Here is a 144179-nt window from a genome sequence, read left to right on the forward strand (position 1 = left end):
TCTAGTTAAAGTTGAGGGTTGCATGGATTCAACTCAGTATCAGCAGATTCTTGACAATAATGTGCAAGAATCAGTGACGAAGTTGAAGTTACGCAGGGGATGGATATTTCAGCAAGACAATGATCCAAAACACCACTCCAAATCTACTCAGGCATTCATGCAGAGTAACAATTACAATGTTCTGGAATGGCCATCCCAGTCCCCAGACCTGAATATCATTGAAAATCTGTGGGATGATTTGAAGCGTGCTGTCCATGCTCGGAGACCATCAAACTTAACTCAACTGGAATTGTTTTGTAAACAAGAATGGTCAAATATACCTTCATCCAGGATCCAGGAACTCATTAAAAGCTACAGGAAGCGACTAGAGGCTGTGATTTTTGCAAAAGGAGGATCTACAAAATATTAATGTCACTTTTATGTTGAGGTGCCCATACTTTTGCACCGGTCAAATTTTGTTTAAATGCGAATTGCACATTTTCTGTTAGTACAATAAACCTCATTTCAATCCAGAAATATTACTCAGTCCAACAGTTATTAGATATATGAAACTGAAATAGCTGTTGCAAAAACCCAAATTGTTATAAAGAAAAGAGGTTAACATTAATAGGGGTGCACAAACTTTTTCATATGACTGTATAGTATTCTCTGTATATTGCCCTGATGAAGGGGACGGATAAGTCCCTGAAACGCGTAGACCTGAGAAAATAAAAAAGGGATTTACTAACACCCTCCAGACTCCTGTGGTTTTGGCGCGGTATCTAAACCCGCTTTCCACCTGCTTTTATTATCGGTATACAGCTGCGGGACCGCTGCCTTCCACGCTATTTCCATGCTTAATAAGGGGTTGTGACTGGCACAACCATACCAGGTGAGTGTTTTTTTCTGACATTCACCCCCCATCTGTTTACCGGATAAGACCCTATTTGCGTCTTATCTCTCAACAGTCTCTCTCTCTCCTAATGACCAATTGGTTGTCCTTACTCTTTTGATTTTGAGACTATTAGTTAAGTCTCATCCTGCACAGGTAATGTTCAGCACTTTTTAACCATGTAAGGACAAATCAGTTTGGAATCTAGTGGAGATCTAATAACTTTTGCAAGTGGACAGTGGCAGAAATCAAGTGTAGAAAATGAGTACTTAAAACACACAAAAACCCAAGGATACTCTCAATAAAGAGTTAACACTTTAATGTTATAGAGTTGTATTAGGCTTTTGCTTTATAAGTTCTTTTATTGCTGCTAATGAAATACAAAGACAAAAAGGTGTATAGAGAAGGAAACCCTTGAAGACCATGCAAACTGCTATGGCGCTGCACTCCTTTTCTTCGCAGGACTGGTCACTTGATCCTTACATTAATGGATAAAGATGATAGTGCAATTGTGGAGAAGGCAAGAATAAAGGTACTTAGCGCTGCTACACAATGCAGCGTGGGCAAGATAGAATATGGCATTAAAAAGCAGTGCAAGCCCTAAGGACAAGACCAAGAAATGGAGCGGAATGAATGTGGGCAACAGAGCGGACTGAGAGAAGAGAGAATTCAGGGAGATAGGAAGGAAAGGGAGGATAGAAATCAGGACGAAAGGATGCACAGAAGAACTAAAAAGGAAGACATAAGGGGTTAATGCAGATGGGAGAGGATGGAGCAGAAGAGCAGAGTTGTAGGTTTGGGGAGTAAATCTGTCTTATGATTTGATAGCGCAGAAAAAAGGGCAAAATAAAGAGGTGGGTAAAGGAGAGTAAGGATCAAACAGAAGATGGCGATAAGTATGGAGGAAGTGTCACAATGTGGACATGGAGCTTTGGTTTAAGATTGATGAGAGAAGAAATAGGGGAGGAGATTTATTTAGAAAAGGAAATGACTAAGACGTGTTTAATATGATCCTATCAGGCTATGGGGTGGAGTGAGGTGGAGTCTGGCTATGGCACTACCTAGTACCCTCAGATGTTTTGGTGCCACATTTAGAAAGGCATGGCTCCTGTTAATGTTAAGATACATTGGAGGAAACGATTGACCTTTTACAGATCTGGTTACATAAGGAGTAAATTCACATTTAGGGGACAAAATGTGGATCAGGGCCAGGATAAGCTGTGAAAGCTTTACTGGCTCTGTGCCATAGGATCCAGGGACATAGCTAAAGGAGGGCTAGTGGGTCATTTGCCTGAGGTGCTGGTGCATTGAGTGGGGTGTTGAGATAAAAGATTAGGACAGTAAACTAAATATTTTCCCCTGATGAAGAATAGTTCTGTTTCGGGCAGGCAGGAAATCATACATTGAATACAGTGCGGGATTTTGAGGTGCGTGGCATGTGTGATTGTATGGAGTGCATTACCTGGGGCAACGGCACAGTTGGGCACTGGGGGGGTTGCATCCCTATCACACACTAGGTGCCTGAACATATGCAGGGAAGCAGGAAAGAATGTGGGTAAATTGCATGTGAACAGTATTTTGTAACTGGGAGTTAATATTACATATATGACTTAAAGTGAACCTGTCAGGTGCAATATTCACCCAGCACCACGAGCAGTTCTGGGTGCATATTGCTGATCCCTGCCTAACCATCCCTGTATACACTAGCATAGATAAAGAGATCTTTAGGAAAAAGTATTTCTAAAGTTCCTTTATAATATGCTAATGAGGCCAGCGAGTAGTTGCAAGGGCGTTACTTCCCCTGGCTAATTGGCCCCATTAGCATAGGGGTGTGCTAACATGCTAATGAATGCACAGCGTCAGAAGCATGGTCGCGCTCACCTCTCTGCTGCCATCGCGTCCGAGGCCTGGATTTCGGCTCAGCGCGCATGATCCTGGACTTTCGTTCATGCACATTACATGGGTTAGTTAAAAGTACACCCAGCTTCATAGTGTGCATGACCGAAAGTCCGGGATCATGTGTACTTAGCCGAAATACAGGCCGTGGACGCGATAGAGAGGTGACCGCGACCATCCTCTGAAGCTGCGCATTCATTGGCATGTTAGCACACCCACAGGGGCGTGTTAAAATGCTAAGGGGGCCGACTAGCCAGGGCAAGTAATGCCCCCACGACTAGTCTCTGGCCTCATTAGCATATCATATGTGATCTTTAGAAATAGGTTTTCTAAAGATCTCTTTATCTATGCTAGTGTATACAAGGACGGTTAGGCAGAGATTAGCAATATGCACTCACAACTTCTCGTGGTTCTGGGTGCATATTGCACCTGACAGGTTCCCTTTAAGGAATGCTAATAAGTGGAAGTAGAGCTAAAAAGAGAAAGCGCAATGGGTCCTACCCGGGTATGCAAGAAATCATTTTATCATATGTGCTCACCTTGCAGTAGAACACTTGACATGAGATGGCTGCTGCAGTAACATGGCTCCACAAGATAGAGTATAAATCCAAAGGGAACTGCATCGATTGATCTGCACTGCCGCCTAAGTATGAGTATGCAGTTTTAAAGCTTTAATTGGTTGATGAACCCAAACAGGAACCGGACATACAGTGATTGCTGCAGCCAAGCATCTGACTAGTGGGGGACATAGCATTGACTATAGAGGAGCAGTGCAAGTCCAATAGCCCTGATGAAGAAGTCGGAGACTTCGAAACATGTTGACTCAATAAACAGCCATTTTTAAAACCGCATGCTAATCCTTCGACATCAGAGCAGATCAATAGACACAGTTCCTTTTGGATTGAAATAAGTGGAAGTAAGGAGGAAATGCATCTGAAATTTGGGAATAGTCTTGAAGAGATGTCTAGGATTAGAAAAACAGGGCTTTCTTTCAAAAACAAGATCACAAGGGTCCACAGATTGGGAGTGATATTGAATCTTACTTGAATGCAGCTGAGGTCCAATACCAGACCCAACCCGTGGACAGATGTGGCACTGTCTTACCAATCAAGGACAACCAGTTTCAAGAAAGAATATTTATTGAAGATTGGTGACTGAAGGAGATTGAAAAAGATGGACTAAGATATGAGAAGAGGGATTGAAGGATAAGAAGAAATAGGAAGACGTGCAGAAATCAGAAACTGAGCAGATGGTGTTATAATGCTATCATGACACCAGACCAGGCATAGAATAAAAAAAAGGAAAAACAATTATTCAAAAATGCAAATAAACCTACAGAATAAAAAGAAGTGAGAGATAAGAGGGAGAGAATGACTGAAGGACACAACTGGATATAGAGTATAAATTAAAGGTGCATAGAGATGGTAGGAAGCTTTGAAGGTGACTGATATAGCCACGGAAGAAAATGAATTATTCATTGGATCTTAAAGCTGACACAGCAATAACACAAAATAAAGGAAAAGCTGAAAAGGGCCAGTACATCAATGATGGGATTTCATTCCTCTGACACCTTATTAACAACATACAATAACACATATATTATATATATTTACACCAGTACTTGATCCTCTGATCAGCACTGAAAGGGTAATGACAGAAGTGCTGGAGTTGCCAGAGGGTCTTGTGGTATTTGGCTCTGCGTGGGACAGATATGGTACAGGCAGAGCATAGGACAATGAATAACCTGAAGGCTGGATGTGGGGGCGAACGTACACACACATTTATATATATATACAAGTATATACAGATATAATGAGAGGATGAGCAATGGAGACGGAGAATGAGAATGGGTGCTGGTGGGCACAGTTCTATCTCGGGCACTATGCTCTCGGTATACTCTGTTCTATTGTTGTGACTCACGGTTTTCTTGCTCATTCAAAAAAATCGCTTACATTGTTATGTGAATAGTTTTCCCTCTAGAAAGCTACTTTTTAAAATGTGGTTGCATGCTATACATCTAACAGCCATTGATAGGATACTGCGGTCTTTAGAAACCTCACATTTTAGCACTAAGTCTATTTGTAGATAACTGCCCCCAAATTCCATCAGTCTATGCAAAAAAGCTAACTCTTTACGGAAACAATCACACCCACCCTCCCCCAATAAATATACATACAAGCCATAGTCTCTGTATTCTGCATCCAGACCGCCAACATACACCGCTACCTCCCATTCTCCATAAATAATTTGGATGCCCACCCTGGCACACTACGCCTTCCTCCTCTTATATATCTGAACTTTGCTTGTTCTATCGGTATTAGATTACAGTTTTAGCGACAGACATGTCAGATGAATATTTCATATGTCTTCTATTAAAAATGCACACGGCATGTCATTAAAAGAGCGACTTGCATCATTCCTGCTGAATGTGCATTCTATGATCTCTCTTTCGCACACTCTTCTGACACTTCTGTTAAAGAGGTATATAAATATTGATGTATTTACTACCGCTTACTTCTAAAGAAAGGAGAAATGTGACTGGAGGTGACTGTGACAATTACCCTACTCCTCAAGTGCTTTGTGTTGGGAGGGAGAGCCTCCTGCAGCAGACTAGCAAGGTTGGGTAAACCAAGAGCTGATGCTGATGACATCTCAACCCTGGTATGAGGTCACTAAGAGACTTTCCCTGAAGAGATGGCCCTGAGTGATGATGTCACAGATACCTGGTGGACATATTGCAAAATACGCATTTATATACTTGAAGTTATATATATCGAGAGAGATATAGAGCAAAAAAGGCTTAATGCAGCATTTATAGGTTCTGCAATAAGATGTCACTGCCACGGTTCCTAGGAGAAGTAGGGTCATCTGAATGTTACCATGCCACTTAGTAGCATCAGAGCCCCCTTGAAGGCCTTATTGCTTTTGCACAAGATAACCATTATTTTTGTAGCTCAGTCGCTCTCAAGGTGCAATATGTCTCTGTGCTAAAGCTGGTATTGCCTCTCAAACCTCCACCAGACAGTCAGGAGGTACCAGGCCTCTCTTTTTTCCACTTGACACTTTAATGAGACCTTCAGCTTCTGCTTTTCCAACTCCCACACAAATCTGTGGAAATAAAAATATAAAAATACACGTAAATGGAGCTGAAGTGAAGCATAGTCCATTGGCCACAACATTATGCCGGCGTCACACGGCGATATGTCGTCGGGGGTCACGTCGTTAGTGACGCACATCCGGCATCGCTAGAGATATCGTAGCGTGTGACAGCTACGAGCGTGTGTTAACGAGCAAAAATACTCACCTTATCGTTGTTCGTTGAAATGTCGCTCATTTTCAAAATGTCGTTCCTCCTTCAGCACGCCGTTTGTTCATCGTTCCCGAGGCAGCACACATCGCTCCGTGTGACACCCCGGGAACGACGAACACAGCTTACCTGCATCCCGCAGGCAATGCGGAAGGAAAGAGGTGGGCGGGATGTTACTGTGACGCCCTGGGCAAGCCAGGGGTCACAGGTCACAACACCACCACAACCTAAACCCCAGTTAGGAACACCTAGGCTACCAAAATCCTTGTTGCCTTCCTCCAGGGGCTGATGTTCACACCAGGGGGTGGGCCAGGCGGTTGGCTCCGCCCACCGAGGAGTACACAGCCCTGGAGGCAGGAAGAACCAGGCAGAACAGAGTGAGTTTAGGAGGAGGAAGTAGAAGGAAGTGGTAGAGGAGCTTGAGAAAAGGAGTAAAAGTGACAGTAAGAGAGCCTGAAGTTGGTCCGGGTGTGTGCCCCGGACAGTGACAGCAAGGTCAGCAGACGGCGGTGATAGTCTGCAGGGGGACTGCTCGGAAGTTGCTGGAAGGACCGCGGACGGGTGGTGGCCCGGCGGTCTGGAGCAGTATACGAAGAACAGTCAGCACCAGGGCAGGGGCCTTTCGGATCCCGGCAAGGCTAGGAGTCGCCATAATTTGCCAAATCCGTCAGTGAAGGGGACGTCTGTCTCCTAACAACCAAGTCCCGATTGAAGGCAACCGTCCAACCATAACAGAGAAACACCGCCACCGCCAGAGCACCAGTTTCTCAGGGCTAGCGCCTGCGGGCAAAGTAGGGCTCCTCCGGCCCATATCCAAGCTGGGGAGCGGGTTACCGGTGGGAACCCATCGCAACCATCATCATCTTAGGTGCAGGAAAAAGGGACCGTCACCGTCACCTACTGGGGAAAGCAAGTGCAGCCGTCCGTGGGAACCGTCTTTCCAGCCGTGTGTTTTACCAAGAACTGTGTCATCGTCTCAGGCTGAGTGAGTACCACAGTGCCGCAAGGCACAGCGCTGCCCCCGCGTCCCTGCGCCCACCAAGCCCTGCATCTCCCACCTCATCACTGGGCCCCGAGATCACCAACCCCTACCCACGGAGGGGCAACACAACAACTGGCTGCTCCATACCATCCCTCCCGGGATCCCCATACAGAGCAGCGGTGGTGTCAACAAATCACCACAACCATGGGTGGCGTCACGGACAATAAACAATTCCCGCACCCAAAAACCCCCTTTCACTCACGGGCGAGGAGCGCCGCTCGAGTCCCCGGGATCCGGCCCATCGCTTGAGCCACCGAGCAGCAGCAGCAGGCCGTAGCAGCCGCAGCGGCAGCCGGACCCGAGCAGTGGGATAGCGCGGGGTCCCCTCCTCCGCCCGCGACATTACATCCCGCTCATCTCTGCCCCTCCGCTTCTATTGGGCGGCTGCTGTGTGACGTCGCTGTGACGCCGAACGTCCCTCCCCCTTCAGGAAGAGAATGTTCGCTGCCCACAGGGAGGTCGTCCGGGAGGTAAGTGCTTGTGACGGGGGTAAACGACTTTGTGCGCCACGGGCAACTAATTGCCCGTTACGCACAAATGACGGGGGCGGGTACGATCACTCGTGCGATCGCACGATAGATCGTTCCGTGTAACGCCGGCCTTAGTCTATTGCGGTGGCACAGGAGAATTGCCTCTTACCAGGACTCTTCTTTTGGTTAGTTGGCTTGGAGCGCCATCAAACATGCATCATGCCTCAACTCTGATGTCAATTCCAGCTAATCAAAAGAAGAGTGGAGATGATGGCAGGTGAGAGGCAGTTCTGCCTGCAAAAGACCACTCTCGTGGCCAATGGAAAGGGATGTGTGAATCAATTCATACCAACTCTGCACCTAAAGCTGTTTTGAGGTGAAAAAGACAAAGCCAAGAGGTACGAATAGTTACATAATCATATAGGTTGTAAAAAGACACAGGTCCTTAGAGTTCAACCTTTCTCCGATTATACATTTCTATCACTATATTATTTATAACCTACAATACAATTTGTTGTGAGAAAAGCATCCAGCCCTTTTTTAAATGCTATTTAAATCTGTCATTACTACCTCTCCAGTCTGACTGCTCTATTTAGCTGCCAGAATCGCCTTTCTTCCACTTGCAGTGAGTGCCCCCTAGTCCTTTGTAAGGTCTTTGAAAGGAATAATTAATGTGCCAGTTCTTTGTATTGACCAAACATCACATGTGATGAGGTCAGAACACTGCTGACCTCATCACTCTGCTACAGTCATCGACGTGCCGCAGAGGTGGAGAATGACACGGCGGGCAACTCTACCTCTATGGTGGAGACAGTCACTGAACAGTTTGTACATGTAGTGTTGCTGGGAGTGCACATTGTGGGACAGTGGGGAAAAATAGTGAGAGCATCATGGGGGTGGATGGACAATATGGATAAGGAGCATAGTATAGAAAAGTGAGGGAGCACAGTATGGAGATGTGGGGGAGTAGAGTATAATATGGAGAAACAGAGGGACAGTATATAGAAGTGGGAGTGTGTGGGGACAGTATGGAGAAGTAGGAGTGTTAGGGGATCATGGAGAAGTGGGGGCACAGTATGGAGCAGTAAGTCTGGCTGGTGACAACCTTTTTTTTTTTTTAATTGCCTTCAGCTCGATCTCGAGCCATAACGACTTGATGAATGAATGCCCTGTAGGAAGATTCATCTTGTGCAAGGCTAGATAGGTCCACAAGGGTTTTCTCCGCAGTTTTCTTGCTTGTTTCAAGCCATCGGATTGCTGGTCTTCCTCTTCGCTCTTTCTATTCTTCTGACCATGATGTCCTTCCCCAATGATTGTTCTCTTTGTATGATGTGTCCAAACTAGGGAAGTCATAGCTTGATGATCCTTGCTTTGAATGACATGTCTGGTTTGATTTGTTCCAAACTTGATTTGTTTGTTCTTTTTGCCATCCATGGTATTGATAATATCCTTCTCCAGCATCACATTTCGAAGGCATTGATTCTTCTGTCTTGTTTCTTTATTGTCCAGATTTCGAATTCATATGTTACCACAAAAAAGACCAGACTATGTCTTCGTCACCAGTGAAATGTTCCTCGATTTGAGGACCTTGTTCAGTGACTTCATTGTTGATTTGCCATTAGCTATTCTCCTATTGACTTCCAATGTTGACGCTGTATCTTGAGTGATCATTGATCCGAGAAGGTTGAAGTTCTTTACAACTTCCAAGTTGTCGCTGTCCATCTCAAAAATGTCCCGGTCGTAACAACCTTACCACTATTAAAAATAGCACTCCTAAGTTTTTTATTCATTAAATTTGCATATGTGCATGTAGTGTAGTGTGACCTCTGCTCACTCTGGTGTTCTGCTCTTCTTCTCAGTGACGTCACCAGTCTCCAGACTCCACTGGGTTGTGCTGTGCGCTACGTGACCCAAAAGTGACTCTTGCAATATAAATCAATGTTTCATCAGAACGAGGCTTATAACGAGGCTCCATAGGCTTTCACTGCAAAAGAGACTTCCAGCTCAGGTATAGAGCACAGAGTGAGCTGGACAGCTGCAATTGCAGTGATGTCACTTAGAAACAGAGAAAAATGATGCTATACACCAAAGAGAGCAGAGGTAGGTGAGTATATCAATACAATCACACCACTGTACATGCACATATACACATTTAATAAACTTAGTGGAAGTGCTTTTTTAGGTACATATTAGTTGTGAAGTTTATGCAGTGCAAGTGTACAGGGGGCTGATCTGACATTGTAATTGATCCCTGTGGTAAACTTGGTGCAGCTTTCATGTACTGAAGAGACTAACACTTGCTGCCACAATTACTCTGCTGCCACCGTCACTTTCCTGCTGTCATCATCAGTGCCAAAGAGAGGATGGTAAGTACCTTTTGTAGCCAAAGATTGTAGGGACTTTTTTGTTTATGTGGAAGAACAGTATGGAAAAGTGTGATTCTGGTGGTTTTGGTGCTGCATTCATGTACCAATGGTGGTTCTGATGCTGCTTTCATGTACTGACGGTGATTCTGGTGCTGCATTCATGTACTGACAGTGCTTCTGGTGCTACATTCATGTACCAATGGCGGTTTTGGTGCTGCATTCATGTACTGACAGTGGTTCTGGTGCTGTATTCAAGTAGCAAGGGTGGTTTTGGCGCTGCATTCATGTACTGACAAATGTTTTCGTGCTTCATCCATGTACTGACAGTGGTTTTGGTCCTGCACTCATGTACTGATGGTGGTTCTGGCGCTGCACCTTAGGTTTGAGATTATGAGGATTATTTGGTTGATTTTATACTTATTTTGCACACTGAAAACTCAATGTAAGATTTGGGGTGTTCACACTGATTTTTTTTTAAGCAGAAACTCTTTACATTATTCCCACATACTGAAAACTTGGTTCTGATGATTACTGATTGTGGATCCGAATGCAGTGAGCTGGAGGAAAAAAAGCGCAATCTGGGGTGTTATCTAAGAAAGATGATTAAAAAAATGTTGAAAATGCTCACCTTGGCAGGTTGTGTGAGTCACAACCAACTGGAAATAACCAAAATGATGGCTGCAGCAGCCCCACAAATGTAACAGCGAACATCAGGAGAAAAAGAATGGGTATGATTGCCGCGCTGCCGTAGTCAGAGAAACATCCAGGAGTAGGTCAATAGTGATTTATTTCTATGCGTTTCAGAAAGAACCCCCTCCTTCCTCAGGACATATCACATATCATTATGTGACTTTCCTGGGGAACGAGAGGGTTCTCTCTGAAACGCGTAGAAATAAATCACTATTGACCTACTCCTGGATGTTTCTCTGACTATGGCAGCACAGCAATCATACCCATTCTTCTTCTCTTGGTGTTTGATTGTGGTTCTGGTGATGTATTCATGTAAGTACCCGTTTGATTTTTTTTTGGTGGCCCTTCTGGTTGGTTCAGTATGACAATATGACCCTTGGACCAAAAAAACGTTGTACACCCCTGGAATAGGCCTTATTTAGATGGTCATTATGAAGACATATTGAGGCATCTGTATTAAAATTTTAAAATTGGAGGTCGCAGCCTGACCACTAGTCCAATGGCCTAAACTGACAGCTTCATAATCTTTATGACTATAGGGGAAGTGACTTACCTGTCCTTCTTTCAAACTCAGTTGCCCCTGCTCTTTCACGCCTTGGAATGTCTGTGTGCTCCTCCATACGGTTTCCCCCAGCCGTACACGCTGAACAAAATTTGCAGGAAAAAAGCCAGTCCTGTCACAACATTTCCCCTGAAAGTAAAGGTCATCATGTAATCTAAATTTTAGATAAATTCATGGGAGAGCTAAACAACTTGTAAGAGTTTATATAATATTGAAGACATATACAATTACAATATAGCCTGAAGAGACAGTTCTGATCAGTTGTGTAGGGAGGGACGGAGGCATTAGTAGGGTTGCTCCAAGACACTGAATTTTATGAATGTACAAAATTCCCTAAACCCCCCCTACCCCAAATGCCACTGTCAAATTATTCAGTGCACTGAGCAGCATTGGCATTCTTTTTAGCAACAGTTAATGATAGGGCAGAAAAAAATATAACATTGTATACTTTTTATTTTACATTTTTCTGTCACTGTCTGCGGTTATTCCCGGCTCACGTAGAGCCGAAAACATAGGTGCGCTTGTGCGAGCCCGTGAGCTCTCTGCGCAGACCTGAACTTGTGAGCGAGCCCACGGGCTTGCGCAAGCGCACCTATGTTTTTGGCTCTGCCCGCAATGGGGCAGAGCAAAGTTTGCCTGCATGAGCCGTGAATGACTGTGCAGGTGCGACATTCAGCCCAGTATGTGGATGATGACGGAGACTTCAGACGCGTCAGTCATCAAAGGAGGACGGCAAACAGCGGCAGGAGGGGGGACAGGAGCCGAAAAAGAGCACGCCCATCCAACCAGAACAGGTCATACGCATACGTGGCGGTCAGATTTTATAAAGTTATTTTTGGGGTCTACAAGGGGATCCAGGAACAAGATGCACCTTCATAGAATGCAGCAAAGGAACTGCAGAAGGTGAGACTTTTGATTCAATACTGAAAAAAATGGTGACAGGTTCCCTTCAATATTCAGTCCATAATGCATTCTCTGCATGTCTAACCACCAAGCTCTCAACGGTATGTGTACATGACATCTTTTGCAGAGGTATTCCGCTCCAAAAACTGCCTGAAAGATCACTAAATAAATGCTCAAAAGAAAGAACATATGCATTTCTATGTAAAAATGACTTGCTGTGTATATGTTGAGGCTTTTGAGCATCTTTTACCTGGTTGATGTCTTTGGAAATCTGAAGCGGCTAATAGAAGTGAACTGACTGTTCTTCAGACATTTTCCAAGGTGAAGAAGGTATACTTTATAATAGAAGTAAATTATAAGGCTCAAAGATGCCTGGACGTCTTTTCAAGTGTTTTGGCAGCGTTTGTGCTTGAAAAACCTAGTAGTTTCTTGATTGTTGAATGGATATGAAAAAAAAATTAATGGAAAATGACAGTAAAAAAAAAAATCACAAAAATGCTGTAAAACACTAAAAAAATAAACAAAAAACTCTTATGGCGAAAACCATTGAAAAAACACTTAGGAAGTGGCAGATTATTGAGGATGTTAGTGTTAGGTCATTAGCAAAACGGAGGACACAGGTAGGGTGATAGAGATGAGGGTGGAGATGTAGGCTGGTGAAAAACTGTGGAGAGCTTTGAGGGTGAGAGTAACAAGTTTTGTATTCTGTAGTGAATGGGCAACCAGTGCAATGACTGGCACAGAGCAGAGGCGTCAGTGTAGTGGTTGGAGAGGAATATAATCATGGCCGCTGCATTCTGGATGGATTGGAGAGGGGAGAATTTAGTGAGAAGCAGACCGATTAGAGAGTTGCAGTAGCCCAGACGAGAATGATTAAGAACAACAGTAAATAAGTGTCTTTGCAGAGTCAAAGGTAAGAAAAGGTTGAATTCTTGAGAAGATTTTGATGTGTAGGTGACACAAGGGAGTGCTAAAAAAAGATGCCTGAGGATAAAAACAACAAAGTTACCTACATTTTTTCCTCAAGAAAAAAATCGGTGGTTTCACCTGCTTGAAAAAGATGACGTGTGCACATACCCTAAAAGTGGCCATTCACTGTCCAATTTTTATTTTTATTTTAAACTTAATGTGACTTTGGGGAAAGTTAAAGCATCACTCTAGCCTTTCTTATTTATTTTATCCCTCGACGAGTGCTTCTAATCTACGTTCCCAGCCCCTCGTCTTATACTTGCTCTCTGGCATCTTCACCTTCTATCGCTGTCACTCTCGTCGATATCTGACAGTTTGTGACCTACTAGATCGCTCCAGTGTTTCATGGAGCTCGCTGTAGGCCACTCTTCAATACAAGTCTAGACTTGCAATGAGAACTTACAATGTAACCTCTGACTTCAGGCCAGTGAGAAGTTGTGGTCACGATCATCTCGCAACTTCTCACTGGCCGGAAATCAGTGGTTCCGCAGAACCAGAAAATGCTGTGAGTATAATAATAGGGTCAGGCACCACTACAGCAGTGAAAAACAGATACTGGAGTGGTGTTTAATCTCTCATATAGACCAGAAGAGCTAAATGCTGGAAAATTACCTGTGAGCCGTCTGTCACAGATCTAAGGTGTAAGGATCCAGAGCTGCTGGGGGTACAGTAAGCGCCAAAGATGGTGTTGGAAAGATATTTTCTAGTGTCTATCTTTAAGATGAATAAAGCTCTCTTTAATGTGTATTATCACTTTTCGTGTTTCTTCCCTTTGTATTCTCCATATTCTCTTTATGCAAGCCTCTGTGATCTCCCTCTGTGTTTATCACAGTGTGACCTCAATCGCCTGCCCACACACAGAGGAGGGCCTGGATGCTCTGACAATAACTTGTGTAGAATAAGGCTGCCAATGCGGAGGAATTGTGGGTGGAGGGGTCACTCATGAATAATTACATCCCTTCACAAATGTAAGGATGATGTACGTAATACCATTTCCTCTCTCTGCTAGCCATGTAGTCTTCATTTTTATCATTCTTATATATTTCTGTCCATCCCAGTTGTTTTACACCTTACTATCACTTATTTCTGACACGTCTTATAGTTCTGAGACAATGGAAGACCTGGCTTTCTTCACTCTATTTTCGCTTGTTTACCGCATCTCTCTCCTCGTTCTACCTGCTGAGACCATAAAATCTCGATTTCTCACCTTCCACCAATCCTCGTTTGAGTCATCCATCACCATAACTCTGTCACCGGGCCTGTGGGGGGGAAGAACAGGAGAAAAATTGAAAGAGGGAGGGAAGGAGGGGAAGAGGCAATACAGCAAAAGATAAGCGGATGAGAGCAAGATAAGGGAGGGAGATGAAAGGAAAATATGCAGAGGCCAAAACTACAAGAAATATTGGATTATAATATATAGATGCACATATGGTTGGTTCTTAGTTAATCTTTTATGGATTATTGCATTCAGTAGTGAACTGGTTAATAAATAATTGATATTGTTAATAATGTGACAGACAAGAGCTAAGGACATATTTATAATTGTGTAGCTCATGATTCATGCACTATTTTTGGGGAATGCTTAGGGTCCCAATGCGAAATCTGCAATAAGGCCTGCACTTCCTATGTGCCATTTATTGTTCTAGTGTCTTCTTATGTGGCCAAGGGGACTTTAGGCAAGTGTCACAGACATTTCTTTAACCCTTATAGCTACATCTTGTATGCTTGGCACATAAAGACCAGCATTTTCAATGGGTATTATAGAGTTTGCCCATCTTAGTTTTTTTTTATTTCTTTTTACTTAAATTCATGTATTTGGGGCTACAAATAATGTTTACAATTGTGTTTCATTGCATTTTTTGCAACATTGATTTTTACAGGCTTTTTGTTTCTGTGCACATTCAACTTTGATGTGGTCATTATTCATAAGTCGTTGAAAGGTGCCCAGAAAATGACATAAAAGAACTGCAAACTACAGAGTGGAAGAGAAACTGCTGCTCTGTTGATATGAAGCAACAGAATCGCTGAAAGGAGCGATCTGTGACCAATTGGTGCCAGCAGAGATCTGCGCCGGGCAGAACAGGCAAGTGTTTAGTAACTACCTGCTGGGTAATTCTTAGATCAATTATAATAAAAATAAAAAAGCCCCTGACAACACCTTTAAGGTATATACACATGACATACAGGCTAGTCTGCTCCAAAAAGCTGCCTTAGGCCTCTGCCACACTCACGTGAAATTCACGCACGTGCCGAGAGACACGTATTTTCCCTGCGTGTTGCCTGCAGGTAAGTACGTGTCTCTGGTACGTGCGTGACACGTGTGTTCTACGTGTGCTATCCGCAATAGCACACGTAGAATCGGTAATTATTATACTCACCTGGTCCTCCCTGCTGTCCGCGCTGCTGTCCGTGGTGCTGATCTTCGGTCTCCAGCCCTGCCGTCTCCCCGCTGCTGCTGCTGCCAGGCAGTGAAGTGAATATTCAATGAGATTAATGAGCGGCGGTCGGCAGCAAGAGGCAGCAGCGGCAGAGACAGGAGGGCTGGAGAAGGTGAGTTAATGTTTTTTTTTTTTTTCAATGACATGTGTGTTTTCTCCGGCGCGTGTCACACGGGACCGCATCCACACTACACCCGTGTGGTACGGGTGCGGGCCGTGTAACACCCGTGCTGCCGGTGAAAAAACGGACATGTCAGCGCTTTCAAAAACGCACACACGTACAAACGCACACGGACACACATTCCATGTGGTTTTACGTGTGTGTGCCTGCTACAATAGGGTAGCATTGCTTAACGTGTCTCCGTGCCGCCGGTACGTGTAAAAAATGACAAACACGTGCCGGAGGCACGGATGTGTGGCGCAGGCCTTAAAAAGCGCTCAGAAAACGGTGAAAAGTATGAAATCTATGTGAAAACAACTTGCTGTTCATATCTTCAGGCTTTTGAGCATTTTTAAACTACTTTAGGTTCCAAAAATGCCATGCGATTAACAGAGGTGAACTGACAATTCTTCAGGCTTTTTCCAATATGAAAATGCTCTATACTTTATAATACAAGCCAATGGGAAGACACCAGGACTAATGATGGGTGGATCCGAACTGTAAAAGTCCGGATCCGTACACGTTCAAAAGAACCCGAGCACTGCTCCCGGGATCGGAGTTCTCAGGGACTCAGGGTAAAGATCCGGGTCTGGCCACCTGAGTAATAAAAAAGAAAATCAAATATAAAAGCTGTAACTGCTTCCAGGCCACTCACTCTACTCTCCCCGCCTACCGACAGTCCCAGTGTCTCTGATTGGTTGTAATCAGACAGCGACCCCAGCCTGTGTGACAGCGTGCCTAACTGCAACCAATCAGAGGCACTGTGTCTGCATCCAGATTAATGTAATAATAGATAAATAAATTGGCGTCGTGTCCCCCCATATTATGATATCCATCACAGATAAAGCATGCGGCTACAGGCTGCAGCCACCAGCCGTGCGCTTGCTTATCTTGGTTGTGTATCAAAATAAGAGGAACTGCATAAAGCTTTTTTTTTTTTAAATTATTTATATAAATAATTTTAAAAAATAGCATGTGGTCCCACCAATTTTGATACACAGCCATTATAAAGCCGACAGCTGGGAGCTGGTATTCTGTGGCTGGGGAGGCCTAGGGTTATTGGACCTCCCAGCCTAAACATAGCAACCTTCAGACGCCCCTGGTTGTCGCATCCATTAGATGTGACAATTCCGGACTTTACCCTGCTCATCATGATTGCCCTGGTGCGATGCAAATTGGGATAATAAGGGGTTACTAACAGCTCACAGCTGCCACTAATCCTCGATTATATTGTCACACGAACTTCGGCACCGGATTGAGTATAAGTATTATTATTTTATTTTAATACTTGGGAAGCATATTGAATAAAATGAGAATGTTCAAGTAGTGGACAATCCCTTTCAGTTAAAAAAAAAATTGTACCCAAGAGTGAACAATCCATTTAAATTAAAAAATAATAGGTGACATTTATGGGTGGTATAATATAGAAAGATGGATGACTAGCATAGAAAATATACTAAGACTTGCAGGTACTTTTTGGACTTCCACCTCTCACAGGGACAAGGGTCGCCTAACCACTATTCCTACAGGCAAGATTGCTTCTAGTGGCTGCATCCTGCACCTGACTGAACAGAGAAGTGGCAGTGCGCGTGGATGGTTCTTGCCACTTAAAGAGAACCTGTAAGCACGTTCTTACATATGGAGTTATTGGTATCTTTGTGTAGATGCTTGTCACCCCTATAAAAATAATAACTTTTTGGGGAAAAAGAGCTAATGTACCAGTCATGAGAAACCTAGTCTATACACACAAATCAGGCTGGAAATGCTTGGTGTTCATGTTATTGTGACTCGCCCACCCCAGGGCTCTGGGACACCCGGTGCCGGGCCGGACTATTCCGGGGGTAGTCAGCGGTGGCAGGCCCCGCTCCGTGACCCTGGCGGGGTCAACTAAAGTGGCGGTAGTGGAAGTGATGATTAATAGTAAAGTTTATGGAAATATATTCGTGACGCCACCTGTGGATTGCGGCTATGGAGCCGCCGCTGCTGGATAGGGCCTCCGGGGCTGATGTAATGGCAGCTGCGATGGTTCTGCTCCCCACAGGTGGAGCGGTACCCCGGGGCAACCGTTGGTGCTTATGAGAGTCTATGCAATGGTGCAGGGCCAATCAGGTAGTGTAAAGAACCGACACAAACAACAGTCTCTTTACCTTCTTTTCTTTTACTTGCAACAGATTAGTCCTGCGAGACCGTCACAGGTGGTAAGGGCGATCCGGTCGGCCTGGAAGTACCTGGGGTGATCTCTTTGGCCAGTCGAGTAATGAGGCCTACTCCCTGCTCTTTTCTGTTTCTACAGGACCCTGCAATCTTGGTTTAGCAGTGGCCCTCTTGCTGCTGGGACTTGTGGTACATCCCTTTTCCCGTGTGGTAGGCTGCACAGGCCCTCTCTGGTGCTTCTCTGCTGGAGTCCACACCGGGCCCCTGTGATGCAGCTGGACCTTCGGGTTCTTTATGGGGCCAGGAGACCTGCAGCTCTCCTGCCCTTCGGATTCGGCTACTGGGGAAGGGTTTTACACCCTGGCAACCACAGACTCCGACGTCCGATGTTTGTTGCGTGCTCTTCTGAGGCGAACAGGTTCTGACCCGTCCTCCTCTAGCGTCTTCTCTACGTACCTCGCTACGGCTCCTGCTTTCCTGGGTCGAGCTCACCTAGCTCCAAATCCCAGCTCACAAGACCGTACTACTCATCTCCTCTCTCCTTGAACATCCCTCACAGACTACCTAACTCCTCCCTCAGGTCAGGCCTTAAGGAAGTGCTCCCTGGAACTCCAGGTTTAGAGCTCCCTCTGCTGGCCTGAGGGAGAAACGGTGTTGAATGTTGGTACTTACTGGCCAATAGACTTCCCCAATTACCTCCAGGCTTAGCATTAACCCTTTGGAGGGGCAACACTGTTGTGGCAACCAGATGCTGGGGCGCCACACTTGCACTTGGAATAAGCAGTCTAAGCGCATCGATAAGCCCCCATTGCTCTTTCAGTCTGATTTGTATATGGCTTTTTCCTCAGATGTCTCATGACTAGCACATTGGATTTCTGAAAAAAAGTAACATTTTTTTGAAGGGCACAAGAGGTTATGCAGCCAAACCACAACTTCCATATGTAGAAATGTACCGATCGTTCCCTTTAAGTCTACAGGCGATATGGAAAATGCTGAGCAAATTGGCAGAAAATTGTTCATCCATATCCGATGGATCTGCCATAAATCCTTTACTAGATCAAAAACAATGGTTGCCATGGGAATATTCCATTGCTAGATATGAACATATTTAATGAAAATTGTTAAGTGCACATGGCTGAAAGATAGAAGCATCTGACCAGACATATAACCAAGGTTTTAGGTGATCACGGTGTGACTGAAGTTCAGGACACGTTTCTGTAGTGTTCTGGAAATGTTCTGGTTACATTTCCAATGTGAATGATGTGCAGTAGATTTCATATTGATTTCTGACATGTGAGTGATTCATGTTGGTTTCTAGTCAGGACAAGTGAGAAATCCAGACGACATATCTGGTTGATGACAACTCAATCCTGATTTCAAAAGTCATTAAAAAAATAAGTCTTAACTTTAAAGATTTCTGATAGGCTTTATTCACACATCCGTATTTTTCATCAGTTTTTCATCAGTATTTGTATACCAAAATCAGGAGTGTCCCCAAAACACAGATCAGGTGTCAATATTTCAATTATAGTTTTTCTCTGGAAGTCCCACTTCTGGTTTTGGCTTAAAAAAACTTAAAAACACTGATGCAAAAATACTGACCAAATTCTGAGGTGTGAATAAGCCCTAAAGCGGTATTCCGAGTCCACATACTTCTGCATTGGGAACCATGATCTACTGGTACCTGCCAGGCGATATGAGCTGTCAGCAGGTATCGGGCTCCTATCCTACTCATTAGGCTGGAGTCACACAATCGTATGGCATCCAATGAGAGTGCATCAGATGCGATATGCTAATGACCCTCGGCTCAAGCTCTGCTGCGAGCATGAGCCGAGTGTCATGCAACTGTGATCTGATCCTGCAATCACGTCACAGCTGCGGAGGATAGGGAGGGCGCTGCGGAGGAGAGGGAGGGATTCATCTCCCCATCTCCTTCATTGTCAGCTGATGTGATTATTACAATGCACTCGGATGTCATCCGAGTGCAGTCCGATGTTTCAATCGCACCCATAGACTTGTATGGGTGCGGGTGACATGTCTCTTGCTGACAATCGCAGCATGCTGCGACTTTTTTCTCATCCAGAATCTGGATGAGAAAAAAGCTGACCATCTGCTTTCCTTCATTAAATAACATTGGTCCGAGTGCAATGCGAGATTTTCTCACATTGCACTCGTCTGAGTCATATGCTCGTGTGAGTGTACCCTTAGAATGGGACAGGTGCAGGATACCTGCTGCTCTTGTACATACCTTGTGCCACATTTATTGGATGTTTTAAATTATTTATGCTCTGTAGTACACAGTACTTACTTAGAAAGGAGGCGGTTCGCCGGTCACAGCGACGTCGCCGGACAGGTAAGCATGACGGCTCTGGGCGATGTTGTGCGGCACGGGCAGCGATATGCCCGTGTCGCGCAACAGATGGGGGCGGGTACCCACACTAGCGATATCGGGACCGATATCGCAGTGTGTAAAGTAGCCTTTAAAGGGGTAGTCCCATCTCCAAGATCTTATCCCAATATGTAGTAGGTGCAATAATAATAATAATATTAGCAAATATCGCCAATTAGAAATGTAATATAATTCTCCTGATACAGCAATGTCTCTAACCTCATGTGCAGGCATTTTAGCTTAGGTATCCATGGTTACGTTCACTCATAAAGTGACAGTTAGTTGCTTGTAGTCCTAACCATAGATACATAAGCTGCATTGCCCTGCACATGAGGTGAGAGACGTGGCTATATCAGGAGAACTATACTACATTTCTAATTAGAGTTATTTACAAATATACAGTCATATGAAAAAGTTTGGGCACCCCTATTAATGTTAACCTTTTTTCTTTATAACAATTTGGGTTTTTTCAACAGCTATTTCAGTTTCATATATCTAATAACTGATGGACTGAGTAATATTTCTGGATTGAAATGAGGTTTATTGTACTAACAGAAAATGTGCAATCCACATTTAAACAAAATTTGACCGGTGCAAAAGTATGGGCACCCTTATCAATTTCTTGATTTGAACACTCCTAACTACTTTTTACTGACTTACTAAATCACTAAATTGGTTTTGTAACCTCATTGAGCTTTGAACTTCATAGGCAGGTGTATCCAATCATGAGGAAAGGTATTTAAGGTGGCCACTTGCAAGTTGTTCTCCTATTTGAATCTCCTATGAAGAGTGGCATCATGGGCTCCTCAAAACAACTCTCAAATGATCTGAAAACAAAGATTATTCAACATAGTTGTTCAGGGGAAGGATACAAAAAGTTGTCTCAGAGATTTAAACTGTCAGTTTCCACTGTGAGGAACATAGTAAGGAAATAGAAGAACACAGGTACAGTTCTTGTTAAGCCCAGAAGTGTCAGGCCAAGAAAAATATCAGAAAGGCAGAGAAGAATGGTGAGAACAGTCAAGGACAATCCACAGACCACCTCCAAAGACCTGCAGCTTCATCTTACTGCAGATGGTGTCAATGTGCATAGGTCAACAATACAGCGCACGTTGCACAAGGAGATGCTGTATGGGAGAGTGATGCGAAAAAAGCCGTTTCTGCAAGCACGCCACAAACAGAGTCACCTGAGGTATGCAAAAGCACATTTGGATGAGCCAGTTACATTTTGGAAGAAGGTCCTATGGACTGATGAAACAAAGATTGAGTTGTTTGGTCATACAAAAAGGCGTTATGCATGGAGGCAAAAAAACACGGCATTCCAAGAAAAGCACTTGCTACCCACAGTAAAATTTGGTGGAGGTTCCATCATGCTTTGGGGCTGTGTGGCACCTGTCAAATTTAGTTTAAATGCAGATTGCACATTTTCTGTTAGTACAATAAACCTCATTTCAATTCAGAAATATTACTGAGTCCATCATTGATTAGACATATGAAACTGAAATAGCTGTTGCAAAATCCCAAATTGTTATAAAGAAAAAAGGTTAACATTAATAGGGATGCCCAAACTTTTTCATATGACTGTAATTATTACACCTACTACATATTGGGATAGGATCTTGTCGATGTGAATACCACTTTACAGTAAGCCCATATTTCAACCAGCATCATAGTGACAAAATATAAAATTGGTGGAGGAAGGTTGAACTAGATGGACCTAGGTCTTTTTTCAAGCTATGTAACTATGTCATGTCTTATGCAGCCCCTAATTGATCACTAAGACCTAATGATGCTGGTGCACTTACATTGAATATTATTTTCTCCACAAAAAAGCATGTACTAGTGTGACGTCTTGGACTAGCCAGGTAGTCACAAACATACCAACATACACACCCCCACCCTAGGCAGTTACAGCAGCCAAACACAAAACCCTTGTTGCCTCCCTCCAGAGTCTGATGTCCACACCAGGTGGGGCGGAGCCAGGTGGTTGGCCCCACCTACCGAGGAGTTCACAGGCCTGGAGGCAGGAAAAGTGACAGTTCAGTCTTGGAGGTGAAAGTGAGAGGAGTGAACACTTGGGTGTCTGGGTTGGAGCCCAGACACTAACAGCAAGGTTGGCAGACGGTGGTGGCCGTCTGCAGGAGTTAGTGGAACTCCGCAGAGCCGTAAGGACCGGGGTCGGGCGTCGGCACCGGACCGGGGAACGGAGTGAAGCTAAGCACACAGGCAGGGCCATCGGACCCCGACCAGGCTTGGAGCCGCCGTCAATAGTCAAATCCGAATGTGACAGGAACCCCAGGGGTTTCCAAACTACCAAGTCCTGATTGAAGGCAACCGTCCACCCAGAGAGGATATACAGCCACCGTCACAGGCTAGAGATCCAAGGGCCAGCGCCTGCGGGCAAAACGGGCTCCTACGGCACCTATGCGCCGGGGAGCGGACTACCGGTGGGCAACCACAGGAGTCAAGAACATTTTCAAAGGTGCAGGGAAAGACAGCCACCATCAGCCGTACGGGGAGAGCACAAAAACAACACTGCAGCCGGCTGCGGGACCCCCCCATCCGGCCGTTTTGGTTTACCAGAGACTCTGTCAATGATTGTCTGAGTGAGTACACCAGTGCCGTCCGGCACCGCGCCGCGCAGTCCCTGCACCCCAGCCATCTGGCCTCCCCGTCTCCACCATCACCAACCAGGGATCACCAACCCCTGCCCACGGAGGGGACAACATCTCAGCTGCACCCTACCATCTCTCCCGGGATCCCCGTTACCAGCAGCGGTGGTGCCCATCTTCACCACGACCCGTGGGTGGCGTCACGAACAATCTCCCTAAACATACCCCTCCTTTTCACTCACGGGTGAGGAGCGCTGCTCGAGTCCCCGGGTCCGGTCCACCACTCGAGCCACCGAGCAGCAGCAGCAGAAGCCCCGGACCCGAGCGTGGCGAGCGCGTCCCCTCCGCCCTCGACACTAGCAAAAAAGGGTATGCCTTAAAATGAGCCCAGTGTCATGTCTCATGCTGACCATAGGCACAGAGAATCACAAGTAATGATTTACGTCTCATGTCACCAATTTTCCCCCATTTCACATAAACATCTATTTTTTTTCAATTTAGCTACAGATTAGGTGTAAAATTGTTGTTTTTTTATTCCAGATCTCTAAACTATGGCTTGGGGCTGTAAAGGCATGCTGGGAGTTGTAGTTTCACAACAATTCTAAAGTTGTTCTCATCATTTAGTTCTGTCCTATAAGTTGTGAATCCTCCGCTCCTCCTGGGCTTATCAGAAGTCTTGTGTATTCATCTGACAAGTCAGTCATAAAAACAAAGCAAGTCCTGAAACCATCTACACCCCAACATCTGAGGAATATGTGATCTGAAGCTCATGAGTCACTTGAAGGCCGTGAATGCAGATGAGTAGGCTCGCTGTAACACAGCCCCTATGTAGCAGGAGGCCTCAGTACCCGGAATAAAGGGCTTTGTTCTAGTCTTCCTCACTATAAAACATTTGACTTTCTTGGATTTATTTTATTTACCAAAGATAGTGCTCATTGGCTTTACTAGCAAGAATACAATGTTATTTATAATACCGAAAAAATACAATTTTGTAATATATACTGTGTATAATGCCCTGTGTAAGGCCTTCAAGATCTCTCCTAGTTGTCATGGAATGGGATCCCCAATTGTTCATATATCTAGATCAATTGATCAATCTCAAGTTATCAGAGCTGTTACAGCCAGCCATGCACCATAGTGATCAGTTGTCCAGCAATGGTCTGGAAGCAAACAATGAAAGTTCCCATTAATGACTGCACGCAGATAGCTTAAAAACCATGATGAATTGATACACAATGTATATTAAATATTTGCATACATTTTTCTTAAGAAAAAATAATAATTTATTTGCTCAAACAAGAACACTACTTAAAATAAGCGAACTTCGTAGAAAACTTTTTTCTGTCTACTTTCTCTTCTCATCAGTGAGTCACATCAAGGGGGAAACAAGAGTCCAATCTATACTGTGGATAAGTATTCTTAAAGGGAATCTGTCAGCAGGTTTTTGCTACTTCATCTGAGAGCAGCATGATGTAGGCAAAGAGATTCTGAATCCAACAAGCTATCACTTATATTACTGTGTGCAGCCATTCTGACACAATGTGCATTTTTAGGTTTAGTCATGTAGCAGAGTCCACAGAGCTGCCCCTGCCCACAGCAGGCACTCTATAGAAATTATACATTGACAGTGAGGTGTCAATCAGAGGAGGGAGTATGCAGGACAACATGGCAAAAACCAGCTAGCCACAGCAATGATAAGGGTCTAGCTGCTAAAACAAACATAGCATATAAACAAAAGATCGGACTGTGACAACACAGGCATGCCCGAACTCTCTGTCTTAACCCTTACAGCATGCTGTCTTCAACTTTTATAGCAAAAACCTGCTGACAAATTCCCTGTAAGAAAGCTTATTTTGATAATTATGCAGTCTTAACATGCTGCCAATACCAGACAAATTAGCAAAATGCTCATTCTTTGCTTGAAGTGATATTCTGATTTGCAAAAAAGCTCATTTTTTTGGCACTACATCATCCTGTGTAAGCAGAACATGCACTGCTGATAACAATGGTAGTGTATACACACTGAAGGAGCAATCACAGATTGTTCAGAGCTCACCTGAAAAGTGGTCTGCCAATGTAAACAATTTGCTGATCGTTGGTCATTTAATGCTGCTGCACAGTTTGCCTAAATGCACCTTTATAGTGGATCTATCACTAGATTTCACTATGTACACTGCATTCATGATTAAAATGATCTATTAAGTACAATACACTTAATTGATCCCAAGGGAAATTGTAGTATCATCTGAACTGACGAGTCTGGTGTACTTTAAAAAGCTGATGTTGGGATTACTGTATAGTCCTGATATAAAGATGTGTACTTCATGAGTACAGTTAGTGCCCGCGTCCACGATCAGAAATAGCAGCGTTATACGGTACAAGCACAGTGGATGGAATTTATAGAAATCCCTTGCCCACTGTGCTTCTTTTTTCCGCAGAGTAAATTGACCTGTGGCATGGCTTTCTGAGGCTGCTTTCACACCTCCGGTTTTTGCTATGCGGCACAATCCGGCACTTTGCAGGAAAATCGCAACCGTTTTTTTTTTTGCTGCCGGTTGCGATTTTCCTGCATAGACTTTAATTAGTGCCGCATTTTGCCGCATGGCCTTGCGTTCCATCCGTTTTTTGCCGCATTCGGCAGATTTAGCCGATGCGGCGGCCGGATGGAACGTTGCCTGGCACGTTTTTTTCGTGCGGCAAAAAAAACCGCATCGCGCCGCATTCGTCCGATGCGGCGCATCTTTCAATGCATGCCTATGGCGGCCGGATGCGGCGCGATGCGGCAATAACCGCATCCGGCCGCCGCATGCGTTTTTTGCCACTGCGCATGCTCAGTAGCATGCCGCAAGCGGCAAAAACCGGACTGGCCGCAAAGGAAAAACTTATGCAAAGGATGCGGTGTTTTCGCCGCATCCGTTGCATAGCTTGCACAGCCGGATTGAGCCGCAGAGCTCAAGACGGATGTGTGAAAGTAGCCTAAGACACAACATGTCAGTTTATGCTGCGAAGATGTGATTGTCCTCGGCGGGAGAACACAGCAAAATCTGCTGCTCCCAGAATCCCGATTGTGGGAACGAACACTACGTTCTCGTATCTTCGCAAGACAAGACACTCTGCGTCCAGAATGCAGCGTGCCTGGAATGTGGGTACGTACCCTATTAGAATAAAAAAGCTCATGAACCCCAGTGTATTCAGTCTCTGTCCACCTAGCCTACATGTCAGCTGCAGATTGTACTGAACAGTGTGAGATCTCAGCAGCAGGAGGTACACTGAGGACCTGCTAGGCAAGGAGTGAAAAGAATAAGTTCAACTTTTGTAAAGAATTATACAACCATCCTAATGTGGATTTTCAAAATAAGTACATCAGCTTCACCAGGTGTAAGAGATCTGTATGCTCCTTGCATTGTGAAATCTGGTGACAGATCCACTTTAAACTAATGCATCCTAGAACATTGCTGGAGATCTAGACAGTACTAATCATTGTTAACAAGACAGATGGTGGTGAAGTAAATTTATGTTGTATACAGTGGAACCTTGGTTTAAGAGTAACTTGGTTTGAGAGCGTTTTGCAAGACAAGCAAAGCTTTTTATAAATTTGTAACTTGGTTTAAGAGCAATGCTTTGCAATAAGAGCAAATACTCCCGTGCACACTTCCGGTTCTATCCTTTCACCGTGCTCTGACTCGCTCTGGAGGTAATTTTCTGTCCATATGTACTGTATACAGTATACCATTGTACAGTACAGTATATACTATATAGCATGTCTATCAATTTGCATTTATGGATACAGTATTGTACTCTCTTTCGGCTAACCAGTACAGCACATTGCTTATACTGTACCTCTCACACACCAACAATTTTAATGTAAGCTAAGTGCAGTTTAATTTGCTTTATATGCTTTTACTGTACTGTACAGTATTTTGTATTACTGTACTGTAATAATTTTGTATGAATATAGTACACTAGAAGGTGGCCCGATTCTACGCATCGGGTATTCTAGAATTTACGTATTGTGTAGTTAATGTATGATTTTTGTTATATATATATATATATATATATATATATATATATAGATGTTGTTGTGTGTAGTTACCAAGTGTTTGTGTAGGGCGCTGTACATGTTCTGGGTGTTGTCTGGGTGTGGCGGGGGGTGAGAGCGGTGTTGTCTGTGTGTTGCGTTGTTTGTAGAGCGCTGTGTGTCTGTAGCGTTGTGTGTGTGTGTGTTGCGCGGTTTGTGTGGGTGTGGGGTGTGTCTGTGTGTTTTGGGGGGAGGTATGTTTTGTGCAATGTGTGTGTTGTGCGGTATGTGCGTATATTTGTGTGTGCCGTGGTGTTTGTGTGTTGGGTGTTGTGTGTGTGCGGCGTTGTCTGTGTCTGTGGGTGTCTGTGTAGGGCAGTGTTTGTGGTTCCCAGTGTGTGTGTGGTGTGTTGTGCAGTGCGTGTGTGTGTGTGTTTAGGGGGGAGGTGTGCACCCCCCATAGTGCTCCATCCCCCGTGCTGCGCACCCCCCATCGTGCTCCATCCCCCATGCTGCGCACCCCCCATCGTGCTCCATCCCCCATGCTGCGCACCCCCCATCGTGCTCCATCCTCCATGCTGCATACCCCCCATCTTGCTCCATCCCCCATGCTGCGCACCCCCCATCGTGCTCCATCCCCCATGCTGCGCACCCCCATCGTGCTCCATCCCCCATGCTGCGCACCCCCCATCGTGTCCATCCCCCATGCTGCGCACTCCCCATTGTGCTCCATCCCCCATGCTGCGCACTCCCCATTGTGCTCCATCCCCCATGCTGCGCACTCCCCATCGTGCTCCATCCCCCATGCTGCGCATTCCCCATCGTGCTCGATCCCCCATGCTGCGCACTCCCAAACGTGCTCCATCCCCCTTGCTGCGCACTCCCAAACGTGCTCCATCTCCCATGCTGCGTACCCCCCATCGTGCTCCATCCCCCATGCTGCGCACCCCCCATCGTGCTCCATCCCCCATGCTGCGCACTTCCCATCGTGCTCCATCCCCCATGCTGCGCACCCCCCATCGTGTCCATCCCCCATGCTGCGCACTCCCCATTGTGCTCCATCCCCCATGCTGCGCACTCCCCATTGTGCTCCATCCCCCATGCTGCGCACTCCCCATCGTGCTACATCCCCCATGCTGCGCATTCCCGATCGTGCTCGATCCCCCATGCTGCGCACTCCCAAACGTGCTCCATCCCCCTTACTGCGCACTCCCAAACGTGCTCCATCCCCCATGCTGCGCACTCCCCATCGTGCTCCATGCCCCATGCCGCGCACTCCCCATCGTGCTCTATCCCCCATGCTGCGCACTCCCAAACGTGCTCCATCCCCCATGCTGCGCACCCCCCATCGTGCTCCATCCCCCATGCTGCGCACCCCCCATCGTGCTCCATCCCCCATGCTGCGCACTCCCCATTGTGCTCCATCTCCCATGCTTCGCACTCCCCATCGTGCTCCATCCCCCATGCTGCGCACCTCCCATCGTGCTCCATCCCCCATGCTGCGCACTCCCCATCGTGCTCCATCCCCCATGCTGCGCACTCCCCATCGTGCTCCATCCATCCATGCCGCCATCGCGTCCCCCTTAGCTTCTTTCCGGCCCCTCCTCTATCGGGGCCGGGTTTTGGCCTTCGCGCCTTTGCTACTCGAGAAGACGCTCGAGCGGGAACTCTTCGCGCCAAAGATGGCGGCTTCTTAAATTTTCCGGCCGGACACCTCCGGCGGTAACAAGCCGCACCTCTACCAAACGGCAGAGCGGTAAGATCCTGTTCGTGACGCCAAGTTGTCGCGGGCGGAGGAGGGGACGCCGCGCTCTCCCACTGCTCGGGTCTGGCTGCCGCGGCTGCTGCGGCCTGCTGCTGCTCGGTGGCTCGAGCGATGGGCCAGATCCCGGGGACTCTAGCTGCGCTCCTCGCCCGTGAGTGAAAGGGGGTTTGGGTGTGGGGATTGTTTATTGTCCGTGACGCCACCCACGGTAGTGGTGATTGAGTGTACACCACCGCTGCTCTGGCTGGGGATCCCGGGAGTGATGGTATGGAGCAGCCAGTTGTTGTGTTGCCCCTCCGTGGGTAGGAGTTGGTGATCCCGGGGCCCAGTGATGGAGTTGGGGATGGTGGACAGGTGGGTAGGGGGCCTGCGGAGGTGCAGGGGCGCAGGGGCAGCGCTGTGCCGCACGGCACGGAGGTACTCACTCAGCCAGTAAACACGACACAGTTCTCGGTAAACAAACGGCTGGTTGGACGGGTCCCTTAGACGGTTGCGCTGCTGATATCCCCTGCAGGTGACGGTCTCTTTCCTGCACCTATGTGTTGTTGTTTGGTTGCGATGGGTTCCCACCGGTAACCCACTCCCCGGCCTGGATATGAACCGGAGGAGCTCCACTCTTGCCCGCAGGCGCTGGCCCTGGGAAACTGGTGCCTTGGCGGTGGCGGTGTCTCCCCTTAACGGTTGGACTGTTGCCTTCAAACGGGACTTGGTTGTTGGGAGACAGTCATCCCCTTCACTGACGGATTTGGCAAATTATGGCGACTCCTAGCCTTGCCGGGATCCGAAAGGCCCCTGCCCTGGTGCTGACTAATCTTCGTATACCGCTCCGGTACTGCCGGGTCACCACCCGTCCACGGTCCTTTCGGCAACCCCCAATCAGTCTCGCCTGCAGATGGTCACCGCCGTCTGCCAACCTTGCTGTCTCAGTCCGGGGCACACACCCGGACCAACTTCAGGCTTCTTTCTGTCACTTTCTCTGTTGCTCCCACTTTAGCTCCTCTACCACTTCACCTCACTTCCCTTCACTTTCAACTCTAACACTCATCTGCCTGGTTTTCCCGCCTCCAGAGCTGTGAACTCCTCGGTGGGTGGAGCCAACCGCCTGGCCCACCCCCTGGTGTGGACACCAGCTCCTGGAGGAAGGCAACAAGAATTTTAGTTTTGGGTCATTCCGTGTCAAGTGGACCAGTGGTCCCCACTCGACGTTCTCCGATTTTGCTGAAAATTTATAAGGATGTACATGTATGTTTGAAAAGAGGTTCTGTAAATTTTTAGGGCCAGATCTCAAATATATTGGGCACTGTTGACCTTTCACTGGAGGCCCCCCCCAAGCCTGCGGCTTCAGCTAAGAGGATTTTGCAAACTTTGGCACATAGCCATTAGAGTTCTATACTGGCTATGATGCTGAAATTTGGCATACTAGCTCAACTTTTGCTGCTAAACGCGATAAAATTATTACCGGCTATGACAAAACAATATTTCGGCCGCAATTTTGTGTCAAAGTAGCTTGCAAAACGCCTCGCATAAAATTTATGCCAAACTTTGCCCATATATAACTCAAGACCAAAAACCATTAGGAACTGGTGCTTTACCCTGTACAACAAACATCTTCATGACTTTGCATTGCTGCAATATCACGGTCATAGCATATGTATTTGTGGAAATATTCACACCCACATATGATGAAAAACTTAAAAAACCCGAATTTTACCTATTTTTAGGTCAAATTTCCCAAAAAGGGTACCCCTAAAATATATTAATTCTGTTATCATTTGAAAGAGCACATTTTTCTCTACAAGGATCATTGGGGGTTTTTTTGGAGTCTCCCCATTTAAGAAAAGAAAAATGCCACTGAACATGGTGTTATTTATTAATACGCAATGAATGCTAACTGCACTATTCAAACCCTTGCGTTGGTCCATGGTGGTTTTACCACAACCAATTCCCTAAGAATTGGTATTATAATCCTATTAAGAATTGTAATAATGCTGTCTTTCGAGAATTGGCAGCCCCATCGCCTAGGAACCATGGCCGATAGCCGTGCAAGGCAAGTCGCGGGTGGTCTCTTTATCGCAGGTTCCAAAGCCTGAGGGTGGGTGTCTTTGCCTAGGATCCCAAGCCTAATATTGGGTATCTTTTGTTGGTTCCCAAGCCATAATGTTCAGTCTAAGTAAGTGGTCTGCAATTGTTGCTGAATTTGCAACATAATCGGTTCAGAGAAGCTGTATTGTCGGCCCATTGCTGTTGCAGCTGGTGCTGGAATTATTGCAATGATCGACTGCTCGGGAATCCAGCATGATGACCCGAGCAGGGTCTGGCTGCCGCGGCTGCTGCGGCCTGCTGCTGCTCGGTGGCTCGAGCGATGGGCCAGATCCCGGGGACTCTAGTGGCGCTCCTCGCCCATGAGTGAAAGGGGGTTTGGGTGTGGGGATTGTTTATTGTCCGTGATGCCACCCACGGTAGTGGTGATTGAGTGTACACCACCGCTGCTCTGGCTGGGGATCCCGGGAGTGATGGTATGGAGCAGCCAGTTGTTGTGTTGCCCCTCCGTGATCCCGGGGCCCAGTGATGGAGTTGGGGATGGTGGACAGGCGGGTAGGGGGCCTGCGGAGGTGCAGGGGCGCAGGGGCAGCGCTGTGCCGCACGTCACGGAGGTACTCACTCAGCCAGTAAACACGACACAGTTCTCGGTAAACAAACGGCTGGTTGGACAGGTCCCTTAGACGGTTGCGCTGCTGATATCCCCTGCAGGTGACGGTGACGGTCTCTTTCCTGCACCTATGTGTTGTTGTTTGGTTGCGATGGGTTCCCACCGGTAACCCGCTCCCCGGCCTGGATATGAACCGGAGGAGCTCCACTCTTGCCCGCAGGCGCTGGCCCTGGGAAACTGGTGCCTTGGCGGTGGCGGTGTCTCCCCTTAACGGTTGGACTGTTGCCTTCAAACGGGACTTGGTTGTTGGGAGACAGTCGTCCCCTTCACTGACAGATTTGGCAAATTATGGCGACTCCTAGCCTTGCCGGGATCCGAAAGGCCCCTGCCCTGGTGCTGACTAATCTTCGTATACCGCTCCGGTACCGCCGGATCACCACCCGTCCACGGTCCTTTCGGCAACCTCCAATCAGTCTCGCCTGCAGACGGTCACCGCCGTCTGCCAACCTTGCTGTCTCAGTCCGGGGCACACACCCGGACCAACTTCAGGCTTCTTTCTGTCACTTTCTCTGTTGCTCCCACTTTAGCTCCTCTACCACTTCACCTCACTTCCCTTCACTTTCAACTCTAACACTCATCTGCCTGGTTTTCCCGCCTCCAGAGCTGTGAACTCCTCGGTGGGTGGAGCCAACCGCCTGGCCCACCCCCTGGTGTGGACACCAGCTCCTGGAGGAAGGCAACAAGGATTTTAGTTTTGACTTCGGTGTGCCTGCAGGGAATGTGGGGTGCATGTGGTGTTGTGACCTGTGACCCCTGGCTTGCCCAGGGCGTCACATTTGCGTTTCAATTATTTCCTATGGGAAAATTAGCTTTGATATAAGAGTAACTTGGTTTAAGAGCTCACTTCCCAGAACGAATTATGCTCGTATTCCAAGGTTCCACTATATAATGGTGTAGTGATACCTAGCTGCATGATCATAGGCAGAAGGGAACAATGTCTGGTACTCACTGCAGAGGGAGATCATTGATCTCTTGGGGCATAAATTTATATAGAGCCACATAGCAGTACATAGGAGAGATTTCCTTCCTTGTCTTGCCGCTCGATGCTGTACTCTGTGCATACAGATATAAAGCTTGATATTAGTTGTGTACTCCAAATTATCTGCACAGCCCCTACCCCATCTGTCAATCACTTACCGTCACACTGCGGGCATCTTCATTAGTGGCCTCATCTACCGGGAACACTAAAATGCAGGTAAGAGATACTGGAGATCAGAGTAGTTTGTGACAGATGATATTTCTTGAAGATTATATAATGGTAGGATCAGACTCATATCGGATCTAATATCTGGGGAAAAGACTCACTGCTGGCTCCCTTTGGTACCAGGAAATACCCTGCTAGCTATGCTTGTTATAGGTTGTTAACCTTAAAGGACAATTTAGCTTTCTTAGGCCTCTTTCACACGTCAGTGATTCTGGTACGTATGTGCTAGTTTTTATATGTACCAGAATCATGGACATACGCAGACCCATTAAAATCAATGGGTCTGCACACACATCAGTGATTTCTCACTGACCATTTTGCCATGTGGCGTACCCGCGTGTCCGTGATTGCCGCACAGAGACATGTCCATTTTTTTCTGGCATCACTGATGTCACATGGAACACACTATGGTGTGATCCATGAAATGGGTACCAGAAAAACACGTACACTTAAAATAAAAAGCTTTTTAAACTCACCCGTCTCCAGCAATGCTGTCTTCAGCCGCTGCTGCCTCCTGCTTCCAGGCCGGCTAATTATACTCATGAATATGCACTGCACAGCCGACCCAGAAGTAGCAGCAGCCGCGGAGAGACTTCAGCACCACGGACAGCAGGAACAAGGACAGGTGAGCTTAGAGTGCCTGATCTCCATGTCCCATCACTGATCACGGATCACGGATAGCACATTTAGAACACACGTGTGCCGTGAATCACGGCACAAGGAGGGACATATGCGTTTTTAACACGTTAGTAAAAAATGTCTGTGTTTTTCACTGACGTGTGAAACAGGCCTTAAATGCATGTATTTTTGGATAAAAATGCTTGTAATTGGGTTTCATTAAAAATCTTGCACCATTTGCCTTATTTAGCATCTATTTTGCAGTACCTATTGGTGGCTGCAAAATGAGTTAACTGAGATTCTGTCAGTGAGTTTGTTCTGGTGATCCAATGGGAAAATTTGTCACTTTTATCTCTCTTTTTTTTATTACTGGAAGGTCCCAGGACAGGGGGCATGATTACTGATTTATGACCATAGACCACATTAAAGTTGAATGTCCAGGGAACAAAGAACCTGTAAAAGCCAAATCGTGCAAAATTTTTAATCAAACCAAATTGCAAAAATGATTTTTGTAAGAAGAAATCAACTATCTCTCGTGCTGGTTAAATCTTCAGAAAGCCATTTGGGAAATCTCTCACTTCTGTCTCACCTGGGTGACTGGGACTCTCCTCATTGCTTTGGATGCTGCCCTCCGGATCATCTGTTCTTTCCTCCTTTTCACTCTGTAAGAACCACCCATATATAGTGAAGTGACAGTGACAAAATGTATGATCAGCGCTCGGCTGCATACACCTGTTATTATTTGGAAGGCAGCTTCTGCAGGCATCAATCATCTCTGCCGGGAAGGTTTACCGTTCACTTACCAGGCTGCGGGTGGGGGACTCAGACACGCTGCTACACGTCGAACGATTTAAATGTGCTAGAGAGGTTCCATAGCGCAGTGTCTCGTACACAGGATCGACCACCTTACCTCTCGGAGCCGCTGTTAAGGAAGGGAGAGAGAGACAGAAAACAAATGAACAGGATCCTTACCAAGAGAAAAGCCTTATTAAGAAGTGAGAAATCTATACACATAGAGAATAACAAATGGAGCGGTAGGCAGACAATGCCAATGCCATCATTCAGACTGCAGCGCATGTGTCCCGACCAACTACCAATTGTGCACACAGACAAAGCTAAAGAAAAAAAGGGACAGTGTCCTCAGAAAATGATCTGCTGTTCAAATCAAAGTTTTTGAGTAACGTATTTTTGAAAAATATTGGCAAAGTTTTTTTTTCTTCATACCATGATCTGTATTACAAAACAAAATTAGTAATATTGCAATTTTCAATTTGGTCACTGGTGTATTTCAGACAAATACTTCCAGTCTTTCAGGAAGAGTATTCAGCAGGCTCATTATCATCAGATGCAGGATTACATTGACAGGTAAAACCTCCACGGGTGTAACAGTCGTGGTCGCAATGGGTAAGGCTGCTTTACATGCAGCGACATCACTAGCGATGTCGCTCGTGAAAGCACCCGCCCCCGTCGTTTGTGCGTCACGGGCATATAGCTGCCCGTGGCGCACAATATCGCTAGTACCCATCACAGTATACTTACCTGCCTAGCGACGACGCTGTGGCCGGCGAATTTTCTCTCTTCTAAGGGGGTGGTTCGTGCGACGTCACAGCGATGTCACACGGCAAGCGTCCAATAGCAGCGGAGGGGCGGAAAGCAGTCGCAGGAAAGTCACGCCCACCTCGTTGCTGGAGGACGCAGGTACGGTGTTGTTCGTCGTTCCTGGGGTGTCACACGTAGCGATGTGTGCTGCCTCAGGAACGACAAACAACCTGCGTCCAGAACGAGGAACGATATTTGTGATTTGAACGACGTGTCAACAATCAACGATAAGGCGAGTATTTTTGATTGTTAGCGATCGCTCGTAGCTGTTACACGCAACGACATCGCTAACGGGGCAGGATGTGTGTCACGAATTCCGTGACCCCAACGACATCTTGTTATCGATGTCGTTGCGTGTAAAGTCCCCTGTACAACCGCCACCAGGCCTATTCACCTGGATGTGCTTCCTCAGATTATACCAGGATAGGGAGAGCATTATACCAGGAAGAGGCCCAGGATGGGAAGCATTACACTGGGAAAGGTTCCAGGATAGGGGGCATTACACCAGGAAGGGGCCAAGGATAGAGGGATTGTACCAGGATGGGGGACATTATAGAAGTAAAGGGAAGAGGATGGGGACATTATATCAGGAATGGGCCCAGGATGGCTAACTTTGTTATAGGGTGAGGCCCAGGATAAGAGGCATTATTAATGGAAGGTCCCGGGATGGGGGACATTATTATTCAAAGAGGCCAGGATAGAGACATTATTACTCAAAGGGGCGAGGATGGAGACATTATTGCACAAAGAGGCCCAAGATTGCAGACATTATTATAGAAAAGCACCCAGAATGGGGGACTTTATTACATGATGGAGGACATTATACCAGGAAGGGGTCCCGAATGGGGGGCATTATATTAGCAAGGGGCCCAGGACAGTGGGTCAGTATTTCTGGAAGGAAACTGAGGATTGGAGTTATTATGACAGGAAGAAGGCAGCATAGGGAAGATTATTACAGGAAGGATCAATGATATGGGATATTTTTACATATAGCATGTTTTTATAGGATCTAATACTCTACTGTACAAGGAGCCATAGATCTGATCAATATACAGGTGGGGTCAAGGTACAAATTTTGCACCCGAGTCTATCAGACTCTAGTTACGCCACTGAACACCTCTATACAAAGCTGATAACACAGGATCCACCATTCACAATAGGTGATTTCACAGCTGACTCCGCTCCCCCACTCTTGATAATGACCTCTGCACACCCTTAGATGCTTCAATCCAAATTATAGGACCTGAGTCAATCTATTGCTGCTAATGTACATGTAGACCCCCATGACTAGTGTTGCCAAATGTAATATGGAAAAGAAAAATATTATATCAAAATTTTAAAACTTAAACAGATAACTGATATAATCTGTTGAACATTATATAATTCAATGAAAACTACAGTTATTAAAAAAAAAAACAAAACAAAAAACCCAAAAACTTAAAGGGGTTATCCGGCTTATTTTGACTTTTTTTTTATTATTACACTATTAGGCTACATTGGGGCAGGTAAGTAGATAGTGAGCACTTACCTGCCCTGCGGTCAGCTCCTCTCCCCTGGCTCAGAGCGGTCATGTGACTGCTCCTGCCGCGATTTTGCTGCTTCCGGTCATTTCATGTCAACATGGGCAGGACCATGTTGACATGCAATTCTGGAACAGCATGTTGCCGCCCTGCTGGGCGGTACAGGGCATGAGTCCCTGCCCCCTTCTCCGCACCCTCCCACACATTCCCCCGCACCCCGAACTCTCCCCGCCCACGGTGTCACCGCCAGCACCGGGCCCCCTGCTGAGGATAGCAGGAGTGCCCGTGCAGTCTGTGTCTCGCTCCAGCCCCGCGGCTACCTTCATTGCAGTGTCTGTCTGCCCGCATGCAGATTCTCACACTGCAGAGCTGGTAGCCGCCAGGAGGTTAGATGACATCATTACCTGCTGTGACAATCTCCTCTTCACTCCTGTCAGCGCTGTCACTGCCGCCTATGCCCGCTGCATTCTCACGTCACTTGCGGTGACGTCACGGGCGATACTGCTGAGAACACGGCGGGCACAGAAGGCAGTGACATCGCTGACAGGAGTGAAGAGGAGATCGTCACAGCAGGTAATGATCTCATCTAACATCCTGATGGCAGCGCTCGGCATCCCCTGCAGTGACCTGGACAATTGATGTTAGCTCAGGTCACTGCATTACTCTCCCAGCCAATGGGGAACATTCTGTACAGTGACTATGGTATGGATCATCGTGGGACCCCCTTATTGGATTACGCCGGACCCGGATTTGATTGTTCTTTTCAATAAATTGGTGAAAGAGGAAATGTTTTGGGGAGTGTTTTTTTAAATAAAACTTTTTTTGTTGTCTATTTTTTTTTATTACTGACTGGGTTGGTGATGTCGGGTATCTGATAGACGCCTGACATCACTAACCCCAGGGCTTGATGCCAGGTGACATTACACATCTGGCATCAACCCCATATATTACCTTGTTTGCCACCGCACCAGGGCAATGGGATGAGTTGGGGAAAAGCGCCAGGATTGGCACATCTAATGGATGCGCCACTTCTGGGGCGGCTGCGGCCTGCTATTTTTAGGCTGGGGAGTGTCCAATAACAGTGGACCTCCCTAGTCTGAGAGTACCAGACCACAGCTGTCTGCTTTACCTTGGCTGGTGATCCAATTTGGGGGGGACCCCATGTTTTTTGTTTTATATTATTTATTTAATTTAAAATAGCGCGGGGTGCCCTCTGTTTTGGATTATCAGCCAAGGTGAAGCTGCCAGCTGTGGTCTGCAGGCTGCAGCAGTTTGCTTTACCCTAGCTGGCTACAAAAGATAGGGGGCACCCCATGTCGGTTTTTTTTTTTTCAATTATTCATTTATTTTTTTGGCTAAATACAAGGCTAAGCACCCTTTAGTGCCACATGAAAGTCACTAAAGGGTGCCAGCTTAGAATATGCAGAGGGGTAGGACATTATATATGTCTTTCTCATCTATCTATTCTTCTATCCATTATCTATCTATCTGTCTATCTGTCTATCTATCTATCCCTCTATTCATTCATTCATTCATTCATCCCTCTATCTCTGTCTCTATATCTATCTATTCATCTCTATATCTACTCATCTATTTATCTTTCTTGCTGCTTCCGTTTTTTGCGGTCCGCAAAAAAAACGTAAGGCACACGGATGACACATGGATGCATCCGTGAAAAAATGGACCGTTTTTTGCGGACCGCAAAAACGGAACGGTCATGTGAATGTAGCCCACATGTGTTCCCTATGGGAGTAGGGGTCGGTACAGTACGATGGTGAGGGGGGGGTTCGGTACAGAGCGCCGTGTGTGTGTTTGTGTGTGTGGGTGGGGGGAGGGTTGCAGAGCCTGATGTGATGTGGGGCGCAGAGCCTGATGTGATGTGGGGCGCAGAGCCCGATGTGTGTGCGTGCGTGCGTGTGTGTGTGTGTGCAGAGCCCGATGTGGGGCTGTTTTTTCCATTGCTAGAGTGATAACAGGTCAGGTGCTGGGGCAGAATGCTGACAGGGAATGTGTGTGCAGGGGGCGGGCAGAGGGCGGGGCTGGCAGAGGGCGGGGCTGGACACTGAGGCCGGGCGGTGCCAGCTCTGACTGAGGTTTTGCACAGGAAGTGGTCAGTTTGCTTGTGCTGTATGTAAACAAAGAGCTGCAGAGAATAAAGGGATAATTCAAGATAAACAAAAGTTAGAAAACAAAAAATAACAGTGTAGAGGTGATTTATATGACAATACAGCACAGATAAACTCAAAAATTTTTGGTAAGCTAATGTCGGACAACCCCTTTAAGCAGATATAAATAACAGATACATTTCTGTTGACATATTCCCTATTAAATTTAGGTTGCATTTTCATGTGCCCAGTGATATTTATTCTGCTTCTCTATGCATTGGGCATTGGTATGTTCTTATATAGGATTAAATAAAGCATTATTTGATGTCTATTTATGGACTGAAATATATAGCAAACTGGACGTGGTAATAAAGAGATAATTAATTAGCGATATACCACTAATAGAACAAAAGACGCCTAAAATGTAACTTTTAATTACTACTTGATAAAAAACGTGATTGTGCACATAAAATCAATGAATATAGCATGCCACCGTATGGGAAGACGGGAGAATCCTTACTGAATTATCAGTGTTCTCCCCCACTCTCTGTCCCATAAACACACTAATCTTAATGGAAATATTACCCGAGTGCAGATGCACATCGTCTCTACATAGGGATAATATTGTAGCAGGGTACCAGAACAAACCCCTGTGTCACACTTATCCTGTTTTGGGTATTTCCATAAACCAACAGACTAGTGACTCAAAACCACTAAACAATTGCTCTCAAATAGTCACCATCAGCAATGTCTAGATAAGAATATTATTGGAACAATCTCACCACGGTGTAGATGTTGTTCTCTTGGAGTCATACCGTCCTCATCCTATGGTCACTAGCTGATCAACAGAAAAGTAGTTTATGCATGGGTCCCCCGGTTATTTCCAGGTACTTCACAGGATCCAGTTAACAAACACTTCTCAATGTACAATGCTCCACTCTCAACGCGTTTCCTTTATCATCAGGAGAGCGGCGTATATGGATCCAGAACGTGTCCTCACATCAGTGGACACATGCTACCAAGATAAAAGGGCGTAATTCAGTTTTTCACGCAAACCCATAGTACATTTGGCTAGCGGTATTCATATCCCATTTTCGCCTACTTACTGCGGTTCTGGCCTCCCACGTGTACCGACACACACAGCCATACCTCGTTCAGTTCAACCATGGGTATTTAAAGCCGCCGCCACGGCGTGTGACGTCACATCCGTCCGTCGGTCACATGACCGGAAATAGCGTACGTCACCCGATGACGCGTGCGCGTCACCTCAGGGCATGGTGGAACGCATCCTTCTGCGCTTGCGCAGCTGCATTAGGGGCGTTCAATCTTCACCTACCTCGACCCTTATTAACCCCATCCTACATCAGTGGGTAAACAGTACGGGGATCATAGGGCATAGATCACCATGCTATAGTTGAAACCTGTCACAGTCTGGTAAACACCACACGGTGAACAGGTAGTCCAGAAAGAATACAGCAAATTGGCATTTTCCTAAAAGACACGGAAAAAGGCTCAAAACATGGTCACTTCGGATGTAAAAAAACCTAAACAAAAATCAGTTCTATACAAAGATACCTAAACTCACATGAGCAGAACGCTGCTCAGCGTTAATAACCATGGGTTGACAACTTATTGAGTAATACCAGGGGCCTGACCAGGTGGATTTTTAAATATATAGAAGAGATCATAAAGATTGAGGGCGCAAGTGGGTCATTGATGAAACACAAAGATAGAGGGAAATAGACACCTTCACCAACCTGCCCACTAGACTCACAACACTCCTCGAGAATCTTCCCTACCTATCATGTGGGGGTCGGCACCCTAAATAGACGGTGATTGGTGCCCCCACTCGGCCGGCGACTGACCCTCCTAGTGCTTAGGTCTGAACACTACACAAAGGGTGCAAAAGATAGTGTTTCATTCAAACCCCTTGGTTTCGTTGTGCCCAGCCAGTAGATCCACTTGGTCTCTTGTCTCAAGATGCTGTTATCCCAGTCACCCCCCCTCAATGGTATTGGAATCAGATCAATTCCCTGGAAGGAGATAAATTTGGGGTCTCCCTTGTGCTCATCGTTAATGTGCCGTGCCAGTGAGGTGTCATTCTTTAATCTGATGTCTCTAAGATGTTCTCCTATTCTTCTTCTCAATTCCCTCTTAGTTTTTCCTACATATTCCTTATTACATTTACACGTGGCCTTGTAGATGACTCCTCTAGATTTACAGTTGATAAAGGTTTTGATTTCATATTTTTTATTCATCACATTCGAAAAGAAATATCTCCCGGTTTTGATAAAGTTACAGGCTATGCACCTCCCACACCTAAAGCAGCCATTCACCTCACTAGGAAGCCAAGTCTTTTTATGGCTGTTTGTATTGGAGGTAGAAAAGTGGCTATGTACCAACCTTTCTTTCAGCGATCGTGCTTTCTTGTAGGTAACTGCCGGGTAGTCTTTTATCAGTGGGGCAATATCCTCATCCATTTTCAGGATGGACCAGTGTTTCCTGAGTATGTTATGTACCTCATCTGCACCGTTATTGTACGTTGTGATGAACCTAATGGTGTCATCTTTTTTATCCTTTTCTGCTGGAGTGTTTAGAATTTTGGTTCTATCCTTGCCTCTCACTTCTGAAAATGCTTGATTAATCACTTTTCTGGGGTATCCTCTGTCCTGCAGCCGGTCATTCAGATCTTTTGACTGTTTCAAGAAGAGCCCCTCCTCTGAGCAATTCCTCTTCAATCTCAGGAACTGCCCTTTAGGGATGCCCCTTTTAAGACTTGTAGGGTGCCCACTTTCCCACCTCAATAAAGAGTTTGTTGCGGTGGGTTTTCGGTATGTGCTTGTCACAATCTCCCCAACATCGTTTTTCTCTATTAGCACATCCAAAAACGGCAATTTTCTACTGTTCACTTCAAAAGTAAACCTTAAACCCAGCGTGTTAGCATTAAGTGTCGATACCATTTCTGAAAGTTCAATCTCTGTCCCCCTCCACAGCATGAAGACATCGTCGATAAATCGACACCACAGGAGAATTTTTTCTCTATTCATCACCGACTCATCTCCAAACACCACAGTCTCCTCCCACCAACCCAGGGTTAAATTTGCATACGATGGGGCACTAGGACTCCCCATCGCAGTCCCCCTGAGCTGGTGGAAGAAGGAACCCCCAAACAGAAATGTATTACATTTCAGGCCATAGTCCAGTAGTTCCAGAATGAACTTGTTGTGGCGTTCAAACTGCCTACCTCTTTTCCCAAGGAAATAGTTTATTGCCTGTAGTCCTACATTATGTTCAATTGAAGAGTACAGGGATTCAACGTCTATACTCACTAGTAGGGTGTCATCATCGATCGTTACATCTTCCAATTTTCTTAAAAGATCAGTGGTGTCTCTTAAGTATGAGTCTAGGGCCAGCACAAAAGGTCTCAAAATATTGTCGATATAAAGTCCTGTATTCTGAGTGACACTGCCTATCCCCGATACAATAGGTCTCCCCTTCAAAGGTTCCAGACCTTTATGGATCTTGGGGAGGCAGTAGAACGTGGGGACGATAGGAAAAGATGGAAGCATGAAATCAAATTCAGTTTTATCAATTAGATTCTCAGTTATGGCTCTAGAGAGAATGTTTTTCAGCCTTGCAAGATATTCATTTGTGGGGTTTGCCTTAACTATCTCATAGCCATTTTTATCATTAAGAATATTAAGGCACATTTTTTCATACTGGCAGACATCCATTAGAACAATGTTGCCCCCTTTATCTGACTGTTTGATCACGATCTCATTATTTCTTTCCAAGTCTACCAAACACTCCATCTCTACCTTTGTAAGATTGTATCTCTTCCTATGTGTGATTTTCAACGATTCCAGATCCCTGGTCACTAAATTACAAAAAACGTCAATAGATGTTGTTTCATTTAGAATAGGGGGCATCTTATTACTCTTAAGTTTAAGGTCCGTGAAGGGACCTTTTCCCTCAACATTTGGATTAGGGTCTTCAAGACTGAAAAGTAACCTCACGTCATCCAGTATCTCTAGTGGGATGCCCTGTTCTTTACAGATTTTTTTATTTTCATTACAGAAGAATTTTTTCCACCTTAACTTTCTTACAAAGAGATTTAAATCCTTAATGGCCTCAAAGAGGTTGAAATCAGAGGTCGGTACGAAAGAGAGCCCTTTGCTCAGTACTGTCATTTCTGGAGTGGATAATACTTTTTTAGATAAGTTTATGATCTGAGCGGCTCCACCTGAGGGAATCCCCCTCCCCCCTGACTCTTTTTGCTCCGTAAAAAATGTCCTTGCTCTAAAAAATGGCCAGGATTATAAGCACCTCTATTTTGGTACCTGCCTCTCCCTTTAAATTTATTTTTCCGATTTTTACCGGCTCCTTCAGTATCTGAAAAGTCTGTGTCTGTTGAGGTACCTTCGGTCTCACTAGGTTTACTAAATCTCTGTGGTGGAAAGTTATAGGCTTTATTTTCTCTGAAATCCTGCACGTCTCTTACATAAAATTTATGTTTTTTTTTTTTAAGTGGTATTGATGTTTTTCAATGACGTTCTGTAATGTAGTTTCTTTTATGGCAAAATCCGCCTCCCCAGCGAATTTTCTCGTGATCTCTGTTTGCTCTTTTAATAGGGCATCTAAATTACTCAGGTTCTTTTTTTCCTCCTCTAATAGCAAGGTCATTAATTTAAGTGAACACTCCGTCACCTCTCTTTGCCAGCTGGCAATTAGATCGGAGTTTTTATACCTGAAATTGGGAGTCAATGAAATCCTTAGGTTTCTAGGGACTATTTTTTCTTTTAAATAGCATTCCAAAGATTGAATCTCCCACCAAGAGGTTACTCTATTTTTATAAATTTTAGTCAGTTCTCTGAAAGCCCCATTGATTGAGGGTGTATATTTCTTTTGTATAAAACTTCCTTCCGAAAAGACTTCCCTTGCCTCCGAGACCCAAACACTTGTGTCAATTCCGGTTGCCAAGAAGCCAGCCATATCCCAGAAAACAGAAATATATAGCAAACTGGACGTGGTAATAAAGAGATAATTAATTAGCGATATACCACTAATAGAACAAAAGACGCCTAAAATGTAACTTTTAATTACTACTTGATAAAAAACGTGATTGTGCACATAAAATCAATGAATATAGCATGCCACCGTATGGGAAGACGGGAGAATCCTTACTGAATTATCAGTGTTCTCCCCCACTCTCTGTCCCATAAACACACTAATCTTAATGGAAATATTACCCGAGTGCAGATGCACATCGTCTCTACATAGGGATAATATTGTAGCAGGGTACCAGAACAAACCCCTGTGTCACACTTATCCTGTTTTGGGTATTTCCATAAACCAACAGACTAGTGACTCAAAACCACTAAACAATTGCTCTCAAATAGTCACCATCAGCAATGTCTAGATAAGAATATTATTGGAACAATCTCACCACGGTGTAGATGTTGTTCTCTTGGAGTCATACCGTCCTCATCCTATGGTCACTAGCTGATCAACAGAAAAGTAGTTTATGCATGGGTCCCCCGGTTATTTCCAGGTACTTCACAGGATCCAGTTAACAAACACTTCTCAATGTACAATGCTCCACTCTCAACGCGTTTCCTTTATCATCAGGAGAGCGGCGTATATGGATCCAGAACGTGTCCTCACATCAGTGGACACATGCTACCAAGATAAAAGGGCGTAATTCAGTTTTTCACGCAAACCCATAGTACATTTGGCTAGCGGTATTCATATCCCATTTTCGCCTACTTACTGCGGTTCTGGCCTCCCACGTGTACCGACACACACAGCCATACCTCGTTCAGTTCAACCATGGGTATTTAAAGCCGCCGCCACGGCGTGTGACGTCACATCCGTCCGTCGGTCACATGACCGGAAATAGCGTACGTCACCCGATGACGCGTGCGCGTCACCTCAGGGCATGGTGGAACGCATCCTTCTGCGCTTGCGCAGCTGCATTAGGGGCGTTCAATCTTCACCTACCTCGACCCTTATTAACCCCATCCTACATCAGTGGGTAAACAGTACGGGGATCATAGGGCATAGATCTATTTATGGACTGACATTGATGTTCAGCTCTACCATATGAATACACACACATATACTGTATATATATATATATATATGTTCAGCTCTACCATATGAATACACACACATATACTGTATATCTATCTATCTAGCTATATATATATATATATATATATATATATACACACACAGAGAGAGAAAGAGAGAAGGAGAGGGAGAGGTATCGCTATCTCTCTCTCTCTCTATGTATATATATATATATATCTATATATATATCTATATATATATATATAGATATATATATATATATTTGGCTTTGTTTACCGTCCTCAGGCTGTCTAACCTGTTTGTGTCTAGGATTTCTGTGCCCTATCCAGGGAGGAGAAGTTGTAATGTTTTTTGAAATGCTCTCATTAAATGACTCCCATTTTACCGTCCTGCCATGTGGACAGATAAATGCAGTCCTAATAGAAACACACGGCTTAATACCCTCATACATATGTATTCAATGGAAGCATGGAAAATTAAGAAGCACATTCTGTCACTGCATCGTCGTCTCAGTAGATCTATGGAAATATTTTCACTTTGTGTCTGTAAAAATCCCTTACAGTATATTAATATTAAAGACTCAGGGCTAGTGCAGTCTATATAATACAATAATTGATAGCGGTAGTAGATGATTACTAAGGTCAATACGAGTACTTAGATCCCACACTTTTATATATTTCTTTTATTTAATTGTTGAAATAAATTTCTGACAATTGTAAAAAAAATAAATAAATGTGCTTTTGTTGCCATTTTTTGAGACCCATAACGTTTTTCCTTTTTCAGAATATGGGGCTGAATGAGGGCTTATTTTTGGGGCCCTCAGCTGACATTTTTACTGATACCATTTGAGTCAAATTCTATTTTTTATTGCCTCTTATTGCATGTTATTGCAAAGTTACAGTGGCCAAAAAATGTAATTCTCGTATTTTGATTTTTTTTTGTTACACCGCTTACCAACCAGATTAGTTTACTTTATATTTTGATATATCAAACTTTTATACCAAATACAGTCATATGAAAAAGTTTGGGCACCCCTAGTAATGTTAACCTTTTTTCTTTATAACAATTTGGGTTTTTGCAACAGCTATTTCAGTTTCATATATCTAATAACTGATGGACTCAGTAATATTTCTGGATTGAAATGAGGTTTATTGTACTAACAGAAAATGTGCAATCCGCATTTAAACAAAATTTGACCGGTGCAAAAGTATGGGCACCCTTATCAATTTCTTGATTTGAACACTCCTAACTACTTTTTACTGACTTACTAAAGCACTAAATTGGTTTTGTAACCTCATTGAGCTTTGAACTTCATAGGCAGGTGTATCCAATTATGAGAAAAGGTATTTAAGGTGGCCACTTGCAAGTTGTTCTCCTATTTGAATCTCCTATGAAGAGTGGCATCATGGGCTCCTCAAAACAACTCTCAAATGATCTGAAAACAAAGATTATTCAACATAGTTCTTCGCCCACCACTGCCCCCTCCAACCTCCCTCATCTCCGCAGAAGACTTTGCCACATATTTCAAGTCTTCTCTGCTCAATCGCCACAACCCCTTCCTATAACGGACCACTGCCTTTCACCTATAAACTTCCTCCACATTCACCATTATGCTTATCCCGTAACCCATCTTTTCAACCTATCTTTAACCTCTGGTACCTTCCATTCTACTTTCAAACACGCAACAGTCCCACCTATCCTAAAGAAACCTTCCCTTGATCCAACCTCTACTACCAGCTATCGCTCCATATTGCTGCTCCTGTTCGCTTTAAAACTCCTCGAACAGCACATCTAAGCTGAACTTTCCTCCCACCTCTCATCTAAAGGCCCCTTTACACACTGAGACTTTCTAGCGATCCCACCAGCGATCCCAACCTGGCTGGGATCGCTACAAAGTCTCTGGTGAGCTGTCAAACAGGCAGACCTAGCCAACGACGCAACAGCGATCCAGACCTGCAGAACGACCTAGCTAGTCATTGGGGACGTTGTAAAGCAGCTTTTTGAAAGGGAAGTCGCTAACGAAGTCGCTGTAAAGGCCCCTTTACACACTGAGACTTTGCTGCACAGCGGGAAACAAAGGACCAAAGAATGGTCCTGAACGATTTGTAGCAATCAGCAACTTCACAGCAGGGGCCAGGTCGCTGATGTGTTTCACACACTGCAATGTCGCTGGGGAGGTCGCTATAACGTCACAAAACTGGTGACGTTACAGCGATGTCGTTTGCGATGTTGCAGTGTGTAAAGCCACCTTAACTCTCTCTTTGACAATTTATAATCTGGCTTCCGTCGGCATCATTCTATTGAAACTGCCCTGACTAAAATTACAAATTACTTACTGCCAAAGCTAACAGTCACTTCAACATACTCCTCCTTCTAAACCTGTCCTCAGCCTTTGACTATTATATTATTACAGATCCTCTATTCTCTCGGTGTCAGAGACCTTGCCCTCTCTTAGATCTCTTCATACCTCTCCAACCGCACTTTTAGTGTCTCTCACTCCCACACAATCTCTTCATCCCACCTTCTCTCTGTTGGAGTCCCTGAAGGCTCAGTCCTGGGACCCTTACTCTTCTCCATCTATACATTTGGCCTGCAACAACTCATAAAGTCCAATGGCGTCTAGTACCACGTATATTCTGATGACACACAGATCTACCTCTCTGGCCCAGATGTCACATGTCTGCTGTCCAGAATCCCAGAGTGTCTATCAGTCATATCATTCTCCTCTCGCTTCCTAAAGCTTAATGTGGCCAAAACTAAACTAATCATCTTTCCTCTATCTCACCTTCATTCCTTACCTGATCTACCTATTACAATAAATCACTTCACGCTCTCCCCAGTACCCAAAGTTCGCTGCCTCGGAGTGACCTTGTCTGCCTTGTCCTTCATACCATACATCCAATCCCTCACCACCTCCTGCCGTCTTCAACTCAAAAATATTTCCAGAATTCGTCCTTTCCTCAATTCTCAATCTACAAAAATGCTAGTGCATGCCCTCATAATCTCCCGCCTCGATTACTGCAACATCCTCCTCTGTGGCCACCCTGCTAAGACCCTCACACCTCTCCAGTCCATCCTTAACTCTGCTGCCCGACTGATCCACCTTACTACCACCCCACTTCTCCTCTCTGCAAAGCCCTTCATTGGCTCCCAATCCTTCACCATATCCAATTCAAACTACTAACACTGACCTAAAAAGCTGTCCATAATCTGTCTAGTCCGTATATCTCCAAACTAATCTCCTGCTACACTGCAACACCTAATCTCCGGTCCTCCCAAGATCTCCTTCTCTCCTCCTCACTCATTCGCTCCTCATGCAACCGCCTCCAAGATTTGTCCCGAGCATCCCCAGTCTTCTGGAATTTGCTGCCACAACACGTCAGATTATCTGCTATACTTGTGAGCTTCAAACGGAACCTGAAAACTCATCTGTTCTAAGATGCCTATTATCTCCAATGACTCCACCACCTCATCACCGTGGCGGAACTGCCGCCTCACCACCGCCCCACCTACTGTCTCCTCCCCAATATCCTATAGAATGTAAGCCCGCAAGGGCAGGGTCTTCTTCCTTCTGTATCAGTATGTCTATTGTAACTTGTATATGTATTCTGTATGTAACCCCTTCTCATGTACAGCACCATGGAATCAATGGTGCTCTATAAATAAATACTAATAATAATAAGTCAATAAGAGAGGGTAATAGTAAAACGCAGACAAAGGAGACCTTAAAGTTGAAGTAATTTAAAGAGGTTTCCTGGACTGACAAAAAACATCTACAGTCACTCTGTGTGCACTGTGCACTGTCAGGATTTCTCTGTATTCCCCTAGTGGATGGTCTTGTGACTTTATCAATATAATCTGCCTATATACTGTAAGGTCAGGTGCCAAGTTTTATTATCCAAAAACTGGAGAAGAGAGTAGTTGGCATGTGAGCACAAATATGAAAAGTGCATACATGTGGTCACAAGACCACCTACTCATCCAGGAACTCTAGGGGAAACCTGAGTGTGTATCGCACACTGTCAAGATTTGGCAGTACGCAGTCACATAAATGATCTCCCTTCTTTTCTTCTCAGTCTGGAAAACTCCCTTAATAGAAAACTCTGTGGAAGCCGTCTTCCTACAGGTATATTTAGAATATGCAATAAATAGCTGGTACTGATCTGGATTGTTTGGAGAACCATGACACTTCAAGGGTGCTGAAGGAGCTCGTTAACTTGACTAGATGCACATAAATTATCTTATTACCAAACATATATCTTACAATATCATTCCAATTTTAGGAATATAATTACTGGTAGCAAAAATAGACAGAAAATAGAAACACATGTTCAACGACCTGCACAATCATTTTCTCAGCACCCGTCACTAGATAAAAAAAGCCTCCGGCACTTTCTAGAATTTGTCTGGAAGTTTCAACCAAAGTAACCTTTCATGGTCAGGCAGCAATTTTCAGCTTCAGCAATCACAGTTTCACCAGTCAAAATAACCAGTCACTTCCCACGTGCAATTCAACATGCCAACATGAATTATTATTGGGCAGCCTTTGATTTTAAGGTGGAATTGTAGGTGAGTCTTTCCCTTGTATGTACAGTAATATTAAGGATTCTCATTATGGCTTACCAGGTACTGGAGACTCTTTGGGACTGGAAAGAGGCTCATGGATTAAGAGGGGAGAACTGAAATTTCTTCGAAAAGACGTAGACTGTGAAAACAATATATAATATTAGGTGGAATATAAAGGATGTAGTTCTTAGATGAAGGAAACATGTGAAAGGGGATATAATGGACCCAAGGAATATATAAAGAAGGAATAGAAAAATTCCAGCATCTTACCGTCTTACCAAGACATTGTTGGTGTGACACCTCCTCTGAGCACCACAGATGGACCCCAATCTTACACATCTTACAGCGTAATCCCTGCTTTGAGTTACCTATACATGGTGGACAAAGATCAAAACCATCTAAATAATAGAGTGGAAATTATATACATTAAGTCAAAAACAACACTTTTAGCTAAAATTGTTGCTGGTGCAGTAAATCAAGACAATAGCTAGGCACTGCCATGAGAACCCATCAGGACTCGCTCACTCAAGGAGTAACATGAAATTGTTGCTGGTCCTACATATGACTTTGAGGAGCATGAGTCAAGATACTACACAGAGGTTAAGAGATGGAGAAATAGATATTATGTTCATTTATCCCTCAAATATGATATCTTATAATAGTATGGCATGAAAGTGTTTTGATTCATCATTTCACGCTTTTTTGTTCTGTCATGCCTATCCTATTCCTCATAATCAAAAATACATGCCCCTCCCGGGCTCTTCAGGTTTAGAAATGAAGCAAAATCTGAAACCCTCTATGATTCAGTATGTGAGCAAAGCATCTAGAGAGCCATGAAATCCACTTTGGTAGATTTGCTGTTAAGCCTTTCTAGTTCTGCATCTTCAGATCTCGGAGAATGCATTGTTCAAGGGCTGTGCGAGATAAGCATTTCACAAGTTGCTGCTATGGGCTTTGTTGTAAGAGAATCTTGTAAATTGGAAACTTTGGAAGCTGTCTTCAATTATGGCAGCTACGACATGAGTGTGGCGTCCCCAGACATGTCCCCTCACTGCCCAGATAACTGGATGCACCTATGCAGGTCAGGCACAACTCCAATTATTTCTGGCTGCCATTGTCATCTGTGTAAACATGATCCAAACCAAGACTGTTCTCTCTGCTTTTCTACTTTTTCCCTGGCAATTCTCGCTCATGGCATCTCCTACTGGCTGGCGACATTTGAAATGTGCGGTCTATCCCTTCTGACAACTCGCCCTTAACGTATCAAGTTTGCCAGTTAGGTGAATTGATGAAATCTCACATATGTATAGTTCCTACAGTTCTTTTGTATAAACTTCTATATTAGATAAGGACAGTCGCAGATATTCCTTCTATACTACAGCAAATACTGAAGGCAAATTTGCACTCATCAGCCCGGAAACTGCGCATGGGACGAACTTGGACGTTCCAACATGACAACGATCCAAAACACAAGGCCAAGTCAACCTGTCATTGGCTACAGCAGAACAAAGTGAAGGTTCTGGAGTGGCCATATCAGTCTCCTGACCTCAGTATAATTCAGCCACTCTAGGGAGAACTCAAGAGCGCAGTTCATGCAAGAAAGTCCAGGAATTTACAGAAACTGGAGGTTTTTTTGCCAAGGAGAATGGGTAGCTCTACCATCTGAAAAAATAAAGAGCCTCATCCATAACTACCACAAAAGAATTTAAGATCCCATTGATGTTAGAGGGGGCAATACACGGTATTCAGAATTGGGGTATGTGAACTTTTGATCAGGGTCATTTGGATGTGTTTGGTTGTCATTATGATTTAAAAAGAGAAAACACAGTAGTTTGACAATAAATTGCTTCACCCAACCACTAATCATGAGTGGAAACAAAGATTTTGTGGCATCATTCATATTCTCTGAAAAAAAAGGCCAAGAAAGCAAAAAAATTGACGGGGTATGTAAACTTTTGAGCACAACTATATATATCCCAATGTCTTCAGCAAGATCCACTGGCAATCACATAACTTTGAGTGTGTGCGGAGGGGAGGGGAAGGGTTGGATGGTAGGATAGTTGCTTGCTGGTGATAATTTAATCTGACGGGTCTGATTCTACTGTTTTCTCTCTTGCTAAAATTTATCTGGCTGTGACTCACCCTTCCCATCTCTATTAGGCTATGTGCGCACGTTGCGTACAAGCCCTGCAGAAATTTCTGCAGCGATCTGAAGAGCACATGTGCGCTTTAGATCGCTGCAGAAATGTCCGTAGTGAGCGCCGATTCCATGCGCTCTGCCTGCAGCTCCTGCCATAGACAGAGCAGGAGCTGCCGGCAAAGCGCAGGAAAGAAGTGACATGTCACTTCTTTTTGCGCAGCGCTTCGGCAGTAGCCGAAGCGCTGCGCTCTTAAACGCCACGTGCGCACGGCCCCTGCACAGTCTCCATAGACTGTGCAGGGGACGCAGGACGCATGCAGTTACGCTGCGCTACAAAGCGCAGCGTAACTGCATGTTTTTACGCGACGTGCGCACATAGACTCAATATGCACATTGGGCCAAGCAGAGGAGGGGGCATTAATGACTTTAAAGTGACCACCTGTGTTCACGGGCCGTTGCTTTTGCATCACAGAATCGGTGTCTGCAGCATATATTGTGCAATTCTTCGCATATTCACCTATAAACATTACTTTGGATTACTTTTATATTATTAGAATCTACACTAGTTGACTGCATTTTTAATTAGTTTATCCTAATAGCAGACTACCATCATAAAATAATCATAACATCGGTGCCATACTAGCGCCTCCACTTTGGTGGTTCCTGATGGTCCAATAGTTGGTGATGTGCATTATTCAAGTTACATATACTAGGAGTTACTAGTCCTATATCGTACATGTCAACATCACCGCCAGTGATTGACTGTGGTTGGGCATGGAAATTAAAGAGGTTTTTCACTACTTATTGTTCCAAGTCACATCAATATAATGTTGAGAAACAAGGTTTCTCTCAAATAATTTGTTTTGCCAATAGTGCCTATGAGCAGCGCTACTGCGGTCCTCTCACCTCTTTCTCATGACCCCCGGGCTCTTCGACCTCTTGGATCTGGTGATGTCACGTCAACTTCCAGTTGACCTGACTTCACCGCGGCCGGCCCCAGTCTTTCTGAGTGACTGGGCTGTGGGCGGCGTTTTACCGCTCGTCACAGCCCAGCATCTCCCTGCTCTCTCCTTCACTGCAGAGCACCACAAACAAGAGAGATTCTGAGCTGTGACGCTGAACTGTGATGAGCGGGGAAACGCCGCCTACAGCCCAGTTACTCAGGAAGACTGGGGCCGGCCTCAGTGATGTTGGGTCAAGTGGAACTTAATGTGACATCACCAGACATCAGAGGTCACGGAACCTGAGGGGTCACAAGAAGAAGATGAGTGGACCACAATTGCACCACTCATAGGCATTATTGGCAATACAAGGTATTTAAGAGAAGCCTTGTTTCTCAACATTATATTGATGTGGCTTGGAAAAATAAATAGTGACCCACCCCTTTAAGTACAGCATTTAACCAGTTGCAGAACTTGTGGGACCTTCCAGATCAGCTATGTTATATTCTCAGCATTTGGACAAATATCAAAAACTCCCCCAAATCTTCTGCAAAAACAGTATCATACACTGTAATATGGCTCGTTAGATTAATATATTTATGGGATCTGATATACTTCATGCATGTCCTTTTGCAGCATTGTTTTTTTTTCTTTTGTTTTTCTGTAGTTCACATTCCTTTCCAAGAAGCCTCAATATCTTCCTTGAAGACAAGTGGTTGTGAAGTGTTGTGCAATCACGGAGACTGTGATTCTTGAAGTTAATGCTTCTCAGGTTGTTTTTTTCATGATAATGGTCGGAATATTTGTTGTTTCTTTTGCTTTTATACAGTTATTGTGGTTCATAATTATGTGATTTGCCTGCTATCAATGTGGGGAATTACAATGGTAGTAGTAATAATAGTATAGAGAGGGAAATTTTAGACCTAGGACTACATTGCCTGTTCTAAAAGAAGATTTTAGTATCCTTCAAGCAACATGAAGTGACAAAGAGTTGTTCAGTAGTGAGTAACTCACCAACAATGATCTGGTGGCACAGATGGCAGGGACACTGCTTCTTGAAAACATGGTCATGAAAGCTGTGTGTACGGACCGGCTGAAGAAGGGATAGGGGTTTGTGAGTTTGGTGAGGAGACTGATCAGCCTGTGGAGGTAGCTCCGTTGGGACAGGTGGTGGAGAAGGAGGTGGTGGTGGCATAGGTGGACTGAGAAGAACATCAGAAGGAATCTTCATTTCATTGTTTGGTTTTGGAAAGAAATTCTCTACGCTCTTGCTTCGAAGAATAGTCTTTAAGGAGATTGAACGGCGAAAACGCTGGAGCTGAGGAAGGAAAGAAGAGTTGTGGTGAGAGAAGATGGACATCATTAGCAAAATCAAATGCAATTTCCCTTTTGAATACTCAAGTCTAGTGCTGTGAGACAATATGACATTGGCTTTTTCGCCTCCCAGTGGGGTCAGAGATTACTCAGGACAAGCTAATGTTCAGATGAAATGTGACAGGCCCTGCGGATTGGTGGCAGGGTACAGAATGGATACGGGGTGTATGACCATTGCCAGAAGCAAAGCAATGACAGCCATATCACACATCAGGCAACAAGAGAACAGAGTGACCCAGGGAAAGAAAATGAAAATAGGATGAATTACAGTATAAAGAGATTTACCAGTAGATGACAGTGGATGAAAAAGGCAATGGGGGGAGATAGACGGAAACTATAGTAAGCAAATATGTCAGGAAATCAAACATAGACTAGAAGAAAATCCAGATCAGAGGTACAACGTAAATGTTAGGGTCCTTCTTAGAAACTTTGGTAGGTAGGGGTCCAACCAAAGTCTCTAACATTGACCACTACCTATCAAATGGTATTCATCTTTGCGTTGGAACAGAGGGCTCCCATAGGGCCACGGTTTACCTGCTACCTATGTATCATCAATAGCTATGCTCCTGTTCACATAAATTTAATAACTAAAAAAATTGTTGACATAGTCTAAAGGGGGCTTTACACGCTGCGATATCGTTAGTGAATTATTGTCGGGGTCACGGTGTTTGTGACGCACATCCGGCTTCATTAAGGAAATCGCAGTGTGTGATACCTACGAGCGACCTTATTCGATCGCAAAAGAGGTCAAAATCGTTTGCCGTGGAAAGGTCGTCCTGAAACCAAAAATCGTTGTCTGCTTATTAGCGATGTTGTTCCTCGTTCCTGCGGCATCACACTATGATGTGACACCGCAGGAGCAACGAACATCTCCTTACCTGCGTCCCGCCGGCAATGCAGAAGGAAGGAGCTGGGCGGGATGTTACGTCCCGCTCATCTCCGCCCCTCCGCTTCTAATGGACGCCTGCTGTGTGACGTCGCTGGGCAGGTAAGTCCGTGTGATGGGGACTAACGAGGTTCTGCGCCACGGGCAGCGATTTGCCAGTGTCGCACAACCGACGGGGGCGGGTACGATCACTTGCGATCTCGCTAGCAAGATCGCAGCTTGTAAAGTACCCTTAAGGGCGGCGTTACACGAGACGATATATAATGCGATCGCATGAGCGATCGCACCTGCCCCCGTTGTTTGTGCGTCACGGGCAATTGGTTGCCCGTGGCGCACAAAGTCGTTTAACCCCGTCACACGTACTTACCTCCCGAACGACCTCGCTGTGGGCGGCAAACATCCTCTTCCTGAAGGGGGAGGGACGTTTGGAGTCACAGCGACGTCACACAGCAGCCGCCCAATAGAAACGGAGGGGTGGAGATGAGCAGGACGTAACATCCCGCCCACCGCCTTCCTTCCGAATTGCCAGCGGGACATAGGTAAGCTGTGTTCGTCATTCCCGGAGTGTCACACGGAACGATGTGTGCTGCCTCGGGAATGACGAACAACCGGCGCACAGAAGGAGGAACGACGTGTCAACGAGCAATGATAAGGTGAGTATTTTTGCTCATTGACAGTCGTTCGTAGCTGTCACACGCTACGATATCTCTAACGATGCCAGATGTGCGTCACGGAATCCGCATATCGCCCGATATATCGTAGCATGTGCCACCGCCCTTAAGAGTACTTTATATGCTGCGAGATCGCTACCGATATATCGCTACCGATATATCGTCGGGGTCACGTCGTTAGTGACGCACATCTGGCGCCGTTAGCGACATTGCAGCGTGTGACACCAAGGAGCAACGATCAACGATCGCAAAATCGTTCAAAAACGGTGATCATTGACATGTCGCTCCTTTGCTTAATATCGCTGCTGCCACAGGTACGATGTTGTTCGCCGTTCCTGCAGCAGCACACATCGCTATGTGTGACACCGCAGGAACGACGAACATCTCCTTACCTGCGTCCACCGGCAATGCGGAAGGAAGGAGGTGGGCGGAATGTTACATCCCGCTCATCTCCGCCCCTCCTCTGCTATTGGGCGGCCGCTTAGTGACGTCACGGTGACGTCGCTGTGACGCCGAACGCACCTCCCCCTTGAAGGAGGGATTGTTCGGCGGTCACAGCGACGTCGCCGCACAGGTATGTGCGTGTGACGCTGCCGTAGCAATAATGTTCGCTATGGCAGCGATCATCAAATGTCGCATGTACGACAGGGGCGGGTGCTATCACGCACGACATCGCTAGAAATCGCTAGCGATGTTGCAGCGTGTAAAGCACCCTTCACATTCTTTCATTGCATGTGGGCACCATATTTGATATACAGTATATATCATTAGCTGTATAGACAGATCATTTCAGTTCTCCTATGGCTCATCAAGCATAGGACTGACTGCTACGAGCTCTGCGGCGAGTTTAATTCAGAACTTTTAAGAGGGTAAATAACTCTCTCTCGACTTCATTTTATACAAGGAGTTTAATGTCATAAGACAAGAGAGGAAAGTAGACAGAATAAGAAGGTCAAGTATTTGCTCATTAGGATTTGACATGTCTGCTGATATGGAGGGGGCTCTCTGTCTGGCTATGTTGCAGCTCTTACAATTGTTGAACAGGAGTTGTTGAAAAGAACAGCCCCTTATCAGGACCACTCCCCACCCCCACCTTCAATGGTTGTGACTCTGCAGATGCTGGGTCTATTCCAAGTGTGACCTCAGCCTGAGCAGTCATTTATCTCACTATGTACCGCAGATTATACTACTGTGCAGAAAAAGAAGTATTAAAACTTTACAAGGGACTTTGCGGAAAATACAGAACTTAACATGATTTTAATGGAATTTCAGTGTTTTTTTGGTCAGATTTCCTTAGTTGCTTTTTTAACATTACAAGTCATGTGAATTTATGATCTTGTGAAACCAAGATTCCTCAAATGATTTGTCAAAGATGCAAAAAAAAACACCACCAAAAAATACATATAGAAAAAATGTCACATGGAGAGACAATTGAGGACCACGGGTGAAAAACTGGCTGTAAAGAAGTCATACCAGAATGCTGTGATTTTAAAAAAAAAAGGCACAAACAAAAAAGGAAGTAAATTGAAAAAATGCCTAATTAAAAAAGACTCTGCATATATTACTGCTAATATGTCCCTATTGACTGCCAGCAAACATCTGGCTGCAGCATTATTTTTTGAAAAAAATAAAAAATAAAAATCAGCAAAAAGCACCAGAAATAAACTTGTATTAAGGCACCCATACACATAACATGTGTCAGTTTCATTGAACACAAAGATAAGCCATGACCTCCTTTATAATGTAGGCTTAGAAGAAAGGGGTCCTGATTAGCAATGTGGTCCTATTTTTGTGCTTAAAGAGGTTGCCCCTACTTTTACAATGATTACCTATCCTAAGATAGATAAACAATGTCTGATGGGCCAGGGTCTGCCATCTGGCACATCCGCCGATTAGCTGCTCTAGGTGCCGGCGGCGGGAGCAGGCTACCGGAAACGCACAGTTCCGGAGCTGCCCCATCTTCAGATAGCGGCCGCAGCTGGGTACTGCACATCCCATTCTGCCTCCCATTCAGATCAACTGAAGGCAGCTGCAGTCATTATCAGAAGACGAGGCAGCTGTAGGAGGTGGGTGGGCTACGTCCACTCCTATGGGGAAAGTGTCATTGTATTATAAATATAATGTATATAAGAGTGTATTGTATTTAATGTAAGTTGTTTTTAGGAGTGCTCTGCTGTGTCTGCGATGTAGCAGAGCTAGACGAGCACAGCGGTCGGCGCCACCTAGCGACTGCAAGTTTCATATGTTTTATGTCAAGTAATGTCTTTGATAATATGCATATGTTAGTACACTCTAAATGATGTGTAATGTATAATGTAAGATGCTGGCCCCTCATGCTCTGTTAGGTGGGAGACATAGTGTAGAGAGTCAGGATTACTGTAGATAAAGGGTTATAGATAGGATAGATATTATATTAATAATATAGGATGTTTTAGTGTACTGTAACTAGGGACCAAGTGTGCAGGAGTAGGGTGTCAGTGATAGTGAGTTTGTTAGAATAGAGCAGGAACAGATGTAAATCGCCCAGTGGTAACCATGGAGACAAGGAGGGAGGAGTAAGCAGAGATGGTTCTGGAAAAGCAGGAAAGTTGGCCAGATAAGCGGCGGAGGTTCAAGTGTGCGGACAGGCATAGAAGTCATAGCCTGTTCAGAACACGAGGCATCCTCACATGTGTCAAGACCTCACTCTGTGGACGGGCTGTAGAGCATCCTGAAATCAATGGCACGTCAGAGTATAGAGACCGCCGGTGGGATCCTGATCTGGTCTGGAGCTGGTACATCATCCAAGTGAGACATGGAAACCACTAGGAAAAGGTTACCCAGAGCAATTTCCGGCAAGGAAGAAAACCCCCATGAGAGTGGAGGCAGCACAAGTGGGCCTGTTTGTCTGAAGTAAGGGAGAAGTGGTGACCTCCAATAAATTGATTCCTGAATTGTTTTGCAAAGAGACTTGGGTATGTGACTTATGTAGCGTCCAGGTCAATGACGGGGACCAGCAGGGAAGAGGCGGGAACACTGGACGTTATTGTACATGCCGCACACCCCCAATGGGAGCACAACACACACACATTGAATGAAGAAGGGAAGCTGGTGTCCCTCTGCTGGGATAGGGCTTCCCGCTTCATAGCTCCGGAACTGAGCATTTACAGCCGCCAGTACCAAGAACAGCTGATTAGTGGGGGTGATGGGTGTCAGACCCTGGCCGATCAGACATTGATGATCTATCCTAAGGGGTACTTTGCACACTACGACATCGCAGCTGCGATGTCGGTGGGGTCAAATCGAAAGTGACGCACATCCGGCGTCGCTGTCGATATCGGAGTGTGTAAATCGTTTTTGATACGATTAACGAGCGCAAAAGCATCGAAATCGTATCATCGGTGTAACGTCGGTCATTTCCATAATTTCGGAAGGACCGATGTTACGATGTTGTTCCTCGTTCCTGCGGCAGCACACATCGCTGTGTGTGAAGCCGCAGGAGTGAGGAACATCGCCTTACCTGCGTCCCGGCTGCAATGAGGAAGGAAGGAGGTGGGCGTGATGTTTACGTCCCGCTCATCTCCGCCCCCTGCTTCTATTGGCCGCCTGCCGTGTGACGTCGCTGTGACGCCACACGACCCGCCCCCTTAGGAAGGAGGCGGTTTGCCGGCCAGAGCGACGCCGCAGGGCAGGTAAGTGCATGTAAAGCTGCAGTAGCGATAATGTTCGCTACGGCAGCTATCACAAGATATCGCTGCTGCAACGGGGGTGGGGACTATCGCGCTCGGCATCGCTACAATCGGCTTGCGATGTCGTAGTGGGCAAAGTACCCCTAAGAATAGGCCATCAATGTAAAAGAAGTGGACAACCCCTTTAATTGCATCACCACAACTTTAAACCTGTGGAGGGATTCCTTTTCTTCCTTTACTATTCATATTACAAAGGATTGAGTAGTCAGGACTCATAATGAATTGTTTTGGACTTAATTAAGTTGGGTATCCTCTCTTTAAACCCTATTACAGCCCAGGTACTGCTTCTAGCATTCATTAGAGTGATAGTGAGCACCAATAACAGGTACAAGTACAACCCTTTGCCAAGAGTGGTGTGGTTTCTGGGGAAAACACCCCAAAACATCTGACTTTGCCTAAGGCCTGAAACACACTTCCGTTAAAAACACGCACGTGCCGCGAGACACGTAATTACCCTGTGTGTTGCGTGTGGTAAGTACGTGTCTCAGGCACGTGCGGTCCACGTGTGTTCTACGTGTGCTATCCGCGGTAGCACACGTAGAACCGGTAATTTGCATACTCACGTGGTCCGCGCTGCTGTCCGTGGTGCTGATCTTCGGCTCCAGCCCTGACGTCTCCCCGCTGCTGCTGCTGGCCGCAGTAAAGTGAATATTAAATGAGCATAATGAGCGGCGGTCGGCAGCAAGTGGCAGCAGCGTCAGAGACAGGAGGGCTGGAGAAGGTGAGTAAATGTTTTGTTTTTTTGTCACTGACACGTGTGTTTTCTCCGGCGCGTGTCACACGGGACCGCATCCACACTACATCCGTGTGGTACGGGTGCGGACCGTGTGACACCCGTGCTGCCGGAGAAAACGTGGACATGTCAGCGTGTAGAAAAACGCACACACGTACAAACGCACACGGACACACGTTCCGTGTGGTTTTACGTGTGTGTGCCTGCTACAATAGGGTAGCATTGCTGAACGTGTCTCCGTGCCGCCGGTACGTGCAAAAAATGGCAAACACGTACCGGCGGCACGGGTGTGTGTCGGAGGCCTAAGGCTGGTTTCAACACATCAATTTTTGTCTCATTTGAATTTTTAGCCAATGTGTCAGTTTTTACTAACCTTGTTGCATCTGTTTTCATCATATGAAGAAAAAAAATGTCTTCTAGGAAATCTGCTACCAGGTTTTCACTCCCTCAACTGAGAGCTTAATGGTATAGTAGCAGAGACCCTGATTCCAATTATGTACTTACTGGGCTGCCTGCTGCAGCTTTGATGAAATCATCTTTATCTGCTGCAGAACAACCAGTTCTATGAATGCTGAGCATTGTACGAGGGGCTACTGATAAGTCTTTGGCTTAACCCAGAAGGAAACGAGATAGGATGATAAAACTTTACTTCACCATCCCAACTGTGAAACACGGGGGTGGCAGCATCATGTTGTGGAGTTGTTTTGCTTGGACTGGTGCACTTTACAAAATAGATGGCATCCTGAGGAAAGAAGATTATGTGGCATTACTGAAGCAATATCTCAACACATCAGCCATGAACTTAAAGCTTGGGCGGAAATGGGTCTTCCGAATGGACAATGACCCAAAACATAAAGCCAAATTGGTTACAAAGTGGCTTAAGGATACCAAAGTCAATGTTTTGGAGTGACCATCAGAAAGCCATGATCTCAATCCTATTGAAAATTTATGGGCAAAGCTGAAAAGGTATATGCGAGCAAGGAGGAATTCCTCTGTCAGGAGGAATGGGCCCAAATTCCTACCAGCTATTGTGAGAAGCTTGTGGAAGGATATAAAAAACGTGTGACCCAAATCATAAAGTGTTAGGGCAATGGTACCAAATACTAATGAAATGTACGTAAACATTTGACTTTGCAGACAGTAATTAAAATGCCTTAAAATATTCTCTCTCTTATTACTCTGGCATTTGGTAAATATTAATAATTTTGTTTCCTAATTGACCTAAAACAGGAAAGGTTTATTCTAATTTCATGTTAGATAGTGCGAAAAACCTTCAGATGTGTCTTTTTAGATAGTGTATGTAAACCGCTGATATATATATACAGTTAGGTCCAGAAATATTTGGACAGTGACACAAGTTTTGTTATTTTAGCTGTTTACAAAAACATGTTCAGAAATACAATTATATATATAATATGGGCTGAAAGTGCACACTCCCAGCTGCAATATGAGAGTTTTCACATCCAAATCGGAGAAAGGGTTTAGGAATCATAGGTCTGTAATGCATAGCCTCCTCTTTTTCAAGGGACCAAAAGTAATTGGATAAGGGACTCTAAGGGCTGCAATTAACTCTGAAGAGGGAAGAGTTCTGCCCAGCGCAAGAAGGAGAAATACGTCAGTAAATTTCCAGGTGCTTTATTCTGCTTGGTTTCCAATAAAAACGGTCATATAAACATATGAACAGTTAAGACATAGTCCTCCATGGATAATGACACAACAGCGACGCGTTTCGGCTACTGGAGTGTAGCCTTTGTCAAGTCTAACTCTGAAGGCGTCTCCCTCGTTAACCTGTAATCAATGAAGTAGTTAAAAGGTCTGGGGTTGATTACAGGTGTGTGGTTTTGCATTTGGAAGCTGTTGCTGTGACCAGACAACATGCGGTCTAAGGAACTCTCAATTGAGGTGAAGCAGAACATCCTGAGGCTGAAAAAAAAGAAAAAATCCATCAGAGAGATAGCAGACATGCTTGGAGTAGCAAAATCAACAGTCGGGTACATTCTGAGAAAAAAGGAATTGACTGGTGAGCTTGGGAACTCAAAAAGGCCTGGGCGTCCACGGATGACAACAGTGGTGGATCATCGCCGCATACTTTCTTTGGTGAAGAAGAACCCGTTCACAACATCAACTGAAGTCCAGAACACTCTCAGTGAAGTAGGTGTATCTGTCTCTAAGTCAACAGTAAAGAGAAGACTCCATGAAAGTAAATACAAAGGGTTCACATCTAGATGCAAACCATTCATCAATTCTAAAAATAGACAGGCCAGAGTTAAATTTGCTGAAAAACACCTCATGAAGCCAGCTCAGTTCTGGAAAAGTATTCTATGGACAGATGAGACAAAGATCAACCTGTTCCAGAATGATGGGAAGAAAAAAGTTTGGAGAAGAAAGGGAACGGCACATGATCCAAGGCACACCACATCCTCTGTAAAACATGGTGGAGGCAACGTGATGGCATGGGCATGCATGGCTTTCAATGGCACTGGGTCACTTGTGTTTATTGATGACATAACAGCAGACAAGAGTAGCCGGATGAATTCTGAAGTGTACCGGGATATACTTTCAGCCCAGATTCAGCCAAATGCCGCAAAGTTCATCGGACGGCGCTTCATAGTACAGATGGACAATGACCCCAAGCATACAGCCAAAGCTACCCAGGAGTTCATGAGTGAAACAAGTGGAACATTCTGCAATGGCCAAGTCAATCACCAGATGTTAACCCAATTGAGCATGCATTTCACTTGCTCAAATCCAGACTTAAGACGGAAAGACCCACAAACAAGCAAGACCTGAAGGCTGCGGCTGTAAAGGCCTGACAAAGCATTAAGAAGGAGGAAACCCAGCGTTTGGTGATGTCCATGGGTTCCAGACTTAAGGCAGTGATTGCCTTCAAAGGATTTGCAACAAAATATTGAAAATAAAAATATTTTGTTTGGGTTTGGTTTATTTGTCCAATTACTTTTGACCTCCTAAAATGTGGAGTGTTTGTAAAGAAATGTGTACAATTCCTACAATTTCTATCAGATATTTTTGTTCAAACCTTCAAATTAAACGTTACAATCTGCACTTGAATTCTGTTGTAGAGGTTTCATTTCAAATCCAATGTGGTGGCATGCAGAGCCCAACTCGCGAAAATTGTGTCACTGTCCAAATATTTCTGGACCTAACTGTATATATATATATATATTTATATATATACAGTCATATGAAAAAGTTTGGGCACCCCTTAACCTTTTTTCTTTATAACAATTTGGGTTTTTGCAACAGCTATTTCAGTTTCATATATCTAATAACTGATGGACTGAGTAATATTTCTGGATTGAAATGAGGTTTATTGTACTAACAGAAAATGTGCAATTTAAACAAAATTTGACCGGTGCAAAAGTATGGGCACCTCAACATAAAAGTGACATTAATATTTTGTAGATCCTCCTTTTGCAAAAATCACAGCCTCTAGTCGCTTCCTGTAGCTTTTAATGAGTTCCTGGATCCTGGATGAAGGTATATTTGACCATTCTTGTTTACAAAACAATTCCAGTTCAGTTAAGTTTGATGGTCGCCGAGCATGGACAGCACGCTTCAAATCATCCCACAGATGTTCAATGATATTCAGGTCTGGGGACTGGGATGGCCATTCCAGAACATTGTAATTGTTCCTCTGCATGAATGCCTGAGTAGATTTGGAGTGGTGTTTTGGATCATTGTCTTGCTGAAATATCCATCCCCTGCGTAACTTCAACTTCGTCACTGATTCTTGTACATTATTGTCAAGAATCTGCTGATACTGAGTTGAATCCATGCGACCCTCAACTTTAACAAGATTCCCGATGCCGGCATTGGCCACACAGCCCCAAAGCATGATGGAACCTCCACCAAATTTTACTGTGGGTAGCAAGTGCTTTTCTTGGAATGTTTTTTTGCCTCCATGCATAACGCCTTTTTGTATGACCAAACAACTCAATCTTTGTTTCATCAGTCCACAGGACCTTCTTCCAAAATGTAACTGGCTTGTCCCAATGTGCTTTTGCATACCTCGGGCGACTCTGTTTGTGGCATGCTTGCAGAAACGGCTTCTTTCGCATCACTCTCCCATACAGCTTGTGCAAAGTGCGCTGTATTGTTTACCGATGCACATTGACACCATCTGCAGCAAGATGATGCTGCAGGTCTTTGGAGGTGGTCTGTGGATTGTCCTTGACTGTTCTCACCATTCTTCTTCTCTGCCTTTCTGATATTTTTCTTGGCCTGCCACTTTTGGGCTTAACAAGAACTGTACCTGTGTTCTTCCATTTCCTTACAATGTTCCTCACAGTGGAAACTGACAGTTTAAATCTCTGAGACAACTTTTTGTATCCTTCCCCTGAACAACTATGTTGAATAATCTTTGTTTTCAGATCATTTGAGAGTTGTTTTGAGGAGCCCATGATGCCACTCTTAATAGGAGATTCAAATAGGAGAACAACTTGCAAGTGGCCACCTTAAATACCTTTTCTCATGATTGGATACACCTGCCTATGAAGTTCAAAGCTTAATGAGGTTACAAAAGCAATTTAGTGCTTTAGTAAGTCAGTAAAAAGTAGTTAGGAGTGTTCAAATCAAGAAATTGATAAGGGTGCCCATACTTGTGCACCGGTCAAATTTTGTTTAAATGCGGATTGCACATTTTCTATTATTACAATAAACCTCATTTCAATCCAGAAATATTACTCAGTCCATCAGTTATTAGATATATGAAACTGAAATAGCTGTTCCAAAAACCCAAATTGTTATAAAGAAAAAAGGTTAATATTAATAGGGGTGCCCAAACTTTTTCATATGACTGTATATATATATATATATATATATATATATATAAAATTTATTTATTTATGCACATATATTCTGAAATTAACATATTCTGTTCATTTGTGGCAGAGTTGGTGAAGGGCAAACTAAGGACAAGTGCATACACTTCCCTATCCGAGTGCCTTATTACCTTCTATCTCTATAGGGGGGGTTGCGGGTATGACAGAGCGTGGGCTCTGTCTGTGTAATTACATGTCACACTGTGTGCTAATTAGCATGTTTGCAGTGGTCTTCATGTGCAACGTGCAATTACTGTGACATGGCCCTGCAGAGCATTGCTCAGCTCTGACTCAGTACTGCACAGGTGCTGAGGTAAGTCAAATCTCCCTACCAAAGGTTATTTTCCATTTTTAGAGTATTTTTACAACCTTTGCGGACACTGCTTTATGTGGTTTGTACATCTCAGCTGTCAAGTATGGGCATTATTAATATGAGGCTTAAGCCCTTAAATAATTGTCCACATGGGAGTTGTCGAATAGCAGCTAGCAATCCATCGGACGTCTACTACACTTCTGCCAATTTTGCCGTTCTGTTTAGTCCTCGGAAGGCTGCCAGGTTTTCTCTACACAGCAATGTTTTTCTGCTCTGTGCATACGAACAGATAATATTCCATGGCTTTAAAATTATACCAACCTCATCTGCATCATTCCCTCCCCCTGTGGCTGACTGCGTTGTCAGCAAACACACAGGTTTTTGAACACAGGCGGTCATTTATCACAGGTGACATGACGACATTCATAAGCAGTTTTTTCTGCAATGCCCTTAACCTTTCCTTTGCCTTGACGCACTAAGTGACCCCCTCCTCTCGCTGACTGGTCTATTGCCAAGAACAATTGTAAACCTTCTAGAGTCTCAGAATAACTAGTCAAGGTACAAATGTTCCCCAGTGCAGGAATAAAATAGTAGGAGATAGGCAGGTGGAGCAGACTTTAGTTTGTTCTTTGCACCACATTTACAAAAATGTTAACTACTTCAATACCATAATCAGTGTGTGAATAATAAAGGGCTTGTTCTTGGTACGGTGTTTCTGGGCTTCTTAGCGACAGTCAGGGGTCGACATATCATTGGTGCAACAGGGGCCCAAGAGGTAAGGGGTCCCATTTCCACCTCCAAAGCAGGTTGACGTAGTTCATTTTGATTAGCTATTGGGGTGAAAAGGGCCCATATAAAAGGGCCCATATACTGTTCTTGCACAGGGGCCTTTCTCTGTCTGTGTCTACCAGTGGTCAGAGTCATGGTGGGTCCCCTGTTTTACAAGCTGAAGACATGCTCATCCAAGTTTTTGCCTTCCAATCTCACTGTGCTCTGAAATGTGCCCAGGTTTTCTTAAAGTTGGGTTCTTATGGGCATATTTCATGTTCCTTAGGCTATGTGCGCACGTTGCGTAAAAACATGCAGTTACGCTGCGCTTTGTAGCGCAGCGTAACTGCATGCGTCCTGCGTCCCCTGCACAGTCTATGGAGATTGTGCAGGGGCCGTGCGCACGTGGCGTCTAAGAGCGCAGCGCTTCGGCTACTGCCGAAGCGCTGCGCAAAAAGAAGTGACATGTCACTTCTTTCCTGCGCTTTGCCGGCAGCTCCTGCTCTGTCTATGGCAGGAGCTGCAGGCAGAGCGCATGGAATCGGCGCTCACTACGGACATTTCTGCAGCGATCTAAAGCGCACATGTGCTCTTCAGATCGCTGCAGAAATATCTGCAGGGCTAGTACGCAACGTGCGCACATAGCCTTATACTGACCAAAATCATCAGACTGACTGCAGGCCTGAACTTGTAATTTCATAGACACCTGGTCAGTCTGGGCATTGAGTCCTGCTTTATGTTTCATTACACTTGACTTACTTGGACTTAGAAGTCTTTTCCAGCAGATACATCAAGTTCTGGAGATTTTGGATAGGCAAAATCATTTATGTGACCCCTGAGTGTGCCAAAACTGACAGTAAATACCACTTTACCTATAGATGTAGAATATTGAAACTGGACTTGGTAAAAAAAAAAAAAATAGGAACTAAGAATAATTTTAGACTGTGTCCACCAAAAAGCACCTGCAATATCTTCATTTATTAATATTAATAAAAGGGTAATTTGCAATCAACAAATATAATTTTTCACATTAGTGAACTGCTTGGGATTGACAACTGCTCATATAGGCTGCACATACTGACTAAACCTTTACCAGTGGTTGTAATTTTACACAAGGGGTATCTGCCCTGCAATTAAAAATCTGGTTGTCATTAAAAGAATTTTGATAGTCCAATCCAATCCCAAATAATTATATGGTCATGATTTTCCTTCATGGACCAGGAACAGCTGGACGGTATTGGTCCAGCTGAGGAACCTGCTAGTGATCAGCTGTAATCACCAGAAAAATTACATCAATTTATTCTTTTTCCTGGAGTAATATTTCATGTTTTCCATTCAAATGAATGGCTGTTTATCTAAAGGCCCCCCATGCATATTTGATAGAAAATCATCCGAACCCATTGTTTCTGCAGGATTATTTGATACTAGAGAGGAAAAAGAGCGTATTCAAAAGGGTCTAGACACATTCGAACAATGGGCTGAGGAGAACAGTTTGGTGATTAAAGCTGGGTTCACACATAGCGACAGCGACATCGCTGTTATGTCACCTTTTTCTGTGACGTAACAGCGACCTTGTAAGTCGCTGTTATGATCGCTGCTTAGCTGTCAAACACAGCGACGCAGCAGCGATCATAAAGTCGCTACATGTGCAGAGAGCAGGGAGCCGCGCACACTGTTTAGCGCTGGCTCCTTGCTCTCCTAGCTACAGTACACATCGGGTTAATTACCCGATGTGTACTGCAGCTACATGTCACAGTGCAGAGAGCAGGGAGCCGCGCACACTGCTTAGCGCTGGCTCCTTGCTCTCCTAGCTACAGTACACATAGGGTTAATTACCCGATGCGTACTGCAGCTACATGTGCACAGAGCAGGAGCCGGCACTAGCAGCTCACTAGCAGTGAGGTAATTATTCCCCTATACTCTCCCTGGTCAGACCCCACCTGGAATACTGTGTACAGTTCTGGGTGCCCCAATTCAAGAAAGACATCGATATATTGGAGCAAGTCCAGAGAAGAGCAACCAAGATGGTAGAATATCTGCAAATCATGTCATATGAAGAGAAGGCTGAGAGACTTAATAGCTGTCTACAGCTATCTGAAGGGATGTCACAGTGCAGAGGGAACTACCCTATTCTCATTAGTACAAGGAAGTACAAGAAGCAATGGGATGAAGCTAAAAGGAAGGAGATTCAGATTAGACATTAGGAGAAACTCTCTGACAGTGAGGACAGTCAACAGTGCAACAGGCTACCCCAGGAGGTATTGAGGGCAGTCACAGACTGGAACAGGCTGCCATGGGAGGTAGTAAGGGGAGTCAGAGAGTGGAACAAGCTGCCACGGGAGGTAGTGAACTCTCCATCAATGGAAATCTTCAAGTGGAAGCTGGATAATCAAATAGCTGGGATGATTTAGGAAAATATGCACTCGTAGGGAGTTGGACCTGATGGCCCTTGAGGTCCCTTCCAACTCTACCATTCTATGACTCTAATGTGCATGGGGCCTCCTGACTCACAAAAACATATTGTTAATGTCTGTGTTTTAGGTATGTATACTCCATCTGCAATTGTGCTATATAATCCTTTCATAATTAAATCTTGTTTACAAAATTGTCAGACTATTTCTGTAAGAGTGGTTTGCCAAAGGGATAAAATATAGTGGAAAACCTTACTGACAGGATAATGTGAAAACATGGACAAACAAACCATATTCTGTACCTAATCCTATCTGAATATTTTTCCTGTATTGTGTAAAAAGAAATTTTCTAGAATTGTAAATCTAATGATCTAACAAGAACCACTATACAGTGAGTTTTCTGGAAACTGGACTTTCAAAAATCAAACACTAATGTCCAATTCTGAGGAAAAACTGATTCCTCAAAAAATTAAGACAAACATTTTGAAGACTTAAACATTTTTGCACAATGCGGAGCAGAGCAAACATTATGCGATGTTTGATGTTAACATTCCATTTTAGGGAAGAGCGGAAGTGGGAAGAAGTGTAACTAAGCCCACTTGCCCAATTAATCAATAGCGGAGGCATTTCATACACCAGAAATGTAACTCCAGCCCCTGAAGGAGGTAGCATTTCTGGCAGGGCGCACGCCACTGAGAAGATACACCAAATTCATTAAGTGCTGTACACATCTTAATTAATTTGGCGGATCTTATTCCTCATTAAGATTGGAGTATGAAACAGCAGTTTTAATTAATTGAGCCCATAGGGAGTATATATGTAACTCTACTTTTACAGATTTAATAAAAAAAGGTTCCAGTAATTTGTAGTAAATTTTTCTTAGCTCTGTTGTGGAAGACGTCTTTTAGAATAGACTTCATAGTAGATTCTTGTTTGGAAAATGGTTGATTTAGCTGTTCCCACAACATTTCTATTGCATTCATGTCACGGCTTTATGATAATATCATCGTTTCTTAGCTATTTAGATCTATATTCTGCATCATTGTGTTTCCATATAACCCAATTGTTCTTCAGTTCCACATGAGTTTTCTAACAAGTTGTCCGATAAAATTTCCCTTATTTGCTTGGAGAATATCCAGGACAAGCATCTTCTTATTATAGTGGAGTGAACACCAATCCTTTCTCAGGTTGAAAATCGTTAAGTACATTGGTCTTTTTTTGAGAGTCATATTGAGAGGCCAACCATTCCTGAGAAGATTTATTTATCAAGTGATCTCTGACTTTGGCTCTCACTTTATCATTAATTTAAATTTCATGGCCTCAAGCCATTCATACATATAGGATCTTTATAGGTACAGTATACCATGCATGCATTTTATGGCATAGCGAGATGAAGGTACAGTGGCATGCAAAAGTTTGGGCACTCATGGTCAAAATTACTGTTATTGTGAACAGTTAAGCAAGTTGAAGAAGAAGAATGATTTCTAAAAGGCATAAAGGTAAACATGACGCATTTTCTTTGTATCTAAGGCCCCCCATTTTCTTTTTATTTTCATGTTTTACATTTTAAAATTAACAAGAAAACAAAATAGGCCGATGCAAAAGTTTGGGCACCTTTGGAGACCTAGAAACAACAAAGAGCCAGCACCAATGTGCACTAAGGCATCAAATATTCCAAACTGCATTATAAAAAATTTTTTTTTTTTTTTGAGATTTTTGGCAAAAAATTGCAATTTCTTGAGCTGCTTCGCCACGTCACGGCAAATCTCATTTGAAGCAGTCCTACACTAAAATATTTTTATAAAATGTGCCATGCGGCCTCACACATGAATAACAGAACTGCTCTCAGCAGCACTCACCTGGTCTATTGCAGTCCCGTACCCATGACTGAGTCACGGTTGTGGGCGGGACAGGTCCAAGCAAATGCTGCATGAAGTATATATATAGCCTGTGGACAAAGCCTGATGACCCAATGTGAACAGTCACCAAACGCCAAAATCTATACAGATGGAATACATCCCAAATTGGGGTGCGTAGCAAGGTGGAGGTCAACCACCGACCAATTCAACAAAGAAACAACAAAGAGCCAGCACCAATGTGCACTAAGGCATCAAATATTCCAAACTGCATTATAAAAAATTTTTTTTTTTTTTTTTTTTGAGATTTTTGGCAAAAAATTGCAATTTCTTGAGCTGCTTCGCCACGTCACGGCAAATCTCATTTGAAGCAGTCCTACACTAAAATATTTTTATAAAATGTGCCATGCGGCCTCACACATGAATAACAGAACTGCTCTCAGCAGCACTCACCTGGTCTATTGCAGTCCCGTACCCATGACTGAGTCACGGTTGTGGGCGGGACAGGTCCAAGCAAATGCTGCATGAAGTATATATATAGCCTGTGGACAAAGCCTGATGACCCAATGTGAACAGTCACCAAACCTTTGGAGACCTGTGTGCTCAAATAACGTTGATCAGGATTTCACACCCTAATTAGCTGGTTAAGGTTATGGCTTGTTCACTGTCATCATTAGGAAAGGCAAGGTGATGCAATTTTCACAGCTTTATAAAAACCCTACCTCCTCTAACCTTGTGCAAAAAAACAGCAGTCATGGGTTCTTCTAAACAGCTGCCTAGCAGTCTGAAAATGAAAATGGTGGAGACCCACAAAGCAGGAGAAGGCTATATGAAGACAGCAAGCATTTTCAAGTTGCCCTTTCCTCAGTTAAAAATGTAATTAAGAAATGGCAGTTAACAGGAACAGTGGAGGTCAAGATAAGGTCTGAATGACCAAGCAAAATTTCTGTGAGAGCTGCCTGTATAGAGGCAAATAAGAACTGCCATTTCACTCCAAAAGACCTTCAGGTAGATTTATTAGTCTTGAAGTTATGGTACATTGTTCTACTGTTCAGAGACACCTGCACAAATATAGCCTTCATAGAAGAGTCATCAGAAGAAAACCTCTCTTGCGTCCTCACCAGAAAACTCAGCATCAGAAGTATGCAAACGAACATCTAAACAAGCCTGATGCATTTTGGAGACAAGTCCTGTGGACCGATGAGGTTAAAATAGAACACTATATACACAATGATCAAATATGGAGGAAAAAAAGGGCACAGAATTTCAGGAAAATAACACGTTGCCAACCATTAAGCATGGGGGCTGGATCAAGCATGCTTTGGGGTTGTGTTGGGAAAATTTCAAGGGTAGATGGAAGAAAGTATTCATTGAAATTGCAACAAATTCTTGATGCAAACATAACACAATCTATAAAAAGCTGAAATTCAAAAGAAGATGGCTTCTACAAATGGGTAATGATCTTAAGGCTATGTGCCAACGCTGCGGTAAATTCGTAGAATTTGCCGCGATTTTTTCGCTGAAATTCCGCAGATTTTTTAAAAACCGCAGTACAGCTACTCCCCAGCCATTTCAATGGCATTTTGGAACTGCTGTGCCCATGCTGCGTTTTTTTCCGCAGCGGAAATAATGCGGATTTCCCTGCGGAAAAATCTGCAGCATGTGAATTATTCTTGCGGATTTTTCCAAAAGATCCTATACTTACCTGCCTTGGTAGAAGACACCGGAGTCACTTCCTCCGGTGCGGAGGAGTGCAGTGTAGCCAGGAGCAGGAAGTAGGAGGTAGGCGGGGCCTGCACGAGCTCCGGTCATGTGACAGCTGGAGCTAGTAAAGGCCTGCCCACCTTCTACGGCAATGTGCAAACAGACACAGCCGGAAAGTGAAGTGCTGCGTGATTGAGGTATGAACGCCCCGATCACTCCAGCACTTGTTCTGCATTGAGGATGCAGTGCCGAACCCATGGTACTGTATCATCAATGCAGAATGACCGCAGCATATCCGCAGGACATTCAGCAATAAAACCGCAGCATGTAAACAGACAAAGTTGTGCTGCGGTTTTCTGGGAGCTCCTGCAGAATGTCCTGCGGATATATCAGCAGAACGCTTTCCCAGTGGGCACATAGCCTAAACATATGTCAAAATCCACAATAGCCTACCTCAATAGGCACAAGCTGAAGGTTTTAAAATGGCAATCACAGTCACCTGATCTGAACATCATTGAAAATCTGTGGCAAGACCTCAAAAGAGCAGTGCATGCAAGACGACCCAGGAATCTCACAGAACTGTAAGACTTTTCCAACGAAGAATGGATGAAAATCCCTCAAATAAGAATTGAAAAACTCTTGGCTGGCTACAAAAGCATTTAGAAGCTGTTATACTTGTCAAAGGGGGTGCTACTACGGTAGGTACATGCAACATGCCCAGACTTTTGCATCGGTCCATTTTCCTCTTTTTTATTTTAAAATGTAAAAGATGATTACCGGCAATGTTTAAAAACAGGCATTCTATAGAATACCTAGGCAATGTATACAATGCCGGAAATGAGTCGTTAAAGTATGAAATACATCTGATGTTCATACATTTCCTAGTCATTCTATAGAATACCTAAATGACAAACAGGCAGAGTGTAGAATATTACAGGGGTGGTCCGTCCAAAAGTAGGTGGACATGCAGGCAGCAGCAGATCTATGAAACTAGCTCAGTTGCCCATAGCATTAGCAACCAATCAGATTCCACCTTTCATTTTCCAAAGAGTCTGTGAAGAATGAAAAGTGGAATCTGATTGGTTGCTAAGGGCTGAAAAGTGGAATCTGATTGGTTGCTAAGGGCAACTGAGCCAGTTTCACACATCTGCTTCCTGTCCATCTACTACTTTTGGAGGGACCACCCTGTATGCTTTCTGGAATGAAGTAGTGTGCTTGCTGTGCCGTAGCAGCAGACTTCCATTTACTGTTTTGGGTTAGTTGCTGTGCCATAGCAGCAGACTTCCATTTTACTGTTTTGGGTGAATTGCTGTGCCGTAGCAGCAGACTTCCATTTTACTGTTTTGGGTGAATTGCTGTGCCTTATCAGCAGACTTCCATTTACTGTTTGGGGTGAATTGCTGTGCCATAGCAGCAGACTTCTATTTTACTGTTTTGGGTGAATTGCTGTGCCGTAGCAGCAGACTTCCATTTTACTGTTTTGGGTGAATTGCTGTGCCGTATCAGCAGACTTCCATTTACTGTTTTGGGTGAATTGCTGTGCCGTAGCAGCAGACTTCCCTTGTACTGTTTTGGTTGAACTGCCGATCCAGAAGCTGTCCCATATTGTGTTGTGTGAAGGTGTAAGATGGAAGAAAAGACAGCAACGTGCGAGCAAGAATCACGATATTCTGACATGCGACAATGGTACGACAAAGAATCGACTGACATGCAAACCAATGCTGCTAAAAATTGTGTTTTCCCTGATGGAATCCATGTACGAAAAGCTGGCGAATGATGTGACAAAGGCTAAAATGACTACTAAGAAAGAACCACGGGACTATTGGCTGCTGAAACGTTATGATGTTATGATAGTAGAAACCAAAATTATATCAGACTTGCCTGAGCAGTTCTTGTCATTCTTTATAATACCTAAATCAAAAAACGTCCGTGGAGCCTCCGTTAGGAGTCTCGACACAGAAATAGCTATATCCTTCCGGGAAGGACCTAGCCAAGGAGTGGCTCTTTTTAGGAGACCACCATAACCACCATATTAAGTGACCCTTTTAATCAATATCCAACTCTTTGACGAGTTTAAAGATATGACAAGGGAAATACCAAGGCCAGGTATCCATCCACAGACAGCTGTTTCAGGGTGTTGCCCCTCATCAGTGTGGAGTAGGATTCTGGCTAGGTGGGAGCAATGCCTAGTAGACCAACAAGACAGAACAATCACTGATCTCTGGGAGACCAGCCAGAGAAAACAGTGCCGGCAGCCAACAAAGGCACTCAAAACAGTGAAATCCTAGGTGCATTGCCCCCTAAGAAGTATGCAAATCAAAAAAGGTCCGTGGAGCCTTTGTTAGGAGTCTCGACACAGAAATAGCCAGATATCCCTCCGGGAAGGACCTAGCCAAGGAGTGGCTTTTTTTTAATATGGTGGTTTTGGTGGTCTGCTAAAAAGAGCCACTCCTTGGCTAGGTCTTTCCCGGAGGGATATCTAACTATTTCTGTGTCGAGACACCTAACAGAGACTCCACTGACCTTTTTTGATTTGCATACTTCCCAGGGGGCAATGCACCTAGGATTTCACTGTTTTGAGCGCCTTTGTTGGCTGCCGGCAGTGTTTTCTCTGGCTGGTCTCCCCAAGATCAGTGATTGTTTTGTCTTGTTTATAATACCTAGACATTTTATGTAATGGCTAACTTCCAATCTGGGCACCTGGATATTTTATGTAGTGGCTAATTTTTCCAAACTGGGCATTATATCAGCAGTTCTTGTCATTCTTTATAATACCTAGACATTTTATGTAATGCCTAGGAAAAGTATAGAACAACGCAGATATTTCATACCTTGCCTGAAAATGACAGGGATTGTATACATTGCCTAGGTATTCTATAGAATGTATTGTTTTCATACATTGCCTGTAACATATATATATATATATATATATATATATATATATATATATATATATATATTTATTTTTTTCCCTAAAATACAAAGGAAATGTGTAATCTTTAACCTTATGCCTTTTAAAGATCACTTCATCTTCAATTAGCTTAACTGTTCACAATAACAGTAATTTTGACCAGTGGTGCCCAAACTTTTGCAGGTGCTATAAGAGGTTGCCTAACAGTAGGGGCGTAACTACCGCGGTCGCAGCGGTCGCAATTGCGACCGGGCCCGGGCGGTTAGGGGCCCACGGCCGCCCGGCAGATCAGCAGCCAAATCCTTTCTGTGAGAGGAGCTGCGCTGTTGTGCCGCAGACCACACGGCGCGGCAGCCGCTATATGACCCGGTCGCCGCCGCTGACACCAGGCCCCCCTGCCTGGTGTCAGCGGTGGCGTCACCGCGTTCCCGTCACTCACCGCGCTCCCGTCACTTACCGCGATCCCGTCACTCACCGCGCTCCCGTCACCACGCTCCCGTCACCACGCTCCCGTCATTCACCGCGCTCCCGTCACCGCGCTCCCGTCGCCACGCTCCCGTCACTCACCGCGCTCCCATCACCGCGCACTGCTTTGATATTAACATATATGGACCACAGCTACACCATGACTTTAACCAGTTGGTATGTAATGAATAAAGTAATCAAATTACATGGTGAAGTGAAAGACCCAGACCGGTCGCTAATATTATAAATGAGGAAAAGAGAAAGACGCGACCAAATACCAGTTAGTGCAAAAAGTGATGTCTTTTATTAGAGTCAGGGAAGGTGAAAAATTGCGGCACAAGTACAAGTGAAAGTCGCAGGACACAGACAAACCAAGGTATTGCATACAATGAGGCAACCGTGCACAATACTATATTATTACCATCCTATGATTAATAGGGTGATAGATATGTGTCGCCCTGGGCAAGCCAGGGGACACAGGTCACACACCACCACACCCTACATCCCAGCTAGGAACACCACAGCTAACCAAAAATCCTTGTTGCCTTCCTCCAGAGGCTGATGATTCACACCAGGGGGTGGGCCAGGCGGTTGGCTCCGCCCACCGAGGAGGACACAGCTCTGGAGGCAGGAAAACCAGAGAGTCGAGTCAGGGAGGAGGAAGTGGAAGGAGTGAAGGAGTAGCCCAGACAGGGCTAAAGTAAACAGATAAGTGAAAGTGAAGGAAGAAGAGTAGTAAAGGAGGAAAGCAAGTGAGGTGACAAGAAGGAAGGAAAGCCTGAAGGGTCCAGCTTTGTGTAGGACCAGGTCAGCAAGGTCAGCAACGGCGGTGACTGTCTGGAGGGGGACCGTTTGGAAGTTCCTGGAAGGACCCCGTTGGCTGTGTGCCCGGCGGTCTGGAGCAGTGTTCCGAAGGACAGTCAGCACCAGGGCAGGGGCCTCTCGGACCCCGGCAAGGCTTGGAGTCGCCACAATTTGCCGAATCCGTCAGTGACGGGGACGCAGATCCCCCAACAACCAAGTCCCGATTGAAGGCAACAGCTCAACCATTACAGGGGAGACACCGCCACCGCCAGGGCACCAGTTTCCCCAGGGCCAGCGCCTGCGGGCAAAGAGTAGAGCTCCCCCGGTCCAGCTTGAAGCCGGGGAGCGGGTTACCGGTGGGGACCCATCGCAACCAACAAGTACACCAAGGTGCAAGGAAAAGGGACATCACCGTCACCTACTGGGAGAGCAAGTGCAGCCGTCCGTGGGACCGTCTATCCAGCCGTTTGGTTTACCGTAAAAACTGTGTCACGTCTCAGGCTGAGTGAGTACCACAGTGCCGCAAGGCACAGCGCTGCCCCCGCGTCCCTGCGCCCACCAGGCCCTGCACCTCCCAAGCCATCACCGGGCCCCGGGATCACCAACCCCTACCCACGGAGGGGCAACACAACACCTGGCTGCTCCGCATCACCATCCCCGGGAGCCCCGTATAGAGCAGCGGTGGTGAAATCACCACAACCGTGGGTGGCGTCACGGACAATAATCATCCCTACACCCAACAATCCCCTTTCACTCACGGGCGAGGAGTGCCGCTCGAGAAACCCCCGGGATCCGGCCCACCGCTTGAGCCACCACTGAGCAGCAGCCGCCGGACCCGAGCAGAAGGGGGTGAGCGTAGTGTGCTGACACCCTCCTCCCCGCCCGCGACAGATACAGCTCACCAGGATAGGATCCAACAACATAGTAACCAGATCATAGTAGATCCTGTCGGTTACACATTCAATTGCATGTGGAGTAAACAGATGGAATGTAATTATGTGGAACCACATATATGGTTTGAAAACATACCTGGAGAGCAGAACCTCGGAGTGTACCTGCGTCACCTGACGGCCGTTTCGGCTGTCCAAGCCTTCGTCAGGGGGCGAAGGCTTGGACAGCCGAAACGGCCGTCGGGTGACGCAGGTCACGGTACACTCCGAGGTTCTGCTCTCCAGGTATGTTTTCAAACCATATATGTGGTTCCACATAATTACATTCCATCTGTTTACTCCACATGCAATTGTATGTGTAACCGACAGGATCTACTATGATCTGGTTACTATGTTGTTGGATCCTATCCTGGTGAGCTGTATCTATCACCCTATTAATCATAGGATGGTAATAATATAGTATTGTGCACGGTTGCCTCATTGTATGCAATACCTTGGTTTGTCTGTGTCCTGCGACTTTCACTTGTACTTGTGCCGTAATTTTTCACCTTCCCTGACTCTAATAAAAGACATCACTTTTTGCACTAACTGGCATTTGGTCGCGTCTTTCTCTTTTCCTCACTGCTTTGATATTGCATAGAGCGGCAGGCGCCATTCTATGCATTCATCAGTCTTCCCCCGTGCCTGCGCGGTGACGTCACTCCTGTGCGACTGCTGTGTGTGGTGAGAGCAGAGTACAGGAGGAGGCCGACTGGAGCCACGGGGGAACGAGGACAGAAGTGAGGACGGGCAGCGGTGAAACAAGCAGAGGTGAGATCAGAACTGCAGTGGAAGGAGAAGAGAGGTGAGTACTTGTTTTTTTTATTTTTTTTTTATAAATCAGTGAGTACATGGGGAGGCTGGCTGCAGGACACATGGAGTCCTTGAAGGGGGCCTGGCTGCAGGAAATATGGAGGTCCTGGGGAGGCTGGCTGCAGGACACATGGAGTCCTTGGAGGGGGCCTGGCTGCAGGACACATGTAGTCCTTGGAGGGGGCCTGGCTGCAGGGCACATGGAGTCCTTGGAGGGGGCCTGGCTGCAGGACACATGGAGGCCCTGGGGGTGGCTGGCTGCAGGACACATGGAGGCCCTGGAGGGGGTCTGGCTGCAGGACACATGGAGTCCATGGGGGGAGCCTGCAGCCCAAGGACTCCATGTGTCCTGCAGCCAGCCCCCCCCCCCAGGGCCTCCATGTGTCCTGCAGCCAGGGCCCCCCCAAGGACTCCATATGTCCTGCAGCCGGGCCCCATGGAGGCCCTGGGGGGGGGGGGGGCTGGCTGCATGACACATGGAGGCCCTGGAGGGGGCTGGCTGCAGGACACATGGAGTCCTTGGGGTGAGGCTGGCTGCATGACTCATGGAGGCCTGGGAAGGGGCTGGCTGCATGACACATAGAGACCCTGGGGGGCTTGCTGCATGACACATGGAGGCCTTGGGGGGGGGCTGACTGCATGACACATGGAGGCCCTGAGGAGGCTGGCTGCATGAAACATGGAGGTCTATGGGGCTGCATTATGCATGGATGCATGGAGGTCTATGGGGCTGCATAATAAACATAAAGGACACCTTATACATGGACTATATGGGTGCATTATACATGGAGGAGTATGGGGCTGCATAATACAATGTGAAGGTTTATGGGGCTGCATTGTGATACATATAGGACTATGGGGGCTACATTATAATATATGGAGGACTATGGAGGCTACTTTATACATGGCAGACTAAGGGGGTGCGTTATAAAACATGGAGGACCGTGGTGCAGTATAATATCTGGAGAACTATGGGGTGAATTATAATACATGGAGGACTATGGAGGTGCATTCTAATATATGAAGGGTTATGTGGGACCCTTTATACTATATGGAAGGCTATGTGGGGGCCATTATAGTATTTGGAGAACTATATACGAGGGTTGACAAAGATACAAGAATGGGATGGGAATGTTTTGTGCTGAGGGAAAAAGGCTCTTTCCCTCAGCACCCGGCTTTCCCATGCTCTGCTGTACATCTCTCAGCACCCAGCTTTCCCATGCTCTGTTATACATTTCTCAGGACCCAGCTTTCCCATGCTCTGTTATACATCTCTCAGCACCCAGCTTTCCCATGCTCTGATATGAGAAAGCTGGGTGCTGAGGGAAAGATGTATAGCAGAGCATGGGAAAGCTGGGTGCCGAGGACAAGATGGATATCAGAACATGGGAAAGCTGTGTTCTGATAGAGGGATTTCAGATCATGTGAAACCTGGGTGCTCAGGGTCAGAGCCAAGTGTCAGCATCAATATCCTGTACCCCAAGTGTCAGTGTCATTATCCCGTACCCTCACTGTCAGTGTACGTGGAGGGGGGGCCCCGGTTCAAATTTTGCACCAGGGCCCATCAAACTCTAGTTACGCCACTGCCTAACAGAGTAACAAAAGTTAGTCCATGTAATAATCTGAGTTGGCTACCACTCTACACATTATTAGCTAATGTTCCTAGGCAGCTTAAGAAATGGCTGCTATATTTCAGTTCGTAACTTTTTCATCCTGTATCACTTAATGTTGAGCAGAATTAAGTATGGTTATACCCCCTATATATCATATGAGCCCACACACAGCCCCCTATTTAGAGTATGAGCCCACACAACCCTGCTTTGTACAGAATGAGCCCCCCACCTAGCCCCTATATACAATGTGAGGTCTCATATAGCTTTTTATGTACAATATGAGCGCTCACTTAGCCTCCCTATACACAGTGGCATGAAAAAGCTTGGAAAATTGGGAACCAGTGGTCAAAATTACTGTTATTGTGAACAGTTAAGCAAGATGAAGATGAAATGATAATTAAAAGGCATAACATTAGAGCTGACAGATTTCCTTTGTATTTCAGGCCCTCACAAAAATTATTATCATCTTTTACATTTTTAAATGAACAAAAAAAAGAAAATGGGTTGATGCAAATGTTTGTGCACCGTGCATGGTTACTATCTAGTAGCATCCCCTTTGGCAAGTATCACGGTTTGTGAACGCTTTTTGTAGAGAGCCGAGAGTCTTGCAATTCTTGCTTGAGTAATTTTCATCCATTCTTCCTTAGAATAGTCTTTGTGTTCTGTGAGATTCCTGGGTCATATTGCATGCACTGCTCCTTTGAGGTCTAGTCACAGACTTTCAATGATGTTCAGATCAGGGGACTGTGAGGGCCATTGTACGACCTTCAGCTTGCGCCTTTTGAGGTAGTCTATTGTTGATTTTGACGTGTGTTTAGGATCATTATTAGTGATGAGCGAGTACCAAAAAGCTCGGGTGCTCGAGGCTCGGGCCGAGCATCCCAAGATACTCATGTACTCGGCCCGAGCACCGAGCCCAATGTTATCCTATGGGAGACCCGAGTATTTTTCTGAAATGACCCCCGGCAGCATGTAGAAACCCTAAACATGTCACAAAAGTCTGAGAAGAGTGCTCAAATGACATGGCAACAGCATGGGGAAGACCCCTTGAAGCATTTATCACTCAAAAGTCACAGCTGTGAACAATTTTGTCCGAGTTTTACGCCATTTTTACGGACTCACCAGAAAACCTTCCAAAATGACACCAAAATTAATTTTCATGGCGGAAATGTTAAGGGCACATACCCAATAGTGAGATGGAGCTGGTGTATGTTACTTTTTGAGATTACATGAAAGATTTTATGTGAAAACATTGTGTGGCACTCCGATGTCCAAAACGCACGTTTTGTGCTTTTTACTAGCGATGTCGGTCATTTTTTTTTTTTTCATTCTATCTCCCTCAGTCTGTCGGTCGGTCTCTCTGTCTGTCTGTCGGTCTCTCTCTGTCTTGTCTGTCCCCCTCTCACAGTCTGTCGGTCAGTCTCCCCCCTCTCTCATACTTACCGTTCCCCGATCACTGCCGCGGCGCTGCACAGCTGTTCACTAAACTCCACCACCGCTCCTGACACCTCCACACAGCAACTGAGGTGAGTAGCGCGATCAGCTGAGCTGTCAGTCAGGTAACTCACGGCCACCGCTGGATCCAGCGGTGGCCGCGAGTGACCTCAGTGACAGCTCAGCTCATCGCGCTACTCACCTCAGTTGCTGTGTGAAGCTGACAGGAGCGGTGGTGTCTTCTGCAGCTCCGGTCACCTTCATGCAGCAGAGCTGGAAGCGACGCTGGACCATCCTGGATTACGCCGGACATGGAGGGATTTTTGTGGCTTATTAAATTGGTTACGAGGGAATTGGTTTGTGTTTTTTATTTCTAATAAATTATTTTTTCAGGTGTGTGTGTGTTTATTTACTGTAACCTACAGATTAATCATGGAAGGTATCTCGGGGAGACGCCTGACATGATTAAGCTAGGATTTAGTGGCAGCTATGGGCTGCCATTAACTCCTTATTACCCCGATTTGCCAACGCACCAGGGCAAATCGGGAAGAGCCGGGTACAGTCTCAGAACTGTTGCATCTAATGTATGCGGCAATTCTGGGCGGCTGCTGACTGATATTGTTAGGCTGGGGGGCTCCCCATACCGTGGAGCTCCCCATCCTGAGAATACCAGCCTTCAGCCGTATGGCTTTATCTGGCTGGTATTAAAATTGGGGGGACCGCACGCCGTTTTTTTAAATTATTTAATTATTTATTTCACTGCACAGTATACACACGCCCACCGGCTGCTGTGATTGGGTGCAGTGAGACACCTGTCACTCAGCGTGGGGGCGTGTCTCACTGCAACCAATCATAGGCGCCTGTGGGCAGGGAAAGCAGGGAATATGATATGGCTGTGTGCAGAGCACAGCGCGCCCGCCAGTATAGTTCGGTCACGCTGTGCGGGCCGGCCAATCACTGCAATTCCACAACTAACAGGGCTGACGCATTGCTGTGGTCTGCCAGCCAATCCCTGCATGAGAGCTGGCTCTCAAAAGAGCGCCAACATGCAGGGATGAAGACCACGAGTACAGCACGAGTATCGCGAAATTACTCGGTATCCGCCGAGTAGCCCGAGTACAGTGATACTCGTGTGAGTACCAAGTAGTGACAAGCGTACTCGCTCATCACTAATCATTATGCATTTGTAGAAGCCATCCTGTTTTCGACTTCAGCTTTTTTACAGATTACGTTATGTTTCCATCAAGGATTTGTTAAAATTCCATTGAATCCATTATTCTATCAAGTCGATAAATGTTCCCCATGGCATTGGCTGCAACACAATCCCTATGCATGATTGATCCACCCCCATGCTGAATGGTTGACGATATGTTCTTTTCCTGAAATTCTGATTGTTTGTTTCTCCACACATACCTTTGATCATTGTGGCCAAATAATTCTATTTTCACCCCATTTCATAAGTACATTTCAAATTGAGGAAAGGAAAACTTGAAAACACTTTGCTATCTTATTATAGCTTTCTCCTGCTTTTCATTTTCAGAGTGCTAGGCAGCTGCTTAGCAGAACCTATGGCTGCTGTTTTTTGGCTGATTGTTAGAGGAAGGTGGGTTTTTATAAAGCTCTGAAATTTGTATCTCCAGGTCTTTAGTAACGATGGGAGTGAACAAGCCATAACCCTAACAGGTTAATTAAGGTCTGAAACCTTGGTCAAAGCTATTTAAGGACACAAATATCCTAAAATACAAAGAAAATATGTCATCTTTAACTTTATGTCTTTTATAGATCATTTCATCTACATCTTACTTTAGTGTTCACAACAGAAATCTTAGCCAGGGGTGACCAAACTTTTGCATGCCACTGTACAGTATTAGCCCTCAAAAAGCCTCCCTATATACAGTATGATCCCTCGTTTAGCCTCTCTTTATACAGGAAAAGCCCTCACACAGCCTCTCTATATACAGTGTAAGACCCCCACATAGCCCCTATACACAGTGTGTGCCCTCTCATAACTTCCTATATATAGTATATTCCTGCATGGTCAGACACAGCCATTACACAGGGATACATTTATAAGATTATCTCAAGACACAAAAACATTTTTTTTAACACATCTAATTATGGAACTTGTTATGATTCTAATATCTATTAACTAAAATGAACTTTGCTTGAAAACCCCTTTAAGTAAGAAAAATTATGTCCCCACACAGTTGTACATCCTCTTCATCCCCCAGCCTATTCTCACCTTCCTGACCAGGCCATTTTTTTTTTTTTCAAATCTGACCGGTGTCACTTTATGAGAAAATAACTCTGGAAAGCTTCAAAAGCTCCCAGTGATTCAATAAATGTTTTGTAATGACGTATTGTACACTGTGTGCAGAATTATTAGGCAAATGAGTATTTTGATCACATGATACTTTTTATACACGTTGTCCTACTCCAAGCTGTATAGGCTTGAGAGCCAACTACCAATTAAGTAAATCAGGTGATGTGCATATCTGTAATGGATAGGGGTGTGGTGTAATGACATCATCAACACCCTATATAATAGTGATGGCGAACCTATGGCACGAATGCCAGACTGGGCATGCAGAGCCCTTTCTGCTGGCACGCGCGCTGTCGCCACATTCAGCAACTTTGAACTGCCGGTGTGATCGCGCCGGCAGTTCAAAGCTGTGTTGGAGCAGAAGAGACATTTCTCCTCCCTCTGACACTCCTCCTCTCCTAGGCCGCAAGCCTGTTAGCTAGGAGACAGCGGAGTGTCAGTAGGCAGCGCCGGCGTTTTGTTGCCGCGCGGTAACTGACTGAGGACCCAGCGGCCCGCAGCGGTGGAGCGAGTGCTGGAAGGTGAGGGTTTTTTTTAATTTTTAAACTGTGTGCGGCTGTGCCAAGGTGTGGGGGGACAGTGCCAGCACGGATGGGGGAAACATGGACTGCATGGGTGGGGGGACAGTGCCAGTGCGGGTGGGGGGACAGTGCCAGCACGGATGGGAGGACAGTGCCAGCACGGGTAGGGGGACAGTGCCAGCACGGATGGGGGGACAGTGCCAGCAAGGATGGGGGGACAGTGCTAGCATGGATGGGGGAAACATGGACTGCACAGGGAGGGGGGGGGGGGACAGTGCCAGCACGGGTGGGGGGACAGTGCCAGCACAGATGGGGGAAACATGGACTGCACGGGGGGGCAGTACCAGCACGGATGGGGAAAACATGGACAGCACGGTTGGGGGACACATGGACGGCACAGATGGGGGAAACATGGACAGCACGGGGGGGCGGGGTCAGTGCCAGCACGGATGGGGGAAACATGGGCTGCACGGATGGTGGGGAAACATGGCTGCAAGGATGGGGGGAAACATGGCTGCAAGGATGGGGGGAAACATGGCTGCAAGGATGGGGGGGAAACATGGCTGCAAGGATGGGGGGGAAACATGGCTGCAAGGATGGGGGGGAAACATGGCTGCAAAGATGGGGGTAAACATGGCTAAAAAGATGGGGGGGAAACATGGCTGCAAGGATGGGAGGGAAACATGGCTGCAAGGATGTGGGGGAAACATGCCAGGATGGGGGTACATGAACATGCCAGGATGGGGAACATTTAGCAGGAAGGGGAACATACCAGGAAAGAGGACATTTACCAGGATAAGGGAACATGCCTGGATGGGGTACATTTACCAGGATGGGGTCATTTAACAGCATGGGGGAACATGCCAGCGATGAAATACATTTACAATAATGGGGTACATTTACCAGCATGGAGGAACATTTACCAGGATGGGGAATATGCCGGGATGGGGTACATTTGCCAGGATGTGGCCATGATGGGGACAAATATACCAGAATGTAGGAAATATATATCAGGATGGGGGACATGTTTACCAGGAAGTGGCCCTGTGCCGCCCCTGTGCCAGCAGCCGACGCTGCTCGGATCCGAACCCGTTGCGTGGCTCGAGGGTTCCTCTGGACCCGGGGGTCACGTGAACACGCCAAATGAAAAGGGGGACGTAGTTGTACAGCCTTGACCGTATTTAGTTCGTGATGCCACCCACGGTGTGTGAAGTGGGACACCACCGCTGCTGTTGTGGAATGCCCGGGGGAGATGTAATGGCAGCCGGATGTTAACCCCTCCGTGAATAAGGATGGTTGCCCCGGGCTCAGTGTCTCTGTGCAGGGTATGGCGATGGCAGGGGCCTGTGCGCCCAGATGTAGCAGGGGAGGTTTGGTTACTCACAAGCAAATGAATCACATGAGTCTTTTGGTAAACCAAGGTGCTGGTGGCCGGCTGCCTGCGGCCGGTTGTACTCTGGTCCCCCACCCGGGCTGGTGGTCGCCATCTCTTCCTCTGCACTGATTGTAGTTGTGTGTTTGGACTTCCCGGTATGGAACACGGGAGTCCACTCCCGGCTTGCTGTGTGCCTAAGGAGCCATGCCCGCTGACGCTGACCCGTGGGATCTATATGCCCTGGCGTTTGCCCTATCCCTATCTGTGGGTGGTTGTCTACTTTTGGGACTTTGGTTGGGACAGAACCTTTAATCCTGCACTCAATTGGTTAATTAGCTAAGCCGTTGGTTCCGGTCCTGGCTTCAGGGTCCGTGTACCCCCTCTGTGCACGGTTTCCGGTCGGGTCTCCGGTGTTGTACCGGCGGGCTCCGGTCCTCCTCGGATCTGCCGAGCCATCTTCCAGTCTCCTGTTGATGGAGACCTCCGTCTGCCACCTAGCCAAGGTACCAGGGCTCCAACCTGTTCAACTTGAACTTTTTCTCTGCTGGAGCTACACCTAGCTCCAGCAAACACTCCTCTCAACTTGAACTACAAAACTTCACTTCACTTGCTTTCCCGCCCCGGGCTGTCTAGACCCCTAGGTGGGCATTCCCTAACCGCCTGGTCCCGCCCACTGGTGTGCTTTTCTTGCCCTGAGGGGGAGTGACTAGGGTTTCAGGTCGGCTGTATGTGACCTAGGTGAGGGATGGTGTTATGCGGGGGCCTATTGTGTGACTACCTGGTTTTGACAGGGCGTCACAGCCCAGGAAGGGGAACATAACTACACAATGAAGGGGGAGGGGAGCAATTCATACGTCTTTATGGGTTTTCAAGATGTTCAGACTTTGAAATGTAGATGTGGATTACAGGGTGAAATCTGATTGCATTCCATGCTAAAATCTCTATTTAATAGGCTGGAATTTTTTCCAGAAACATCAATCCAACTGCTGTGTCTGGAAAGGGCAGTGACTCAGCTTCAATGTGTGGTAAGCATGCATGAGCGTGATGCCCCCTGCTGAAGAGAAGACTGCAAAGGTAAGGTTACAATCAATTATTTACATAATAGGATTGGTTGGCACTTCGGAAAAAAATTGGGTTTAGGGCTACAGTTTGGGCACTCGGCCTGTGAACGGTTCGACATGACTGCTATATAAGGTGTGCCTAATTATTATTAGGCAACTTCCTTTCCTTTGGCAAAATGGGTCAGAAGAGGGATTTCACGGGCTCTGAAAAGTCCAAAATTGTGAGATGTTTTGCAGAGGGATGCAGCAGTCTTGAAATTGCTAAACGTTTGAAGCGTGATCACCGAACAATCAAGCGTTTCATGGCAAATAGCCAACAGGGTCGCAAGAAGCGTGATGGGCGGCAAAAAAGGCACAAAATAACTGCCCATCAATTGAGGAAAATCAAGCATGAAGCTGTCAATATGCCATTTGCCACCAGTTTGGTCATATTTCAGAGCTGCAACGTTACTGGAGTATCAAAAAGCACAAGGTGTGCCATACTCAGGGACATGGCCAAGGTAAGGAAGGCTGAAAAACGACCACCTTTGATCAAGAAACATAAGATAAAACGTCAAGACTGGGCCAAGAAATATCTTAAGACTGATTTTTCAAAGGTTTTATGGACTGATGAAATGAGAGTGACTCTTTTTGCGCTAGATGGATGGGTCAGAGGCTGGATCAGTAAAGGGCAGAGAGCTCCACTCCGACTCAGACGCCAGTAAGGTGGAGGTAGGGTACTGGTATGGGCTGGTATCATCAAAGATGAACTTGTGGGACCTTTTCGGGTTGAGGATGGAATGAAGCTTAACTCCAAGACCTACTGCCAGTTTCTGGAAGACAACTTCTTCAAGCAGTGGTACAGGAAGAAGTTGGTATCGTTCAAGAAAAACATGATTTTCATGCAGGACAATGCTCCATCACATGCATCCAACTACTCCACAGCGTGGCTAGCCAGTAAAGGTCTAAAAGATGAAAAAATAATGACATGGTCCCCTTGTTCACCTGATCTGAACCCCAAAGAGAACCTGTGGTCCCTCATAAAATGTAAGATCTACAGGGAGGGGAACAGTACACCTCTCGGAACAGTGTCTGGGAGGCTGTGGTGACTGCTGCACGCAATGTTGATCATAAACAGATCAAGCAACTGACAGAATCTATGGATCGTAGGCTGTTGAGTGTCATCATAAAGAAAGGTGGCTATATTGGTCACTAATATTTTTGGGTTTTGTTTTTGCATGTCAGAAATGTTTATTTCTAAATTTTGTATAGTTATATTGGTTTACCTGGTGAAAATAAACAAGTGAGATGGGAATATATTTGGTTTTTATTAAGTTACCTAATAATTCTGCACAGTAATACTTACCTGCACAAACAGATATCCTCCTAAGATAGCCAAATCTAAAAAAAAAACAAACCCACTCCAACTTCCAAAAATATTAAGATTTGATATTTATGAGTATTTTTGGGTTGATTGAGAACATACATTGTTGATCAATAATAGAAAAAATCCTCTAAAATACAACTTGCCTAATAATTCTGCACACAGTGTATATAAAAGACAATACATACTCTCCTCGCTCATATTGCTCTCTGCTCCACTTCTTGTGGCCAGGATGATGCCATTGCATAGGTAAGTCATAGAAAAGGCAACAGGAGCTGTCCTGGAGTTGCGCTGACATTCTGTATTGCTTGCAGTACTAATTCAGTAAACCCCTCTGCCAAGAGATACGCGCCGCCAATTGTGGGGCATAAAACATTATGATGAGGGTAATCTGGTATGGGCCCCCCAAAGCCTCTGGTCCAGGCTATTATCCCAGATTGATCTAATTATAATCCGCCTATGTATATACACCAAAATAACCTTAATTTCCCCTTTGTTTAGACTGAGTTGGCAGACCCAGCTGTCTTCTTCTGTGGACATGGCAATCTGCATGCACTAGTTTTCCATACTATGTACAGTGTTATTAAATTAAAGGCAACTGATGGACTGCTTTAGTTACAGGCCCCTCCACCAGCAACCATTTTTTAGATAGGAGTGTCTCAGTGAACAGGAGAATACTGGGGTGAGACCACTGGCTCTGAACTTCCAATAACTACAGTAAATATATACACTACTCACAAAACATTTGGGATATTTGGCTTTCGGGTGGAATTTGAGGATGATCCTAAAATGCACTCTAACCTTTTCAGGTGAACCTAATGTGACCTTCTCTAAACTTTTAAATGCACATGTCCAGCTGTTTAATATTTCAGTACTATTTGCACAAGTCATTATTCTCTAACAAGGAGCTAAATGGCAAAATTCAAACAGGTGTATGACCCATGAATCGTCCAATAAATTTTGAGGTTCAATTAGAATTGGTATTTAAACAGTCCTCATGTCGGTGCTCATATTTTGACATCATGAGACCAAAACGACATCTAACAATTGATCAAGAGTACCTCATCATTCTGAGGCTTTAAACAGGATGTTCTCACACGGAAGTGACCACTGAGCTTAGAGTGTCACAGAGTATCATCAGCAGGCTGAAACAGAGATACAGAGAGACTAGAAGAGTTACAGAAAGACATAGAAGTGGATGTCCTTTGGCCACATCCCACACTGATGACCGCTTCATTGTGAACAACGCCCTTCGGAACCAGATGATGAATGATATGTCGCGGTCGGAGGGCACGCGCTCGCCACGCTCGGGTCCGGGGCTTCTGCTGCTGCTGCTTGGTGGCTCGAGCGGTGGACCGGACCCGGGGACTCAAGCAGCACTCCTCACCCGTGAGTGAAAAGGGGGGTGGATTGGTTAGAGAGATTGCTCGTGACACCACCCACGGGTTGTGGTGATAATGGTGACGGGGATCCTGGGAGAGATGGTAGGGTGCAGCTGAGATGTTGTCCCCTCCGTGGGCAGGGGATGGTGATCCCGGGGCCCGATGGTGTAACGGGGAGGCCGGATGGCTAGGGTGCAGGGTTGCAGGGACAGCGCGTCGCGGTGCCGAACGGCACTGGTGTACTCACTCAGACAATCACTGACAGAGTCTCTGGTAAACCAAAACGGCCGGATGGACAGGTCCCGCAGCCGGCTGCAGTGTTGTTGTTGTGCTCTCCCCGGACGACTGATGGTGGCTGTCTTTCCCTGCACCTTTTAGAATGTTCTGACTCCTGTGGTTGCCCACCGGTAGTCTGCTCCCCGGCGTATAGGTGCCGTAGGAGCCCATTTTGCCCGCAGGCGCTGGCCCTTGGATCTCTAGCCTGTGGCGGTGGCTGTATATCCTCTCTGGGTGGACGGTTGCCTTCAATCGGGACTTGGTAGTTGGGAAACCCCTGGGGTTCCTGTCACATTCGGATTTGACTATTGACGGCGGCTCCAAGCCTGGTCGGGGTCCGATGGCCCTGCCTGTGTGCTTAGCTTCACTCCGTTCCCCAGTCCAGTACCGGTGGGCCGACGCCCGACCCCGGTCCTTACGGCTTTGTGGAGTTCCACTAACTCCTGCAAACAGCCACCACCGTCTGCCAACCTTGCTGTTAGTGTCTGGGCTCCAACCCAGACACCCAAGTGTTCACTCCTCTCACTTTCACCTCCAAACTCTAACTGTCACTTTTCTCACCACCAAGCCTGTGAACTCCTCCGTGGGTGGGGCCAACCGCCTGGCTCCGCCCCACCTGGTGTGGACATCAGACTCTGGAAGGAGGCAACAAGGGTTTTGTGTTTGGCTGCTGTAACTGCCTAGGACGGGTGTGTGTGTGTTGGTATGTCTGTGACTACCTGGCTGGCCCAGGGCGTCACAGATACACAACTCCAGGCAACTTTAGGCTATGTGCCCACGGGACAACGTACCCGTGGATTTTTCTGTGGAAAATCTGTGGATTTATCTGGATTTTCCAGATAAATCCGCAGGTTTGCACAAGTACAGACACTCCCCATGTTATCCTATGGGATTTGGGGAGTGCTGTATCAATGGTGCATTATGTGCTGCTGGGGAATTTGCTGCGGATGTTTCACAGCCGCACATAACTGCATGTCAATTATTCATGCGTAAATATCGGCGGAATTCCCGCTCCTGCACTATGGAGATAGAGGCCGGGATTTCTGCAGGTATTTCCGCACTTGTCCCACAGGTTTACCGCACAAAAATGCTCGAATCCTGTATCAATGGATAGCTGCGGATTCCCAGCAGCAGCTGCGGTAAACCTGTGGACAAACCTGCGGAAAAGTCCGAGGACACATTGTCCCGTGGGCACATAGCCTTAAGGGAGGTGAAAGGCGTCATTCAGATCATTCAAAACTGTTTAAATCAGCGTGGCTAGATGACCTGCAAGGGTACCTGACCCAACCACCAAACACAGGCATTACTGTCTTGCTGGACCATGGACCAGAGGGCCACAGTGCTCTTCACTGATGAAAGTCAATTCACGCTGAGCAGAAACGATGACAGCCAATGATGTTGGAGACATCAAGGAGAGCACTATGCATCAGTCATTGTTGTCACCAGACGAGTCTTTGGTGGTGGTAGTGTTATATTGCCTAGTTAATACAGTACTGTCATACACTTTGTAAATGGTACAGTCACAAGCCCCTACTGGTTGAATAACATTATTAGTCCAGTCATTGTGTCCCTGGATGAACAACACAGGTCTAATTTCATCTTCTTGTCGACAATGCTCCAGCTCCTCGTAGTTGCATCATTAAGTAGTGACTGCTAGAGACTGGAGTTCCTGAAATGGAGTGACCTGCACTTTCTCCAGATCTAAATGCCATAGAAAACGTATGGGAGTCGCTATGTAGAGGCTCGTAACCTTTCATTCCAGAACCTCAAGCGTCTGAGAGCCGCCATTTAAGAAGAGTGGGATGCCATACCTCAGCAGACAAGAACTTGACTTGTGAACAGCCAGGGGTGTCGTTGTCAAGCTGTGCTCAAGGCCACATGACAAGTAAAGGCCCCGTCACACTAAGCAACATCGCTAGCAACATCGCTGCTAACGAACAACTTTTGTGACGTAGCAGCGATGTTGCTAGCGATGTTGCTGTGTGTGACATCCAGCAACAACCTGGCCCCTGCTGTGAGGTCGTTGGTTGTTGCTGAATGTCCTGGGCCATTTTTTAGTTGTTGCTGTCCCGCTGTGAAGCACAGATCGCTGTGTGTGACAGCGAGACAGCAACAACTAAATGTGCAGGCAGCAGGAGCCGGCTTCTGCTGAGGCTGGTAACCACAGTAAACATCGGGTAAACAAGAAGCCCTGTCCTTGGTTACCCGATATTTACCTTTGTTACCAGCCTCCGCCGCTCTCACTGTCAGTGCCGGCTCCTGCTCTGTGCACATGTAGCTGCAGGACACATCGGGTTAATTAACCCGATGTGTGCTGTAGCTAGGAGAGCAGGGAGCCAGCGCTAAGCATTGTGCGCTGCTCCCTGCTCTGTGCACATTTAGCTGCAGCACACATCGGGTAATTAACCCGATGTGTGCTGTAACTAGGAGAGCAGGGAGCCAGCGCTCAGTGTGCGCTGCTCCCTGCTCTCTGCACGTGTAGCTCCGTGCGCTGGTAACCAAGGTAAATATCGGGTTGGTTACCCGATATTTACCTTAGTTACCAAGTGCAGCATCTTCCACACGGCGCTGGGGGCTGGTCACTGGTTGCTGGTGAGCTCACCAGCAACTCGTGTAGCGACGCTCCAGCGATCCCTGCCAGGTCAGGTTGCTGGTGGGATCGCTGGAGCGTCGCAGTGTGACATCTCACCAGCAACCTCCTAGCAACTTACCAGCGATCCCTATCGTTGTTGGGATCGCTGGTAAGTTGCTTAGTGTGACTGGACCTTAAGGGAGACATTGACATTTTTGGGGGGTATACCCAACACTATAGTTATCTTTTGTTTCAATAAGATGACAAAATCACCATTGCATGGATCTACTTATACTGAGATAAAAAAAAACACATTTTAGTTTTTGCTCTCATTTTTCATGAGCTGAACTCAAGGATTTAAGACTTTTTCTATGTAAATAAAAAATATTTTTTTCTCAAATATTGTTCACAAATTTGTCTAAATCTGTGTTAGGGGAACTTTGCACGCTGTGAAATCGCTACTGCGATATCGTCGGGGTCAAATCGAAAGTGACGTACATCCGGCGCCAGTAGCGACGTCACAACGTGTAAAGCCTAGATGCGCTGATAAACGATCACAAAAGGGTCGAAAATCGGTGATCTGTGTAGCGTTGGTCATTTTCATAATTTCGCACCATAGGAGATACGATGTTGTTCCACGTTCCTGCGGCAGCATACATCGCTGTGTGTGAAGCCGCAGGAGCGAGGAACATCTCCTTACCTGCCTCCACCAGCTATGCGGAAGGAAGGAGGTGGGCGGGATGTTTACGTCCCGCTCATCTCCGTCCCTCCGCTTCTATTGGCCGCCTGCCGTGTGACGTCGCTGTTACGCCGCACCACCCGCCCCCTTAGGAAGGAGGCGGGTCGCCGGCCAGAGCGACGTCGCAGGGCAGGTAAGTGCGTGTGATGCTGCCGTAGCGATAATGTTCGCTACGGCAGCTATCACAAGATATCGCATGTGCGACGGGGGCGGATACTATCGCGCTCGGCATCTCTAGCCGATGCTAGCGATGTCGCAACGTGCAAAGTACCCCTAAGTGAGCACTTGTCCTTTGCTGAGAGAATCCATCCATCATATCAAGATGCTGATTAGACAGCATGATTATTGCACAGGTGCGCGTTTGGCTGGCCACACTACAAGGCCACTCTAAAATGTGCAGTTTTATCACCCAGCACAATACCACAGTTGTCACAAGTTTTGAAGGAGTGGGCAAGCAACTGGCATGCTGACTACTGGAATAGTGATGTTGCCCATAAATTGAATGTTAATTTCTCTACCATAAGCCTTCTCAAAAGGCATTTCAGCAAATTTGGCAGCACACCCAACCGATCTCACAACCACAGACCACGTATAATCACACCAGCCCAGGACCTAAATATCCAGAATCTTCACCTCCAAGATCATCTGAGACCATCCACCCAGACAGCTGCTGAAACAGTTGGTTTGCATAACAAAGAATTTCTACACAAACTGTTAGAACCTGTCTCAGGGAAACTCATCTTCATGCTAGTATTCCTCCACCTGACCACAGTTCAGCGTTGTAATTGACTTGAGTGTGAAAATGCTCACATTTAGTGATGGGCGAACCCGAACTGTAAAGTTCGGGGTCCGTACCAAACACATCTTGTTCCTGTCAATCAAAATGCAGGGAAGCCCATTAATATTTTTTTTTAATTATTTACAAAAATAATAAAAAAGAAATGCGTGGGCTCCCTCTGTATTTTTATCACCAGTCAGGTAAAAACAGGCAGCTGGGGGCTGGGATTCTCCGTAGCTCGCAGCTGCCCCTGGAAATGGCGCACTGTTTCTTAGCGCCTTTTCAAGAGGCTTTACCCAGCTCATCCAGTGGCCCTGATGGCAGTGGCATGCTGGGTAATAAAGGGGTTAATACCAGCTTTGTATTCTCAGCTGGTATACTAAGCCCAAAATTCATGGTGTCACGCCAAATTAGATATGGTCACCATGATTTTCTAGTAAACAGTAAAAAAAAACACAACACATAGATTTTTTTTTTATTAGAAATAAAACAAAAAAAGATTTAGATACTCCATCTTTATTATGGAAAAAATCCTTAGTCCGAAGTTAACGATCGAACCCGGAAGGAGAAGCGGCCAGGAAACAGCAGCTGAGCGAGTCTGCAGGACGCGTCGTGAGAGCAGTAAGTATAATGACAATGTTTATTAACTATATTCTTTATTTTACATACCCCCCCGCCCCATCCCATAACTGTAAAGTCCAAGTTCGGGGTTCGGACGCAAGTTTGCGTTATCTCAGAACCCAAATTCAAACCTTACATAAAGCTTGGGTGAGTCTCCCAAACACGAACATCGGGGGGTTCGCCCATCACTACTCACATTCAATGGTATCTGGCACATTGGAGAGGTGTTCTCTTCATGGATGAATCCTGTTTTTCACTGTCCAGTGTAGATGGTAGACTGGCAAATAGTGGTCACACCAGATACTGAGTTTTTTTTACCCTTCTGGACCTCCCAATATATAAAACTACACATTCTTGAGTGGCCTTTTATTGTGGCCAGACTAAGGCGCACCTGTGCAATAATCATGCTGTCTAATCAGCATCTTGATATGCCACACCTGTGAGGTGGATGGATAATCTCGGCAAAGGAGAAGTGCTCACTAAGGCCTGTTTCACACGTCAGTGATTCTGGTACGTTTGTGCTTTTTTTTAAACGTACCAGAATCACTGACATACGCAGACCCATTATAATGAATGGGTCTGCTCACACATCAGTGATTTTTCACTGCACGTGTCTCCGTGCGGCGCACCCGTGTGTCCGTGATTGCCGCACGGAGACATGTCCATTTTTTTCTGGCATCACTGATGTCCCACGGACCACGAAGTGGTGTGGTCCGTGAAACACGTGCCAGAAAAAAACGTGCTTTTAAAATAAAAATCATTTTTACTCACCCGGCGTCCAGCGATGTCCTCTGCAGCCCGTGCAGCTTGCTGCTTCTGAGCCGGCTCATTACTGTCGCGCATATTCATGATGCACGACACAGCCGACCCGGAAGCAGCTGCTGCAGGGGTCAGCGGCGGCCGGATGCTGCATCGCGGGAGCGATCAGCACCATGGAGAGTGGGAGCGCGCACAGGTGAGTTAATCTCTAAGTGCAATCACGGGCCACGGAGAACGGAGCCCGGATTGCACTTAGACAACCCACGAGTGCCGTGATTCACAGCACACGGAGGGACATGTGCGTGTTTTACACGCCAGTGAAAAACGTCAGTGTTTTTCACTGACGTGTGAAACAGGCCTAACACAGATTTAGACAAATTTGTGAACAATATTTGAGAGTAAAAGGCCTTTTGTTTACATAGAAAAAGTTTCAGATCTTTGAGTTCAGCTCATGAAAAATTGGAGCATAAACAAAAGTGTTGGGTTTGTATTTTTGTTCAGTATAAATGCCCTACTTTCACGATAAAATATCACTGTGGCGTAACAATTTGAGCATCCAGGCTCTAAAAGAGGCCGTTCATGAAGAATGGAAAAGATATGTTACCATATGTTGCCAACTTATTCAATCCACGTCTAGAAGAATAGGTGCTGTCTTAAAAAATCATGAAGGTCATACAAAATATTATATGTAATTGTTTTTTATGTGAGGCGTATTCATTGTTTCATCAACTAATTTGAGTAAAACTGCAGATTTGTAATGAAAGTTATATAATTACCTTTATTAACCTTACTTTCATGTTATCGCTTAAAAATGTTCTATGAAACTTAAGCGGGCTTTACACCCGCCCCCGTCAGTTGTACGTTATGGGCAAATCGCTGCCCGTGGCGCACAACATCGCTTACACCCGTCACACATCCTTACCTGCCTAGCGACGTCGCTGTGGCCGGCGAACCGCCTCCTTTCTAAGGGGACGGTTCGTGCGGCGTCATTAAGCGGCCGCCCAATAGAAGCGGAGGGGCGGAGATGAGCGGGCCGAACATCCCGGCCACTTCCTTCCTTCCTCATTGCGGGCGGCCGCAGGTACGGTGATGTTCCTCGTTCCTGTGGTGTCACATGTAGCGATGTGTGCTGCCGCAGGAACGACGAACAATCTGCGTCCTGCAACAGCAACGATAATCGGGATTAGAACAACCTGTCAACGATCAACGATTAGGTGAGTAATTTTGATCGTTAACGGTCGTTCGTGCGTTTCACACGCAATGACGTCGCTAACGAGGCCGGATGTGCGTCACGAATTCCGTAACCCCCAACGACATCTCGTTAGCGATGTTGTTGCGTGTAAAGCACGCTTTAGTCTTGTCAAACGTTTGGAAACAGCTCTTGTGTTCAGTGACATATTGAAATCTTATTTTTTTTATGCAAGGGTTGTACTCCTTAATGCTGAGTCCTGTATATACCAACACAAAGTACCAGACAGGTCAGGAATAATGTATAGCCCGAGCTCTGAACATCTTGCAGAGCACTGTTCAATCTATCATCCAAAAATAGAAGGAGTATGGCAGAACTGCAAACCTACCAAGACATGAACGTACACCTAACCTGATATCCCAAGCAAGGAGAGCACTAATTAGAGAAGCAGCCAAGAGCCCTATGGTGACTTTGGAGGAACTGCAGAGATCCATAGCTCAGGTGGGAGAATCTGTCCACAGGACAACTATTAGTTGTATATTCCACATATCTAGCATTTATGGAAGTGTGGCAATAAGAGGGACATTTTTGAAAGCAAGCCATTAGAAGTCCTATTTGCAGCTTACAAAAAGCCATCTAGGGGAAACAGCTAGTATATGGAAGAAGGTCAGTTGGTCAGATGGGACCAAAGTACAACTTTTGGGGCTAAATGCAAAAAGCCATGTGTTGTGTAAAACTAACAATGCATATCACCCTGAAAACATCATTATTCATCATGGTGGCAACATCATGTTGTGAGGATGAGTTTCTTCAGCATTCACAGGGAAGATGGTTAGAGTTGATAGGTAGATGGATATAGGTAACTACAGGGTGATCTTGGGGGGAAACCTGTTAGAGGCTACAAAAGACTTTATACTGTGGTATAGGTTCACCTTCTAGCAGGACAACAACCCTAAACGTACTGCCAGAGCTAGAATGGATGGTTTAGATCAGTATTTCCCAAATTCCAGTCCTCAGGACCTCCAACAGATTGTATTTTAGGGTAAAACAAATACAAATAATCTTTTACATGTTAAAATTAACAATAAAGAAAAATAAGCAGTTGCATAAGTTTGGTCACCCTTTATGGTTAGTTTATAGTAACACTCTCTTTGGCAAGTATCATAGCTTGTAAACGTTTTTTGTAGCCAGCCAAGAGTTTTTCAAATTTTGATTGAGGGATTTTCATTCTTCCTTGAAAAATAATTCCAGTTCTGTGAGATTCCTGGGTCGTCTTTCAATGATGTACAGATTAGGGGACTGTCAGGGCCATTGTAAAATCTTCAGCTTGTGCCTTTTGAGGTAGTCTATTGCGGATTTGGAACTGTGTTTAAGATTATTATCCATTTATTGAAACCATCCTGTTTTCAGCTTCAGCTTTTTTACAGATGGTTTTATGTTTGCATGAAGAATTTATTGAAATTTCATTGAATTTAATCTTCCCTCTACCATAAAATGTTGCCCGTGTCATTGGCTGCAACACAACCCTAAAGCGTGATTGATCCAACCCCATGCTTAATGGTTGTCAATGTGTTCTTTTACTGAAATTCTGTTCCCTATTTCCTCCACACATACATTTGATCGTTGTAGCCAAAGAGTTCTATTTTAACCTCATTGGTCCACAGGACTTGTTTCCAAAATGTATCAGGATTGTTTAGATGTTCTTTTGCATACTTCTCTCACTGAATTTTACGATGAAGACACAGGAGTGGTTTTCTTCTGATGATTCTTCCATGAAAGCTATATTTGAACAGGTGTGTCTGAACAGTAGAACAATGCACCACAACTCCATAGTCTGCTAAGTCTTCCTGAATGTCTTTTGCAAATGGGGGTTCTGATTTGCCTCTCTAGCAATCCTATGAGCAGATCTCACAGAAATTTTGTTTGGTCTTCCAGACCTTATCTTGACCTCTGCTGCTCCTGTTAACTGCAATTTCTGAATTACATTTCAAACTGAGGAAAGGGCAACATGAAAATGCTTTTCTATCTTCTTATAGCCTTCTCCTGTTTTGTGGGCCATTTCAGAGTGCTAGGCAGCTGCTTAGAAGAACCCATAGCTGCTGTTTTTGGGCAGAAGATTAGGGAGACAGTGATTCTATAAAACTGTGACGTTTGCATCACCTGGCCTTTTCTAACGATGATAGTGAACAAGCCATAACCCTATCAGGCTACATAGGGATTGAAACCTTGATCAAAATTATCTGAGCACAACTCACTTTCCAAGGGTGCCCAAACTTTTGCATCTGCCCATCTTATTTTTGTAATTTTTCAAATGTAAAAGATGAAAATTATTATTTTTTCCCTAAAATACAAAGGAAATGTGTCATTTTTAACTACCGTATATGTCTTTTAAAGATCATTTCCTCTTCAACTTCACAATAACAGTAATTTTGACCAGGGGTGCCCAAACTTTTACATGCTAATGTATATATCAAACAAGAGGTTTTAAAGTCCGCTCACCTATCCATTCATGGAACCGTGCAGCGGATTGCAGTTGTGCCAGACAAGTAGTATTAGCAAAGGGAGGGAATAATCCAGATTCCATAAACTCAAAATTTATTAGAAAATCTTTAACCCCTTCACCCCTGGCCAATTTTCTGGTTTTCGGGGGTTTTTTTGCTTCTGAGACCTGTAACATTTTTATTGTTCTGTCAATCTTGCCATATGAGGGCTTGTTTTTTGCGGGACGAGTTGAATTTTAAATGAAACCATAAGTTTTACCATATAATGTACTAGAAAATGGCAAATAAATTCCAAGTGTGGAAAAATTGCAAAAAAAATTAAATTGCATGATTTGTTTTTGGGATATTTTATTCACCATGTTCACTATATTGTAAAACTAATGGGTCAGTGTGATGCCTCAGGTAAGTACATGTTGGTAGACACCAAACATGTATAAAGGCCACTTTACACACAGAGATAAATCTGCGGCAGATCTGTGGTTGCAGTGAAATTGTGGAAAATCAGTGCCAGGTTTGTGGCTGTGTACAAATGGAACAATATGTCCATGATTTCACTGCAACCACAGATCTGTCAAAGATTTATCTCTGTGTGAAAAGTGCCCTTAAGTTTACTTTTATCTAAGGGGGTTAAAAAAAATCAGAAATTTGTCCAAAAAAGTGGTACACTTTTTGCGCTATTTCCGTAACGAGTAGTGTTCTCATTTTCCGGGATCTATAGCACAGTGACGGCTTATGTTTTGCGTCTCGAGCTAATGTTTTTAATGGTGCCATTTTTTGCACATATGCTATGTTTTGATTGCCTGTTATTGCATTTTGCACAAAATTTGCGGTGACTAAAAAATTGTCATTTTGGTGTTTGGAATTTTTTTTCCGCTATGCCATTTACCAATTAGGTTAATTGATTTTATATTTTGATAGAGTGGGCATTTCTGAATGCGGCGATACCAAATGTGTGTATATATATTTTTTTTAACCCTTTAATTTTCAATGGGGCAAAAGGGGGGGATTTGAACTTTTAGGTTTTTTGTTTTTTTTTAATTTGTTAAAACTTTTACTTTTTTTTTTTTATTTTACTAGTCCCCCTAGGGGACTATAAGGATCAGCAGTCTGATCACTTATTCATTTCTGTTGATCACAGCTACACAGCTGAGATCACCAGAAATGTTCATCTCTTGTAACAGGCAGCACTCGGCCGGCTGAAACAGGAAGTGAGTCATGTGAGCTACAGGAATCCGCGGTAGCTCGAGGGGCGTCCGGACCCGGGGGTCATGCGACCACTCAAATGAAGAAGGTATTTACAGGGGATGGTGTTTAGAGTGTTTGTGACACCACCCGTGGTGTGTGGTAATGTGGAATACCACCTCTGGAATTGGGTGGTACCCGGGGGCGAAGGAGTGGGGCAGCTAGGTGTTAGAACCCTCCACGAGTAGGGGGTAAGCCCCGGGACTCGGTGATGGGAGCAGGGGAGTGCCATGGGGAGCGAAGGGGGTCACTTTCGTACCCACTCAGTCTAGTAAACTGACACCGACAACTGGATAAACCAAAGTTCTGGATACTGCTGCCGCTGAGGGGAGCTAATTTGGGTCCCGTCCCCAATGGTGCTGCCTGGTGATCTGTGACCTTCCTCCTGACACTAAGTTCACTTCTCTGTTGGTCCCGGTAGTATAGAACTAGTCGGGTCCCGCTCCCCAGTATGGCTAATTGTGAGAGATTGCTCTCAGGGTTCACGCTTGGGATTTTCTGGACCGTTTTTGTGGAAAGTCCTATCCCCCTCGTTGCTCTAGTACCCCAATTTTGGAGCGGGTGGAGAGCGGATCTTGAAGGCTCCGTTCTCGTCGGGTACATTGTCAGGTTGCCTGAAGCTACTCCCTTACCTAGGGTCCACGTACCCCGTCATGCCCTGGTCCCAGCCCGGTGATGGTACAAGGCCGCCAGCTGTCCTCCTCAACTGTTCCGTGCCACTTGTCACGATCCCCTGCGACCGGGGTCCAGCTCCTACTAGGTCCAGACCACCGTCTGCTACCTAGATGCTTCCAAGGAGCCCGGCTCCTGACCTCCTCTCTCTTTCACTTCCACTCTAGTTCCTTCTTCTGACACTTCTGACACCCCTGACCTCCCCTTAACCAACCCCCCAAGTGGGCGACCCTATTCCACTTAGGCGTCCACTGGTGGGTCTGGTGGGTGTGGTGCAGAGTGTACCTAGGATTTTAATCAGCTGATGTAGGCAACACCATGTAGTTGGGGACCCATAACCAAGGAGGAGGTGGATATTGCATGGGAGGGCAGATTGCACAATACCCTGTGACGACCTGATAGTCCAGGGGCATCACAATTGTGACATTGCTTCCAATGATTTAAGGTGTCGCATGGCGGCTGCCATACAGAGTTGTAGATGTTTACAAATGTGTTGGATTGTCTGTCAACGGTCATTTATCAGTGATTTGTCCATATTTTTTTTTTACAGCAAAATCACAGCTCTAAAATAGTGACGTGGCAGCGAGTCCCTGACAAGTTGTACAGATGTTCTTGTTGCAAGACTATTCTGAGAAAGTGTAACACATGTTGTTGTGTAGTCCTCGGTCAGCCTGTCCTTTTATCTTTTCCTCCTTCCATTGTAATCCACTTGATCTACATTTCTAGTCTCATGCCTTACTTTGATCAGCTGCACTTGTTACTAACTGCCTTCACCTCACTTATGCGGCTACCTAGCTCCTGGGCATTATAGCAGCTGCTATGTCTGCCAGCCTGGTAGTTACGCCCTAATCATAATAAGATATTATCTAAATACAAAATGTAGGTAACCTTGTCAATACACTCCATTATTTACCTTATAGTTATAACCTAGAGCTGTATTCACAATCCTGCTGCCAGCCACCCATGGGCACTCAGAGAACTAAAGCCTTTAGAATGTCTAAGTACATGTACCTTTAAATGGGTTTCATATGATTAAAAAAATAATACCTGCTTCCTCCAAATAAAGTGAAACATTTGTACATGAGTTGTGTCAGGTACTGTAGATCTGATTAATTGAAGTGAATAGAGATGTTCTAGAACACTAGACACAACCAGTGGGCATTGTTTTTGGATGAAAGCAGACATGTTTTTCTAATCTTTTACTACCTATTAAAGTTATGTCCAGAAGGTGCGGTGGCAATGCGGCTTAAGCCCCATTCACACATGGTGGGCCAACAGCCACAAGATTGTAAAATAAGATTGTGCAATAACTGGCCATTGTACAGTATTGGGTGGGTTTTTGGATGCATGAGGCTAGTCACACCTTCTGCTCATACCCTTAAGGTCTTAAAAGAAATATGTCAGCAGGTTTTTGCTGTGTAATCTGAGTACAGCATGCTGTTAGGGTTGACACAGAGAATTCATTGATGCCTGTCTTGTGGTCTTGATTAATTAAACTGAGTATTTTATCACTACGACATTATATCATTGCTATGACTAGCTGGCTCATGCCATGTTGTCCAACTGGCGCCCCTTCTGTGATTAGCAGCTCACTCCCTGCTGTTATTAACAGCTCACTATCTATTGGAATGGGCAGGACAGGTTTCTGAGCTTTGATACATGGCTAAATCTAAAAACTGATTATGTCAGAACCACTGCACCCAGTAATCTAAGTGATACATAGTTGAATTAAGGGTCTTTTTCCTACATCTAATGGATGAGCCAATTGTGGGACGGCTGTGGGCTGCTATTTTTAGGCTGGGGAGGGCCCAATAACCATGGACCTTCCCAGCCTGAGAATACCAATCCCCAGCTATCTCCTTTACTTGCGCTGGGGGACCGCACATCATTTTCATTTTCCCAATGCATCTGTCAATCACAGTAATGCCAGTAGCAAAGATGGCTACAACATTACTGTGATTGGCACGCAATCCCCGCATGTTTAGTGGCTGAAAATCAGGCACCAAAACATGAGGGGAGGAGTCTCGAAACTCATGAAGCAATTACCAAAATACTGTACGAGTAACGAATATCACAAATACCTTAATTTTTGTGGAAGCAAGGAATAGTGTATAGTGGCGAATATATTTGCTCATCACTAGTCAACATAACTAATTTTACTGCACAAATGTAAAATATAGGCAGCACGATGGCCCAGCGGTAGGGTCCTGGGTTCAAATCACAACAAGGACAACATCTGCAAGGAGTTTGTATGTTTTCTTTTCTCTCAATTTCCTCCTGGTTCCTTCCACACTTGAAAGACATACTGATAGGTGTAGCGCCCCTGAACCCATCAGGGCACTACAAAGTACTGCATCCTGTCAAAGATGCAGGGCCTAGCCCCAGGGACCTGGAAGACCAGTGCCGGTAACATCAAAAGACATAAACATCCCCAGTTTTCCTCTCTCAATCATTGATGACTTACTAGTTTGGGACCCAATAAATTGCCACCCAGGGGTAGAGCCGATCCAGTTGACTAGATGACAACCAGGGGGGGAGGAGTGAGACAGTAGTTCAGTCTGTAGTGACAGTTGTAAGAGACGGACGTGTCTTCAGATGGGGTCGTGTAGCAGTGACCTAGCTGGTGAAGGAGGTGACCTAGCTGGCTGCCAGGGAAGGTATGACAAGGTTCCCCTGGAACCATAGCACCGATGGGGCACAAGGCCCTAGGTCAGGTGAACGCTTCAGGCTACCTGACAAATACCTGCACAGTGAGGGGACCATCCAGGACCTTACTGACCCAAGAATCCGGGGGCACCAGCAGTAACGAGAGAGCCAGGGACCGGAACAGAAAACCGACCCTACATGGTTCACACTACTTGCCGTACGGACCAGAGACTGAACGTCAAACAGGAGGGGACCCCCAGATGCTCCAAGCCACGGGGTTCCTCCAACCAGTGAGAGGTGTAGGGGAAAGAAGCCACCAGGTTACCACTCCGGCACTGGGACTAAAGGGACCAGGGGTCGAAACCAGCCGTCCTTAGTGAACCAGCATTATAACCGCTGTGAGTAAACACCAGTTGCACTGCATTCTCAGTGTGTCATCTCCCTTCTTTCCACGCCGAAATCCATCATTCACTCCCTGGGCCTCGGCCCTACTTGCAGAGGGCCCAACATCCAAGCTGCCATAACCACCAGCCCCAGTGGCAATAGACTGTACAGCGGCGGCTCCATCTACCTAGCCACAACCCGCAAGTGGCGTCACGACATAAACTCTCTAATCTCCCCTGTATATAACCCCTTTTCAAGCGAGCTCCAAGGTCACGGAACCAGACATCGGCCATTAAACACCCGTGGCACAGCATCCCCGTACATATACGGCCTGGGACTGAGTACCCCATAGCCCTGTGACGGGTCATAGGAAATTTAGATTGTGAGCCCCAATGGGGACAGCAATGATTAGATCTGTAAATTACTGTGGAATTATTAGCCCTATATAAGTGAATAAAACACATAAATAGGGAAGTAATAGATCTATTGTCAGTTTTTCTCCTCAACATGTAAATTATATACACATAGCTATACAGCACATTCTTTATCTCTCTGCAGCGCATATACCTATGCAAGCACAATAAATATACTCTCACCTCTGCTACATATATGAAAACACACTGCTCTGCTACATACATACAGTATATACAACTGTGTTACACACACACAGCTCTGTGTGTATATATATATATATATACACACACATACAGCTCTCCTATATACATACAACGCACTCTCACTAAGCTCTGCTACATGCGCTACAAACGTGTGTGCTTTCCTACATGCACACACAACTCTTTTACATATGCACATAGCTGTTACATCTCGTGGCTCTCCTGAGGCAAGGACTGAGGCAGTCTCCCATTCCTTGCCTGCCACGAGCACTCCTGCTCAGCAGCGCCGAAGGTCTGCCAGACTGCGCAGTGTGCAGGAGATACCTTCTCAGAGAGGCAGCAGAAGGGTGACACCTAGTGATTCTCCTGTTACAAGGAGTGAAGCGGTCTCCCATTCCTGGCCTGACGCAGACTCTCCTGCTCAGCGGCCCCGAAGGTCTGCGAGGCTGCGCAATGTGCAGAGGTTTACTGCTCAGGGAAGCAGTGAGATTCCCGTTATCTCTGCACATTGTGAGACCGAGGATCCCGCCTCTATTTCCCAGAGGCAGGAGGGTGAGCATGTGCAATGCGTGGTGGGTCCTGATTCGCTCACTGACGTCACACGGCTTGATGACAAGGCTGGTGACGTGGTGAATCCTGACTGGCCAGGCTGCGACGTCGTGGACCCTGATTGGGTCAAGTCCGTCATCTCCGCCTCGCGCCCGCCCTCGGGTGGAGCTGCACCTCCTTAAAAGCTCCCCCTGCCATCATGGCGGCGCGCGACCGTCCTTCTATGTTTGGATGTCTGGCAGCGTGCTGCCACGCCACTGCTCAGGCATTACTGTCTCTTGTGGGCTTGGCCCTTGCTGCTCCGGCAGTACCTCGTTTGCAGGCCGTGTTCCTGCCTTGCTGCTCCGGCAGTACCCCCGTCAACAGGCCGTGTTCCTGTCCCAGGTGAGCTCCTCAAGTCTCCATTGGACTCACCTGGTTATTGAAAGCACACGTGCGTGGGCACCTCTGTGCTACCCTCGTGCCATATTCTCGTGACTTCCACTGGCACACGTGCGTGGGCACCTCTGTGCTTCCCCGTGCAACAGGTACACCGAGCTGTGAGATCTGTGCCATACAACCCTCAGGGGTTAGGGCAGATCGGTGTACATAGATCGTCTGTGACATTCCAGACGATCGCTAGCAGCAACCCGCTCACTCTTCACCCACCATAGCGGCGGTCCCTTACACCGCACAGTGGACCTTGACCGGCGGAAGCAGTCCATTTCCCATCTTGGCACGCTTCCCCGGGTCCCCCTCGTAACATTACGGTCGCGCCAAAGGTCTGGCTATGGCTGAAGAGCAGCAGCAGTTGCTGCGTTATGTGCAGCAGTTGGAGTCACGATTGGCAGCAGTGGAGCAGTCTTCCTCCGATAAGACTACTCTGACGACAGTCGCCACCCAGGCGGCTACCCAGGCTGTGCTATTGGGCGGAAGGTCTCCTCGCCTTGCGCTTCCAGAGCGCTTTAGCGGCAACAGCTCTGAGTGCCGTGGGTTTATAAACCAGGTTACCACCTACTTAGAGCTGTCCGCGACTCTTTACGCTACCGAGAAGGCGAAGGTAGCCTTCGTCCAGTCCCTGCTCACAGGGAGAGCGCTGAAGTGGTCCACGCCGTTGTGGGAGCGCGGAGATCGTGTGGTGAATAACTTAGCAGCTTATCTTGGGGCCATGAGAATGGTGTTCCTCGGGCCTCAAGTCACCCACGATTCCGCGCTGCGCCTCCTACGACTTCGGCAAGGGTCTGCTTCAGTCGGGGACTTTGCTGTACACTTTAGGACACTGGCCGCAGAGCTGGACTGGCCGGATAAGGTCCTTGTCCCTGTGTTTTGGGAGGGCCTGGCAGGGTTTGTCAAAGACGCACTGGCCACACGTGAGGTGCCTGCCACTTTAGAGTCCTTGATTCAGGTTGCCTCTCGCATAGACATCCGCCAGGCGGAGCGAAGGCTCGAGGTCTCTTCAGCACCCACGTCTTCTCGGCCTAAAAAGCGTCTGAGTCCCGTCTTCCATCAGACAGGTCCCCCAGCCAGTCCTGTAGGCGACTCTGTGGAGTCAATGGAAGTGTCCAAGGTGGTCTCCTCTACCCCAGGTTCTCGGTCTTGTGTCATCTGCTTTTCCTGTGGGCAGAGGGGACACATAGCTACCCTATGTCCCAAACCGTCGGGAAAAGACAGCGTCTAGTTTCTATCAGAGGGGGGACTCTAGACGCTACTTCTCCCTCTAGGTTGACTATCAGCGCCCAGTTGCAGTTCGGCACTACTCTCTTCTCTGCCCTGGCTTGCTTGGACTCAGGTGCTGAAGGCAATTTCATCTCGACCTCCCTGGCAACCCGATACTCAGTTCCCCTGGTTCTGTTGCCCAAGCCACTCAGGGTCCGGGTAGTCGACGGGTCCATACTACTCGATCCTATCACCCAGATCACCATCCCTCTCAGGATGGATGTACCACCGGGACACCATGAGCAGGTGTCCTTCCTGGTGCTTCCAGGGGGGACGGATGAGATCCTACTGGGTCTTCCCTGGTTGAGACAGCATGCTCCTATACTCAACTGGGCAACAGGGGAGATCACATCCTGGGCAGGATCCTGTAGAGAGCACCTCGTGACTACCGAACCACCCGCTACCATTAGGTCGGTTGGGTCCTCAGGGAATACTGAGGGGCCGGGTTTACCGACACCTTATGAGGCCTACAGGGATGTCTTTTCCAAAAGGGCCGCAGATACTCTTCCTCCCCACCGGCCATATGATTGCCGAATAGACCTGAAGCCAGGCTCCGAGCCCCCTAGGGGCAGAGTGTATCGACTCTCTGCTCCAGAGACGGAGGCTATGTCCAAATATATTCAGGACAGCCTGGCGAAGGGGTTCATTCGCAAGTCTATTTCACCGGCTGGTGCAGGGTTCTTCTTTGTGCAGAAGAAGGAAGGGGATCTGCGTCCCTGTATCGATTACAGGGGATTAAATGCAATCACAATCAAGAACAAATACCCTTTGCCCCTCATTACTGAGCTATTTGATCGATTCCGCGGGGCAAAGGTCTTCACAAAGCTGGATCTACGCGGGGCGTATAATCTAGTGTGAGTCCGAAAGGGCGATGAGTGGAAGACCGCCTTTAACACCAGGGACGGTCACTACGAGTATCTAGTAATGCCCTTCGGACTCTGCAATGCCCCCGCCGTATTTCAAGACTTTGTGAATGACATTTTCCGGGATTTGTATCTTTCCGTGGTTGCATACCTGGATGACATTCTTATCTTCTCCCCCGATCTTACCACCCATCGGAGGGATGTCATCCGAGTACTTAAGAGGCTCCGCACCCATTCGTTATATGCTAAGCTGGAAAAGTGCGTTTTTGAACAGGAATCCTTGCCGTTCCTGGGGTACATAGTGTCCAGTCAGGGGTTAGCAATGGATCCGGGGAAGTTGGAGACAGTGATGAACTGGCCTGAGCCCCGCTCGCTGAAGGCGATCCAGCGATTCTTGGGGTTTATCAATTATTATCGCCAGTTCATTCCCAACTTCTCGACGGTGGCAGCACCCATCATTGCCCTTACCTGCAAGGGCGCTAATCCCAAAGCATGGACACGGGAAACGGTAGAGGCATTTCACACTCTCAAAACTCACTTCTCCAGAGCTCCCATCCTTCATCGTCCAGACATCTCCAAACCCTTCCTACTGGAGGTAGACGCCTCTTCGGTCGGTGCAGGTGCAGTCCTGTACCAGAAAAACGAACGAGGAAGGAAACATCCGTGTTTCTTTTTCTCCAAGACCTTTTCTCCGGCCGAGAGGAACTACTCCATAGGGGATAGGGAGTTACTGGCGATGAAACTAGCATTCCAGGAATGGCGGCATCTCCTGGAGGGTGCGAAGCATCCATTTGAGGTTTTTTCTGACCACAAAAACCTCACATACCTCCAGACAGCACAACGCCTGAACCCAAGGCAGGCCCGTTGGTCTTTATTCTTCTCCCGGTTCCGCTTTATTATCCGCCACCTGGCCGGTGAGAAGAACGTACGGGCCGATGCCTTGTCACGTTGTATGGTTGTGTTGGAGGAGGACGAGGAGGAGCCTCATCTTATACTACCCCCGGACAGCTTGAGGATGGTCACTCCCACTTCTTTGGACCAGGTGCCACCTGGCAAAACCCTCGTTCCCCCTGAACTACGGAACGAGGTGCTATCGTGGGCCCATGCCTCCAAGGTCGGGGGTCACTTCGGGGTCAAAAGGACCAGAGACCTGGTGACCAGGCATTATTGGTGGCCGAGACTACCCCAGGACATACAGGAATATGTGGGAGCCTGTATGTCGTGTGCTCGGAATAAGCCGTCCCGGCAGAGACCGGCAGGTCTTCTTCACCCACTGCCAGTGCCGGATCGTCCCTGGGAAGTGGTAGGGATGGACTTCCTGGGAGATCTGCCCAAGTCAGCAGGGCACAGGGTCGTATGGGTCATCACGGACCACTTCTCTAAAATGGTCCACTTGGTGCCTCTCCCACGACTCCCGACGTCACGTGCTCTCGCCACCTTGTTCATTCGGCATGTATTTAGGTTGCATGGCATGCCTGACAAGGTGGTGAGCGACCGGGGTCCCCAGTTCGCGTCTCGCTTGTGGAGAGAGCTCTGTAAGCTCCTGCAGATAGAGCTGAACATCTCCTCCGCATACCATCCCGAGACCAATGGACTAGTGGAGAGGACTAATCAGACCTTGGTAACTTACCTCCGCCATTTTATATCCGCGCACCACGACAACTGGGCTAACCTCCTTCCTTGGGCCGAATTTGCCATTAACAATTCGGTCCATGAATCCTCTGGCCAGACTCCGTTCCTACTCAATAACGGACAACATCCCAGAATCCCGGTTCCGATGCCCATTACGTCACCCGATACTAGAGTGGAGGATTGGGCGACCAAGGCCCGGGAGATCTGGGATGACACCCAAGAGGCTCTTAAAAGGGCCAAAGACCGGATGGTGACAACGGCTGATGTTCGCCGCCGCCCTGCACCATCCTTCGCCCCTGGTGACCTAGTATGGCTGTCCTCTAAGAATGTTAACCTACGGGTACAGGCAGCCAAATTCGCCCCTAGGTATCTGGGTCCGTTTAAAGTACTACAGCAGGTAAACCCAGTGGCATATCGACTCCAGCTCCCTCCACGCTGGGCTATAGCCAACACCTTTCACGTGTCCCTCCTGAAACCCGTACGACTTAATAAATTCTCGGGGTCCCTGCCGGCTCAAACCGACTCCCCGTCCGACGACCCTGAGGTGGCAAAACTTGTGGAGACAAAAGTCATACAGGGCAAGAGGTACTACCTCGTGGAGTGGGCCGGCCGTGGTCCGGAGCATAGATCCTGGGAGTTGGAGGATCATATCCGCGCCCCGGGTTTGATAGCGGCCTTCGAGCGCGGACAGGGGGGGGGGCCTAGACGGGGGGGTAATGTTACATCTCGTGGCTCTCCTGAGGCAAGGACTGAGGCAGTCTCCCATTCCTTGCCTGCCACGAGCACTCCTGCTCAGCAGCGCCGAAGGTCTGCCAGACTGCGCAGTGTGCAGGAGATACCTTCTCAGAGAGGCAGCAGAAGGGTGACACCTAGTGATTCTCCTGTTACAAGGAGTGAAGCGGTCTCCCATTCCTGGCCTGCCGCAGACTCTCCTGCTCAGCGGCCCCGAAGGTCTGCGAGGCTGCGCAATGTGCAGAGGTTTACTGCTCAGGGAAGCAGTGAGATTCCCGTTATCTCTGCACATTGTGAGACCGAGGATCCCGCCTCTATTTCCCAGAGGCAGGAGGGTGAGCATGTGCAATGCGTGGTGGGTCCTGATTCGCTCACTGACGTCACACGGCTTGATGACAAGGCTGGTGACGTGGTGAATCCTGACTGGCCAGGCTGCGACGTCGTGGACCCTGATTGGGTCAAGTCCGTCATCTCCGCCTCGCGCCCGCCCTCGGGTGGAGCTGCACCTCCTTAAAAGCTCCCCCTGCCATCATGGCGGCGCGCGACCGTCCTTCTATGTTTGGATGTCTGGCAGCGTGCTGCCACGCCACTGCTCAGGCATTACTGTCTCTTGTGGGCTTGGCCCTTGCTGCTCCGGCAGTACCTCGTTTGCAGGCCGTGTTCCTGCCTTGCTGCTCCGGCAGTACCCCCGTCAACAGGCCGTGTTCCTGTCCCAGGTGAGCTCCTCAAGTCTCCATTGGACTCACCTGGTTATTGAAAGCACACGTGCGTGGGCACCTCTGTGCTACCCTCGTGCCATATTCTCGTGACTTCCACTGGCACACGTGCGTGGGCACCTCTGTGCTTCCCCGTGCAACAGGTACACCGAGCCGTGAGATCTGTGCCATACAACCCTCAGGGGTTAGGGCAGATCGGTGTACATAGATCGTCTGTGACATTCCAGACGATCGCTAGCAGCAACCCGCTCACTCTTCACCCACCATAGCGGCGGTCCCTTACACCGCACAGTGGACCTTGACCGGCGGAAGCAGTCCATTTCCCATCTTGGCACGCTTCCCCGGGTCCCCCTCGTAACACATAGCTATGCTACATTTACACACAGCAGTGCTACCTCATTACACACATGCTCTTCTTATGAGCAGTGTTGGACAAGAGGATAGAGAGCTGTGCCGCTGTATACTTCTCTCAGTGATCGGGAAGGATGCAGTGTCACCTTTTTGACCATAGAAAGCAGTCTCAGGAATATAAAAGCACTGAAAACTAAATTACTCACATTCATCAGCTCTAAAAAAAGCTTGTAGTCAAGGAGCAGAGTCATGGTCAAATCTGTTGTGACTGCTTTGATTACACTGATTCTATTGTGTCATCATGTTCACTTTGATATGTATAATTTAGGTGATATTAGTCACTTTTGGATTATATATGGTTGTCTACGTATAAAGACTTTGACGTCAAGTAATTTTGGTCTTTTGCATTATCTTGAAGATAGGAAAGAAGTGGTACAAGTGATGTATCCTATCACTGCAGAAAATGTCAGCACAAATTAAAGTGATCCACTACAATTGTTAAAGGCATCAGAATGGGATTCCTACAGTTATTTACTCGTCCTATTTTAATTCCAGCCAGTGGCAGTGCGTGCAACAAAGAAGGGATGTGTAGGAGCGTTTTCAAATTATTGGAAGTGAAGGGTAACAAAGATGGATGTTGTAGGGTAAAAGTCAGAGGCATAATTTAGCTCTTGGGCCTTATTGCAAAATCTATAACAAGCCTACTCCCACTAGCACACATGATTAAGAGTACTCGTCTTCTCATATTGCTCTGCACAACCTTCATGCCAAAGGCTGGGGCTACATGGCAACCAAGATTCACTCGGTGCCGCTGCAACATCACAGCACGATACAGCTGAATGGGAACAAAACTGCAACTAAAGGCAAATCCTAAGAAGCCCAATATCGTCGGATTTTATGCAACTTGCTTCTTGCATTCTCAGTGCCTTTGGGGTCGCAATGGAACCCCATTCACTTGTATTGTACTGCAGTGTAGCACCAGCACGAGTGAACCTTGTTGGTGCAACAGGTGTCACAGAACATGTGGCCCTAGCCAAAGTCATATGAATGTGTGAACTCTTAGGCCAGTCCCATCTGAAAATGGAGGACTATCCATATCTAGGTCAATGTCCAAATGCACAGCACAAGAGTCAAATCCCACTAGGCGGAACTGACTGTCAGTTAAAAGGTTTGTCCAGGATTAGGAAAACATGGCTGAGTTGTGATGCCCTGGCAAAACCAGGTAGTCACAGCGGTTGTACAAATCTCTCTCAGGTACAAAACTCCATCCTCCTTGGCAGTCCAACACAAAACCCACACCCAGGTGCATACCACAAGCCTTAAAACCTAGTCACCCCCCATGACAATAGGGACACACTAGTGGGCGGGACCAGGTGGATGGGAGCACCCACCTAGGGGTCCTGATGTGTTCTGGGAAGGAACAAGACAGAACAGTCTGAGTCAGAGAACAGTACTGACAGTTGAAGTGGAAGGGTGTGAAGTGCAGAGGAGTAAGGGGTTGGGGCCCCTGGACTACCGGACAAGGTGGCAGACGGCAAGCAGGACCACAGGCGACGGAGATCCGGTCGCGGGAGACCTTAAGTGGACCATGGAAGGGTTGTAGCCCGCCGGTGCCGACAGCGGGAATCCGGTCCGGAGGCCGTGCACAGACTGGGTGCCTGGACCCTAGGGCGAGGAAGGTTTCAAGCCCCTTGTCAATTGACCAGCCGGGGACAAGGTTTCAGGCCTTGTTCCACAGTAAGCCAAGAGAGCGAAACGTCAGCCCAACACGGGGGATAGGGTGTTCGCCAGAACCCACAGAGATCACAAAGTAACGGGAGTGGACTTCCCTATTTCAAGCGGAGTCGTCCCATTGAAGACACAAACACTGAGTGCAGGAGGAAGGGACCCGTTTGCTACACCAGGGTGTGGGACCCGAATACACCCGCAAGAGGCAACCGGTCACTGGCAATTTGGTTTACCACTGGACTTTGTGTGCAATTCTTTGGAACTCTGAGCACACCATCCAACCCTGCATGACCCTTTCCACAACCATAATTCCCGTTCACCTGGGCCCCAGGACTACACCTCCCCTACCCGTGGAGGGGATTCCATCCGCCTGTCCCGCTCCATCAGCCCCGGGCGTCCCATCACCAGGCAGCGGCAGTGCTCCCAACTCTCACCGCAACCCACGGGTGGCGTCACTGACAAATCAATACCCTGTAAATACCCCCTTCCTACGGTTGTGAGGACGGACGGCTGTACGAGCCCGGGTCCGGCTACCACTCGAACCGCAGTAACGAATCTGAATCCAAGCAGCCCCTGCAGAGGCCCGGCCCCTGTCCGCAACAACCCGAATCTGGCGTCACGAACAGGATCAGCGTACAGGTTCCCTTTAAGCACAATATCTGTAATGCCAGGCTGCTGCATCTAGAGCTGGCAAAATATTGTCATGCATTTTCTCAAACACACATTGATTTATTAAAGTAAACCATTAATCTTGCCCATTTATTAGCTGATGTCATCACCTCAAATTCACAGCCCAGTGAACTAATTGTTAAAGTGGATATTCTTAATTGGCAGGTATCATAAGAGATGAGAACATACAATAGATTGAGTGAAGGGAACAATAATGTTTGATAGTAAATGTCAGAATAAATAATTGGATGTTCCTCATCTGTAAAGTGAATGGCTACACATAAATTGTTCTTGTCTTTGTGATATTATCTAGGGTAACAGATAAGTCATTGTTCTTTATCATATTAAAGCTGTGTTGTAAATTTACAGTAGTAAATTTTAGAAATGGGTTCAAAAACCCAAAGGTTCAACCTTTTATTGAGACGTTATATACTACTGAAATATGCAAAACAAATCCTTTGCAGTACATATGATAGTAGTGCTGATACAATTGTCCATATTGTAATTCTAAGGGTACCCTCACACGAGCGTATGACTCGGATGAGTACAATGCGAGAAAATCTCGGACCAATGTTATTCAGAGAGCAGATGCTCAGCTTTTTTCTCATCCAGATTCTGGATGAGAGAAAAGTGGCAGCATGCTGCAATTGTCAGTGAGAGAACTGTCACTCGCACCCATACAAGTCTATGGGTGCAAGTGAAAGATCGGCCTGCACTCGGATGACATTCGAGTGCAGTGCAATAATTGCATAAGCTGACAATGGAGGAGATGGGGAGAGTAATCCTTCTCCGCCGCAGCTCCACCCTCTCCTCAGCAGCTGTGATCTAATCACAGGATCAGATCACAGTTGCATGACACTTGGCTCACGCTGGCAGTACGGCGGGAGCCAAGGGTGATTAGCATATCCCTTCCGATGCACTTGCATCGGATGCCATACCATTGTGTGAATCCAACCTAATACTAATTATCTGTAAAAGACCTTATAGGTGTTGCATGCTCTTAAAACCCATTTTCGGCTATGTGCGCACTAGAAAATGGACTTAAGAAAAACCTGCACCCTCTGGCAGAATAACGCACGCGCGGCAAAAACCGCGGTAAAACTGCACCCGCGTTTTTGCCGCGATTTGCCATGGTTTTGTCGCGAGTTGGTCCCTGCGTTTTTTACCATTATTTATGGCAAAAACCGCAGCAGAAATTCGGCAGGTAAATCTACAGGAATAAAAAAAAAGCAGTGTGCCGCACAGCATTTTTTTATACCCATAGGTTTTTCTGGAGAATGACTGCAGAAATGTGCCGCCCCCGTGCCAGCAGCCGGTGCTGCTCGGATCCGGATCTACGGTGCGGCTCGAGGGGTTCTCCGGACCCGGGGGTCGCGTGGACACTCCGAATAAAAGGGGGACGTATTTATACGGGATTGGTTGTAAAATGTCTGTGACGCCACCCACGGTGTGTGGTGAGATGTAGCACCGCCGTTGCGGGGCTCCCGGGGATGTTGGGCTGGCAGCTGGATGTTAACCTCTCCGTGGGTAGGGATGGATGTCCCGGGGCCCAGTATCTCGATGTTGAGGATGGTGAGTGCAGGGGCCGGCGCACCCGGCCAGGTCGGGGATGTTACTCACGGTCGAATAAAGCACACAAGTCATGTGGTAAACCAAGGTGATGGTAGCCGACTGCCGCAGACGGGTGTATCTGATCCCACACTCGGGTTGGTAGTCAAAGTCTCTCTCCTCTGCACTGAGTGTGTTCTAGGTAGGACTTCCTAGTGTGAAACGCGGGGGTCCGCTTTCGGTCCTTTGGTTGGGAGCCGTGCCCGTCTGACGCTGACCCTTGGGATCTACGGGCCCTGGCGGTTGCCCTATCCCTCTCTGTGGGTGGTTGTCTACTTTTGGGACTTAGGTTGGGACAGGACCTAAAATCTTGCCCTCAATTGGTTAATTAGCAAAAGGTACGAGTCTGAGACAGGATGATATTTGAATTTCAGTTTGCTTGTTTTTTATTGATGCAAAAAGGTCCAAAAAATATATATCTAACGTTTCGGCCTTCACATATAGGCCTTCGTCATAGAAAATCTATATGGTTGTAGAGGAAACAATATGTATTCAAGTAACTATTCAAATGAGACAAAAGAATGCCTTTGTTGACATCGATGGTATAGTAAGTAGCATACAGGTAATGTAAAAGTAATGCTAAACTAGTGGAGTCCACTATACGGTACCAGTACTAATGTATACAGTAAAGGCAAAGCTGCCAATATGGAGGGTACCTTTTGAAATTCAAATATCATCCTGTCTCAGACTCGTACCTTTTTCTGTGTGCCCGAGTTATTGTTTTGGCTATATTACGTTTTTTTCTCGGAGGCACCTAAGATTTGACAGTGAGCCAAACTTTACCTTATACTTGGTTAATTAGCAAGGCCATCGGTGCCAGTCCTGGTTTCAGGGTCCAAGAACCCCCACTGTGCACATGGTTTCCAGGTCGGTTCTCCGGTGTTGGTATCGGCGGGCTCCAACCCTGTCCCGGTCTACCTCGGATCTCCGGCAGCCATCTTCCTGCCTCCTGCAGACTCTGGCTACCGTCTGCCACCTAGGCAAGGTGTCAGGGCTCCGACCCTGGCACCTGCCAGACTCCACTCCTCACTTCAATTCTCCTTCAACTGATCTCTTCTGTTTTCCCGCCCCGGGCTTTCCAGACCCCTAGGTGGGTGTTCCCTATCCGCCTGGTCCCGCCCACTGGTGTCTCCGTCCTTCCCTGAGGGGGGTGACTAGGGTTTCAGGTCGGCTGGTTTAACCTTCGTGGGATGGGTGTTATGCGGGGGCTTACATGTTCAACAACCTGGTTTTCCAGGGCGCTACAGAAATGTTAGACACATTGCCTGCAGCAAATCCGCGGCAAATCTGCAGTAAAATCCTCGGTAAATCTGCAGCGTGCGCATAGTCTAAAACTCACATTTTTCCAAAAGAAGTCCATGAGAAGGCTAAAAGATGCCTGTAACATTGCAGGACTCTTTGAGCAATTTCCCCAATTTCCCCAGCGTTTTCGCTTCCAACACGGATAGCAGTTTCTTTATTGTTGAATGGAGAAAAAAAACGACCAGAAAAGTGCAAGAACAAAAGACATCCCAAAAACTATGGAAACTGCCAGTGGAGAAAAACAATGAAGAAGTGCTTAGGAAACATTTAGGAGATTCCAAGCAGTTAAAAGAATTGATGAGAACGCTCTTCAGGCTTTTTTCTGACCTGAAGACGCTCTATACTTTATAATAGAAGTCAATGGGAAAGCTAAAAAGATGCCCGAAGACACCTTAGGGGTACTTTGCACAATACAACATTGCAGGTGCGATGTCGGTGGGGTCAAATCGAAAGTGACGCACATCCGGCGTCGCTGTCGACATAGGAGTATGTGAATCCTTTTTACTACGATTAACGAGCGCAAAAGCGTCGAAATCGTATGATCGGTGTAGCGTCGGTCATTTCCATAATTTCGGAAGGACCGATGTTACGATGTTGTTCCTCGTTCCTGCGGCAGCACACATTGCTGTGTGTGAAGCCACAGGAGCGAGGAGCATCACCTTACCTCCTTCCCGGCTGCTATGAGGAAGGAAGGAGGTGGGCGGGATGTTTACGTCCCGCTCATCTCCGCCCCCCTGCTTCTATTGGCCGCCTGCCGTGTGACGTCGCTGTGACGCCACACGACCCGCCCCCTTAGGAAGCCAGAGCGACATCGCAGGGCAGGTAAGTGTATGTGATGCTGCCGTAGCGATAATGTTCGCTACGGCAGCTATCACAAGATATCGCAGCTGCGACGGGGGCGGGGACTATCGCGCTCGGCATCGCTACCATCGGCTTGCGATGTCGTAGTGTGCAAAGTACCTATTAGAGTCTTTTGGAGCATTTTGTCTGCATGTTTGTTTGAAAATCACTAACAATTTCTTCACTTTTTAATGGATTCAAAAAAATGCCCAGTAAACACCAATAAAAAGACGCCAGGAAAAAAAGCAATGAAAAATCGTTGCGGAAATGATAAAAAAAAAATAAATGCTAAACAAAGGCATTTTATGGCTTACAAAACTACAGATTGATCCCTAAAAGCATCTTCTGATTGAAAGTTGACCATTGGAAAAAGTGATTATCACTGAGGCCCTGAATTCTCAAAGTGCTTTTGCAAGATGTCTGGCGTTAAATACTTTGAAGAGTCATAATATTTTTGTGCATCTTGAAGTTGCGCAATTTTTTTTGACTTTTGCTGCCTTTTTGCCTGCTCAATCAGCTCTGCCAAAGTGGGCGGAACATTGGTGGCATTGGACATGATGAACCCTGCCCAACAAATTCTTCAAAAGTTACGCCACTTTAGTGGCATAACTTACTCCAGAAATCTATTCCTGTTCCTGACATCAGCAGCAGATGTGTATGCCAATGATGAGATGCATCTAAGTCATTAAGTGGTGGGCACCTCCTAATGAATGTGAGGCATATTACTCCTGCACTCCCGTTCATAAATACTTCTGTGTGCAGTGCCAATGTTAATGAATTTGGGCTGAGTTTTAAGAGCACGTTTTTGAAGAGTTTTGAGATTTTGAGGAGGATCTTGGGAATGGGCACACAATGTCTTCAGGTGCATTCTGCCTTGAACATACCTGAAAAAGCAGGCAAAACCGCAGAAAAAAGAAAGTACAGTATTGTAAAATAACATTGCTGTTCATATGTTCAGTCTTTTGTTGCTTCTTTTAACTGCTTCAGAGTTGAACCACTAACTTGCTGAAGAGTTTTGAGATTTTGAGGAGGTTCTTGAGCATGTGCACAAAATGTCTTTTTCAGGTGCATTCTGACTGAACACACCTGGAAAAGTGCACAAAACAGCAGCAAAAAAAAATAAAATAATACACAGTAAAGTAAAATGACATTGCTGTGCAAATGTTCAGTCTTTTCTTGCTTCTTTTAACTGCTTCAGGGTTTGAAATCTGTGAAGCAGTTAAAGGGAACCTGTCACCAGGTTTTACCCCTTATAGACAGTATTCTAGAATGCTTTGTATAAAGGGGGCTTTACACGCTACGATATCGCTAATGCGAAGTCGTTGGGGTCACAGAATTGGTGACGCACATCCGGCCGCAATAGCGATGCCGTTGCGTGTGACACCTATGAGCGATTTTGCATCGTCGCAAAAACGTGCAAAATCGCTCATCGGTGACATGGGGGTCCATTCCCAATTATCGTTACTGCAGCAGTAACGAAGTTGTTCCGAGTTTTCTATTGTGAACCACTCCAAGAAATGCCCCTTCTTTGAGGAGTTTTATGTTCCTTGAAGTGGTTTTGAACAGTTTTTTAAGCATTTTGAGATTTATTTTGCAGGTTTTTGATTGGACAGTGGCTATTATGGAGTGGATTCAATCAGGAGAGGCTTCAGAGAAAGGACTTCTTTCCCACCAGGCATTTTTCAAAGCCTGAAGAGGAAAAAATTCTTAGAAGACTGAAAAAAGAACAGCACAATTGTTTTACAATAGAAATGAATGAGAAGAGACTTTTAAGTGCATTTCAGTGATCTTCAGACTTTTTTTGAGCAAACAAGCTCTAAAAAAATCCTCAGAGTATTAGTGATGACTGGGGACACTAGTGTTTCTTACTGATATCATGAGAAATTCGGGTATAAGGATTTGGCAATGACCACGTTAATTTTACAACATACTGCAGTTTGTGGTAAAATAATAAATTGTAGAATTAAAATAAGAACTAGAAATATGAATGAAAAAGCATTTATATAGTCAATTCATAACGACTCAGTAGTATATAGACATGTTTCCGTGTATTGTGTCCACCTTGAATAGCTTAGTAAATGCATATGTTGATGACAGATAAAAATACACTGACAAAAAGAAAAAGGATTGAATGATTTTGGTAAGCATAAGGTTAAATCAGCAGCATTACGTCAATGGGCAGGGGGGCTACATTACAAGCTATATTCCAATGAGGTAGTAAGTGATGTGCTTGGATGCTGCTGATACAAATGTATACGATGAAAATTACCGACAAGGCAACTTTACACACAATGGAGACATACATAACTGGATTACGACGGGAGACTTAATTAGATATTCAAGCGAGAACCTGCTACTGTGCGGACGGTAACTCACTATATCAGAGATGATGCAAAATGAATGTAGTTGGCAAATGGGTAAAGTAGGTCAAGAAGCTGCCTAAGTGGTTTTTTGAGAGACAGTAAAGTAACCAGTACAGAAACAAAAAGTGATCCAGGTATATTATAATGTAAGAGTATGAGTGAGATCATCATAATCCCAAGCAAGCCAGAAGGCAGGTACATTGGAAATAAGAGATTATAGAAATACTTGTGCTAATAATGCATAAGTGGGATCTATGGAGGCTGCCCTGGTAATCCTTCCTGAGAACCCATTTCGGAATAACATCCTTAAATTGATTGATTGAAATACTGGTTCTATTTGTCCCTCTGTGCCACAATAATAGACATGAGCAATTAATACATTTTTATTAATATGGGTGTGAAGTGAGCACTAAGAAAGTTGTATGATGTAGATGGGATGTGAGAGTGCTTTTGGATGGTTGGTGAATGAAGGTGTCTTTTCAAGGATACCTTGCTCTCTGGCAGTCCACACCCTCCACTGGTGCTGGTCACTGGTGGCCTTGGCTCTGAATTCTGTGGGTCGATTTCTGTTATTTCCGTCATGTTCTCCAGTGAGGTTCCTGCAATACTTTGTGATGATATGTTTCAGGTTGAGCTAGTGCTGTGCTATAGATGGTTGTAGATGAGGTGTTGTAGGAAATGTCACCTGCTGTGATACGTAGTATGTAGATGTCTTCCCTCTTGGCTTTTCATGGGCTCCTTCTCATATTGGTTTGAATTGTGTTCTTGTAGATGTCCCACAGCACAGTGGCACAGCTTCTTGTAGATAATTTCCTTAGGCTCACAAAGAGGTTCAGGTCCCAGGGGCTTCTGAGGTTACTAGATCCTCACCACACTCCTAGGGTGGCTTTCTTGTTCTCAGTCTAATGGACCTGGTTCCATAGAGCAGTGGTACTCACTAAATTGCAGCACCAACTTGATGGACAGCAGTCACTTGGACTTGAGTGCCAGCAGTGTCTGGAGATGTCTATGCAGTGCTGTCTTTTATCTTCTTAGTGTCACAATTACACAGTGGTGTGGGAAAGCTGCAGCCTCTGTTTTCTAATCCCTGCCACTGTCTCCTCTTATACTCTTTCTTCTTCCTCCACTGCAATCTCTCTTTCTCCCTCCCTCCCCTGCTCTGCCCCCCTCTCTGCTGCAGACTCTATCTCTCCTCTGCTCTCAGTGCTGCAGTCTGTCTATCCCATGCTCTGCTGCAGAGCTCCTCTCTTTATATCCTCTGTCTCTTGTAAGGCAGGGATGAAATTCTTTTGTGGAGCAGTATTGCAATATCTCCTTTTTGGCTTCTCCTCAGTCAATCACATACCCCTGAGCTGCCCTGTCTCTGCTGCCTCTCTCTCCTTTGCAATGCCAGGGTTATCTATATATCGCTGTCTGTCCCTATATTTCTACCTCTTCTAGTCTCATTGTCTCTCCACTCCCCATGCCCGTAGCGCTTGTCGTCTTTTAGCACAACCCATGACATCCTCCTCTGCCTTTCATATGATAATTCTTCACCACACCCTTCATTTTGATTGGGTCCAAATTGAGGGCAGGGTATTGTGCCAGTGCAATGAATGTGCCAGGGTGAATGGTTACAGGAGGATACTTGGCTTTGACATAATAAAGCATCACATAAATATAATAGTCCTGTCCTGACAGATGTAGAGCAACATTACCCTAATATATGATTATATGCTGTTTCTTGTTAATTCATGTGTTAAAATACAAGATGTCTCTGACTTCCAGGAACAATTCATAAAGTAACCGTGGCACTTCTACAGTTGGTGGTGCACAAGACGAATCCAAACACATAATATAAAGTCAATGATACTTGGCACTCAGATGATATGACGATAATTACCAATTTTTATTATTAAGTTGTTTGCAATCCAAAATAAACGTCACAACTAGACCTTCATCAGTATTGACTGCGAGGAGACATCTGCACTAAAGAGTGGCATCCACCTCTTACCGAAAGGCGCCCCAGATTTCACAGAACAGTCTTGAGTTTGTCCTTACAACAACCCTAGACTTTAGACTTCGGAAATCAAGATATACCAATAATCTAATGTCTGTAACACATCACTTAGCATCCATTCTTGATGGATAATCCAAAATATACATATCATACAGGTGGGGTGAATAACTTGAGTGTCTGATGACAATGACACCTGTTACAGGTGAGGCTATATTATACAGGAAACAAACAGTTCCTAAAATGTATGTAGAAAAATGAGCAACAAGGATCTGAGGGACTTCAACAAGGGCCAAATTGTGAAGGTTAAATGACTAATTCAGAGCATCTCAACAATGATTAGTCTTGTGAGGTGTTCCTTATGTGCAGATGTGGCGCCCCTGACCCGGTTAGGCACCACTGAGTACTGCACCTGTGACGCCCTGGCAAAGCCAGGTTGTCACAGAAAGAGTTAATCCTCCTTGGTAACCTGATCCCACACCGATGCAGCAGGACAAACCACAGCCCCCAGTGTAAGAGAAAAGCAGAGCAGAGGGGAGGGGCTGGAGCAGAGTGTTTGGAGAGGCAGACAGAAGAGGAGTCTGGAGTTGTAGCTCCCAGGCTGAAAGTGAAGCGTGCTCCGAGAGGGCCGGGACAGGCTGTGAGTGAGGAAGGGGCCAGAGGTAGCCGGGCAGGGTAGTGGCCCCCCGGTACCTGGGTGACCCGGATCACTGCAGGGGAGTGGATTCCCCGTTCCCGGCTGAGGAGAAAGAGGAAGAGAGTGGAGAGAGAGGCACCTGGCTGCAGGGAAAGAACAACAAGGGCTGCTGCACCGTGCGTGGGACACTAACACCCCGTACTGAAGGCTGCGGACACCGGCAATTCCTAGTTTACCAGTGACTCCGTGTGAAATACTTGTGAGTACGCCCGTGCCCTCGGGCTCCGCACTGCAGCACTGCGCCCTGCTCCCTGCTTACCCCATCACCGGGCCCCGGGACAACCAACCCCCCTACCCACGGAGGGGAGAAATAACAACCAAGCTGCTCCCTGTCACCGCTCCCGGGATCCCCATAAAGAGCAGCGGCGTCACGGACAATCTCCCTTAACAAACTCCCTTTTACTGTGGAGCCTGGGATCACAGACCGGGTCACGCTACCGTGATACCCACAGAAGTGACCTTGTGGCCCGGATCTGAGTACCCCTGGTCCCCGGGCGACACATTTGGCGTCACGAACAGGATCGAACCAATCCAGTTACCTGGTGGAAGTGCGCCTTGCCCCGTCCGTCAGCGGCGTCCCACTGAGGAAAAATCCCGAAGTCCGCCATTTTAGCTGCCATTTTAGGCGCCAAAAACAACAGCTTGGCGCCTTCTTCTCTGAGCGGCGGGCGCGAAAAAGAGGCTCCGCCCCCTGAGAACGCGGGCGGAAGTGAAGCTCCGGAGGACCGGAAGCGAAAGGAAAACTCTAAAAGTTGCTAGAAGGACTGCTCCCGAGTACCAAGGGGGAGCAGGAGGAAGGAACCGCAGTTTATGTGACCAGGACTGTAAAGGCAGGGACGCCAGGACTTTGCCTAATTCCGTTCCTGGACAAGCAGTAGCCGCAACCCCGATGACATCTTACCCGGCTCCGGCAGTCCGCCCAGCCGCCACGGTGATGACGTCGGCTCCGGCAGTCCGCCTGGCCGCAACGGAGGTGGCACCCGATTGGAAGTCTGCCCCAGATGTGGCGCCAGCCGCTCCCAGGTACCCCGTCACGGCTGTGGAGCAGCCGGAGTGCATCTGCAGAGAGGAGGAGCAGGCCAGTGAGAGATGGAGCCCTCGGCAGTTAGCGAGGCTGGTTGTAGCCGGCGCCGAGGGCATCCAAGTGGGCCTGGCTTCTGAGCAGGAGGCAGAGCACGGAACCCGTACCCCGTACTGGGAGTGGCGGCAGCGGCAGTGGTAGCGGAGCATGGACGGCTACCCACAAGTTAAAAAGTTGACTGTTTTATGGACTGTCACCCCTGTTGAATGCCCTCAGGTTCAGGAGGAGGCCATCTGCTCCGCAGGTGTGGGGTGGCAGAACAGTTTAAAGTTTTAGAAAAACGTACCTCCCAATGTGGGAAGATGTATGATTGTAATGTGTTGATTTTTCCAGTTTTAATAAATGTTGGTGGCCAGACGGCCTGAGGACGGGCCGTGTTTTACTAAGGGGGTGTGTGACGCCCTGGCAAAGCCAGGTTGTCACAGAAAGAGTTAATCCTCCTTGGTAACCTGATCCCACACCGATGCAGCAGGACAAACCACAGCCCCCAGTGTAAGAGAAAAGCAGAGCAGAGGGGAGGGGCTGGAGCAGAGTGTTTGGAGAGGCAGACAGAAGAGGAGTCTGGAGTTGTAGCTCCCAGGCTGAAAGTGAAGCGTGCTCCGAGAGGGCCGGGACAGGCTGTGAGTGAGGAAGGGGCCAGAGGTAGCCGGGCAGGGTAGTGGCCCCCCGGTACCTGGGTGACCCGGATCACTGCAGGGGAGTGGATTCCCCGTTCCCGGCTGAGGAGAAAGAGGAAGAGAGTGGAGAGAGAGGCACTTGGCTGCAGGGAAAGAACAACAAGGGCTGCTGCACCGTGTGTGGGACACTAACACCCCGTACCGAAGGCTGCGGACACCGGCAATTCCTAGTTTACCAGTGACTCCGTGTGAATTACTTGTGAGTACGCCCGTGCCCTCGGGCACTGCACCGCAGCACTGCGCCCTGCTCCCTGCTTACCCCATCACCGGGCCCCGGGACAACCAACCGCCCTACCCACGGAGGGGAGAAATGACAACCAAGCTGCTCCCTGTCACCGCTCCCGGGATCCCCATAAAGAGCAGCGGTGGTGTCCACAATCACCACAACCGTGGGTGGCGTCACGGACAATCTCCCTTAACAAACTCCCTTTTACTGTGGAGCCTGGGATCACAGACCGGGTCACGCTACCGTGATACCCACAGAAGTGACCTTGTGGCCCGGATCTGAGTACCCCTGGTCCCCGGGCGACACACACCCATGCTGGGACAGTACTTCCAGGTAATCCTAAAGGCCAGAATGAGGTGTGTACGCACAGACATATAGCAACCAGGTCTCCCACACCATTAGATGGCAATCAAAATGACTGCTGGAACACCATTGTAAATGTGAACAGGGTGCTAGCCAAAAAATACATAATCTATATGAAGTGAAAGCTGCACACCAAATTCAGAGTAATATGAACAAGCATAACTGCTTGATGATACATAAAGAATGAAAAATACAACTAGCCATATGAAAAATGGAAAAACATTTTTTTGGTGATATTGCATAACTGCTGAGGATTATTTTGAAAAAAAGAGATATTTAGCTAATGTATTGATCAATTCATTACTGCCCCATAACCACTTCACGGTAATCTCTTATTTATGGGGTCCCTAACAAAATGTTACCTCTATATGCGGTTAAAACCTGCTACACCATTAGATGGGACCCTAGGGCAGTCCCTTGAGGGGTCTGGCCTTCAATTCTTGTCAAGGGGTGTAGTGGAGGGGCTGGGAGTTAAAGTGCAGAGGCTGTCAGGAAAGGAGTGGAGCGAGCCAGTCTGGAGTGGTGAGCGGCGGTTGCTAGGAGACGGAGACGCGCGCTCACACTAGTCAGACTCTGTACATGGAGTAGCTGTTAGCGGGGGAGAACGGTTACCAGTCAGTCAGAAAGACAGAGAGAGTCAGTCGAGTACAAGGACTACCGGTGACTAGGCACATACGGGGTACAGATCCCTTGAGTAGACTTCAATTTATTGATCTGCTAAACCTGCCGGTGAGGGTACTACAAGTACCTCACCAACCACACATAGTCTGATCCTCAGCAGCAACACAGGGACCCATAAGGAGAGAGAGCCAGAAGCCATCTCATCTGGTCCACGCTGCCGGCAAACGGTCCATAAAGGGGAGAAAAGGCAGTAGAGACTCCCCTGGATAGTTCCCACGGTACTTCAAGTCAGGGGTTATCCGAACAAAGAGTGCTAGGAAGGCGAGTTAATGGTTACCCTCAGACTGTCTTGAAGGATACCTGGTTTCACCTGGTTTATTGAAGCATCTCCCTGGTCAGCTCACAGAAACATCAAAAAGTGAGTAAACAAGCAGTTGAAAGACTTTCTGGACTAAGCCTCAGTTATTCCTGACCCGCTATCCTACACACCTGAGCCCCTGGGGCCTGCCTCACTCACGGGAGGCCACACCATCTGACTGCAGACCCCATCAGCCCCAGACGCTCATAAAATCTGCAGTGGCGGTCATCCATATCCCTGACCGCAAGCCGTGAGTGGCGTCACGACACATATATACAAAACCGACATACCTGTTGCCTTGGGCGACACACAGAGGTACCAAAAGTGGGGCAAGGAAGAACAACTGGTGACAGTCATTGATAGACAATGAGAGTGAAACTTTCAGAACTTTACAGAAGAGCTACCGTAGCACAGATTGCTGAAAGGTGGACTATGATAAAAAAAGGTGTCAGAATACATAATTCATCATCGCCTGCTGCATATAGGGCATGGTGACCAAAGACCAGTCAGAATCCCATATTATCAAGTCCATTGCTGTAAGAATCTACAATGCTCAAATGAGCATCAAAACTGTACGATGGGGAAAAGAAAAGCCTACAGAGACAGTGTGATGCCCTTGGCAAAGGCTTCAGAATTCGACAGATATCAAACTAGTTGAGCGTCTATGGGGTGTGCTGAAAAAATAAGTGAGCTCCTTGAAGGCTGCACATCATTGCTTACAAAACTTAAAAGATCTGCTGCTAATAGTTTGGTGTCAGATGCCAGAGCAGAACTTCTTAGGTCGTGAAATCCTGTTTTGGCTGCCCAAGACTGTCATACACAATGTCAGGCTCATAGCTTTAATTCTATAGCTGAACAGTTGTACACTACTCACAAAAAGTTAGGGATATCTGACTTTCGGGTGAAATATCAACATGATCCTAAAATGCCCTCTAACCTTTCAGGTGAACTCAATGTGACCTTCTCTAAACTTCTGAATGCACATGTCCAATTGTTTAATGTTTCAGTACTTTTTGCACAAGTTGCTGTTCTCTAACAAGGAGTTTAGTGGCAAAATTCACAACAGGTGTTTGAACCCTGAATCGCTCAATAAATTTGGGGTTCAATTAGACTTGGTATTTAAACAGTCCTCTTCATCATGCTGTTCACATTTTGACATCATGAGACCAAGACGACACCTAAAAATTGATGCACAGTTCTTCGCCATTGCGAGGATTCAGATGAAAGTGACCACTAAGCTTAGATTATTAGAGTATCATCAACAGGCTGCAACTGTAACCATGTTACAAATCGGCTCCGCCGTAGCCACCAGCAGCCTGCTGTGGTTCCTGCTACGCTCAGGTGCGGGCCGCCATTTTTGGCCATGTCTCGGATTGTCCAGCTGGCTGTTTCTTCCTCCATGTCAGTGTGGAGAAGCGGCTAGGGCGCATGTGCGTGCCAATTTGCCTCAGCCAGAGCCAATGTCCAGTGTTTTGCCTGGTGAGCATGATCAACCTGTTAGTACCATTTCTGAGGCTAAATCCTCAGTTCAGGCTACTGAGCATGCTCCCACACTTTTTGCAAAAAGCCTCTTTGCTCAGGTACTTGGACTTCGTTCTGTGTCCAAGTCCTGTGTTGTACCTACTGAGCATGTGTAGCACCCACGGGGCAAGGGTTAAATTACTCGTCGCCGGGCCTGGTGATGCCGGCTCTGGTGATGTCACGGGTGGACCTTTCTGTCCGGTTTCGTGACCCCGAGGTGTACAACAAAAGAAGGGGGTTGGGGGTGATGAGGGTGGAGGATTGTTTTTGTGACGCTACCTGCGGTATGCGGCCAGGGAATTAGCTGCCACTGCTGTCGCTGTCCTCTGGGGCTGATAGTAGTAGCAGCTAAGATGTTTCTGCTCCCCACAGGTGGAGCGAGCCCCGGGGAGGATGATGAGGGGAGTAGTGATGGCGGGCGCCGAAGCGCAGGGTGCCGGCAAAGACATGTGGACACATTCTCTGCGGGTTCAAGGTGTCTTTACTCACAGTCCTGGTTTTACCCGGAAGATGCCGGTCAACGCTGTGATGGGCCCCAGCCGATCCCGAGCAATTCAAGGTTACCTCCGATATTCCCACTGTGAGTCCTTTCTGGTCGGGGTCCCTGCAATCCCGGTGTAGTTGGAATGTGGAACGGGCCACGGGTGTTTCCCTCACTGGCCGCAGACTCTGGAATCCCGTGTAGCTGTAGAGAACCCGGGCTGAGCTGGATGCTTCAAGCCACGGGTCCTATGGCACTCCCAGAAGTGTGAGGTAAAAGAAGATTGGACCAAGGTCCCAGTGTGTGCCTCACCCCAAGCTGTGCCCGGGGCTAACTGACTATGGGGAGGTGTGTCGCCACCGTGGAAGCAGCCGAGCTGCTCGGATCCGGGTTCTCAGTGGTTCGAGGGTCTCCGGACCCGAGGGTCACGCGGCCACTCAAATGAAGGGGGTATTTACAAGGGATTATAGAGTTTGTGACGCCACCCGTGGTGTGTGGTAATTAGGAGTACCACCGCTGCAGTTGGGAGTACCCGTGGATGATGGAACAGGGCAGCAAGGTGTTAGAACCCTCCACGGGTAGGTGGGAATGTCCTGGGACTCGGTGTGGGGATAAGGCCGACAGGGATGCAGGGATCACTCTTGTACTCACTCAGTCCATTAAGCAGACACTGACAACTGGGTAAACCAAATGTCTGGATACCGCTGCCGCTGGGGGGAGCTAGTTCGGGTCCCGTCCCCAATGGTGCTGCCTGGTGATCCATGACCTGCCTTCCTATCACTAAGTTTACTTCTCTGGTGGTCCCGGTAGTGTGAAACTTGCCGGGTCCCGCTCCCCACTGTGGCTAAGTGTGCAAGCTTGCTCTCAGGGCTCACGCTTGAGATTTTCTGGACCGTTTTGAATGGAAAGTCCTATCCCCCTCATTGTGCTAGTGCCCCAATTTTGGAGCGGTTGGGGATGAATTTTGAAGGCTCCGTTCTGCACGGGTAAATGATCGGGTTGCATGTAGCTACTCCCCGACCTAGGGTCCCCGTATCCCGTCGTGCCTCGGTCCCGTACCGGTGATGGTGCAAGGCCACCGGCTGTCCTGCTCGACAGATCCGAGCCCCTTGCCACGATCCCCTGCGACCGGGGGTCCGACTCCTCTAGGCCCAGACCACCGTCTGCAACCTAGACAGTTTCCTTATGGGAGTCACCGCTCCCGACCTCCTCAGAGCTCCTCACAACTCGAGGGCTACTCTCTCACCACCACCGACTAACTCTTCACTACTCACTGACTACACTCCTCACCTCCCCTTCCTGACCCCCCAGGTGGGCGACTCTATTCCACTCAAGCCGTCCACTGGTGTGTCTGGTGGGTGTGGTGCAGGGTTTATCTAGGATTTGATTTGCTGTTGTAGGCAACACCATTTGGTTACGGACCCATAACCAAGAGGGAGGTGGATACTGCACGGGAGGGTAGATTGTGCAATAACCTGTGATGACCTGATAGTCCAGGGGCGTCACATAGAGATGCTCCTTCCCTTTTCCCCAAGTGGTGCCCGCCACCAGGTGGTTGTCCCAGTGACTGGGAAAGTCCTATGCTTCGTGATGGCCACCCCCCTATGTACCCCAGGCCATCCCCCAAGTGGGAAGGCACCTAACTGTTTGTGGTTTGTGAATGTGAGAAACACCAGCGATTAACCTCTCCTTACCTGGGATGAGTACTACATCTTAAGGGAGAGGCAGTATCCTGTGACGACTGAAGCCTCAGGGGCTCAGGCTGATAGTCTGATTTCTGAGACTAGGCTACTGAGCATGCTTAGGTACTTAGTGCATCAGAGGCTAAGTCCGGTAAGGACTTCACTGGGCATGTCCGTGAGGTGACAGGCCCTGATAGGCTGCATAGCATCAGGTGTTCTGATGATGTGGCCACTCCATACTGGCTCACGTAGGTCTGCCCCTATGACCTGGAACTCCATCATTGGTCATGAGATGATGACTGGTAGGGTGTGTGGGGCGTTGCTGCCATTGTGTCATCAGTGGCATGGCAGTTCTGGATAGGCTGCTGGTCACGTCACTGATGATGTGGCACTCCGTTATTGACCCCTGGAGGCGCCATTGTGGCTCACACTGGGTTTGGGGCTGACCCTAGGTGTTTAAAGAGCCTGGAGACCGCATGGAGGTGCGCAGTCATCATTCTTTATACATGCACACCTATGCATTGAGACACATTGCGGCCTATAGCCATTGGTTCTGGAACCGGTAGGAAGGGTTAGGCGTCTGGTGCCTATCACTCCAAGATTCGTGACTGAGTATGTTAGGGGCAGGTGCCGCACTTCCCTCCTATCGTTCCAGTCTTGTTGTAGCAGCCCAGTGGAGTTAACTGAGCTGAGGCTGCTGCGCCTACTGTCTGGGTGTGCCCCCTACGCAGATGGAATGTGTACCCCAGGACCCCTGTTGTGTTAACAAGGGAGTTCCTGGTTTGGGTGTGTGGACCCTGTGGCGTGAACAGGGTTCACAATAGTCTTGGTCCAAGTGATGCCTAACTTGGATCAGGTTCAAATCATTTCAGAGCCACCAAGCTCTGTATTATCTGCCTGACCTACGGGTTGCCAGCAGGTCCTTTACCATCTTGGAACACGGTGGACCCCGACTGACTATTGGGATATTCACCATCTTTATCCTAATCCGCCAGTCCCCCCGTAAAACACTGAGACTGTAAAAGTCACAGAAAGGCTGAACGCTCTTTCGCCACGTCCCAAACTGGTGACCGCTTTATTGTGAACAATGCCCTTTGGAAATCGGATGATGAATGCCACATAACTCCAGGCAACTTTAAGGGAGATGAGAGGCACTCAAGTTTCACATCAAACCATTAAAAAACATTTACATCAGTGTGATCTGAGTGCTAGACAAGCTGTAAAAGTTCCTGAACTCACCACTAGGCACAGGCATTACCATCTTGCTGGACAAGGGACCAGTGCGATTCAGTGCTGTTCACTGATAAAAGTCTATTCAGAAATTATTGCCACCAGCGATGTTGAAGACATCAAGGAGAGCTCTATGCATCAGCCACTGTTGTCACCAGACAAACTTTTGGTGGTGGTGGTGTGGGTGTGACGCCCTGGCCTATCAGGTCGTCATAGGGTATTGTGCAATCTGCCCTTCTGTACGATATCCAACTCCTCCTTGGTTACGGGTCCCTGACCTTTGGTGTTGCCAAGAACAGCTAATCAAAATCCTAGAAACACTCTGCACAACACTCACCAGACACACCAGTGGCTAGCCTAAAGGGAATAGGGTTGCCCACTTGGGAGGTTGGTTAAGGGGAGGTCAGGAGTGTCAGGAGACAGTCAGTTGTGGAGTGACTCTTAAAAGGAGAGGCCACAAGTCAGTAGTGAAGCATTGACTCTCAAGAGGAGAGGTCAGGAGCTGGGCTCCTTGAGACTACTAGGTGGCAGACTTTGATCTGGGCCTGGTAGGAGCTGGACCCCGGTCGCAGGGGATCGTGACAAGGGGCACGGACTGTCGAAGAGGACAGCCGGCGGCCTTGTGCCATCACCGGACAGGGGCCAGGGCACGACGGGGTACGTGGACCCTAGGTCAGGAAGAAGCTTCAGGCGTCCTGACAAATTACCCGACGAGGACGGAGCCTTCAAGATCCGTTCTCCACCCGCTCCAAAATCGGGGTACTAGCGCAACAAGGGGGATAGGACTTTCCCACTACACAGTCCAGAAAATCCCAAGTGTGAACCCTGAGCGCAAGCTCACCCAGTTAGTCACACTGGTGAGCGGGACCCTATTAGTTTCATGCTAAAGGTACCAAACAGCAGACTAGGCGCCAAGGTAAAGGTCACAGACTAACAAGCAACACCAATGGGCACGGGATCCAGGCGTGCTCCCTCCAAGCGGCAGCGGTGTCCAGAACTTTGGTTTACCTCAGTTGTCGGTGTCAGCGTTATTGGACTGAGTGAGTACATAAGTGGCCCTTACCGTCCCAACGGCACCTACCCTATCACCATCACCAAGTCCTGGGGCATTCCCCCTACCCGTGGAAGGGTTAAACTCCTGGCTGCCCACACCATCGCCATCGGGTACTCCCAATTGCAGCGGTGGTACTCCATCTTACCACGCAACACGGGTGGCGTCATGAACTTTCCACACCATCCCCTGTAAATACTTCCCCCTTTATTCCGAGTGGCCGCGTGACCCCGACCCTTGGGTCCGGAGACCCCTCGAGCCACCGCAGATCCGGATCCGAGCAGTCTGCCTGCTGACACGGGGGCGGCACATGGGCAGGTGTGTCTAGTCAATATCCAACCTGCCCTACACTTTATGAATGTTAGTGACAAGCCCCTACTACTTGAATAACATCATTAATCAAGTCATTGTGCTTTTGCATGAACAACACAGGCCTAATTTCATGTACATTGACAATAATGCTCCAGTTCATTGAGGTCGCATCATTAAGGAATTGCTGCTGGAGACTGAGGTACCTCCAATGGAGTGGCCTGCACTTTCTACAGTCCTGAATCTCATGGAAAACCTATGGGATCAGCTGGGTCGCTGTGTAGAGGCTCGTGCCTCTATACCCCAGAACCACATTGACTGAGGGCCACCCATCAAGAAGAGTGGGATGCCATGTCTCAGCAGACAATAACTCCATTTGTGAACAGCATGAGACATCGTTGTCAAGCTGTAATTGATGTCAAAGGCAAATGACAAGCTATTAAGACATTGACATTTTTGGGGGTTATACCCATCAGTGTTGTTGGCTTTTGTTTCAATAAATTGTATGAGATGAGGAAATCACTATTGCATGCTTCTACTTAGGCTGGTTTCACACTACGTCTTTTTAACATCCGTTGAAAACGTTATATTAGCGGAAATACGGATCCTGCTTTTACAGCAAATAACGTATGCAAACGCATCTGTTATTTTGCAGGATCCTGCACTGGATGTTTAGGGGCGGGCATTGGAGTCATGTGATCGGCAGTGAGGGGAACTAGACTGGGAGCCGGCTTCTGACAGCTGCAGACGCTGGTAACCAAGGTAAACATCGGCCTTGGATACCCGATATTTATCTTGGTTACGAGTGTCTGCAGCTGCTAGGAGCAGGGCTGCCTGCACACGTAACCAACGTAAACATCGGGTAACTAAGAGAAGTGGTTACGCGATATTTACCTTGGTTACGAGTGTCCGCAGCTCTCAGGTGGGAGAGAGAGGAAGGGGAGGAAGGGGGAAAGACATAGATAGAGAGAGAGGGTGAGGGAGGGAGGAGGAGAGACAGACAGATCACGCGAGACTGGTTCTGGGCATGCTCAGTACTTTCTGGGCATGCTCAGTACAAAAGCAGGATCCTGTCTATCAGCATGCCAGCGTTCACCTGCGTTTGCATGCTGTTTAGTCAGGATCCAGCAATTTGCAGTATTTGGACGCAGCTCAAAAACGCTACAAGTAGCGTTTTTGAAACATGTTAAAAAACTGCAAGTCGCTGGATCCTCACTATAACGCACGCAAACGCAAGTGAACGGATGTTAACGCGAGTCCATTGCAAATGCATTGAAATGAAAACGCATTTGCACTGGATCCGTACTTCCGCTAAAATAACGTTTTCAACGGATGTTAAAAAGACGTAGTGTGAAACCAGCCTTAAATGCCCTACTGTCATGATAAAATATCACTGCAGCCTAAACCTTTTACATTTTACATCAATTTCACTTGAAACCCAAATATCCTTAACTTTATGCGAGTAGTGTATATGCAATTTATGAACTTGTATGTCTGATTCATTTACCCTGTAATAAGTGGTGAATGATGTCTTTCAACAGATAATCCATCAAGTGTCCATATACCTCTGTAAAGTGCACATAAGCTGATCTAAATTGGTTGTTATCATTGAGGCAGCAAGTATCCACATTTAATGGCCAACTTTATGTGTGTTTCCTCCTTGAATAAAGCGCTGTTTTTATATAACAAACAATGTAACAATACATTTTCTCTTTAGTTTCAGATGTTTAAATGTACATTTCACCATGAGCCACTGAATTTATTCTAAACCCAGTAATTCTTATCCATAAACGTGTTCTAGTTATGGAGTTCTTCATCTTAGGAAAGTTAAATCACTTGATTTAAGCGGGCTTTACACGCTGCGACATCGCTCAAGTGATTTCGTTGGGGTCACGGAATTTGTGACGCACATCCGGTCGCTTTAGCGATGCCGTTGTGTGTGACACCTATGAGCGATTTTGCATCGTCGCAAAAACGTGCAAAATCGCTCATCGGTGACATGGGGGTCCATTCTCAAATATCGTTACTGCAGCAGTAACGAAGTTGTTCCACGTTCCTGCGGCAGCACACATCACTCCGTGTGACACCGCAGGAACGAGGAACCTCACCTTACCTGCATTCCGGCCACAATGCGGAAGGAAGGAGGTGGGCGGGATGTTACGTCCCGCTCATCTCCACCCCTCCGCTTCTATTGAGCGGCGGTTCAGTGACACTGCTGTGACGTCGCTGTGACGCTGAACGAACCGCGCCCTTAGAAAGGAGGCGGTTCGCCGGTCACAGCGACGTCGCAGGGAAGGTAAGTCCGTGTGACGGGTCCGGGCGATGTTGTGCGACACGGGCAGTGATTGGCCCGTGTCGCGCAACCGATGGGGGCGGGTACGCACGCTGGCGATATCGGTACCGATATCGCAGTGTGTAAAGCGGCCTTAAGGAACAGCTGATCTTAGCCTACCCTGATCCAACTTCGTTCCTCCCTCCATGCTTTCTCTTTCTCCTTCTCCTTCCCCTTCGATAATGACAAACACCACAGGTTTCTTTTGGACAAATTGGCCACAGGAGTCTTTTATTAAATAACATTAACTTATTAACGAGAACATAAGGAAAAGGTCTTTGGGAGCTCAACCAATAAAAACTTGGAGCCATCAGCTGCTTCTCTCTGCCTCCAACCGCATTGCGCCGATTTAGGCACCCACAAGCTGAATGTCGCCTCCAAATAAAATTGTCACCTTGAGACCTCAGCTCAGTAGGGATCCCCTGAGTATTTCCTTACCACTTATAAAATATGAGGGGGGTAGGAGATTGACCCAACCACAACATACCCCCTACTTCCCATTTTCCATACCACCAATTTGCTTTGCAAAGACCCATTCCTGCCCACTGCCATGACATGAGGGTTAATACCAAGCAGCCCTTAATACCACCACTTTGACGTTTTTAAACTGTTAATATGGGCATAGAGGCTATAGAATGCTAAAAACGCCATACCTTTATGTCTCGTCAGATGCCTTGTTGTTGAAATATCATTTTTTATCACTTTATGTAAATGAGCTCTTCCAGGCTATGGGGCAGATGCTGCCTGGAAGAAATCTCCGCCTCGAGAGATTATTTTAAATAAAAAGAGCGTTACCAGTGGGATGTGTGATGGCCGCTCTCTGCTCTCACTGCAGAGCTGTGTGTGATTATAACTGACAGTTCTGCAAGTTCCTCTCACCTTCAGCCTCCAGCTCACAGGCAGACAGTGCTGCAACATTGTTGCAATGAAGCAGAGCTCAGGGAGCTGCAAAAAATGTGTTTAAAAGAAGTCAAATTTAATTTCTCCTGTTCCGAGTCAGTTGCTTGTCTCACACTGGTAACGCCCCTTTTCTTTACCATAATCTCTTGAGGCGGAGTTGTCTTCCAGGCAGCATCTGCCCCATAGCCTGGAAGAGCTCATTTACATAAAGTGATAAAAGATGATTTTTCCACAATAAGACATCTGATATGAAACATAAACGTAAGACTATTGTCAGCATTCTCCAACCTGTATGCTCATATTAAGTGTAAAAAGGTCAAAGTGGTGACAGATTCCCTTTACGGGAAGGGTGGGCGAGACAGCAGTCCACTATGGGACCAACCCTACCACGCCCCAGCTCCACTATAAACAGATGCATCTCAATAAATTAGAATATAATCAAAAAGTTAATTTATTTCAGTAATTATATACGAAAAGGGAAACACATATATTATATAGAGTCATTACACACAGAGCGATCTATTTCAAGTGTTTACTTCTGTTAATGTTAATGATTATGGCTTACAGCCAATGAAAACCCAAAAGTCATTATCTCAAAAAATTAGAATAATATAGATGACCAAATAAAAAAAAATTATTTTAAACTCAGAAATGTTGGCGCCTACAGAAAAGTCTGTACAGTAAATGCCTCAATACTTGGTCGGGGCTCCTTTTGCATGAATTACTGCATCAATGCGGCGTGCCATGGAGGCGATCAGCCTGTGGCACTGCTGAGGTGTTTTGGAAGCCCGGGTTGCTTTGATAGTAGCCTTCAGCTCATCTGCATTGTTGGGTCTGGTGTCTCTCATCTTCCTCTTAACAATACCCCATAGGTTCTCTATGGGATTTAGGTCAGGCGAGTTTGCTGGCCAATCAAGCACAGTGATACTGTGATTATTAAACCAGCTATTGGTACTTTTGGCAGTGTGGACAGGTGCCAAGTCCTGCTGGAAAATGAAATTTCAATCTCCAAAAAGCTTGTTGGCAGAGGAAAGCATGAAGTGCTCTAAAATTTCCTGGTAGACGGCTGCACTGACATTGGACTTTATAAAACACAGTGGATTTACACCAGCAGATGACATGTCTCCCCAAACCTTCACTGATTGTGGGAACTTCACACTAGACCTCAAGTAGCTTGGATTGTGGCCTCTCCACTCTTCCTCCAGACTCTGGGACCTTGATTTACAAATAAAATGCAAAATGTACTTCCTCCTCAGATTATTTTACATCTGAAAACAACATCTTGGACCACTGAGCAACAATCCAGTTATTTTTCTCTTTGGCCCAGGTAAGATGCTTCTGGCATTGTCTATTGGTCATGAGTGACTTGACCAGGGGTTGGATTAAAATTTGTAACAAGAGGTTATCTGTAAACCCCGCCCAGTTGAAAACCACACCCATTCAGTAACCACACCCATTTTGTTAGCCACACCCATTTATACGCACTTTCCTCAAATAAAAAATACAAGTAATTTAAAGTAAAATCTCTTTCCCCTTCTTCCCCTCCTCTACCTTCACTCTCCTGTCCAGCCCCAGTTGTTCCAGTCACTGTCAGTCTTATTGTATTAAACGTTTTTTCTACAATTTTTAAAAATTATTACTAAAGGAGCCCTGCTAACGTTGGAACGGACGACCTTCCCCATACAGATCTCATCCCATGTGGTTTCTTTCCCCTGCAGATCCCATCCCATAATGGCCCCTTTCCCCTGCAGATCCCATCCCATAATGGCCCCTTTCCCCCTACAGATCCCATCCCATGTGGCTCCTTTCCCCCTACAATCCCATCCCATTATGGCCTCTTTCCCCTGCAGATCCTATCATGGCTTCTTTTCCCAGCAGATCTTATCCCATGTGCTCCTCTCTCCATATTGTTCCCATCTATGCAGCCTCCTCTCCCCATATAGTTCCCATCTATGCAGCCTCCTCTCCCCATATAGCTCCCATATATGCAGCCTCCTCTCCCCATATAGCTCCCATCTATGCAGCCTCCTCTTCCCATATAGCTCCCATCTATGCAGCCTCCCCTCCCCATATAGCTCCCATCTATACAGCCTCCTCTCCCCATATAGCTCCCATCTATGCAGCCTCCTCTCCCCATATAGCTCCCATCTATGCAGCGTCCTCTCCCCATATAGCTCCCATCTATGCAGCCTCCTCTCCCCATATAGCTCCCATCTATGCAGCCTCCTCTCCCTATATAACTCTCATCTTTGCAGCCTCCTCTCCCCATATAGCTCCCATCTATGCAGCCTCCTCTCCCCATATAGCTCCCATCTATGCAGCCTCCTCTCCCCATATAGCTCCCATCTATACAGCCTCCTCTCTTCATATAGCTCCCATCTATGCAGCCTCCTCTCACCATATAGCTTCCATCTCTGCAGCCTCCTCTCCCCATATAGCTCCCATCTATGCAACCTCCTCTCCCCATATAGCTTCCATCTCTGCAGCCTCCTCTCCCCACATAGCTCCCATCTATGCAGCCTCCTCTCCCCATATAGCTCCCATCTATGGAGCCTCCTCTCCCCATATAGCTCCCATCTTTATGTGGCCTCCTCTCTTCAAATAGCTACCATCTTTATGTGGCCCCTCTCCCCATATAGCTCCCATCTTATGTGGCTTCCTCTCCCCATATATCTTCCATCTTTATGCGGCCCCTCTCCCCATATAGCTGCCATCTTATGCGGCCCCTCTCCCTGCATCTTAGGCTCACTGAGCGCTTACCTGCTCCAAGCACCGGCGGCCTCTCCTCTGTCTTCCCTATATGGAGAGAAGGTATGCACACCAGTGACTACATAAAGGGAATATATGAAAAGCAGAAACTGCTGTGTGAATACTGACATGAAAAATCCAATAGCTATATGTAAGAATGAAAATATGAAAAATGGAATCTGTATTACTGCCATGAACATATGAATAAAGAGAAATTTAGCTATTGAATTGATCAATCCAACAGAATCCCAACCCTACGCCAAAGTATTTCTCTACGTTGGGGTCCCTAGCTAGTGTGTGTCCTCTCATGCAGTTAAAAAACGTACCATGTATGGGAAGCTGAGACCCAGGCTATATATGCGTACAATGTCGACTGGCAATAGGTGTGGGTGGGGCCGGGTTCACAAACGAAAGACTACAAATCAATCAAGAATTTGAGATTTTTTAGGTTTTTGCACCCAGTTCAGACTCAGAATGGTGTTCCAGATGTTATTTCTTGATTGACTTGTAGTCTTTCGTTTGTGAACCCGGCCTCACCCACACCTATTGCCAGTCCACATTATACGCATATATAGCCTGGGTCTCAGTTTCCCATACACGGTAAGTTTTTGAATGGTCTTTTCTTAACAATCCTATCGAGGCTGTGGTTATCCCAGTTGCTTGTGCACCTTTTCTACCACACTTTTTCCTTCCACTCAACTTGACATTAATATGCTGGGTTGCAGCAATCTGTGAACAGCCAGCTTCTTTAGCAATGACCTTTTGTGGCTTACCCTCCTTGTGGAGTGTGTCAATGACTGCCTTCTGGACATCTGTCAAGTCAGCAGTCTTCCCGCTGATTGTGTAGCCTACCGAACCAGACTAAAGCGGGCTTTACACGCTACGATATTGCTAGCAATTGCTAGCGATATTGTACGCAAAAGCACCCGACCCCATTTTGTATGCGATTTCGTGTGATCGCTGCCGCAGCGAACATTATCGCTATGGCAGCGTCACACGCACTTACATGGCCGGAGGCGTCGCTGTGACTGCCGAACAATCCCTCCCTCAAGGGGGAGGGACGTTCGGCATCATAGCGACTTCACCGCTATGTCACCAAGCGGCCGACCAATCAAAGCGGAGGGGCGGAGATGAGCGGGACATAACATCCCGCCCACCTCCTTCCTTCCTCATTGCGGCCGGCGTCAGGTAAGGAGACGTTCTTTGCTCCTGCGGTGTCACACACAGCGATGTATGCTGCCGCATGAGCGATGAACCACATCGATAATCAACCTTTACCGATTTTTGGTTTTGGGACGACCTCTCCATGGTGAACGATTTTCACCATTTTTGAGGTCGCTTAAGGTCACTGGTAAGTATCACACGCTGCGATATCGTTAATGACGCCGGATGTGCGTCACTAACAATGTGACCCTGACGATAAAACATTAACGATATTGTAGCGTGTAAAGCCCCCTTAAGGGACCATTTTAAATGCTCAGGAAGCCTTTGCATGTGTTTTGTGGTAATTATTCTAATTTTCTGAGATAATGATTTTTCGGTTTTCATTGGCTGTAAGCCATAATCATCAACAGTAAGGCTATGTGCGCACGTTGCGTATTTGCATGCAGTTACGCTGCGATCTGCACCGTAGCGTAACTGCATGCGTCCTGCGTCCCCAGCATAATCTATGAAGATCAAATCAAATCGCTGCAGAAATTTCTGCAGGGACAGAACGCTACGTGCGCAGTTGCGCACATAGCCTAACAGAAATAAACACTTGAAATAGATCACTTTGTTTGTAATGACTCTATATAATATATGCGTTTCCCTTTTTGTTTTGAATTACTGAAATAAATTAACTTTTTGATGATATTCTAATTTATTGAGATGCACCTGTACTCAGATCCACCTACCAATCAGGTAAGATCCCCTAAGAAGGCATTCCCTTGATACTACCCCTCAATTTTGCGAGGGACCCTGCCCCCAAACTGCAAAATTACATTTTAGGTTAAACTTCCCACCATCCACTACTAACAACCATGATAATCAGTGCCTGGCAGGCTTCCTAGTCATGTGGACCATGTGTAACAAACCATATGGCAGCACACTGTGCGCCTATAGTTCTGTAATACACACCCGTAGGGACTTCTAGTGCCATTAAACAGATTCCATATATGTGACTTTAGCGTTTTTATAGTTCTTTAAATTGCATTTTTCACTTAAGTCAACAAAATGATTGTTTGAGGAGTTTTCTAAAGGGTGCTTTACTCGCTGCGACATCACTAACGATATATCGTCGGGGTCATGTCGTTAGTGACTCACATCCGGCGCCGTTAGCGACATCGCAGCGTGTGACACCAAGGAGCGACGATCGCAAAAATGTCAAAAATCTTTGATCGTTGACACGTTGCTCCTTTTCATAATATCGTTGGTGGTGCATACCGCTGGTTGTTCATCGTTCCTGAGGCGTCACACATCGCTATGTGTGACGCAGCAGGAACAACGAACATCTCCTTACCTGCGTCCACCGGCAATGAGGAAGGAAGGAGGTGGGCGGCATGTTCCGGCCGCTCATCTCCGCCCCTCCTCTGCTACTGGGCGGCCGCTTAGTGACGCCGCAGTGACATCGCTATGATGCCGAACGCAAATCCCCCTTGAAGGGGGGATTGTTCGGCGGTCACAGCGACGTCGCTGAAAAGGTATGTGCGTGTGACGCTGCCGTAGTGATAATGTTCGCTACAGCAGTGATCACCAAATATCGCACGAACGATGGGGGCGGGTGCTGTCGCGCATGACATCGCTAGCTATCGCTAAAATTACATTCAGAGCTAATGTTTGGCATATGTGCTTGTTAACCCTTTAGTGACGGAGCTAATTTTCACCTTAATGACCAGACCAAATTTTGCAATTCTGACCAGTGTCACTTCATGAGGTTATAACTCTAGAACGCTTCAACGGATCCCGGTGATTCTGAGATTGTTTTTTCGTCACATATTGGACTTCATGTTAGTACCAAATTTAGGACAATATTTTTTGCGTTTATTTATGAAAAAAATTGAATATTGGCAAAAATTTTGAAAATTTTGCAATTTTCAACTTTTGAATTTTTATACCGTTAAACCAGAGATTTCTGTGACACAAAATAGTTAATAAATAACATTTCCCACATGTCAACTTTACATCAGCACAATTTTGGGAACAAAATTTTTTTTCGTTAGGACGTTAGAGGGGTTCAAAGTTTATCAGCGATTTCTCATTTTTACATCAAAATTTACAAAACCAGTTTTTTAGGGACCACATCACATTTGAAGTGACTTCAATAGGCCTAGATGACAGAAAATACCCAAAAGTGACACCATTCTAAAAACTGCACCCCCCAAAGTACTCAAAACCACATTCAAGAAGTTTATTAACCCTTCAGGTGCTTCACATGAACAAAAGCAATGTGGAATGAAAAAAAGCAAAAATTAAATTTTACCTAAAAATGTTGCTCTAACCCAAATTTATTCACTTTTAGAAGAAATAACACAACAAAATGGACCCCAAAACATGTTCCCCACTTTCTTATGAGCGCGCCGATACCCCACATGTGGTCAGAAACCTCTGTTTGGACAAATGGGAGGGCTCGGAACAGAAGGAGCAATATTTGAATTTTGGAAAGCAAATTTGGCTGAAATAGATTGCGGGCACCATGTTGCATTTACAGGTCCGCTAAGGTACCTAAACAGAAGAAACCCCTCACAAGTGACACCATTTTGGAAACTAGACCCCTCAAGGCTTCTATCTAGGGGTATAGTGAGCATTTTAGATCCACAGGTACTTCACAGATTTTGTTAACGTTACGTTGTCATATTGAAAATTTTAATAATTTTCTCAAAAATGTTGCTTTAGCATCAATTTTCTCACTTTTTCAAGAGGTAATTCCAAAAATGTGACCTCAAGGTTTGTTAACCACTTTTTTATGAGCGCGGTGATACCTCACATGGGGTCTGAAACCTTTGTTTGGACAAATGGGAGGGCTTGGAACGAAAGGAGCAATATTTGAATTTTGGAAAGGAAATTTGGCTGAAAAAGATTGCGGGCACCATGTCACATTTGGAGGACCCCTAAGGTACCTAAACAGCAGAAACCCCGCACAAGTGACCCCATTTTGGAAACTAGGCCCCTCAAGGAATTTATCTAGATGTTTGGTGAGTACCCTGAACCCCCAGGTGCTTCACAGAATTTTATAACGTTGAGCCATGAAAAAAAAAAAATAAAATTTTACCACAAAATTGTTATTTCAACCAGGTAGCTTTTTTTTTTTACAAGAGTAAAAGGAAAAAATTCAGCATAACATTTATTGTGCAATTTCTCCTGAGTTTGGCGATACCTTATATGTGGTGGAAATCAACTGTTTGGGCGCATGGCAGGGCTCGGAAGGGAAGGGGTGCCATTTGACTGCAAAATTGGCTGGAATCAATAGCGGACGCCAGGTTGCATTTGGAGAGCCCTTGAGGTGCCTAAACAGTGGCTGTCCCCCACAAGTGACTCCATTCTGGAAACAAGACACCTCAAGGCTTTTATCTAGGTGTATAGTGAGCAGTTTGAATCCACGAATACTTCACAGAATTTGATAAGCTTAGGTTGCCATATTGAAAATTTTCATTTTTTTCACAAAAATGTTGCTTCAGCATCAAATTTCTCACTTTTTCAAGAGACAACAACAAACCGTGGACCCAACAGGTTTTTATCCAATGTCTTATGAGCACAGGGATACCCCACATGTGGCCAAAAACCTCTGTTTGGATAAATTGGAGGGCTTGGAATGGAAGGAGCACCATTTGAATTCTGGAAAAGTTGAGATAAATTGCGGGCACCATGTCACATTTGCAGGGCCCCTTGGGTACCTATACATTAGAAACCCCCCACAAGTGACCCCATTTTGGAAACTGGATTTTATTCAGGAGTATAGTAAGCATTTTGAATCCACAGGTACTTCACAAAAATGTTGCTGTAGCAACAAATGTCTCACTTTTAGGCTATGTGGCCATGATCCAGCGACACGGCGTCTAGTACACAGTGTCAGCCTTCCTGCAGAGATGTGAGTGTTGTCCACGGGAGAACGCAGCTGCCCATGCCCACGATTTGGGTTCAGGCCGCTGTGGAGCTCTATGCTACCTGCAGAGAACACTCATCTCTGCAGCATAAATTGACATGCGGAGGCTTGGGAAGCTGCACCACAGGTCGGTTTATGCTGCGGAGAAAAGAAGCACATTGGGCATGAGATTTCTAAAAATCCTTCCACTGTGCTTCTACTGCACAACGCAGCGTTATGGACGCAGGGAAAATACTCTGCGCCCAAAACGCTGCAAACCCTGATCGTGGGCACACAGCCTAAAATGCTACAATGGATGAATGGATAGATGTCAAACAAATATAACGTCCCACCCCCTGCATATTCTAAGCTGGCGCCCTTTAGTGCCTTTCATGTGGCACTAAAGGGTGCCTAGCCTTGTATTTAGCCCCCCAAAAAATTAATAATTAAAATAAACGACGTGGGGTCCCCCCTATTTTTGATAGCCAGCTAGGGTAAAGCAGACAGCTGTAGCCTGCAAACCACAGCTGACAGCTTCACCTTGGCTGGTGATCAATTTGGAGGGCTCCCCAGGCGTTTTTTAAAAAAAAAACAAAACGTGGGGTCCCCCCCAAATTAGATCACCAGCCAAGGTGAAGCGGACAGCTGGGGTCTGGTATTCTCAGGGTGGGAAGAGCCATGGTTATTGGACTCTTCCCAGCCTAAAAATAGCAGGCCGCAGCCGCCCCAGAAGTGGCGCATCCATTAGATGCGCCAATCCTGGCGCTTCGCTCCAGCTCATCCCGCGCCCTGGTGCGGTGGCAGACGGGGTAATATATGGGGTTGATACCAGCTGTAATGTCACCTGGCATCAAGCCCTGGGGTTAGTGATGTCACGGCATCTGAACAGATACCCGACATTACTAACCCAGTCAAGTAATAGAAAAAAATAAAGACAAAAAAAAAATTTATTTGAAAAGAAAACTCCCCGAAACATTCCTCTTTTACCAATTTATTGAAAATAAATAAATTTCGGTCGCTGTAATCCATTTTGGAGGTCCCACGCCGACTCTGGATCTTCTAGAATATGGGGGGCACGTTCAGGGAACGTATCCCCCATTTTCTGGAAGAGCAAGCTCTCCATGAGCAGTGTGGGTGCAGTAATCTGAGAATACTGCACTCACACTGCCCCGGTCCAACCTAGGGCAGAGTGACCTGCAGTAACCTCATTCTAGAATATGAGGGGCACGCTCACAGAACGTACCCCCCATTTTCTAGAACAGCAGTCTCTCCATGTGAGGAGTGTGACTGCAGATTACCGCACTCACCCTCCCCCGGTCCACAGTGGAGTAGCCTGTGCAGTAGCGACGTCAGCAGGATCCCTGCTTGCAGGGATCCAGCTGACAGCCGCTGTCTGCGCATGCGCCGTCAGCTTTCAAGAAGGAGGCGGCGTGCTGTGATCGCGGGGCCGGAGCAGGAGCACCAGCAGCCAGGTAACGTAAAACCGGGGGCTGGGGGGCGACGGCGACGGCGGGACCTGGGGACAACTTTCTGCCGCATGTGACGTGTCATATGCGGCAGAAAGTGCAGGATGAATGCGGCCGCCATCTTCCACGCTCCGGAGGGGGGAGGGGGGAGGCGGCTCTGGAGACCGGAGGGGGCTCCGGGGACCAGAGATCTCCAGTGTACCGGAGGAGGGGTCAGGGGGAGGACATTTCCCTCCGATCTGAAATGTTTGATCATTTCAGATCGGAGGGAAATGAATGCAGAGCCGGCGGCGGCGGGAGTTTTCAGCGCGCGTCGGCGCCATCTTGGATTTTCCGGAGGGGGGGTAGGGGTGGTGGGGGGACTCTCCGGTACCGGGGGCTTTGGGGGCACTAAGGGCTCATATTTATTTCTCATCTGACATGTTTGATCACGTCAGATGAGAAATAAATCAATTTTACCGGCCATTTATTTTTTTTTAATGTTGTCGCCGGTATACGGTGTATACCGGCGATCGCATTAACGGGGTCCAAAAAAAACACCCCGATTCATAATCTTGGGGGTCTCAGCTACCTCCGGTAGCTGAAACCCCCGAGATTTTTCGTCACTGGGGGGCGCTACAAGCTTTTTCCGGCCTGACGTCTCAAGACGTCGGAACAGAATAAGTACCCTGTTTTTCCGACGTCTTGAGACGTTAGGCCGTCGCTATGGGGTTAAAACTCCAAGCATATATGCCATAAGTGAAGCCCCATTACCTTCAGGTCGCCTTAGGGTCTTCAGGGACTTCACGTGCTGGGAATCTTCTGGTCACAGGTTAGTCAGGTTAACTTCAATGGGAATCGTGATGCCACTCTCGGTAATTGCGGTCAGGGGGTGACCGCCACCGCAGTTTAGGGAGCGCCTGGGGCTGATAGTAAATGCAGTCTGTTGCTGTTGATTCCCGAGAGTGAGGCTG

At 46.5% G+C, this 144179-nt stretch overlaps 1 protein-coding gene across 1 annotated transcript; it reads right to left on the minus strand.

Annotated features, from left to right (window-relative positions):
• Positions 1-3197: 3197 nt before the first annotated feature.
• Positions 3198-119925, minus strand: STAC2 (SH3 and cysteine rich domain 2). The gene is made up of 11 exons (XM_075350120.1): positions 118918-119925; positions 53123-53426; positions 49298-49395; positions 49085-49166; positions 33948-34066; positions 33734-33806; positions 32460-32506; positions 32272-32375; positions 14284-14335; positions 11196-11333; positions 3198-5875 (listed from the first exon to the last, which is right to left on the minus strand). Exons 1-11 carry the CDS (start codon positions 119008-119010, stop codon positions 5774-5776), a joined length of 1212 nt encoding a protein of 403 aa, XP_075206235.1. The 5' UTR covers positions 119011-119925; the 3' UTR covers positions 3198-5773.
• Positions 119926-144179: the final 24254 nt, after the last annotated feature.

Source organism: Anomaloglossus baeobatrachus, chromosome 5 (assembly GCF_048569485.1).
Source record: "Anomaloglossus baeobatrachus isolate aAnoBae1 chromosome 5, aAnoBae1.hap1, whole genome shotgun sequence".
Classification (NCBI taxonomy): Eukaryota; Metazoa; Chordata; class Amphibia; order Anura; family Aromobatidae; genus Anomaloglossus; species Anomaloglossus baeobatrachus.

Coding starts and splice junctions, on each gene's coding strand:
- STAC2 (XM_075350120.1), bottom strand. CDS start 119,010: ATGACGGAAATAACAGAAATCGACCCACAGAATTCAGAGCCAAGGCCA. Junction 34,067..49,084: donor CAAAGAGTCTCCAGTACCTG/GTAAGCCATAAT, acceptor CTTCCTTAACAG/CGGCTCCGAGAGGTAAGGTG. Junction 32,507..33,733: donor GGAGAGTCCCAGTCACCCAG/GTGAGACAGAAG, acceptor CCTGCATTTTAG/TGTTCCCGGTAGATGAGGCC.